Source organism: Phoenix dactylifera, chromosome 6, assembly GCF_051530095.1.
Source record: "Phoenix dactylifera cultivar Ajwa chromosome 6, Ajwa_hap1_PhDact_Kaust_v1.1, whole genome shotgun sequence".
In the NCBI taxonomy this organism is placed as follows: Eukaryota; Viridiplantae; Streptophyta; class Magnoliopsida; order Arecales; family Arecaceae; genus Phoenix; species Phoenix dactylifera.
In genome coordinates this window covers 1194423-1338601 of record NC_143195.1, presented here as the reverse complement: position 1 = coordinate 1338601, position 144179 = coordinate 1194423, and the positions used below count along the sequence as shown (strand labels likewise).

The following is a 144179-nucleotide window of genomic DNA, read 5'->3' as shown; positions in this document are numbered from 1 at the left end:
CAAAACTATTATTTATGGAAAATCATAATAAATGACCTTCATACACTCTCTAAAACTATTAATGAAAAGGACTTAGCACAATTGAATGCTAATGCTATGAACATATTATATTGTGCTATTCATGAAACGAAGTTTAATGAAATTTCTGCATGCTTATCTGCTAAGGAGATCTGGGATACATTAGAAAATATTTATGATAAATCTCAGATTAGCTCACATGTGCTTCAATTACATACTAACAATGAGACTGCAGAAAAAGGTGTTGAATCCTCCACAGTAGCCGAGTCGACTCCCCGTTTGTCCGAGTCGACTCCTAGAGAAGAACAGTCTGAAAGGCAGAGACACAGTCTTGAAGACCCTGTGAACGAGTCGACTCCAAGTATTTCTGAGTCGACTCCCAAGTTAGCCGAGTCGACTCCAACAAGGCTTGAGTCGACTCTGAGGCAGATTAGTTCAAAAAACAAAGAGTCCGGTGATGGAAACAAGGATCCATTCGCAAACACCGAAAGATTCAAAAGCTTCCTAAAGACAAGGAAGAAGAGGAAGCAAGAAGAAAGGAGGAAAAAGATAAAAAGCAAGAAAGTCTTGACCAAGGAAGAGTCAAGCAAGAAATTGAAAGCTAGAAGCAACAATCAACTACAAGAGGTAACTAACTTATGTTTTATGGCACTAGAAGATAAAGTAGAATCTGAATCTAATGAACTTCATGAAGAATTTTCTTATGATGAACTCTTAAATGCTTTTCATGATTTGTATGGTGAATGTAGAAAATTAGCTATGAAAAATAAAAATCTTAAAAAGCTAAATTTGCAAATTTCAAAAGAAAGAAATTCTATTGCTGAAATACAAGACAAACTAAATTCTGAAAATAAAAGTTTAAGGTTAAATTCAGAACAATTGATTCAGAAAAACCAGTATTTAATTAAAGAAAATCAAAAGTTAAGTGAAGAAATTAACCAATCAAAATCTCTTATTAACAGATTCACTGTAAGTTCAGAGCGATTAAAAATGATGTTTGAAAGCCAATATGTTGCTTATGATAAATCAAAACTTGGCTTGACTCCTTTACTTAACAATAAATCTCTAGAGAAAAAGATTATCAATTCACCAAGCAAATCATTAAATAAGATAACATATTTCAAACATGAAAAGAATGGACATAACAACTTTACCTATCGTTCTAACATAATTAAATCAAGTGGTAAAGTTATTACAATTAAACAAATTTGGGTTCCAAAAGGAACCATATGTCCTAACTCTCAAGGACCCAAGCAAGCTTGGGTACCCAAAATAAAAATATGAGGATGTAGACATAGGTGTGCCAAGATACCCATGGAATAAATAGAACTTTCATACAAATGGGTGTTCTAGACACACGTCAAAAATGAAACTTAAAACATACTTATGAAAAGTAATTTTAAATAATAAAATAATAATAATAATAATGAAATCAGTAAATCTTGCATTTCATCATTATTTTTGCTTTAGTATTTGATTAAAATATGAATTGCAAGTATTGACCAATTTTGTGATATAGAAAATACTTTTGGAAATATAATCAAATCACTTCATTTTATAGTATACTTTACTCACTATTGGATAAGTTGCTAAAAGATTAATCAATTTATTAAGAATAACTCTATGAATTCTCTATATGCTTGATTGAGAGTTTTTATCCATGGCATTATTGTTTATTGATCATAGATATGATAATGTGTACTTGGTGTGCTTTTGAATATATAGACTATGAATACCAAGATTAAAGAAACCATCTTTGGCATATAAAATCAACTCATGCTAGTATGTACTTAATCTCAAAAGATCTTGCCATTGGATTACTTAGATTATCTTCTGAAAGGTCAAAATTTACTATGCATGCTAACTAAGAAAACAAACAAAAATCAATTTCTAAATCTAAAGATGTTGTTTCCATCACTAAGTTTTCAAAAGCTTACATTGGATGTGTTCTTGGCAAATAAAATTGAAATATTTTCTGTATTTGCTAAATCTTGTAAAAATGTTTCAAATGATAAAGGTTTCCAAACTGTGAAGATAAAGAGTATCATGGCACAGTGTTGAAAACCAAAATCCTGATAAAGTTTATACAGAAATTAATTATTTCAGCACCAAGGACACCTTAAGTAAAATAGGATTAATAGAATTCTTGAAGAAATGAAAAAGACAATTGTGTATGATAGTCATCTACTTAAATGATTTTTTTTTAGGCTATCATCACTGCTTGTCATACATATGACTTCTATTAGATCTATTTTTGATGAAAACTTCTTTTGATCTTCTGAAAAATAGAAAATGAACCATTGCATATCTCTCATATTTTTCAGTCGTACATACTATGCTTGATATGGTCTTATGAAAATAATGCCAAATCTGATAAAGATATTTCTATTCTTGGATATCATTCATCAAGCAATGCATATAGAACATTCAATGAAAAGATTCGAGTTGTAGAAATATTAATTCATTTTGTTCCTTATGAGATTAATGATTTATTATCAAGATACTAAAATTAAATTATATATGTATATGGCTAATCTTTTACATATAACAATCTGAAAACATGTTAATAATTATAACCAAATTGAGTTTTTCAGAAATGCACTTAATGAAGAAAAATTGTTTGCTTAGAAGATGAAATAGATCTTGATTCTTGCATGATTAGAAGTAAAGATCATCATTATCATTTGCTTGCTTTATGAGCTTTATATTCTATCAAATGAGTGTGTAGAATGGACTCCTATATGCTTATTTTATTAAAGAAGATATATGTTAAATAACCACCATATTTGAAAACACTCATTACAAATATGATAAAGCAATATATGATTTGAAACAAGCATCAAAAGCATGATATAAAAGCTTAAGCAACCTTTTTGATAGAAAGTAATAATAATAAATCTATGTATCAAAAGGAAGAATTTGTGACATCATTTTTGGTTCTGCTAATGAAGATTTATATGTAGATTTTTACTAAGCTCATACAAGGTGAGTTTGAAATATGTATGATGAATGAATTAACATCTTCTCTCAAACTCCAAATTAAGACAAACAGGAAAGGGGATCTTCATTGACCAACGTTAGACCATAAGAAAACTCTTATAGAAAATTGGCATGAAGAAGGTATATCTATGACCCCATCTTGTAGAATTTGAAAAGAATGAGCAAAGTAGATATATTGTTTAAAGCTGTATTGAAGCATGATAGAATAATTATTTTATCATACAGCTAGTAGACTAGAATGTATGCTTATTATGCGCCCTTATGCAAGACATCAATCTAACTTTAATGAATCATATTTTATTGATAAACAAATAAATCATAATCTGAATTGTGATAGAAACAACTGTTTAAGATAAGTTGATTAAAACTTAGCTAGCGTGCCTTATTGAATAAAATCTAAACTAAATTGATTTTGAAAATAAGAAATTGATTTGACCTTGATAAATCTACCTATTGCCTCACATGCTTGTCCTTGAACCATCTGATTTAATGAAACTATCTCTTTAGTTCAAGTGATATGTGCTTGCTTATATTTAGGGAATCTCTTGAGTAAAGTGACTCAACATGCAACTATTGTTATATCTTATATTGAGTCATCTAGTTAAAAAAAAATATATGTTGGATGAATGCTTTGTATCTTAAAGAAACTAATAACCTTCCTTCAAGAAAGAAAAATGAGAAATTTCAACTTGAAGGATATCTTCATGTAAGATACACTAAACATTCACATGCAAACAAGAGAGAGGACCTTCTTCAGCCAAAAGTTCATACATAAGAAATCTAGTAGGTATTTGACTGAAGAATGCAGAATGAATTGGTAATTCTAGATACTTCTCTCATAAATTCATTGAGCAAAGTCAATAACTTAAATCTTATTATGGCATGATTAAGGTCTTTAATTATTAATTTTTGATATCATGTCTATATATACATATATTGATTGACTTATACTTTTAGAAATTGTTTCATGGTTTGCCCAAACTATAATATATCTTTGCCTATGTCATAATCATGAAATACACAAGTTTATGCATAAAATTTTGATTTAAAATAACTTGTGAGAAGTTATGAATCCTTGAGCACAATGAAAATATTGTTTGCATGATATACATCTATATGATACATAAGATTATTTCATTATTCTGCTCTTTCATGTAAATTACTTGAGAATAATGAAGAGAGAGAGATAAAGAAAAGAAAATGGATATTACTCAAGAGATGAAAAATCTAAGCAAAAGCAAGTACTCCAATCTTAAGGAAAAGCAAAACAAGCATAATATATTCGGCATATTTGGAAGTAATAAAATCCATAATTAATTACACTTAAACAGGGAGAGTTTGAAGTGAACATTTTAACCTTTCTATATTGCTCATCATAGGGATGGTGCCAATGGGGAGGCTAGTGGTAGTACCCGGCACTATTTGACCCAACTATTCGGTGTAGGGCATATTAGGGACGGCACAAGAGGGAGGCTAGTGGTAGTACCTCGTGCCCCTTCCCAACTCCACCGGATAGGGAGCAAATAGAGTATAGAGCATAAGAAAGTTATAAATGAAAAACAAAGAAAATGAAAGTAGAATTAAGTCAAATTTCTTAATCACTTGAAAACACACTTTAAGGATGAAATCATTGCAAGATTATATTTAAATAGGGGGAGTTTATTTGAAAAGAATTGATTTTGATCCTTGACATGCTTGTTCTTATTATTTTGCATGACTTAACACATAATATATTTTGCATGTGGCATGATGTTTTGAATTATGAGTTCTCAATATTTTGTAATGCCCCATGCTTGGATAAGTTTATTGAAATAGGCCTTAACTTGGAATATGTCTTAACATTGCTCACAAATCTTTGCTTCACCCTTGCCTCAAACTAACTTGTGTTCCAATGCTTGAATGTTTAAAATGCTACATAAAGTTTTTTTTAAAGTAATATTAAAAAGAAATTTCAGTTTTATCATTCACGATTAACTTTGAAAGTTAAATAGATTTACAAAAAGAAGAAGAGAAGGATATTTCTATTTAGGCAAAATGAATTGATCTTGATCTATCTTTCTACTTGCCTAACTTTGATACATTATGTCCTAATACTTGTTAAAATATCCTTTATTTTGTATCGAAACTCAATATTAAATACAAAAATTCTGAAAGTGCTTTAATGTTATTGAAATATGTATTTTTTCAATCTTAGTGATTTAAGATGAGCTACAATGTAGAAGATACATATCTCAAATTATAATTTTGAGAGCCTTCTTGGAAATTCTTATGAAAATTCAGAATCTGATTTTGTGTAAAAGCTTAAACTTAACTTAAAAATGCTTATATCATTACATCTTTGTAACCTTAGTTATATGCTTCAATGATCGTGTCATTTAGGAGAATAACTCAATATGATTTCTAAATGAAAACTTTAACACAAGAAAAACAGAATTAATTTTGACGCCTTGGTTGATTGTCTCGATACGCATCCGAGACATATCTTTTCTTATCGTTAAAATGTACTAATATTGGTCTAAATGATGTGTCTTTCAATGATCTTAATTGCAAACAAATATTTTTAAACATATAATTTTATTTTGATATTAAAAAGATTTATTGTGCTTCATGTATACATTGCTAAAAAAAAAACTATGATTAAGAAATTGAGTTCTATAAATATATATACTTCAATGATCATGTTTATCTCTCCTACATAATTAAAGACTTCCATCAAATTCGTGAATGATCTTTAGTCTAGAAACATTTCAGCTCACTCAAATGATTCTTAAAAGAAAGAAAATGTAAATGCTTTTGAAAGAATTTGAGCTTCAAATGAATCATTTTTGATTAATAATTCTATACATTTTCTCTAAGATTAGGAGAAAGCATAACTTGTTCTTAAAGGATTAGGAAGAGTGATTACTATAAATTTTGAATAATTCTAGATCACTCTCGATATCAAAAGAAAAGAATGATTAAAGAGGAATGCATCTTTTGAGGGGGAGCTTTAGATATTCAGTATCTTATCCTAAAGATACTTTAATTTGATGCATACCTTGAATTTTATGGATTGATTTTGATGAACCTCCTTATATTGCAAGACATGCTTTAATTACCTTGAGATGAGTTCTATAAAGGCTGTCTTATCTCAAACCTTGAGTCTTATGAAAATGAGCTGAAACTTATAGAAAATATATTTTTGAGATTGACAATTTTATTGAACATTATCTTCAAATTCTAAACTCTTAAATGGAATGATCAATAGAGGGGGAGAAAGAACATTTCAGAAGGAGAGGTCTCACGGAACTTAATCGCGTATATCTATAACTAAAGGAGAGAGGAAGAATACAAAATGAAAAATGATCCTAATACTCTCCAATATGTATCATCTGAAATTTAATCTGAAAATCTTTATGATACACCTTGAGGCGTGTTATTTGGTTAGTATATCTTATGCATAAATCATGAACCAAATTGCAAGTTGAGCTTAAAGAGCCTCTAACTTAATGAAAAAGGGGGAGAATAACGTGTAAAATTTTCTTGAGTATCTTTTAGAAAATCTATTTTGATATTCACTAATGAGTCCTAATTGACTTGATCTTTAAAACTTAAATTGTGTGCCAATTCATATTTTTATGTATCAAATTGTGTTTTTTTTAGGAATAGAAGAATAAAGTCTTTAAAAGAGCTTTAAAAGAACCTTCAAAGCCTTGAACTTTATGTATACTCTAAGATATATTATAAATTGCATGAATTCATATTTTGGTATTTATGCCACAATATTTTTACACCATAAAAAGAACTTTGCAATCATACTTAATATATTGTTCTTATACTCAGAAAATTAGTTAAATTGCTCTCATGTTGATAAAATACTTAATAGATTGGGCACAAGATCTTAAATGAACAAGCTTTCACACTTATTATTGAAGAGAGGTTAGATTTCCACTTCTTGAATTAACCTAAGGAAGATCCCACCTACACTTGATTAGAAAACTATCTGTGGTATCAACTTAGAAAAACTTCTTGAAAACTATCTTAATTGGCTCTGATCTGTGCTCACTAATCTGATCCCAATATTATTGCCTTAAGTTATATGATTCATATCCTTGCAATAATTTAACATTCAAATCAGAGTACAATAAGGAAAAGAAATATTTGAGTGTTCTTATCTTTGTGCTTAATGTTTCCCTATCTTTTTGATGTTGTCAAAAAGGGGGAGAAATATCTAAGTATATGCAAATATCTAAGTATATGCTCATAATGCCTTTATGCTTTGAATTGAATACAAATCAGCTTAAATTGAAATATGTTGATTGTGTTAAGCTGATTAAATCTAAAGCATTATCATGAAGTATGTTTTAAAAATATATGTTTTCTACTTCATGCAACTTTGCTATGTATTACTTCTAGAAAACAATATCTTTTATATTATCTTTTATATTGCATATACTCCAAGTTTTGTCATCATCAAAAAGGGGGAGATTGATGACCCAAAGATTGATTCATAGATTGATTTTGATGATCACAAAACCTTGAAGTATAGATACTAATGTTTATGTTGCAAGGAGAAAGATATTTATTTTGCAAGGAACATAGCAAGTTGGGAGAACACAAGAAGGCCTCCAAAGCTCTCAAGTTGGAAGAAAGCTACAATTTATTGGCCCAAGCTTAAAGTTCAAAGGATTCAATTTGGAAGAGTAAAATCAAAGAAAAAATTCAAAAGAATAGTCTTCGAGTCGACTCCTGAGGATTTCGAGTCGACTCCAATGTTCAACGAGTCGACTCCAGGGTAGTAAGAGTCGACTCCAAGAGGTACACAAAGAAAAGTCAGAGAGCAGTTTTTGGGTCTGAGATTCGAGTCGACTTCAGTGGAACGCGAGTCGACTCCGATGGTTGGTAGGTCGACTCCAAAGAAAGCAAGAGTCGACTCTCAGCGGAACACAAGGAAAAAGTCATAGAGCATTTTTGGGACTCTGAGATTCGAGTCGACTCCCGCATTGCACGAGTCGACTCCGAGACTCCGCGACCATCGACAGACAGAAAACCATGTTACTGCCTCTGAGATTCGAGTCGACTCCCAGACAGCTCGAGTCGACTCCAAGACAGCTTCACATCAAAAAGGCAGAAGGCTGTGTTTCGCAAGCTGAGAGCCGAGTCGACTCCAAGGAAGTTCGAGTCGACTCCAAGACTGGACAAGCCAAAAGACAGAGGATCGGGAGTTCGGGCTCTGAGATTCGAGTCGACTCCCAGGACAGTCGAGTCGACTCGAGAGGACAAAATTCAAAATTGGATCCACGGACTTCAGTGGAAGAGCCGACTCCAGAATTGCCAAGTCAGCTCCAGAAGTTGGCGAGTCGACTCCGGGTTAAGTCGAGTCGACTCCCAGTCGAGGCAAGCACATTAATTCAAATTTGGAACAGTGGCCGAGTCGTCTCCGGTAAAACACGAGCCGACTCCTGCAACAGGCGAGCCGACTCCTGATCACGCGAGTCGACTCCGATCCCAACGGTCATATTGTCAGGAGGTGCAGACTGGTTCCAACGGCTATATTCTTGTTTCCACGTTATCAAAAGCTATAAAAACAAGAAGAGAGCTAGGAGAGAACTCATGGAAGTGGGAGAAAATATTTAGGGAAGAGATTCCAAGGAAAATCTCCCATAAGCACAATAAGGGTCATTCAAAGTGAAATAGAGAGAAGAAGAGCTTCCAAGTGTATCCCAAAGCTTTCTCTCCATCCGTGTGCTGCCGCGGTGATCCTCTACTTCGTGCCAAATCAGAAGAGGGTCAAGTAAAGAAGAAGTCGAGCTCCTCCATCTTCAAAACTCGTTTGAGGGCTTCTCTTTACTTTATTTGTTTATATTGTTATATTTGCTTGTTTAAGAAGCTTTGATTTGTTTTTATTCTTTGTTTTAATATCTTGTAACTTGATTCAATCAAGGGATTGAATCAAGGGGTTAAAAGTTTGTTGGTGAGCCAAAGGGAAAACCAACGGGGTTTAGGTTTGTTGGTGAGCCGAGGGTAAAACCAACGTGTAAGGGTTTGATTGTGAGCCCGGAAAAACAATCGGAGTGGTTCTAGTCGGTGAGCCTGGAAAAACCGACCGAGTTCGTTGTGCGCTCGTAAAACAACAAGTTGGGTTGTGAGCTTGTAAAACAACCGGCTGTAATCTGTAGGATTATAGTGAAATTCCCAAGAGGTCTTGGGGAGTGGATGTAGGTGCTGGGATGCACCGAACCACTATATTTTTGTTGTGTTTGTGATGCTCTTTGTTGACTGACCTCCTCACTCACTTACTTAGATATTAAGCTTGCTTAACTCTTCTTCGTGCATCCTTTAGTTGCAAGCATAATCAATTTACTCAATCATTAAATTGAATAGCATACTAGGGCAAAATTAGACTAATCTTTTATTGAACCCACTGCTTAATAGTTGATTAGATTAGAATCATACTCTTGCTAAGGTTAAGCTTCACTAAGCATCCATACAACTTAGCATAATTAATCTAAAAGATTAGAAGTAGTTTAAAAGTTTTTAAAAGACCCAATTCACCCCCCCCCCCCCCTCTTGGGTTGTCACCTTGGGCAACAGATTTAATTCCTTAATGAGTGTTTTTGCCGCTTCATTTTCAATGCTAAGTTTTGAATTTTCATTCTTTAGGTCAATGGTGTTATCATTCTTATAGCTCTCCTTCTCAATCAATAGGTTTTTAATGTCATCCTTTAGTTTTTGATTGGAGGCCTTTAATTCTTTATTTTTTGCTCCTAACACACTACAATCACTCATGAGCTCTTGGAAAGCTTCATATAATTCTTCTAAAGTAAAATCTGTAGTTGAGCTTTGACATACCTCATTGTCGTCGAATGCCATGAAACACAAGTTGGCGGTCTCTTCCTTCTCTTCCTCGGAGGAGGATGTGTCACTATCATCCCAAGTTGCTTTCAACGCCTTCTTCTTCTTTTTTCCATAGTGCTTCTTCTGTTGAGGGCATTCGGAGCGGATGTATCCCGGTCTCTTGCAATCATAACATATGATTGGGTCTCTTTCTTTTTTTTTTCCTTTTCCCAATCATTTCTCCCTCCAAACTTCTTTCTTGGGAAGGATTTCTTTCTTCTCATGAATTTTTTGAACTTTCTTACTATTAAGCCCAAGTCTTCATCTTCACTTTCTTCTTCACTCTCACTGCTTTCTTCTTCACAAGCACTTGAAGTAGCCTTGAGGGCGATTGTCTTCTTCTTTGGCACATCTTCTTCATGTTGCTTCATTGTGAGCTCATGTGTCATCAATGAGCCCAACAATTCTTCAAGTGCCAAAGTGTTGAGGTCTTTAGCTTCTACGATCGCCGTGACCTTCGCTTCCCAAACTTTTGGCAAGGACCTGAGAATTTTTCTCACAAGTTCTGAGTTAGTATAAGATTTCCCAAATTTTTTAGACCATTTATTATATCCGTGAAGCGTGTGAACATGTATGAGATAGTTTCGTTGGGTTCCATTTTAAATAACTCATATTTGTGGACTAACATGTTCATTTTAGACTCTTTGACTTGATTAGTACCCTCGTGGGTAACTTCAAGCCTATCCCATATTTCCTTGGCGGAACTATAGGTGGAAACTCTATTAAACTCGTTTACATCTAGAGCACAAAACAATGAATTCATGGCTCTAGCATTGAGTTGAACCATCCTACTATCATTCTCATCCCAATCCTCTTCAGGTTTGGGAACTTGAACGCCATTAACTATGTGATATGGTTCGTGTGGTCCTTTGATTATGACCCTCCACAAGGCATAATCTTGTGCTTGAATAAAAATTCTCATTCTAGTCTTCCAATAGGAATAATTTGTCCCATTGAAGAGTGGAGGTCTATTGGTTGCCTGCCCCTCAGCAGGAACATTGTTGAAGGGTGTTGACATCTTGATCTTTGGCAAAGACGATTAAGTCTTCAAGAATACACAGAGCACCTGCTCTGATACCACTTGTTGCCCAGAGATGGTCACCCAAGAGGGGGGTGAATTGGGTGTTTTAAAACTTTTGTCTAATTAAAAGAAAACACACAAGTGTATGTGCTAAAGTAAAAATAGAGTTATAAGCACAGTCAATCGCAAACACAAAGATTTATAGTGGTTCGGAGCTTCCACTGCTCCTACATCCACTCCCCAAACACCTTTGGGAATTTCCACTATAATCAGCGATTACAGTCCGGTAGTTTTGCGAATGCACTACCCAACTTGTTGTTTTATCCCGGGCTAACAACGAACCCTACAATCCTCCAATTTAACCTAGGCTTGGGACGCCTATCCCTTGTTCCAAGTCCCTTGACTGGAACAAGCACAATAATCAAATGTTTTACAAGGATTTAAAAGCTCTTAAGAAAGCAATATAACAATGAGAAATATCAAAACCGGAAGAATCCTTTTTGCCGTTGGAAGCGTGGGTGATGGTGGTTCTTCCGATGTGGATCACGTTGGCTTGAATGCGAGCTTTGAATAACGAGTGGGAGTGAGTAGTTGAGCACGAAATCAGATGAAGAAGACTTGAATGCACTTGATTTCTCCTCTTGAAAGCACCAACTCCCTTGAACCTCTTTTTCTTTCTTCTCTCTTGAATGATCTTGATTTTTGGTTGGTAAGAAGTTGTTTGAAGACACTTAAAAGCTCCTTTTTATAGCCCAAAAAGCAATAGATCCGTTAGACACAAAAATATGACCGTTTGAAATTCAAACAAACCTGAAAAAGTGTGTCAGTCGCGTCCCAGGCGCTCCGGAGACGTCTCCGCTTCAACGCGAGACGTCTCGGCTGTATAAAAATTCTTTTGACGATGTTGGAGTCGACTCGGCGCTTTCTGGGGACGACTCCGAAGAAGAACTGCTTGACTTCTTGTTTTTCTATTTTTTTGAGAGAGTCGGCTCGCCACTTTACGGGGACGTCTCGGGATGTTTGCGCTTTTTGCATGGGGACGACTCCGCGATGTTGGGGACAACTCCGACGTGTTATCACCGAAAAACAAGTCCTCTGGAATCCCTGAGAGAGTCGACTCCGCGCTTTCTGGGGACGTCTCGGGATATTTGTCCTTTATGCGTGGGGACGACTCCACGTCCTTCGGAGACGACTCGCGCGTATCCTTTGAAATCGGCCTTTCTGCCGTCTCTGAGAGAGTCGACTCCGCAGAGTCGGGAGTCGACTCCGACCCTGCGAGACGCCTCGGCAGGTGCCGGGGACGTCTCCAGACGTGCCAGTTCTTCCTCTACGTGCCAGAGACGTCTCTGGAACACACCGGAGACGTCTCGGCTGCCCCTGATCTGTTTTCTTCATCTCAAAAAATCTTCAAAAAATCCTTAAAAATTATGGGAACATGCCTTGACAATTCTTAACAATATTCTTAGTTAAACACTTGAAATCTTTAAATAAATTGTTAATATAAAGAGAATTATACTATTGTGTTTTGTATTCATCAAAATCCATTAGGGGGTCAACATGGTTTGTCTTAACCTATACAAATCCAAGCTTAAGAAGCTGCCGGAAGAATTGAAGCACCTGAAGAATCTGAGGTTTCTGAACTTGGGATACACTACTAAACTCGAAGAAATCCCCCATAAGGTGATCTCCAGCCTTGGAAATCTAAGAGTGCTGATAATGTATGCCAGCTATGGGGCCTGGGACGTGGATTCCTCCGGAGATGGGGTGAAACTTGAAGAGCTGGAGAAATTAACGTTTCTCGAGAAACTTACCATCACCGTAGAGAATGAAGAAGTTCTGAAAAAGCTCTGCGAAACCCCGCAACTGGTTAAAATCACCAAGCGGATACTCATCCGTAGAAGCCAGGGTATGCACAGCTTCGAATTGCCACGGCCACTATTGTCTAAATTGTGTATGCATGGGATGAGTATATACTAACGGGTGGCATGGCCATGCACCGAAACTTCTATCGACGGGCAATCTTTTCGGATATGCTGTCATATTGTTGTGTTACCTGTGTTCTGTAAATATGTTTCCTGTTGTTTGAGTTATTGTATTGGGTGGGTTCTGATTCATGCTATATATCTGAACTTCATGTTGTGCTCTGGAGTTCTAGTGAGTAGGTTTTACCTATAATGTATTTCAATATCTTCTATGTGTGGTGAAATATTTGACTTTGTACCAAACTATTTTTCTATTATGCAATCTATCTTCATTGGATAACTTTTCTATCTATGAGTTATTTCTTTGCAATATTCTCATCCTATCGAAAAGCTTATAACTTTTTATTAAAGCAAAGCCAAACCTAGCTAGTCTTCTAATCTACATATTACCTAATTTTATTGATCGATATGATCGATCTACCATGCCGGTGACCCTATCGGCCACTACAATAGTTTCTCAAGAAATATTTTATCATGCCCAATGGGATCTAATAAAATAGAATACCAAAGAAGTGCAGTAAGGCAGTAAGCGAGGCAAAAAAATTTCATATGTTCTCTAATCTTAAACTTAGAGTGCATAGTACGCATTCGAAGCATATGATTAATTCAGGTGATATGGCTATATGTCTTATGGTCATAAACATGAGGGCATACCCATTCAAAAAATTTAGAAACTATATAAATAAATTAGAAATAAAAAGATAACTTGAACGAAAGTAGAAGAAAATGAATTAAAACATGAAATTATAAAATCAATATATTTATAAATAATTGATAAATTTGGAAATGGAAATTAAATATGCATCAATAGGATAGTAAATTAGGAAAGTAAAATCTTATAAAATGAAAGAAAATGAAATAAAAGAAAACCAGCAAATGAATGAAAAAAGATCAATTGAAAATATACTAATGATAAAAAACATAACATAACCTTAAAAAATAAATTCATATAATACAAAATATGTAATAAAATAAAAGCCATATAATAGAATTCTAAGATAAATGATGTAAAAATGCAAGAAAAATATACATGAATTTAAATCAAATAACTAAAAAATAAAAAGAAATTAATAATGCTAGAATTGAAGAAAATATATAGGGAAGGAGAGGTAGGGTCTGTAGTGCATCAAGGAAGGAGGGCTTGGCCTGGGAGATTATGGGTGAGGGCTAGAGAGAGGGGCATGGGAGGGAGAGGGGAGCAAACAATTGGGGTGTGAGGAGAGGAGAGTTGACATGCAAGGGAGAATGAGAGTTTTTAAGAAGATTTTTCTCTTTTTTTTTTTGGGGTTTTAAAATCACATATGATCTAATCTTGAAAAGGAGAGAGAAGAGAATGTCAATCAAATGGTGTTGGCCTCATTTTCAGGCCGATGAGAGCACAACAAATTTTATTAGTTCAAGTGATGCACAAGTGTGCTACTAGTTATCATTGAAAAGAGTTGTGAGTTCTAGAACCATAAAACTTCAAAGGCTTTCACTATTAAAGTGCTACCAACTTTGGAAGGAAATGATGGTGGATTAGACTACGAAGTAAACTATTGGTAATCTAATCAAAGATAAAAAGCATTCATCAATTGCTTAGAAAGGGGTCCCTTCTTCCTCATTATATTTTGTTATTTTGTACATTCTTTATAACTACTAAGACAGATGGCTTTCTCTTATTTTGACAAGTAATCTTGTTGTTTTATACCTTCACAACTCATATAGATTACCATATCCTCAATTATCTAGGCATGATTCCACATCTTGCATGATCTATATCTTGGGAACCATCAATTAGTTATCTCCATCAAGATGTCCCATTCTTGACTAATTAGAGTACTTTGTTATAGGTCAAAGTCCTATCCTCAATTATTTTTGAGAATTTTCTTATGCTCTATTACTTGCTCAATGCTTCGACTCCTGCATTATTCTAGCACACCATACTCAGCCATTATTATTTATTTTGTACTTAATCTCCTATTCATGTGGTTTATACTTGGTATGCATTGTACCTGATTCATGTTCAATCTCTTCTTGTGCTCAACCTATACTCTAGACTACACTCTCAAATTTTCATACTTTAGCCAAAGTCTTCCAATACAAGACAATTTTATCCTTCCTAAAGGCCATTATTTTTCAGCCTAGAGAAGGATAAAAATAATGGCTCTTAGGAAGGATAAAAATCATCATGTATTCGAAGACTTTGGCTGAAGTATGAAAATTTGAGAGTGTAGCCTAGAGAGTAGGTTAAGCACAAGAAGAGATTGAGCATGAATCAGGTACACAATACATACCAAGTATAAACCACATGAATTGGAGATTAAGTACAAAATAAATATTAATAGCTGAGTATGGTGTACTAGAACAATGCATGAGTCGAAGCATTGAGCAAGTGATAGAGCATAAAAAAATTCTTAAAAATAACCGAGGATAGGACTTTGACCTATAACAAAGTCCTCTAATCTATCAAGAATGGGACATCCTGATAGAGATAACTAATTAATGGTTCTCAAGATACAGATCATGCAAAATGTGGAATCATACCTAGATAATTGAGGATATGGTAATCTATATGAGTAGTGGAGGTATGAAACAAGAAGAATAGCTGTCAAAATAGGAGAAAGCCATCTGTCTTAGTAGTTATAAAAGAATGTACAAAATAACAAAATATAATGAGGAAGAAGGGACCCCTTTCCAAGCAATTGATGAATGCTCTTTATCTTTATTTTCTAGTTAATTAGCCCTTTATCTTAGATTAGATTACCAGTAGTTTACTTCGTAGTCTAATCCACCATCGTTTCCAAAGTTGGTAGCACTTTAATAGTGAAAGTTCTTGAAGGTTTATAGTTCTAGAACCCACAACTCCTCTGCTCTTTTCAATGATAACTAGTGGCACGCTTGTGCATCACTTTAACCAATTAAATTTGTTGTGCTCCCATCGGCTCAAATGAGGCCAACACCATTTGACTTACATTCTCTTCTCTCTCCTTTTCAAGAATAGTTCATATATGATTTTAAAACCAAAAAAAATAAATTTTAAGAGAAAAATCTTCTTAAAAACTCGCATTCTCCCTCGCATGTCAACTCTTCTCTGCTCATACCCCAATTGTTTGCTCCCCTCTCCCTCCCATGCCTCTCTCTCTAGCCCTCACCCATAATCTCCCTCTTCTCCTCCTTTCTTGATGCACTACACACCCTACCTCTCCTTCCCTATATATTTTCTTCAATTCTAACATTATAAATTTATTTTTATATTTTAGTTATTTGATTTAAATTTATGTATATTTTTATTGAAAAAATAATCTATGAATTCCATTGAATTTTTTCTTGCATTATTACATCATTTACTTTAGAATTCTATTATATGCTTTATTTTATTAAATATTTTTGTATTTTATGAATTTATTTTTTAAGGTTATGTTATTTTTTTTATCATTAGTATATTTTCACTTGATCTTTTTTTCATTCATTTGTTGATTTTCTTTTATTTCACTTTCTTTCATTTTATAAGATTTTACTTTCCTAATTTACTATCCCATTGATGCATATTTAATTTCTACTTCCAAATTTATCAATTATTTATAAATATATTGATTTTATAATTTCATATTTTAATTTATTCTCTTCTACTTCCATTCAAGTTATCTTTATATTTTTAATTTATTTATATAATTTCTAAATTTTTTGAATGAGTATGCCCCCAGATTTATGACCAGAAGACATATAGCCATATTGCTTATCTATAGGTGAATTAACCATATGCTTTGAATGAGTACTATGGACTCCAAGTTTAAGATTACAAAACATATGAAAAGTTTTTGCCTCGCTTACTGCCTTATTGCACTTCTTTGGTATTCTATTTTATTAGATCCCGTTGGGCATGATAAAATATTTCTTGAGAAACTATTGTAGTCGCCGATAGAGTCACCAGCATGGTAGATCGATCATATCGGTCAATAAAATTAGGTCGATCAGTAAGAATATGTAGAGTAGAAGACTAGCTAGGTTTGGCTTTGCTTTAGTAAAAAGTTATAAGCTTTCCAATAGTATGAGAATATTGCAAAGAAATAACTCATAGATTTTTTTTTGGTACATTGGCAGTTCACACATAATGGGTGTGAGACTTGTCCAAAAAGTCAGAAACTAAAATAGACTGCAAGAGAGGCAAGATAGAAGCCTGGTCCACCCAGATGAAATCGCCTGAATGGTGAGCCGCATAGGTGGCCACTCAATCCGCTGCACTGTTGGTCTCTCTGTAAGCATGGGAGATGCATTCGCTAGTAAACGACGAATATCGTGGAGCAGTCGCATTCCCCCATCGGCACTCCCGGTCTTCTAGATCCCCTCGATCACTATGGTGGAGTCCCCCTCAAAGATAATGCAGTCTGCCCCCAGCACTCGTCTCGCATAGAAAACTCCCTTCCATGATGCTCTCAGCTTGGTGTTGTCGACAGACTGATCGAAGATGTGCCGTCCCCCAGCTGCCACTGGTTTGGCCTGCTGATCTCTGATGACAAAGCCGACGCAGCAACAGCCACCCTTTCGAGTACTGCCGTTGAAATTTACCTTGAAAAAACCAGGGTGTGGGGGCTCCCAGGAGAAGAGAACACACTTAGACACTACGTGAGCGAGATGAAACCCCCCAGATTCCCCTGGCCAACATAAGGGACGTCGACGCAGTAACATCAAGGACCTCCACCGCGTGAAGTAGGGCTCTGTCTACTACAACTCTCAGCTGCTCGTCTCTGCCACCGAAGACTCGGGCATTTTTATCTAGCCAGCAGTGATAAGTCAGATAAGCTTCCCTAATCCCCAATGATAGGAGATCCGGTCTTCGGGAAGACTTGGCCAGGAGTGTCAAAAACTCCTCTGTCGACGATCACCTTCAGCGTAGACCAGAGTAGGCTGAGGCACACTCCTATAACGAATCCGCCCTCTGACAACCAAAAAGGGCATGAAAAATAGTCTCCTCCATCTCCTGATAGGCCCAGCATCGTGGGGTGATGTGCACTCTCCATCAGGCCAGGACTCCACTGGTAGGTAGACACCCCCAAGCGACCTTCCAGACAAACAAGGCCACTCGAGGATGAATAAGCAACTGCCAAATCCACCCCGCCTCCATATGGCTAGCTGCAGTCCTCCTCACCAACCCAAGGAGGTCCCGTGTCTGGCCCCACACCTGCCCGTTTGGCCCCACACCTGCCTGTCCTCCACCTCAGCCGCTGCAATTGGCACCACTAACACCTGCACAACCAACTGCACACCAAAGACCCATCGGACGAGGTCCCCATCCCACTCTCGCCCTCATGGGGCTAATAGATCGCGGACCCTGCGTCCCTCCAATCCCCCGGGGTCACAATAGGTGGGCCACCTGCACAGTGGAATATTAGCCAGCCAACAATCCCTCAGAACATCCAAATAACTCATAGATAGAAAAGTTATCCAATGAAGATAGATTGCATAAAAGGAAAATAGTTTGGTACAAGAAGATATTGAAATACATTATAGATAAAACCTACTCACTAGAACTCCAGAACACAACATGAAGTTTAGATATATAGCATGAATCAGAACCCACCCAATACAACAACTCAAACAACAGAAAACATATTTACAGAACACAAGTGACACAATAACAGGACAGCATATCCGAGTAGATTTTCCGTCGATAGAAATTTCGGTGCATGGCCATGCCACCCGTTAATATATACTCGTCCCTGAGTAGGAGACCTATATATATAAAACAGCAACATAGCGATCACGTGGAACGTGTGATCAGAACACGATCGAACTCAACAAAATCTTTCAATCTAGTGCAAAGGTTCTCACTACCCTTCCCCTGCAACTTATCCCACCAATCTTTCTCACAGTGAATGTGTCTAAGATTCTTGGCACCATCTTCTGTGAACGGAAGCTTTTTCAGCTTTGGGCACCGTAGCACCTTGAAAGTCCTCAGAGAAGGAAAAGGCAGAAGACAATCATATATGCTGTCCAATCTAGGCAGGTCGTCGAGTTCGAGATATCTGAGCGCATGGAAAATCTCGATCTTCCCTTCCTGCTCATCATTCTCCTTTGTCGAATTACTTATCAACTGCCCTTCTATCCCGTTGCAGCTGGTGATGGATAGCCAAGTAAGAGATTGAAGCCACATGTTTTCTGACACATTGTCCCTCCATTTGATCTTCGCCTTGGGGAGCCCCTTCAGCTCGAGTTTCCGTTCTTGAGTTCCGCCTATCCACTTCTCACCAGGGTTGCCGATTTCGAGCACGTTAAGGTCGTAGCAATCAACGACTCGTCCCATGCACAATCTAGACAATAGTGGTCGTGGCAATTCGAAGCTGTGCATACCATGGCACCCACGGATGAGTAGCCTCTTGGTGATTTCAGCCAATTGCGGAGTTTCGCAGAGCTTCTTCAGAACTTTTTCCTTCTCTATGGTGATGGTAAGTTCCTCAAGAAATGTTAATTTCTGCAGCTCTTCAAGTTTCACCCCATCGCCGGAGGAATCCACGTCCCAGGCCCCGTAGCTGGCATACATTATTAGCACTCTTAGATTTCCAAGGCTGGAGATCACCTTATGGGGGATTTCTTCGAGTCCAGTAGTGTATCCCAAGTTCAGAAACCTCAAATTCTTTAGGTGCTTCAATTCTTCCGGCAGCTTCTTAAGCTTGGATTTGTATAGGTTAAGACAAACCAATTCCTTCAGAAACTCGATTTCCCAGGGAAGCTTCTCCATGGCCGTCGAGGACAAGTCCAATACCTTGAGGTGAGATATGTCATAGAAAAATCTAGGCGGGATGTCGTGTAGAGTCTTTCCATTAAGCACCAGGGTCTTCAATTTCCTGCATTGGGCGAGCCCCCCGCGCATGGATTCTAGATTGTTCACCATGAGGGACACTCTCTTTGCCTCCTTTCCATTGCTGAATTCTGGTCGAGCCTCGTCAACCCGTGTCTGCACGACCAACCGATCCTGCTTTAGCCACAATGCCAACACCTGGTACATACTGTGCATCTTCACGTTATCTTCATCATCGTCACAACCGGCACCGCCGACGCTGTACCTCTCATCATCATCATCATCATCGTCGCTTTTGCTATCACCCCCATCATAGCTATCATCATCGACATGACTACCTCTCTCCCTGCTGCCATCATTGCCATTATCATCATCATCATCATCTTTAGAGCAAACTCTTTCAAGTAAGGATGCATCCGTCAAATCGGTAATGAGATCTCTCAATTGAGAAGCTGAACATTTGGTGAGCCCCTCGCCGATCCAGTATTCTACCAACCAGTCTCTTTTGATTCCACGTTTCCCTGGAAATAGAGCACAATACAAGAAGCACTTTCGGATGTCTTTCTCCAGGCGATCATACGGCAATTGCAACTTCTGGATGACCGTGTCGGCCAGCTCAAGGAATTGTTTTGGTTTGGTCTCCAGAAAGCGGAGGGTTGAGCTCCATTCTCGTTCGTCGTGCTTCTTGCTTTCCATTATGTTCGCAATTGCTTCCAGAGCAATCGGCAGGCCACTACATCTTTTGACGATCTCCTTGGCAGCTCCTTCATTGGTTCTTTTGACGATCTCTTCGGCAGCTCTTTCATTGGTTCCGTGGCTGCCCTCCAGATTCTTCATGAAAAGCTTCCAGGCAGGCTGCCATTTTAAGCACCTCAGGTGGATCTTATTTCTCTCATCACCAAACGCATCACATATTTTGTTGCGGACTGTCTCCTTTTGCGTTGTGAATATAACCTTGCTCCCATGATGACCGTTGCAACTGGGGATCCCCAAGTTTTGGAGGTTCAGGTCGTCCCAAAGATCGACGAGGATTATGAGAAATTTCATGCTCCGCAGGGCCTTGGAAATGGCATCCGCCACGGACGTGCCTTCCTTGCTCTCCCAAGCCAAGCCTAGTCGCTTGGCGATACCTTGTTGAATGCCATCCTCAGAGGTGGTCGTTTCCTCCCCGAGAAAGATCACCACATCGAAATGATCTTTCGGGCAAAGGAGGAGCCTGCCCTTTTCCTTGGCGCTGAGGGCCTCCGAGAAATTTTGTCCAGACAACAAGTTCTCCCGATCGGCGTAATTTTCCAAGTCGACGTAGAGATCATTGTTCAATTTTCTCACGAGCGTGGCCTTGCCCACACCAGCCATGCCGCATATCCCCATGATCATGGAGGAGCCTTTGACAAAATTCTTGAGCTTTTCCACCTTGGAATCGATGCCCACAAGATTTGGCACCATGGCAAACGGCAAGATGCGATCCTCCAGACTTAAGACATCATGGACGCTATTGTCCCGCAGGGACTTCACTCTGTCGAGGTATTCGCCCACTTCCGTACTTGCTTGGTGGCGTGAAAAAATGTGTCCACGCCGTCGAGGCATCTCGCGATACCTGTCCACCAGTTTCGTTGCTTGCTCTTGAAGTAGTGCAACTTCGAAAATCCACTCCGCCGCTTTGTCCCTTTCTTCCTCATCAACATATACCTTTTCGAGAAAGTCAATCAGAAAAGCTCTTCTATCAGATTTTTAGGTAACCATGCATGCATCCTAATTATCAACATAAAAGAAAAAAATCTGGCTGATGGAACTTAGAAACGTCCCATCGAAGATGTATGGCTAGCTAGAACAAGTCCTAGTTCATTATCAGAGATCCAAGATTCAAGTGCCCCTATCAGTTTATTTCTCAAAAAAGAAGAAAAAGAATGATATATCTCAGTACCGTCATCTCTAGTTGTTTGGGAGATCTAAAATCAATTGACAATGGAGACTATACGATATTCTTGGTCATTCTTTTATGATAGAAAGGTAAAAGAAAGGTAAAAGAAATAAAACATAACAAGACTAAAAAATATGATTAAGGTAGTATACACGAGCATATTATGGAATTACGTGACATCGCAACCTAATTAGAATCATTGAAAGTAGACATGTGTGAGATTTTTCTTGTACACTTTGATTTTTATTCTCTGCCTATGGAATATGCACCATTTAAGATCTTATACAACACACACAGATAAAGCGACTATGAATCAACTTCTAGCCATGTGTGTTGATAAGGAACAGAGAATAAAGCAAGAGAGGCGAGAAAGTATTAATCTCACCTCTCATAAGACAAAAGGACATAAGAAGGTCAGTGGTACCAGTCATCATGTTTCTATCAAGAAAAAGAAAATGAAGGTGTCATCCAAAGTGACTGACAAAAGGCAAATAAAGTGCTTCTTCTGTAGAAAAGAAGAATATTTGAAAAAGGACTGCACCAAGTACAAAAAATGGCTCGAGAAGAAAGATATTTTTCTTTTCTTAGTGTGTTATGAATCAAAGTTTGTTGATGTACCTCATAACACATGGTGGATTGACTCTGATACTACTATCCACATATGTAGAACTTTGTAGGGATTGTTGAACCAAAGAATTCTAACAGAAAATAAACCAAGCATCATGATGGAAAATAAGATGCATTCACATGTGAAAGCTGTTGGAACATTCAAATTGACCTTAAAGACTAGCCACAGTTTATACCTAGAAAATACTTTCTATATACCTGGATTTTCAAGAAACCCGATATCCGTTTCTAAACTTGTTTCTTTTGGGTACACTGTTTCATTTGGACTATCCTTTGTAAATCTTTGTTTCAATAATATTGTTGTTAGTAATTGCTTATTAGATGATGGTTTATTCAAATTAGACCTTGATACATCTTTTAAAATATTCCAGCAAAATAAAAAACATTGTGGACTAAAGGTAGCATGATAAGCGAAAATTTTTTTATGTTATGGCGCCGAAGATTAGATCATATCTCCATAAAAAGAATCAAGAGATTAGCAAATGATGAAATTTTACCAACTCTTGACTCTGATGATTTTGAAACTTGTTTAGACTACATAAAAAAAAAACATATTAACAAATTTAAGAAAGGTGTCATAAGAAGCACAAGTTTATTGGATCTCATACATATAGATATATGTGGGCCTTTTTCGACCCCATGTTTTACCGGTCATAAGTATTTTATAATCTTTATTGATGATTACTCATGCTATGTTACCGGTCATAAGTATTTTATCATCTTTATTGATGATTACTCATGCTATGGGTATCTCTGCTTGTTGTATGACAAGGCTGATACATTAAATGCATTTAAGCTTTTCAAAATAGAGGTAGAGTTATAACTTAGTAAAATGATTAAAGTTGTGAAATCAGATAGAGGTGGTGAATACTATCGTAGGTATACTGAAACTTGACAACATTTAGGTCCATTTGCTAAGTTTCTTTAAGAGCAAGGTATAGTTGCACAATACACTATGCATGGTACTCCTAATCAAAATGGAGTTGCAAAAAGAAGAAATCGAACATTAATGGAGATGGTAAAGAGCATGATTAGGCACTCAACTCTTCCAATTTCTTTGTGGGGTGATATCTTAAAAAATGCTGCATATATTCTAAACAGGATTCCTACTAAAGCTGTCCCAAAAACATTCTATAAAGTTTGGACAGGTAGAAACCTAGTTTAAGACATCTATACATTTGGGGGTGTCAAGCTGAGGCTAGGGTGTACAACCCACAAGAGAAAAAGTTGGACTTTAGTGGTTAATTTATTGATTTTCCAGAAAAGTCCAAGCGATACAGATTTTATTGTCCTAATCATACTTTGCAGATTGTGGAGACAAAGAATGCTAAATTCTTCAAAAATGACCAAATCAGTGGGGGTATAAAACCTCAAGAAATTATTTTTGAGAAAAAACGAATGTCGTATGGTGTGCAATATTCAAATGAGCAGCTAATGATTCCTCTACCTATCATTTAGAATGATTTAAAAAAGGATGAGTCTACTATTAATGTTCCATCTGAATCTGTACCGGCTATCACTAAAAATGTTGCTCCAACTTGGATCAAGAAACAACTTTAAGAGGTCATCAAGGATAAGGAGATCTCCAATTCCACCTGATTATATGGTATACCTTCAAGAATGCTATTATAATATTGAAAATGTTGATGATCCAATAAATTTCTCATAAGCCATAAATTCTATAAATTTCTCCAAATGGCTAGAAGTTATGAAAAATGAGATAGATTCTATGACTAAAAATAATGTTTGGAATCTAGTTGAACTACCTCCTGGGGTTACTGCAGTACGCTACAAATGGATTTTTAAAACCAAAAGGGACTCCAAGGGCAAGATAGAGCAACATAAGGCCAGACTTGTTGCCAAAAGATTTACTCAAAAGAAGGGTATCGATTATCATGAGACCTTCTCCCTAGTTTCAAAGAAGGATTCTTTGAGAATAATTATGGCTTTGGTGGCTCATTTTGACTTAGAACTGTACCAAATGAATGTGAGAACCACTTTTCTTAATGGTGATTTAGAGAAAGAAGTTTACATTAAACAACCTAAAAGTTTTGTTTCAAAAGAATAGAATTATATGGTTTGCAAGCTAAACAAGTCTATATATGGACTCAAGCAATCGTCCCGACAGTGGTATCCTAAGTTCAATAATGTCTTTCTACGTTTGGTTTTGTAGAAAACATTGTTGATAGACGTATATATCTTAAGATTAGTAGGAGTCGATTTATTTTTCTAGTCATATATGTAGAAGATATTTTTCTTGCTAGTAGTGATTTGGCATTTCTTAGGGAGACTCAGCAATTTCTCTCCAGCAATTTTGATATGAAGGATATAGGTGGAGCCTCATATGTCATCGGCATTGAGGTTCAAAAAGATAGATCTAAAGAAAAATTTTGTATATCTCAAAAGGCCTACATTAAGAAAATATTGAAGAGATTTGGTATAGAAAATTTCAAACCAAGCCCAGTGCCCATTGCTAAATGTAAAAGGTTAAGTAAATCACAATCTCTGAGAAATGAAATTGAAAGGGAGCGTATGAAAGCATTTCCATATGCTTCACTGATTGGGACTTTAATGCATGCTCAAGCCTGTACCAGACCTAATATAGCATATGTTGTGGGATTACTGAGAAGATTTCAAGCTAATCCAGGCATGGAATATTGAAGAGCTGCTAAGAAAGTGTTAAGATTCCTTCAGGGGACTCAAGATCATATGCTTACATACAACAAATTTGATTTCTTCGAGATAGTTGGATACTCAAACTCAGACTTTGCGGGATGTCCAGATAGTAGAAAGTCAACATCATATTATATCTTTCTACTAGCTGGTAGTGCAGTCTCATGAAAAAGTGCAAAACAAAAGATTACAGCTGCTTCAATAATAGAGGCTGAGTTATTGACATGCTATGATGTTGTTACACAGGCTATTTGACTAAGGAACTTTATCACAGGCCTACTGGTCGTGGATACTATTTCAAGGCCTATAAGGTTATTTTATGACAACCTAGCAGCAGTTTTTTCAATAAAGAATAACAAGATATTCAATGAAAATAAGCACATGGAAGTGAAATATCTTGTTATAAAGGAAAAATGTGATAAGCATAAAGTTTCAGTTCAATACATCAATAATGTGCTTATGTTGGCAGATCTTTTGACCAAAGCAATAGCCCCAGGATTACATAACGAGCATGTCGGTCAAATGGGCCTTTCTGTATAGATTGATTGATGTACTATTGTGCATATTTCGGATGGTTGAAAATCACATTTGTTGTATTTTCTGCTTTAATGAATTCATATGGTGTATGCATACTATGGTAGTAGAAATGTTGACTAAAGAATAGATTTTATGAGAAGTTTATTCATAAGAGTTTGGCTATGCGGGTTTAGTGATATAGTGATCAAAAAATATTATACTCCAATCAAGTAGGTGTTATTTCCGCGATTGTTCGTATTATTATTCTCAAAGTAGTCAAACATAAAGTTTACCCAAATTGATATCAAAATAGAAAGAATACGCGTATAAGGATTTATAAAATTCAAGTGCTAAGGATATTTCACTTGTCAATATGGTCCAAGTGGGAGAATATTGGGATCCCGTCAAGTTGTGGCCTACATTGACAAGTGGCGTCAATATGGTCCAAGTGGGAGAATGTTGGATTCTGTTTAGTTAAAACCCACATTGACAAGCATCTCTTGAATTTTGTAAATTCTGATAATCACGAGGGCATAAACAGAATTTCACAGTGGTAAAGAATCATCTTAATGGTGGGTGACTTTTCACGGATGTAACCATCTATGGCAGTTGGTCTTTGAAGAAAGCTTTAAATAGCTTGTAGAGACCCCTTCTCTAAACACACGCATATAGAGCTCTCTCTTTAGAAAAAGCTCTGCCAATCTCACACTCTTTTTGCACGGATCTTGAAGTGCAACTCTCTTCCTGCATGGATCTTGAAGTGTGGCAGACTACTATAAATTCTATGACTCAAGATCAGATCTATTTCTTTTAAATTTATTTTTCATCAAAGAGAAAGTGGATAATTTTCAACATTTGGAGGCCTGCGAAATTGAGCCACCAAAACATTGTACTTTCTCCTATTTCATTGGGAAAGGATGGAAGGAGATAGATGCATGCATCTTCAAGTCTCATACATTGTATCTATGGGATTAGATGGATTTATGTTCATATATATATATGCAATTAGACATAGGGGTAATCTATTGACAACTTTGAGGAGAGGATGTTGCACCCACCTCACAAACCAAACTAATAATTTAGTTCAAGTTTTTTTTTTTTTTTGATGGAACAATTTAGTTCAACTTAACTAATAATTTAGTTAATAAGATACACATAATTGTTTTTAGTTTAATATATAACAATAACGTTTCAATCTGATAAACAGTAAAAAAAAAAAAATCAAATAACAAATATAATAATAGGATATTGGCTGACACGTATTTAACACTAGCTGCTGAATCATGCTTGTAGAGGTGATGGGAAGTAGGATTACCTTTTTTTGCACCTGCCTGCCTTCTTTCTTCAGAGTTTGCAAAGCCCCTTCAAGTTTTTTAAATTTGTTTTCTACCGTGCATGGGAGAAGCTGATCTTTTAAAAGCTGTACCACATCACAAGGGATGCCCCCAATCCCACAACCACTCATTTTTATTTCTTTACCCCCCTTAAACCTTGCAGCAAACTCAGTATTAAAAAGGAGGGATCAATCTGGGAGAAATAGATGATCAAGATGATCGAGGTTGCTGATTATGTGCAAAAGGAAGGAGCTACAGCAAAGAAAGGCCAAGCAAGTAAAAATGTGGATTGAAGGGATGATTTGAAGATGAACAACCCCACAGGATATGTGCGCAATTTATAGGCTTAATCGCTAGGGATGATTAAATGCTACTCCCTAATGGTCCTATTCATGCGAATTAATTGCATCACATCTATCCTCTATTGCCAATGGTGGGTAACTCATTGAGCAAGGGCCAACATGCTTGATTCCTGCAGGAATACCCAAATAGGCACTAAGAGGTCGGTAAGCATTGCAATCCAATTTAAACTCATCGGCAACAACTACATTAGTGTGATAGGGAGAGACCATAAGTGGTGTTAAAGATTTTAAGGTTGATAATAACATTAAGGTCAACAAGCGTCGCAATCCAATTTAAACTCATCGACAACAACCACATTAGTGTGAACAGGAGAGATCATAAGTGGCGTCAAAGATTCTAGGTTTGATAATAGTATTAATGCCAAGAAAATTGGCCATAAAGAATTAGTGAAAAATGATTCAAGAGGATTCGATTCTATGGTATTGTTACCTTTCGGTCTAGTATGTTCAATGTGACCGTCCCCGTTCAAGTAAATTCTGAGTCAAGTAGTCTTAGCATGGTTGTTATTAGTGGACAGCATTTTTTTTCTTTTGAAAAAATCATATATCATTGAAAAAAATCACAAACTTGTTCACGAGCATCTATCATATACATCGATAATAACTTTCCTCTCCAAGTGAGAGAACCAGATTCAAACTAGAATGGTGGTGAATAACTATCTTATTTTCAAAAGTAATACTATTTATTTAAAATAAGAAAAAAATCTAGGGGCATCCTTTCACCCCTTGTGCATGCGGTTACTGATCAGCAATTTAGAAAATATCATATCAATGGATGTCTGATACTAAATATAAAATGAGACTTAGATGAAAACCTTGATCCCTGAAGAGATGAGAGATCCTTTTAATGGGTGTATTTGATTTCCCAATTTTTTAGGTTATTTAAGGTGATTTTGTAATTGTGCTTTAAGCCTAAGCCCATTTGACGATGTTTTTATTCTTGGGACATTCTTTTATGATAGAAGGGTAAAAGAAATAAAACATAACAAGACTGAAAGATACATTTGGTGGCACGCCCTTTGTTTTTTTAGTTAATATTCATAAAATGTTTAGAGCTTTATGTTTTCTCATTTGCTTTTGGAAATAAGAAAATAGAACAAGAAAGATAAAAAAAGAAGTTTCAATGTTGAAAATTTAAGAGTCTATTAATCTTCTAGGCATGACTTCTGTTACTCTTCTTAATGACTGGAGATCCTCTGCAGTGCACGTTTCATACTACTCAGGATAGTCCATGCTTGGATAGCTGGTACTTCTATTTTCTTCAAAATAGAAGGCTCTTAATTATCTCGTCATTTCTAAGATCAGGTGGCGACTATCCAAGCATGCATCGTCAAAATAAAGAATCCAATCTCTATGTTCTCTTTTTCTAGGGAGAAAAGCATGAATACAACACTTAACAAATATGTCCTTATCCATATTTAATTCAATTGTGATGCAGACGTGCCCTCATCGATTTGTCCTTTAAACATAATATGTCATATGTGTCAAACTATCTTCCATAAATATTAATATCGTCGTCGTCATTATCATTATTATCAATATTATTATTATCATTTTTATTATCATTATTATTACTATTATATACTAAATTAGTGTTGGGCACATATAAGCATGTCAGAAGTAGCATATGCTATGATTCCCCCCGATTATAACTTTTCTTACAATTTATACAACCAAATAATTTTATTTCCTTTTTTGGTTAGATTACTTCTATTCACAAAAACAGAGAGAGGGTTTTTCTTCCTTTAAAGATTTATTCTTAATTAATATTTTATGCATATACCTTAGTACCATGCACCCAGCTTATATAAATAAATTTGTCATCTTTCCATTATATTCTCCATGCAAAAAAACCCAACCTCTATGTCAATTACCTCTTATCTCTGAAATCTCATTTTCTCTTCTCACTACAACCACAAAAAAGTCTATAGCAGCGGTCAAAATTGTGGCAAAAAATATAGAAAATTATTGAAAAATCTATACCAACGCTTGGTAAACTACAGCAACAAGTGGCACCTTTAAAAGCTATTGTCGTGTTTTGATAACCATTGCTATAAACAACTCTGTGGCAACGGTCTTGGCTTATCTTATAGTGATGGTTTGTAACCATTAGTATAACTTATTGTAGCAGTTACAATCATCACCATGGATACAATCAAAATCAAAATTAATGTTGCATCTATATTCAAATATTTTTTATCAGCTAGAAATCCTTATATTCGATTAGAGTCGAATATATGCTAGTAATTTTAATTATGTCACGCCCCGGATCCGGATCCGTGACACGGCCATGTTATTGCCGACTAATGCCCACAATAGCACGCAGCCTCATGCAGGGGTAACAGATAGCCAATAGAATTCAAACTTTCATGTATTCAAAATATTGCAGTGCAACCTTTAAGGCTGATACAAAATACAGAACTTCTATACTATTCAAATATACATAAGTATGTAAGCTTCTCCAAAAATAACGAAGCTCTGTTGCAAAAGAAAAATGTATCTGATGGCGATCACTTGTGAGGATCTGAAAGAAAATGAGAAACAAATAGGCATGAGCTACACGGCTCAGTAAGTAATCCTGCGTAATCCTATCGGATCAACTAAAAGATTAAACATGTTTATCGGGGTTTGAGAAGCTGACATGCATATTATCTAACAATTTATCATGGCAAAATATGTATGCGGGGTAAACAGAGCAGTATTTTAAGTCAGACAAATATTTTCATAAAGTATACATGTGAAACCGTGCCCCTGGCATGCCACGGTCCATTCTCTCGGATGCTACTGCGAAGTCATTCTCGGCCACTGGCGAGGCCAGCTCAGTTATTAGTTAGCCACTGGCGGGGCCAGCTTAGTCATTCTCGGCCACTAGCAAGGCCAGCTTAGTTGCATTCGATCAGTAGCATCGAGCCCATTATAGTGCCTCTTGGCTAGATAAGATTTCGCTATACTAACTTGCATACATGATTAAAATATCAGCATAGTCATGGTGCATACATGGCCATAGTCTATGAGATCAAGCAAGTTACTTATTTATCATAACGTATCATGCATTAATTATACATACTAAAAAAAATGCTTAGTAAACATGGCATGATCCATAACAAGATTAGAACAGGTTACTTATAATAAATTGTTATCAATTCCTTGAGTCCGGATGACGAGTCTTTGATTCCTAAAATCATATTATAAGACTCACATTATCCCCTATTTATCATAATTTTAGTTCATTTTATCATGGCTTATTTGGATCCCAACCAAGGATCTTAGTCTAGTTCAATTCACCCCTCTTGAAGCCCCTTGGGGTTCAATTGGAGCAGATTTGGGTCTATAGGGCCTAATTGGGCCTTTAATGAAAGGGTTGGGTCTGATTTGTGGTTAGGTCCATCCTTTTTTTCAGCCAATTTGGCCCTCTGCCAACTTGATTGGGCTTGATCTGGGCCTGATTTAGAACCAATTGGGCCTGCTGGAACCAATATGATATGAACAGGGTTCGAACCCAGCTAATTTGAGCTTAATTGGGTTCGGGTCTAGCCCAATTTGGCTTAATTGGGTTTGCTCAGGCTCAGACCCGTTGTCATTTGGGCTTAATCAGACTCTCTTCCTCCAATTTGGCTTGGTTTACTTCTTTATTGGATTTTTCCTGAACCTATTCAATTCATTTGGGCCTAACGGGTTTCCGACCCGAACTTAGATCCGACCCGCTAGGCAGCCCGTTAAGGGGCTCTTTCTGGGGGCTTCCAGAGGCTTCAGCCTCTTCGTCCGTGCCTCTCGCTCTCCCCCTTCCTCTGGTTCTCTTTCGTCTTCCGGCTCATCCCCCTGCTTCGCCGACGGCCGGAGAGATGGAGCGCCCTCCGATCCATCGGCCGAAGCGGGGCTCCTCCCTCGGAGCAGCGGCGGCGGGAGGTCGGTCCCCATTCTCCCCTTCTCCGAAGTGATGCCGGAGAAGAGGGAAAAGACCGGGAGGTGAGATCGAGGCCGGACCTTCTCCAAAGTCCTCACCGGCTCCGACCATGGCGAGGTAAGACCGTGGTCCGAGGTAAGTACCCCCTTTTCATATTATCATATATATATATTGTTCTTCTTCCTCTTCTGTTTTCCCTCTTTCCCCTTCCCCCCCCCCCCCCTTCTTTTTTCTTTGTGGATACCGCGCCACCACCTCTCGGCCAGCGGAGGGGTGAGGCTCGGCTGAGGCTGGCGGTCTAGGGGTCGCGTCTGTCTCGGCCGGCCAGACCCGGCGGCCCTTGGCTGCCCCTCAGCCCTAGGGCGGCCGTGGCCAGGGCCGGTCACCCGCATGCCGAGTCAGGTTGGGCTCGGCCTGGGTGGCCCTTGGGCCTGGGCTTGGGCCGCCTTCAAGCCGGCCCGTGGCCTTTCTCTCTTTTCTCCTGTACCGGTCTCCTCCCTGTGCCGGTCTCCTCCCATCTGTTTCATTAATGAAACAGAGAGGAGAACACCCCACAGAGGGGTTTCTCCACCCTTTTCTTGCCTAAGACCCACTTACAGTGGTCCTTACCTGGGTGTAGCTGGTTGCAGTTGTGCAGTATCGCCTCGGTACGTTGCTCCCTCCTTCCTCTCCTATGGTTGCGGGGGTCTCTTCTGCCTCCAGCTCCAGGGTTTAGCTCTCTGGTGCAGTGAATCCAGAGGGTTAGAGGTTTTAGGAGGGTATATCAAAAAATCAGAGGTTAGCAAGTCTTAGGGTTATAAATACTTGGCTTAGGATTTGACCCAAAGGAGAGGTGGCATCCTCTCCTTCCTCAGGGTTTCGGGAGCCACCAGCTGCCCCTCCCCTTCAGGCCAGCTCATAGCTCAGCTGCCGAAGGGGAGAGGAGGTGGCGGGTTCCTGTTGTGCATGCCTGTGGGGGTCTCTCCGTTGGCCATCTGGTGGTCCTATCCTTTCAGCCCTCAGGGGAGATGGCAGTCTGCTCTTCCTGGGCCTGCAAGGCCTGCTAACCCCTCCCTGACCCAATACCCTTCAACTGGGCCCTATAGTACTGGGCCTGGTCTGTATTGGGCCCGGACATTACATCCTTCTCTCCTTAAATAAATTTTGTCCTCAAAATTAAACATACCTTGGTTCTCGAAGAGCTGAGGGTAACACTGATGCATCTCTTCCTCCAGTTCCTAGGTAGCTTCCCTTTCAGTGTGATTGGTCCACTGAACTTTAACGTAGGGAATGGTGCGCCTTTGGAGGATTTGCTCTTTTCTGTCTATGATGCGCAGGGGAGCTTCCTCATAGGTTAAATCTTTATTTAATTGCAGAGGCTCATGTGGCACCACATGGCTGGGATCTGGGACGTACCTCCGTAGCAGAGAGACATGGAAGACGTTGTGTACGCCTGATAGTTCTGGAGGTAGGGCCAACTTGTAGGCAACCCTGCCTATTCTGGCAAGAACCTCGAACGGGCCGATGTAGCGAGGACTTAACTTGCCGTGTCTTTCGAATCAGATAATACCCTTCGATGGAGAAATTTTTAGAAAGACAAAGTTTCCCTCCAAAAATTCCAAGGCCCTCCTTCCTCTGTCAGACCATTTTTTCTGTCTGTCCTGGGCAGCCTGAAGCCTTTGCTTAATCAGAAGTACTTTGTCTCTAGTGTGCTGGACCAGTTCAGGGCCTAGCATTCTCCGCTCCCCGACATCATCCCAATGTAGGGGAGATCAGCATTTCCTCCCATAGAGAGCTTCGTATGGGGCCATCTGAATGCTGGAATGGTAACTATTATTATAAGCAAACTCCACCAGTGGTATATGACTATCCCAATTTCCACCTAGATCCACAGTGCATGCCCTCAACATGTCTTCCATAGTTTGTATTGTCCGTTCTGACTAGCTGTCGGTCTGGGGGTGATATGCTGTAATGAGTCTCAGTCCGGTGCCCATAGCCTTCTGAAAGCTTCTCCAGAATCTGGATACGAATCGGAGGTCGCGATCAGAAATGATGCTCACGGGCACTCTGTGCAGGCGTACAATCTCATCGATATATAATTGGGCCAGCTTGTCCAAAGGGGTACCAATCTTGAAAGGTAGGAAGTGAGCCGATTTTGTGAGGCGGTCAACAATCGCCCACACTGCATCATTCTTCCTTACTGTTTTGGGGAGCCCTGTAACAAAGTCCATAGTCATATGCTCCCATTTCCATTCTGGGATTTCTATTAGTTCTAGTAACCCTGCTGGTCTCTGATGCTCTGTTTTTACTAGCTGGCAGGTCAAACATCGGGCCACAAACTCAGCTATCTCTCTCTTCATCCCTTTTCACCAGTAATGTTCCCGGAGGTCCCTGTACATCTTAGTACTGCCAGGGTGCACGGAGAAATGGGATTGGTGAGCCTCTTCCAGTATTTCCTTTCTCAGGTTAGCATCTGCTGGAACACACAATCGGTGACCAAACCTCAGGGTGCCATCTGGGTGGATTTGGAGCTCGGGTCGCAACCCTTTCTCCACCTCGTCCTTGAGCTGGCAGGCGTGCTCATCAGACTGCTGGGCGACTTTTATCCTGTCGATCAATGTTGGTCGTATACTCAAAGTGGCCAGCAGACTTCTTGCAGATCGGGTAACGACCTTAACCTGCAGTTTGTCGAGATCCTTTTGAATCTGTGGTTGAGTGGTGAGTAATGCGGCGGAGCCCACTACTAATTTTCTGCTTAGAGCATCAGCCACCACGTTGGCCTTTCCTGGATGGTACTTAATACTCAAGTCATAATACTTCAGGAGTTTCAACCACCTTCTTTACCTCATATTCAATTCCTTCTGGGTGAATATATACTTTAGGCTCTTGTGGTCGGTGTACACGTCACAGTGTCCGCCATATAAATAATGTCTCCAAAGTTTCAAGGCGAACACCACTGTGGCTAGCTCTAGATCATGAGTCGGATAATTCTGTTCATAGGGTTTCAGCTGTCTCGAGGCATAGGCTACCACCTTGCCATCTTGCATCAGCACATAGCCTAGCCCGTTCTTGGAAGCATCGCTATAAATGGTAAATTCTCCAGTTAAGGACGGTAATGTCAAATTGGGGCAGATACTAACCTTTGTTTAAGCTCCTGAAAGCTTTTCTCGCACTTGTCGTCCCAGATAAACTTGGCCCGCTTCTTAGTCAAACAGGTCAAGGGGGTGGCTATCCTGGAGAATCTTTCTACAAATCGCCGGTAATACCCGGCTAATCCCAAGAAGCTTCTAATTTCTTTGACGTTGGTAGGACAAGGCCAATCCACTACCGCTTCTATCTTCTTGGGTCCACTGACACTCCTTCCTTGGAGATCACATGACCGAGAAATGCTATATTGTCCAACCAGAATTCACATTTACTCAGTTTGGCATATAATCTTTTCTCCCGAAGAGTCTGTAGTACTATTCTCAGATGATCTTCATGTTCTTTCCTGCTCTTTGAGTATATCAGAATATCGTCGATGAAAACTATCACGAACTGATCCAAATACTGCCTAAAGACTCTGTTCATTAAGTCCCTAAATGCAGCTGGAGCATTGGTCAGTCTGAAAGGCATAACCAGAAATTCGTAGTGCCGTACCTGGTTCGAAATGCTGTCTTTGGCACATCATCAGCTTTGATTTTCAACTGATGGTAACCAGACCGCAAATCTATCTTGGAGAAGACTTGGGCACTTTGCAGTTGGTCGAACAGGTCTTCAATCCGGGGCAGAGGATATTTGTTCTTTATTGTTATCTTGTTCAATTTCCGGTAATCGATGCATAGTCGCATGCTCCTGTCTTTTTTTTTGACAAATAGGACAGGAGCTCCCCATGGCAACGCACTGGGCTGGATAAACTTTTTGTTCAGGAGTTCTTGTAGTTGTATCTTCAATTCCCTCAACTCAACAGGGGCCATCTGATAAGGAGCCTTGGAGACTGGCCCCTCTCCTGGTGCGAGGTCGATAGTGAATTCGATCTCTTGATCTGGGGGTAATCCCGGTAATTCATCCGGAAAGACATCCGGGTATTTCCTGACTACTGGAATGTCTTCCAGTTTGATCTCTTTCTGGGTATCCGTTACACAGGCCAGGTAGGCCATACACCATTTTCTCAGAGCCTTTCCAGCCTTCAAAGCGGAAATGAAGTGCAGTGTAGGAGCACCTCGAAGGGGTGTGTCTCCCTAAAAGAAAAATTCTTACTCCCTAGGTATCCGAAATACCATCCTTTTGTGATAACAATCAATATGAGCGTGGTACTGAGACATCCAATCCATGCCTAAAATAATATCGAAGTCTTGCATGTCAAGCTGCAGAAGATTTATCTCTAATTCTTTTTCTCCTATTTGAATTATGCAGCCTTTGTGTTAGTGTCAACAATTACAGTCTTTTGAAGGGGCGTAGCAACATGCCATGGTTCTACTAATTTCTCAGATATGCTATGTAGTTGTCTGGAAAAGCTAACTGATACGAAAGAATGCGTAGAACCAGAATCAAATAGAATGAGGGTAGGGGCCGAGTTGACTGGAAGTGTACCTGTCACCACCTGATCGCTAGCACTGGCATCCTGACGAGTCAGTGCGAAAACCCGAGGGTTACCCTTCGATCTCTGGTCCTCCAGTGCAGTACGTCTGGGCTCATCCCTCTTCCAACTCGGGTAGTCGCGGGCGATGTGTCCTGTCTGCCCGCAAGAAAAACAAGCCCCGGTCTTCTTTAAGCAGGTACCGCCGTGGTTTTTGCCACAGGTGGGGCAGCTTTTGCTCTGTCTCTTTTTGAGCACAGACCCCTTGTTGCCTCCGGACCCACTACTCTGTCCTCCCGATGACCGGGTCCTCTTCAGGTCATCCCTCTCTCTCCCGGACCGTATCAGGTCAGCCTCAATCTTCAAGGCTCGGTCCAGCACATCCCGGTAGCTCGAGAATAGGTGGGAGGATATTCGGGACCGAATCTCGTACCTCAATCCCTGCTCAAACCGGTTTACCTTATTTCTCTCCTCCTCCATGAACTGGGGGCAAAATCATCCCAGCTCGTTGAATTTATTGGCGTACCCCAGAACGGACATCTAGTCGGTTTGGGTCAGTGCCAAGAATTCGTTCTACTTTGCCTGGTTGACTGAGTCCGGAAAATACTGGGTGTTAAACAACCTCTTGAAGTCCCTCCAGGTGAGTCTATCGACAGCATAGCCATAGGTTGTCTCCATGGCCGTCCACCAGTACTCGGCGTTCCCTTTCAGCATAGAGATCGCCAGCCGGACCATCACCTCATTGGGGAAATGGAGAGCTCGAAACATCTTCTCTATCTCCCGGATCCACGCTTCTGCCGCCATGGGGTCGAGCCCACCCTCAAAGGTCGGAGGGTTCAATCGGCGGAACCTCTCGTAGCAGGAGTCTGCCGATGGCATAGAAGCCATCTGCGTCATTTGCTGCTGTTGTAGCAGTTGTGCCATAAGCTGATATACTCCGGCAAGGTCTGCCTGACCTGCTACAGACCGTGGAGTATCCTGGAGAACTAACTGCTCACTAGGCTCCGGGGAGGGTGGTCTCCTGTCATCGTCCATGTCTTCTGAATGATCGCTTAGCAGTCAAAATTTAAGGTAAGATTATGATAGATTAGCATATTATGATATTTTCCATGAGCGGTGAAATTCTTAACTACCCATTTTCTCAGGTATTTTATGGTTATTCTATTGTTTAACCTAAGGCTCTGATACCACAAGATGTCACGCCCCGATCCCGGATCCATCACACGGTCGTGCTATTGCCGACTACCGCCCACAATAGCATGCAGCCTCATGCAGGGGTAACAGATAGCCAATAGAATCCATACTGTCATATATTCAAAATATTGCAATGCAACCTTTAAGGCTGATACAAAATACAGAACTTCTATGCTATTCAAATATACATAAGTATGTAAGCTTCTCCAAAAATAACGAAGCTCTGTTGTAAAAGAAAAATGTATCTGATGGCGATCACTGGTGAAGATCTGAAAGAAAATGAGAAACAAACGGGCATGAGCTACACGGCTCAGTAAGTAATCCTGCGTAATCCTATCGGATCAACTAAAAGACTAAACATGTTTATCGGGGTTTGAGAAGCTGACATGCATATTATCTAATAATTTATCATGGCAAAATATGTATGCGGGGTAAACAGAGTAGTATTTTAAGTCAGACAAACATTTTCATAAAGTATACATGTGAAACCGTGCCCCTGGCATGTCGTGGTCCATTCTCTCGGATGCTACTGCGAAGTCATTCTCGGCCACTGGCGAGGCTAGCTCAGTTATTAGTCAGCCACTGGCGGGGCCAGCTTAGTCATTCTCGGCCACTAGCAAGGCCAGCTCAGTTGCATTCAATCAGTAGCGTCTTTGAGCCCATTATAGTGCCTCTTGGCTAGATAAGATTTCGCTATACTAACTTGCATGCATGATTAAAATATCAGCATAGTCATGGTGCAAGTTACTTATTTATCATAACGTATCATGCATGAATTATACATACTAAAAAAAATGCTTAGTAAACATGGCATGATCCATAACAAGATTAGAACAGGTTACTTACAATAAATTGTTATCAATTCTTTGAGTCCGGATGACGAGTCTTTGATTCCTAAAATCATATTATAAGACTCACATTATCCCCTATTTATCATAATTTTAGTTCATTTTATCATGGCTTATTTGGATCCCAACCAAGGATCTTAGTCTAGTTCAATTCACCCCTCTTGAAGCCCCTTGGGGTTCAATTGGAGCAGATTTGGGTCTATAGGGCCTAATTGGGCCTTTAATGAAAGGGTTGGGTCTGATTTGTGGTTAGGTCCACCACTCCACCCTTTTCCCAGCCAATTTGGCCCTCTGCCAACTTGATTGGGCTTGATCTGGGCCTGATTTAGAACTAATTGGGGCTGCTGGAACCAATATGATATGGACAGGGTTCGGACCCAGCTAATTTGAGCTTAATTGGGTTTGGGTCTAGCCTAATTTGGCTTAATTGGGTTTGCTCAGGCTCAGACCCGTTGTCATTTGGGCTTAATCAGACTCTCTTCCTCCAATTTGGCTCGGTTTACTTCTTTATTGGGTTTTTCCTGAACCTATTCAATTCATTTGGGCCTAACGGGTTTCGGACCCGAACTTGGATCCGACCCGCTAGGCAGCCCGTTAAGGGGCTCTTTCTGGGGGCTTCCAGAGGCTTCGGCCTCTTCGTCCGTGCCTCTCCCTCTCCCCCTTCCTCCGGTTCCCTTTCGTCTTTCGGCTCATCCCCCTCCTTCGCCGGCGGCCGGAGAGATGGAGCGCCCTCTGATCCACCGGCCGAAGCGGGGCTCCTCCCTTGGGCCAGCGGCGGCGGGAGGCCGGTCCCCTTTCTCCCCTTCTCCAAAGTGATGCCGGATAAGAGGGGGAAGGCCGGGAGGTGAGATCGAGGCCGGACCTTCTTCGGGGTCCTCACCGGCTCCGACCACGGCGAGGTAAGGCCGTGGCCCGAGGTAAGTACCCCCTTTTCATATATATATATATATATATATATATATATATATATATATATATATATATATATATATATATATATATTGTTCTTCTTCCTCTTCCGTTTTCCCTCTTTCTCTTTTTCTCCCTTTTTTTTTCTTTGTGGATACCGCGCCACCACCTCTCGGCCGGCGGAGGGGTGGGGCTCGGCTGAGGCTGGCGGCCTAGGGGCCGCGTCTGTCGCCGGCACGGCCAGACCCGGCGGCCCTTGGCTGCCCCTCAGCCCTAGGGCAATCGCGGCCAGGGCCGGTCACCCGCAGGCCGAGTCCGGTTGGGCTCGGCCCGGGTGGCCGTTGGGCCTAGGCTTGGGCCGCCTTCAGGCCGGCTCGCGGCCTGTGGGTCCGGCCCGCAACCCGTGGGTTCGGCCCGTGGCCTTCCTTTCTTTCCTTTGTGCCGGTCTCCTCCCTATGCCGGTCCAGGAGAACACCCCACAGAGGGGTTTCTCCAGCCTTTTCTTGCCTAAGACCCACTTACAGTGGTCCTTACCTGGCTGTAGCCGATTGCAGTTGTGCAGTATCGCCTCGGTACGTTGCTCCCTCCTTCCTCTCCTATGGTTGCGGGGGTCTCTTCTGCCTCCAGCTCCAAGGCTTAGCTCTCTCGTGCAGTGAATCCAGAGGGTTAGAGGTTTTAAAAGGGTATATCAAAAAATCAGGGGTTATCAAGTCTTAGGGTTATAAATACTTGGCTTAGGATTTGACCCAAAGGAGAGGTGACATTCTCTCCTTCCTTAGGGTTTCAGGAGCCACCAGCTGCCCCTCCCCTTCAGGCCAGCTCATAGCTCAGCTGCCGAGGGGGAGAGGAGGTGCCGGGTTCCTGTTGTGCATGCATGTGGGGGTCTCTCCGTTGGCCATCTGGTGGTCCTGTCCTTTCAGCCCTCATGGGTGATGGCAGTCTGCTCTTCCTGGGCCTGCAAGGCCTGCTAACCCCTCCCTAGCCCAATACCCTTCAACTAGGCCCTATAGTACTAGGCATGGTGTTGCCCAGTAGATACAACCCAAGGGGGGGGGGTGAATTGGGTCTTTTAAAACTTTTAAGCTACTTCTAGTACTTTTTGATTAATTATGCTAAGTTGTAAATATGCGCAGTGAAAGTTAAACTTAGCAACAGTTTGATGTATAGAATGTGACTTGATTAAATATGCTTGCAACTAAAGGATGTGCAGATAAGAGTTAAGCAAGTAGTTTATCTAAGTAAGTGAGTGTGTTGGTTAGACAATAAGCAGAAGCATTACAAACACAAACAAACATATAGTGGTTCGGTGCACCCCAGCACCTACATCCACTCCCCAAGACTTCTTGAGAATTTCACTATAATCCTACAGATTACAGCCGGTTGTTTTACAAGCTCACAACCCAACTTGTTGTTTTACGAGATCACAACGAACTCGGTCGGTTTTTCCAGGCTCACCGACTAGAACCACTCCGATTGTTTTCCCGGGATCACAATCAAACCCTTACACGTTGGTTTTACCCTCGGCTCACCAACAAACCTATCTCCGTTGGTTTTCCCTTTGGCTCACCAACAAACCTTACACCGTTGGTTTTCCCTTTGGCTCACCAACAAACCTTAACCCCTTGATTCAATCCCGTGATTGAATCAAGTTACAAGATAATAAAACAAAGTTTAAAACAAATCAAAGCTTCTTAAACAAGCAAATGTAACAATATAAACAAATAGAGTAAAGTGAAGTCCTCAAACGAATTTTGAAGATGAAGGAGCTCGACTTCTTCTTTACTTGACCCTCTTCTGATTTGGCACGAAGTAGAGGATCACCGAGGCAGCACACTGATGGAGAGGAAGCTTTGGGATTCACTTGGAAGCTCTTCTTCTCTCTATTTCTCTTTGGATGGCCCTTTTTGTGCTTATGGGAGATTTTCCTTGTAATCTCTTTCCTAAATGTTTTCTCCCACTTCCATACCTTCTCCCCTAGCTCTCCTCTTGTTTTTATAGCTTTTGATGGCGTGGAAACAAGAATCTAGCCGTTAGAGACAAAAATAGAGCCGTTGGACACAGTCTGCACTTCCTGACAATATTACCGTTGGGATCGGAGTCGACTCGCGCGATCAGGAGTCGACTCGCCTGTTGCAGGAGTCGACTCGTGCTTTACTGGAGACGACTCGGCCACTGTTCCAAATTTGAATTATGGTGCATCCTCGACTGGGAGTCGACTCGTCTTAACCCGGAGTCGACTCGCCAACTTCTGGAGCTGACTTGGCAATTTCGGAGTCGGCTCATCCACTGAAGTCCGTGGATCCAATTTTGAATTTTGTCCTCTCGAGTCGACTCGACTGTCCTGGGAGTCGACTCGAATCTCAGAGCCCGAACTCCCGATCCTCTGTCTTTTGGCTCGTCCAGTCTTGGAGTCGACTCGAACTTCCTTGGAGTCGACTCGGCTCTCAGTTTGCGAAACTTGGTCTTCTGCCTTTTTGATGTGAAGCTGTCTTGGAGTCGACTCGAGCTGTCTGGGAGTCGACTCGAATCTCAGAGGCAGTAACTTGGTTTTCTGTCTGTTGATGGTCGCGGAGTCTCGGAGTCGACTCGTGCAATGCGGGAGTCGACTCGAATCTCAGAGTCCTAAAAACGCTCTCTGACTTTTTCCTTGTGTTCCGCTGAGAGTCGACTCTTGCTTTCTTTGGAGTCGACCTACCAACCATCGGAGTCGACTCGCGTTCCACTGGAGTCGACTCGAATCTCAGACCCGAAAACTGCTCTCTGACTTTTCTGCCTGTGACTCCTAGGAGTCGACTCAAACTTCTCCGGAGTCGACTCGGTAAACATTGGAGTCGACTCGAAATCCTCAGGAGTCGACTCGAAGACTATTCTTTTGAATTTTTCCTTTGATTTTACTCTTCCAAATTGAATCCTTTGAACTTTAAGCTTGGGCCAATAAATTGTAGCTTTCTTCCAACTTGAGAGCTTTGGAGGCCTTCTTCCAACTTGCTATGTTCCTTGCAAAATAAATATCTTTCTCCTTGCAACATAAACATTAGTATTTATACTTCAAGGTTTTGTGATCATCAAAATCAATCTTTGGGTCATCAATCTCCCCCTTTTTGATGATGACAAAACTTGGAGTATATGCAATATAAAAGATATTATTTTCTAGAAGTAATACATAGCTGAGTTGCATGAAGTAGAAGACATGTATATTTAAAACATACTTCATGATAATGCTTTTAGATTTAATCAGCTTAACATAATCAACATATTTCAATTTCAGCTTTGTAATACAATTCAAAAACACAACGCATTATGAGCATATACTTAAAGATTTCTCCCCCTTTTTGACAACATCAAAAAGAAAGTGAAACATTAAGCACAAAGATCAGAATGCTCATATATTTCTTTTCCTTATTGTACTCTGATTTGCAAGTCAAATTATTAAAGATTTGCAAGTCAAATTATTGCAAGGATATGAATCATATAACTCAAGGCAATAATAGAGCAGAACACATCGAATGTGATACCACAGATAGTTTTCTAAGCAAGTGTAGGTGGAATCTTTCTTAAGTTAATTCAAGAAGTACCACACGAATGGAAATCTAACCTCTCTTCAATAATAAGTATGAAAGCTTGTTCATTTAGGACCTTTTGCCCAATCTATTAAGTATTTTATCAACCATGAAAGCAATTTAATTAATTTTCTTAATGACTTCAAAGTTCTTTTATGATAATAGGAGCATTGGGGCACAAATATCAAAATATACATTCATGCAATTTTTGATACATCTTAGAGCTCTTTTAAAGACTTTCTTTTATTTCTTTAGAAAATAAGCACAATTTGATACATAAAATAATGAATTTGCACAAAATTGAAGTTCTAAAGAGCAAGCCAATTAAAACTCATTAGTGAGGTTCAAAATAGATTTTCTAAGAGATACTCAAGAAAATTTAATACATTGTTCTCCCCCTGTTTTATTAAATTAGAGGCTCTTAAGATTTGTAATTTGGTTCATGAGTGATGCATAAGATATACTAACCAAATAACACGCCTCAAGGTGTATCATAAAGATTTTCAGATTTAAATTTCAGATGATACATATTGGAGAGTATTAGGATCACTTTTCATTTAGTATTCTTTCCCTCTCCTATAGATTCATGTAATTAAGTTCCATAAGACCTCTCCTTCTGAAATTTTCTTTCTCCCCCTCAATTGATCATTCCATTTAAGAGTTTAGAATCCTAAGATAATGTTCAACAAAATTGTCAATCTCAAAAATATATTTTCTATAAGTTTCAGCTTATTTTCATAAGACTCAAGGTTTGAGATAAGACAACCTTTATAGAACTCATCTCAAGGTAATTAAAGCATGTCTTGCAATATAAGGAGGTTCATCAAAATCAATCCATAAAATTCAAAGCATGCATCAAAATAAAGTGTCTTTGGGATAGGATACTGAATATCTAAAGCTCCCCCTCAAAAGATGCATTCTTCTTTAATCATTTTAAATTGTTGAATTTCAGATTATAGTGATAAACGTGAATAACACTGAAATCCTGTAATATCGAGAATGTAGAGTAATCTAGTATTATTTCAAAATTTGTAGTAATTACTCTTTCTAATCCTTTACGAACAAGTTATGCTTTCTCTTAGTCTTAGAGAAAATGTATAGAAATATCAATCAGAAAATGATTCATTTGAAGCTTAGTTTCTTTCAACCGCATTTACATTTTCTTTCTTTTAGAATCATTTGAGTGAGCTGAAATATTTCTAGTTTTAAGATCATTCACTCTATTGATGGAAGTTTTTAATAATGTAGGGGAGAAAAACATATAGATGATCATTGAGGTATATATATTTATAGAACTCAATTTCTTAATCACAGTTTTTCAGCAATGTATACATGAAGCCCAATAGTTTTTTTTTTTTTTAATATCAAAACAAAATCATATATTTAAAAATATTTACTTGCAATCAAGATCATTGAAAGCCACATCATTTAGGCCAATATTAGTATACTTTGAAGATAAGAAATGATATGTTTCGGATGCGTATCGGAGCAATCAACCAAAGGCATCAAAATTAATTCTGTTTTTCTTTCATTAAGATTTTATTTAGAAATCATATGGAGTTCAAGCTTTTATACAAAATCAGATTCTGAATTACATAGGATTTTCAATTGAGGCTTTCAAAAACATAATTTGAGATATGTATCTTCCAGATTGTAGCTCATCTTAAATCATTACGTTTGAAAACACATATTTCAAACATGTAAGAGCATATTCAGAGTATTTGTATTTATGTTGAGTTTTGGTATGAGTTAGAACATTATATACCAAAGTTAATCAAGATGAAGGATAAAAACAACTCAATTCATTTTGCCTAAATAGAGATATCCTTCTCTTCTCCTTTTTACAAATTTATTCTACTTTCATATTTTAGAGATGATTGTGAATGACAAATCTGAAATAAAATAAAAATAACTTCATATAGTACTTCAAACATTCAATCATGGAACATTACAAAATATTGGGAATTCATAATTCAGAACATCAGGCCACATGCAAAATATGTTATGTGTTAAGTCATGCATTAAAATAATAAGAACACGCATGTCAAGGATCAAAATCAATTCTTTTCAAATAAACTCCCCCCATTTAAATATAATCTTGCATTGATTTCATCCTTAAATTATGTTTTCAAGTGATAAAAAAGATGACTTGATTCTTCTTATATACTTTCATTTACTTTGTCTTTCATTTTTTACTTTCTTATGCTCTATACTCTATTTACTCCCTATCCGGTGGAGTTGGGAAGGGGCACGAGGTACTACCACTAGCCTCCCTCTTGTGCCGTCCCTAATATGCCCTACACCGAATAGTTGGGTCAAATAGTGCCGGGTACTACCACTAGCCTCCCCATTGGCACCATCCCTATGATGAGCAATATAGAAAGGTTAAAATGTTCACTCCAAACTCTCCCTGTTTGAGTGTAATTAATTATAGATTTTATCCCTTCCAAATGTGCCGAATATATTATGCTTGTTTTGCTTTTCCTTAAGATTGAAGTACTTGCCTTTGCTCAGATTTTTCATCTCTTGAACAATGTCCATTTTCTTTTCTTTATCTCTCTCTCTTTTTGTCATTCTCAAGTAATTTACATGAAAGAGTAGAATAAAGAGATAATCTTATGTATCATATAGATGTATATTATGCAAACAACATTTTCATTGTGCTCAAGGATTCATAACTTCTCACAAGTTATTTTACATCAAAATTTTAAGCATATACTTGTGTATTTCATGGTTATGGTATAGGCTAAGAAATCATTTAGTTTGGGCAAACCATGAAACAGTTTCTAAAAGTATAAGTCAGTCAATACACATATAGACATGATATCAAAAATTAATAATTAAAGAATTTAATCATGCCATAATAAGATTTAAGTTATTGACTTTGCTCAATTAATTTATGAGAGAGGTATCTAAAATTACCTATTCATTCTATATTCTTCAAGCCAAACTAGATTTCTTATGTGTGAACTTTTGGCTGAAGAAGGTCCTCTCTCTTATTTGCATGTGAATGTATATTGTATCTTACGTGGAGGTGTCCTTCAAGTTGAAATTTCTCATTTTTCTTTCTTGAAGGAAGGTCATTAGTTTCTTTAAGATACAAAGCATTCATCCAACATATATATATTTTAATTAGATGACTCAATATGAGATATGACAATAGTTGCATGTTGAGTCACTTTACTCAAGAGATTGCCTAAATATAAGCAAGCACATATCATTTGAACTAAAGAGATAGATTCATTAACCAAGATAGTTCAAGTCAATTTAGTTTAGATTCTATTTGCTTAAGATAATTATCAATAAGATATGTTAACTATGTTTTAATCAATTTATCTTAAACATTTGTTTCTATCAAAATTCAGATTATGATTTATTTGTTATCAATAAAATATGATTAATTAAAGTTAGATTGAAGTCTTGCACACGGTCACATAATGAGCATACAATCTGGTCTACTAGCTGTATGATAAAATAATTATTCTATCATGCTTCAATACAGCTTTAACACAATAGATCTACTTTGCTCATCCTTTTCAAATTCTACAAGATGGGGTCATAGATATACCTTCTTCATGCCAATCTTCTATAAGAGTTTTCTTGTGGACTAATGTTGGTCAATGAAGATCCCCTTTCCTGTTTGTCTTAATTTGGAGTTTGAGAGAAGATGTTAATTCATTCATCATACATATTTCAAACTCACCTTGTATGAGCTTAGTAAAAATATAAATCTTCATTAGTAGAACCAAAAATAATGTCACAGATTCTTCCTTTTGATACATAGATTTATCATTATTACTTTCTATCAAAAAGGTTGCTTAAGCTTTTATATCATGCTTTTGATGCTTGTTTCAAATCATATAATGCTTTATCATATTTGTAATGAGTGTTTTCAAATATGGTGGTTATCTAACATATATAAAGTAAGCACATAGGAGTCCATTCTACACACTCATTTGATAGGATATAACGTTTATAAAGCAAACAAATGATAAAGGTGATTTTTACTTCTAATCATGCAAGAATCTTATCAAGATCTATTTCATCTTTTCTTGATTTAATCTTCTAGTAGTCATCATTAAGTGTATATCTGAAAAATCCAATTTGGTTCTAATTATTAACAAGTTTTCAGATTGTCATATGTAAAAGATTAAACATATCCATATATAATTTGATTTTAGTATCTTGATAATGAATCATTAGTCTCATAAAGAATAAACTGAATTGATATTTCTTTAACTAGAATCTTTTCATTGAATATTCTATATGCATTGCTTGATGAATGATATCCAAGGATAGAAATATCTTTATCAGATTTGGCATTATTTTCATAAGAATATATCAGGTATAACGTGTACGACTGAAAAATATGAAAGATATGCAGTAGTTCATTTTCTATTTTTCAGAAGATCAAATGGAGTTTTCATCAAAAATAGATCTAATAGAAATCATATGTATGACAAGCAGTGATGATAGCTTTTTTTTTTAAAAAATCATTTAAGTAGATGACTATCATACACAATTGTCTTTTTCATTTCTTCAAGAATTCTATTAATCCTATTTTACTTAAGGTGTCCTTGGTGCTGAAAATATTATTTTTCTGTGCACAACTTAACACAAAATTGGTTTTCAATCACTATGCCATGATACTTCTTTTACTTTCATAGTTTGCAAACCTTTTTCATTTGATCCCTTTCACAAGATTTAGCAAATGTAGAAAATACTTTAATTTTATTTGCCAAAAACAAATCCAATGTAAGCTTGTGAAAACTTAGTGATGGAAACAACATCTCTAGATTTAGAAATTATTTTTGTTTGTTTCCTTAGTTAGCATGCATAGTAAAACTTTGACCTTTAAGAGGATAATCTAAGTAAGCCTATGGCAAGGTCTTTTGAGATTAAGTACATACTAGCATGAGCTGATTTCATATGCCAAATATGGTTTCTTTAATCTTGGTATTCATAGTGCATATATTCAAAAGCATACCAAGTACACATTATCATATCTATGATCAATAAACAATAATGCCATAGATAAAAACTCTCAATCAAGCATATAGAGAATTCATAGAGTTATTCTTAATAAATTAATCATTTTGCAACTTATCCAATAGTGAGTAAAGTATACTAAAAAATGAAGTGATTTGATTATATTTCCAAAAGTATTTTCTATATCACAAAATTGATCAATACATGCAATTCATATTTTAATCGAATACTAAAGTAATTTCAATATGAGAGGATGCAATAATAACTTATATCATTATTTCTTTTATTTAACTCATTCTTCTTAATTACATTTTAAATTCAATTCCTTAGCACATGTCTAGAGCACCCATTGTTTAGATAACATCTTTTATTAGAACCTTGGATAGCTAGACATACTTGCTGAAGAATAATCATATTTTCAACTTAGGAACCCAAGCTCTTTTGGGTCCTTGTAGGTTAGCTATAATTGTTCTTTTTGTAACCCATATTTTCTTAATAGCTATTTTGTCCATGAATTTACAGATTTTAGGATTACAAGGGATGTATTTCTGTATCCTCTTGTTGAATTTAACAAACTTAGATCGAACATGAGTAGTAGAAAAACTTTCGGTTTTCTGTTTTTCCCTTTTAGGTTCATCAAATTTGTAATGTATAGATTTAGGAACAACAGAAGAGATTTTACTTAGCTTTTGTTTATCATTATTATAAGAATCTGTTTTAGAATAATTAAAAACTGTTTTAACAAACATATTCTTAAAAGATTTTTGGGTGTACCAAGGTTGATATCCTAATGTAGCTTTATCAAATTCAGCTCTTTGATTATTTATCATTAGGTTCAATTTTTCAGAGCTGAGGGTAAATCTTTCAACAACAGGTCTTAATTTGTCAACTTCTTTAGTTAATCTTCTGTTATCTTCTGAAAGTAATTCATTGTTTTTCTTAAGTTTATCATGACTTTTAGTGAGAGATTGATCTCTTTGATTTAGTTCTTGATTTTCTTTCATTAAGATTTCAGTTTTACTAGTTAGTTTCAGTTTTTCATCTATTAGAATTTGATTTTCTTTTGAAATTTTCAGATTTAGTTTCTTAAGATTTTTATTCTTTACAGCTAATTTTCTACATTCACTATACAAATCGTGAAAAGCATTTAATAATTCATCATAAGAGAATTCGTCTTGAAAATCATTTGAGGTAAAAGTAGATTCAGATTTTACCTTGTCTTCCTGTGCCATAAAGCACAAGTCCGTTACCTCTTGTAGTTTCTTGGAGCTAATATTATCATTGTTGCTCCTAACTTTTATTTTCTGGCTTGACTCTTTCTTGGTCAAGGCTTTCTTCCTTTTTATCTCTTTCTTCCTTTCTTCTTGCTTCCTCTTTTTCTTTGTCTTTAGGAAGCTGATTTGCCTCGGAGTCGACTCGGACCTTATTGGAGTCGACTCGGTTATCTTGAGGGTCGACTCTGAAATACTTGGAGTCGACTCGACTGAGGTGGGAGATTCAACACCTTTTTCTGCAGTCTCATTGTTAGAATGTAATTGAAGCACATGAGAGCTAATCTGAGATTTATCATAAATATTTTCTAAAGTATCCCAGATCTCCTTAGCAGATAAGCATGCAGAAATTTCATTAAACTTTGTTTCTTGAATAGCACAATATAATATGTTCATAGCATCAGCATTCAATTGTGCTAAGTCCTTTTCATTAAAAGTTTGAGAGAGTATGTGAAGATCATTTATTATGATTTTCCATAAGTAATAGTTTTGTGATTGAATAAAGATGCGCATGCGTATTTTCCAATGTGTATAGTTTATGCCATTAAATAGTGGAGGTGTATTAATTGAATGTCCTTCTCCTAAAAAACTATCTATTTGAGTTGTCATGATCTTTGGCTCTTGATCGTGAGATCAATGATTAAACTTAGAGCACCTGCTCTGATACCACTTGTTGCCCAGTAGATACAACCCAAGAGGGGGGGTGAATTGGGTCTTTTAAAACTTTTAAGCTACTTCTAGTACTTTTTGATTAATTATGCTAAGTTGTAAATATGCGCAGTGAAAGTTAAACTTAGCAACAGTTTGATGTATAGAATGTGACTTGATTAAATATGCTTGCAACTAAAGGATGTGCAGATAAGAGTTAAGCAAGCAGTTTATCTAAGTAAGTGAGTGTGTTGGTTAGACAATAAGCAGAAGCATTACAAACACAAACAAACATATAGTGGTTCGGTGCACCCCAGCACCTACATCCACTCCCCAAGACTTCTTGGGAATTTCACTATAATCCTACAGATTACAGCCGGTTGTTTTACAAGCTCACAACCCAACTTGTTGTTTTACGAGATCACAACGAACTCGGTCGGTTTTCCCAGGCTCACCGACTAGAACCACTCCGATTGTTTTTCCGGGATCACAATCAAACCCTTACACGTTGGTTTTACCCTCGGCTCACCAACAAACCTATCTCCGTTGGTTTTCCCTTTGGCTCACCAACAAACCTTACACCGTTGGTTTTCCCTTTGGCTCACCAACAAACCTTAACCCCTTGATTCAATCCCGTGATTGAATCAAGTTACAAGATAATAAAACAAAGTTTAAAACAAATCAAAGCTTCTTAAACAAGCAAATGTAACAATATAAACAAATAGAGTAAAGTGAAGTCCTCAAACGAGTTTTGAAGATGAAGGAGCTCGACTTCTTTTTTACTTGACCCTCTTCTGATTTGGCACGAAGTAGAGGATCACCGAGGCAGCACACTGATGGAGAGGAAGCTTTGGGATTCACTTGGAAGCTCTTCTTCTCTCTATTTCTCTTTGGATGGCCCTTTTTGTGCTTATGGGAGATTTTCCTTGTAATCTCTTTCCTAAATGTTTTCTCCCACTTCCATACCTTCTCCCCTAGCTCTCCTCTTGTTTTTATAGCTTTTGATGGTGTGGAAACAAGAATCTAGCCGTTAGAGACAAAAATAGAGCCGTTGGACACAGTCTGCACTTCCTGACAATATTACCGTTGGGATCGGAGTCGACTCGCGCGATCAGGAGTCGACTCGCCTGTTGTAGGAGTCGACTCGTGCTTTACTGGAGACGACTCGGCCACTGTTCCAAATTTGAATTATGGTGCATCCTCGACTGGGAGTCGACTCGTCTTAACCCGGAGTCGACTCGCCAACTTCTGGAGCTGACTTGGCAATTTCGGAGTCGGCTCATCCACTGAAGTCCGTGGATCCAATTTTGAATTTTGTCCTCTCGAGTCGACTCGACTGTCCTGGGAGTCGATTCGAATCTCAGAGCCCGAACTCCCGATCCTCTGTCTTTTGGCTCGTCCAGTCTTGGAGTCGACTCGAACTTTCTTGGAGTCGACTCGGCTCTCAGTTTGCGAAACTTGGTCTTCTGCCTTTTTGATGTGAAGCTGTCTTGGAGTCGACTCGAGCTGTCTGGGAGTCGACTCGAATCTCAGAGGCAGTAACTTGGTTTTCTGTCTGTTGATGGTCGCGGAGTCTCGGAGTCGACTCGTGCAATGCGGGAGTCGACTCGAATCTCAGAGTCCCAAAAACGCTCTCTGACTTTTTTCTTGTGTTCCGCTGAGAGTCGACTCTTGCTTTCTTTGGAGTCGACCTACCAACCATCGGAGTCGACTCGCGTTCCACTGGAGTCGACTCGAATCTCAGACCCGAAAACTGCTCTCTGACTTTTCTGCCTGTGACTCCTAGGAGTCGACTCAAACTTCTCCGGAGTCGACTCGGTAAACATTGGAGTCGACTCGAAATCCTCAGGAGTCGACTCGAAGACTATTCTTTTGAATTTTTCCTTTGATTTTACTCTTCCAAATTGAATCCTTTGAACTTTAAGCTTGGGCCAATAAATTGTAGCTTTCTTCCAACTTGAGAGCTTTGGAGGCCTTCTTCCAACTTGCTATGTTCCTTGCAAAATAAATATCTTTCTCCTTGCAACATAAACATTAGTATTTATACTTCAAGGTTTTGTGATCATCAAAATCAATCTTTGGGTCATCACATGGTCTGTATTGGGCCCGGACATTACAAATTAAACTACCAACACAAGACTTAGGTCCCATTTGGAAAAGCTATTGGCAATAGAACTTTTGGAAGTAGAGCTTTCTAAAGTAGAGCTTTTATAAATAGTTGTTTACTATTTGGTAACTACATTTGTAAAGTGTTATGCCACTTTAATATGTATTTGGTAAATAAATTAACGAAGTACTTTTGGTATGACAAAATAGCCATAAAGAGCATTGCATGGTATTACACAATAGCGCATAATAAAATATAATATATCTTAATACATAAATATATGATATAGTATAATATTACTGTAATGTAATATAATATTATTGTAATATAGTAATATAATATTATATATTGTAGCATCATAATTTAATGTAATATTAAATTATTTAACATAACATATCAATGTATTATGATATAATGTAATATAATACTATATTTATAGGATAATATAGTAATAAAGATGTAAAATATTATAATTATTAGCATAAATTAATTTCTAATAATATAACAAATTTTTTCGTTATGTAATAAAATTGGTTAAACAATTATTAAAGGGACATTTTGTATAATTATTATATTTTATTATGTCCAAAAAATAGCTTTCCGACCGGACCTAAAAGTGCTTTTTCGGAAAGCTTCAAAATGGAGCTTCTTCCAAAATGTTATTTTTAGCTTTCTAAAAAAGCTAAAAAAGCTTCCCAAAATTTTTACCAAATACCCCTATTTCATCTAAAAGTGCTTTTAAAAGGCCAAAAAGTATTTTTTGGCCCTTTAAAAGCTCTCCCAAATGGGCCTTAGCCACCATAATAACATTAGCTTCTAGTATAAAATTATGGTTTATTATACTTATTCAAAACTTGTTCATATTATAAAATATATCTATTTCAAATATATTATGGTATTTAAATTTTAGCAATTAATTATTTTTATAAAAATTCAATCCTCTTCATTTTGAATGAATAAAAAATGAATTACTTTATTCTATTCTTTGTAATATTTTGAAAATCATTTCATTTAAATATCTAAAAATTTCAATAATTTCAGCATATTTCTATGATCATATATATTTTTCCTAAAGTCCTTCATGGTATACAATTCATGATTCTTCTTATTCATATTGTAATAAAAAATTAATGGTATTTAATATAGAATACTTTTAATACTTTATATTATATATTTTATATAGGTTGTTTAAAATTTTTTATTTATTTTTATTACAAATTAGGTTGGATCAGTGATCTAAATCCTTAGTTAAATTAGCTTCCATGCAAATTTTAAATAATTATGTCGTAGACCATTACTTGATTATAGTGCATTGCATGCAATATGGATATTAGATTTTGCATCAAAACTATTTTTATTTTGTTAAACTGTCTTGACTCACATAACTTGTTTATTAAAAGGATCGGATGAAATCGAGTTAAAAATAACATATTTAACCTATTAAAAAGTTTTAGATAAAAAAATATATATAATCAGTTTCATTAAATTTACCGTTCCTCTACTTTTCTACTCTAACGAATCTTTTATTTTCTATTTTATTTTTTATTTATTTGATAATATTTTTTAACCAAATCTCTTTTTTAAACATGCATGGGGTTGCTCTATTATGGTAATACAAAAAAAAAAAAAAAAAATCACATATAACCCCTTGTAAAGGAAGCTTATATATCAACATTAAAAAAAAAAAGAAAGAAGTTCAAATCAGTCCTAATCTTGAAGACAAGAAGGAATCACCTGCCGTCGGAGTTGCAGGGGCACAGCATCCAACGGCTTTAGATTCATGTCAGTCCTCAAATGTTGGGCCCCGCAAGCGAAAAAGCCGTGACTCCGGAACATGGTAGATGGATCCGGTAAGAGATGCAGCCGGTAGGGTTTAGATTTAACTAAAAGCACGAAGAGGCCATGACCAATCGGACGGATTGGACCACGTAAATGGAGCCTCGGGATTCGTGATCGAGTATCCACACCATTGAAAGAGCTGTTGGAGCCGACGGTTCCGATCGATCGCCAAATGAGAAGATCTGCGGCGGATCGTGCGATTCGAACAAGCTAAGGGTTCGCCGCGAGGCAGGCGGGGTGATAGGAAGTCGGGACGGTTCCCGTGCGCCTCCGGATCAGAATTAGGGCATGACGGAGTGCTGCAGGTGGTGGTGACGCGACTCCACTGAGATCGAAGGAGAGGACGGAAGGGGCGAGGCGAAAGGTGTGTTGTTTCCTTCCGTTGTTGGGGGATTTTTCCTGCGTTTTCTCATGATTCTTGGTAGGTTTGAGCTGAAAAGTAACTCGAGATGGTTGACGTCTGATGATGGGAGTGAGAGAGAGATTAGTACTCCATTATTTTCAGGTTCTCGTCATTCGGCTTGGGAAAAAGCCTTAATTTTTTCTTAGCTAGGGTTTACTAGATTGAGGAATTTTTCCTTTTCCCGCTCTTCCATCTCTATGCAGTTGATTGATTCGCTACCCCAAGAGATGTCTTTGAATGCGTTTTCTGGTATTTTGGTGTGTGGTCGGCGTTTGGATGAATCAATGGTGTGGGATTTTCCTAAATTCTTTCTAATTTTGGTGATATGTGGGTTGATTTAGTTTGTCGCGGGCCCTTGTAAGCTGCTTCTGAAGTGAAGGCTTGCTTGCTTGGATCATTTCCATTCCATTATAATCTGTATCCTCTCGAAGCGAGGACAAAAGAACGTTATGGAGCTCTTATTGGGTGCTTATATGCTTAGTGTAGGCAATTTGATGGTGGATGTGGCTGTCGATAGGAAGGTCTCAAATCGAGGAGTTATAATAGGATAGATAAAGCCCGGCAGGAAACTAAGGTTACAAAAAGCTTCTTGTTTTTGGCTAAGGGTCTTTGCAAGAAGTGCCCGTCTGGGTGGCCCTGCCTAGGACAGGGATTGTTTGTTCGGTTCTTGGTGGAAGGTCTTGCAGTATCAAGGAGGATGTTTCGTTGCCAGGGTTGATAAGTTCCATGGCTTTGTATGTGATCATGTCTCGGACCGGTTAGTGCAAGTGAGCTACTTCCTCTGTTTGTTTACTGAACTTACCAAAGCCCTCCCAGTTGCAGTAACTTACCTTAACACTGATTACTGATATGACTGGAAGACAAATTACAGAAACCGAGTCTGCTATAATGACCTTTCAGTTACATTATACAGGTATTTTGATAAAACCAGATGCATCTGATCAAACACTGTAAGTCAAGCTATGTGAACCAGTTAGTTATGAAAATGGATAATTGTATATAACTCTCGATACTATAATTACTCCAAATGTAATTACAGCTTGCAACAAACCCTAAGTTACCAGTAACCAAACAGTCCCCTATAAACTGTTGATGGATATTACCAATATTTGATGCTTATATGAACGAGTGCATCTTTGGACATTGATACATGTTACCAATAGATATGGTTGTAAGTGGTGCAACAACCGTTCATATTTCTTTTGTATCTGAATGTTACTATGATGAACAGATTGTGGTTCCTGTTGCTCTTTGCTTTCTTTGTTTACTTGTTTGAATGTGGGTAGCCTTGCAGGTTTTGATTTTCTAGCCATGGAGAGTACCTCGAGTGAAGATGATGGATCGCTAAGAGATAACAATGTGGACCTTAATGATGACAACATGGACCGCCACATGACATTGGAGGTCAGCAGTCACTTGGTTGAAGCGGACAATCTGTTCTCTTCCCATCAGCAGGGCACTGAGAATCTTGAACCATTTGTTGGTATGGAGTTTGAATCTGAAGAAGCTGCAAAGCTATTCTACATGGCCTATGCTAGTCGTGTGGGGTTTTCTGTGCGTATCAGCAAGTCCCGTCGTTCAAGAAACGATGAGTCCATCATTATGCGGCGTTTTGTGTGTTCCAAGGAGGGCTTCCATTTGAAAAAGGGTAATTATGATGATGGCAAGAAGAAGAGAAAAAGGGCCACTATAAGAGAAGGTTGCAAGGCAATGATTGAGGTAATTCAAAAGTATTATGGCAGATGGGTTGTTACAAAGCTTGTCAAGGAGCATAGTCATGTTGTGGCAGCACCAAACAGGGTGCGTTATGTTGTACCTGAGGAATATGCTCAAGCAGACCCATATGTTGGAATGGAGTTTCCATCTCATGAAGCTGCCCAGACATACTATTATGCATATGCCAGCCGTATTGGGTTTGATGTCCGTATTAGGCTGTCCCGTCGTTCTACAAGGGATGAGACCTTTGTCATGCGGCGGTTTGTATGTACAAAAGAGGGTTTCAATCCGTATGAAGACAATTATGACGAAAGCAAGAAAAAGAGGAATCGAACTCCCACGAGGGAAGGTTGCAAGGCAATGTTTGAGGTAATTAAAAAAGATTATGATAAATGGATCGTTTCTAAGCTTGTCACAGAGCATACTCATGATCTTGCAATTGCACCAAGCAAGGTGCATTATATTCAGTCTCAAAGTGAAGTAGTTGTTCTTGCAAAAAGTGGTACCATTAATCATGAGAAGTCAGCAACTCCATCTAACTCAAAAGCACTGCTGGTTGAATCTCTTGGGGGATTCAATAACGTTCTCTCAAATGATCAAGATTATAGGAGTGATATGAAAAATGTTGGGAAAAATGCATTTGGAGTGGAAGACACTCAAAATCTTTTGGAGTATTTTAAAAGGATGCATGCAGAGAACCAGACATTCTCTTATGCATTTCAAGTTGACAAAAATAATTGCCTGACGCATGCATTCTGGGCTGACGCAAAAGCTAAGATGGCTTACTATTGCTTTGGTGATGCTGTTACCTTTGACACATCATTTAAGGAGGATAAAAACATGGTGCCATTTGTCATGTTCACAGGTGTCAATCATCACTTGCAGTCTGTAATTTTTGGATGTGCCTTGATTACGGATGAGACAGAAGCTTCATATGTTTGGTTATTTGAGAATTGGCTAGTAGCTATGTGTGGACGCCCTCCAGTTTCACTAATTACTGACTACCATGAGGACATGGGATCAGCAATTTCAAAGGTGTTCCCAGCAACTCGTCATCGATTATGCAAGTGGCATATATTAAGTAAGTGCAAGGAAAAGCTGGCTAATTTGTATCTAACATGTGTTACTTTCGAAGAGGAATTGGAAAAGTGTATCAATGAGTCTGAAACATTTGAAATATTTGAGTCACAGTGGAAATCTATCCTTGATAAGTATGACCTGGGAGAGAACTCGTGGATGCAATTTTTATACAGTATTCGGCAAAAATGGGTTCCCGTGTACCTTAAGGATGCATTTACTGCAGAAATCTCAGCAATTCAAAGACCAGAAAGCTTGAACAAGTTCTTTGAGAAGTACTTTTATTTGAAGACACCTTTGCTGGTCTTTGTTTCTCTATTTGAACAAGCAATGGCAGGATGGTATGAAAGGGAAAACTTAGAAGATTTAGCTACATCATTTACCAGACCAATTTTGAAGACTCCATCAAACATGCTAAAGCAAGTAGCAGACTACTACACAAGAACAATATTTGATATATTTCAGGAGGAATTTGTTGAATCACTGGGTTATTATGTCGATAAGATTCAGGATGGAGAGGGTAGCAAGTATAATGTTGCAAAAGAGGAGGATGCCCGTACTACATACATTGTCACTCATGATTTCTCAGAAAAGAGAACAAATTGCAGTTGCTGCAAGTTTGAAACTTCTGGCATTTTGTGCAGGCATATATTGAGAGTCTTCCTAACAATTGATGTTCGTGTGCTCCCAGATTATTACATATTGAAGAGGTGGACGAAAGATGCCAAAAGTGGCTTTATGTTGGATGAATGTGTAAGGTACAATGAACTTTATCGTGATGCTGTTAAATATGCAAAAGAGGGTTCAACATCTGCTGAGGCTTACACAGTTGCAAAAGATTCGCTGCAGATTGCTTTTGCAGATGTTATTGCAGCAAAAAAAGACCTCATGAACCGATGTCCGATGTAACAATGGCAAGGTTCTGGGTTGTGGAATTGGTACATATATGAATCATGCTGCCCTGACCTGTAGACTTATGGAGTTCAGAATTTTATCTGTTTTCCTTTTTTCCTTCTTTTTTAAAAGTAATGATATGTTGCAGTTCGTTTCAATACTTCAATAGAATATAGCAGCCATAGCAAGTCATCCTTATCCCATCTGCTAGAATTGGTTTTGGTTTTCTGTATAACTTTTCCACCAAAGAAGTAAGGAAATGTGTTGCAGGAAATTTCTTTTTTTTTTTTTTTGCTTTTGTTTTTTCTTTCTTTTTTGTTTCGGCAGTTCTAGATGATAATCTTGTTGCAGAAATTGGACTTCTGCATGAGGACTTTTGGATTGCTGTAGTTCAGACATAAGTTCTATTTACAAAACATGCCATAGCTAGTTTTATCTTTTAGAGTAAATTATAAAACCCTTCCTAAGATTAGGGGTAAGTTATCCTTACACCCGATAGTTTGAAAAACCTTTGCTTACCCCCTTAAGGTTTATTTTTATCCAACACTTCAACTCATGACTTAGCAGAATGTTATTAAAGTAGGACCCAAATGCTGCATTAGAAAAAATTTCAAATGACCAAAATAACTTTAAGTGACATAACAGCCCTCCAAAAACATAAGAAAACGTGTGTATCCTCCTCCCCACTTAAGGGCAATTTTGACCTTTTTATATAAGGTAAATGGCTTTACTAACGTTGTTGATTTAACCGGGTGTAAGTGTAGATTTTACAAACTATCGGGTGCAGGTGTAATGAACGTAAACCTAAGGAGGGTTTTTTTAATTTACTCTATTTTTTTATATGATGTTGCTTGGTGCAATGATGGAACTATGTGCATGCACAGGTTTGTGAACGTTGAACATTGGAAAAAGAATGATGAGGAGGTCATTCTTGAAATGACCATCCTGGGGTGCCTGTATCCTCTTTGAAAGAGCTTAATGGTGATGTTGGGCTACTAATGTTGACTTTATTCATTCCATGAGTTCATTTGGATTTTCATTACTAAAATCATTTATCAACAAAGTTTTTGAGAAATTGTTAACCCAATTAGTTGTGCAATAGTATGGATCATCTAAGGGGAATCTTTTTGAAAACACAAAGGGAAGTTCGGTTACTTAGTAAAAATGTTCTATCACTGTTTTTCATACTTCCCTTAGATCAGATGTGGAGATACTTGGTTTATTTTTCATATATTCATTTATGATGTGGGATGATCTCACATAAATGATTTATATGCTTATATGGTTCTAATTCTTAATATTTCCTTTCCACTACTTCTGAAAATCTGTTTGAGAAACCTGGGTTTTAGCGCTTTTGGTTGTGGTGTGCCATTTCCTTCTCGATAATCATCTCACCTTGCACCAAGCTGCCAACATCAATCATAACTTGATTTCTACAGAGGAACGTTGCATAAATGGAATTCATTCTACTACTTTAATTGCATGCAATTTCTTTGTCAAAGGTGGTTGTACTTTGCGGCAAGCTGTCAATGTCAATCATTTCTTAATTTCGTAGATGAATCTTGATTAATGAGTCCATCATTTCTCAAGCATTTCTTTGTATGCCTTGTCTTTTGAGAAAAAAGGCCCTAACAGCTCCATATTTCTTGATAGCTTCTTGATTTCTCTATGGGTTCTGAAAATAAGGTGCATGTTTGATGTGGATATCACAAATTATTGTGCAGTCTATTTGACTTGTGTGTCATGTTTATAGTATAGTGTGCGCATTTAATCACGTTGATGTCAAGGATTTCTTGGTTTTATATGGCACTTTATTAACTTAATGAGCATGAACAATAATTCAGTAGATAATATATGGAGGAAGGTGGTATGCCAAAAATGATGTACTGAATATCAATTCAAGATGATACACTGAATACCATTCAGTATATTTTCTGTTTGCCAACGGAAGAGCACCGTTCATTAATGCACTGTAGTAAATTGATTCTTCTCCCTCTGCTACTCTGGTGTTTAGTGATTGGTTTGCAGTATGGCATGTCTCCCATGTTGCTGCTCTTATGATGTTTACTGCATAAATGTTTTCTGGCTACAATTTTAGAGTGCAGCTGCAGTCTTTGATGCTTTTCAATGCTGCCAATGCAGCAGGTTGCAAGGTTATATGTTGTGTTTGTTGCAAAAGTGACAGATGACCAGGTATTTTTCCTTAATGGATATGTTAAACATCCTCAATTGTTGGTTTTACAGTGATAATGTTTCCGATATTACTATTGGTTTGTGCTTGGAGCTTCTACATGAAAAGAGTCCATTTTGTGTTTACAAAGCAACAAACTGTAGTTATATTTGTGTGTGCTAAACTGCGGATAGTTAAATCTGCAATCAAGGATGCTTCTGTGCGATTATAAAAATTTGCTTCTGGTTATTACAAAATTTTGGTGCTCGCAGTTGTTATATACATGAGGGTGCTTATTATGCTAATGTGCATGATGGTTTCTCTCTCTTTTGAAAATTGTGTTATAGATGAGCATTCTTAGCTTTCGGTACGTATGAGAAATTCTTGTGAGCATGCCTTCCAAAGTTTAGTTGATCAAGAGGATTCATGGGGAGCATTGAATTCTCTGGACTTGGGAGAGCAGACTTTGTTGCATTGCTGTTCTGTGCAAAGCTTCATTACCGTATGATTGATGAAAAGAACTACAAGTCTCCAAAGTTTGTTTGGCATATTAGGAAAAGCATTGGAGGATTAAAGATTTGGCTTTTTTTAAATAAATTCTGAATTAATCATTTGCTAGCAGGTCAAAGTAGGTTATAATAAATAATTATTAGTATGTTTAAAAATAAATTTAATAATTACTAAATGTATTTTTTAAAAAATGCAGTATTAGAGTTCTGGGACTTGTTTGAGATAACATGGAGAGAGAGGCGTGAGAAAAAACACCAAAAGAAGGTATACTTGGTTCTCAATTCATAATCGAGGTGGTAAATTTAGCTTTTTGAAAAATTATTTCTTACACTGTGTGCATTGAGATGTGCATTTTATTAATAGGAATGAGCGGTTGTGATTCGTGGTGTGCACGGGCACGATAGTGCATGTAGTAAGGAATGATTTCTCTTTTGAATGAGGTGACATAATTTATCTAGTCTTCAAGAACCAAACTATGAAAGTGGTTAAAAGTGACTCCTTAGAAATCAAATAATAAAAGTTCTCAAACTGTTTTTTCGTATGCATGAATTTCGAACCTAATCAAATAACTGAAATTAAAGGGATATTCATATAGAGGTAAAAGTGGATCAGATAATATTCGTCTGGATTCGTTTTGGTATCCGAATTTATCCGAATATAGATAGAAATTTGAACATTCGACTAATATTCGAATCTGTATTCATATTCGTCAAAAAAATAGATATTGATATGAATAGGCAACTATCCGATCTGTATTCAAATATCCGATCTTATTTGTAACTCCATTTAATTTTATATGATAATAATGAACTTTTAAGAAAAATAAATGATCATATTAATATGCTATTAATTTGATTTATCATTTACTTAGTAATATCTTTGATTTTGTGGTCATAAAGTTTGATTATCCAATTTATATCCATATTTTCGATATTCAATTTGTATCTGTTTTCGTTTAAAATAAATATGGATATGAATTTTTGTATCCGATTAACATCCATATCCATATCTGTATTCATCAAACAAAACAAATATGAATATGGATATGCTAGTATCCGATCCGTATCCGATTCAATTTCAACCCGACTTCTATGGGAGTTAGTTTCCCAGTTCGCCTCTTTGTTCTTTTTGCCGATTCCCATATAATCAAATAGTCCCTAAATAAGTGAGAGTTGTACAAATATGAATAAAATGAAAACAAAAGTTTGGATGGGTGGTTTCTCCTTCCTTTTTGAGTCCCACTTGCTCCAGAATTTACACGCCACTTTAAATATGGGTTGGGTCCTCCTTTTTCCATCTATCAATCTCCTCTCCAAGTACAACTCTCATATATGACCTCCTCCCCTTCCCTCATTTTGGCTCAATTAAAGGGTTAAATGCTTAGTGAACCCAATGTGGGATAGCTAAGAGGGAAAGCCTACTGTGGCATTGTGAGTTGGCTGCCAACATGACAAACTTATTTAAAGGGCATTGATGCAATATCAAAACTTTTGAACAGTTAAAAGATAAACAAAAAAGTCTAAAATATAATAACTGCTGGATGAGGATTTGATTTTCCTTAAGGTGTTCATGAAACTTTTATCCATTCCTCTCATGATCGATACTTGAGACAAATCTAAAATAAAGCATATCCTCTTCGTCTTTCTTCTTCCTCTCCTTTATTTTGGTGGCAAGAAGGGCAAGCAAAACTCTCATATCCTCTATTCTGTCTTACAATTACCTTTTTTTTTTCTTTCTAAAATCACTTTTAAGACTCTTCCATAACAAACTACTGAGACAGATTTAGAGAGGATAGATAGGAAAAGATAGAGAGGGGAATGCCTTCCTGATGACCGTGGATATATAGCGTTTTGGTATGTTGGTTTCAATGGAACAAGAGAAAAGTGAATTTCTTTATGGAGAAGAAATTGAGGAAGATATATAAAAAAAGAGTTTTCTTAAGTTTCCAAAATATACTTTTTTTTTCTTTATTTTACTTAACTAATTGGATCCCAATTTTGCGATGCGAAATCAACTGCCCTCCTAAGTCCATTTCATAGACTAGCTAGTTATTGGTGTCACATATGTATCACTTTTTTGGCTATTTATTAAATAGTCTATTATTTTTATTATTTATTTTTATATTATTTTTAGTTTTCAATTCACCTCTTTGGACATAATTAAATTTATTTTTTTGGAAAAAAAATTGCATAAATTAAGTTTGCTTAAATTGGATTTTGAGCCACATCCTACTTAATCAGATTATATACTTTTTTATTGGAGATTTGGGAGATCGATGGAGAGGAGAATCTAATTAATTTTATTATGAAAGAGAATAGAAAAGAGGTTAGGTAGATTTTTTATTTTTTTAAAAAAGAATACTCACTATGGTGACTATGGACATGGCTCAGGGTGCCACCAAGAATTTAATTGATTAGAGAAGAAAAGATTAACCCTTTTGCTTTAGACGATATAAAGAATGTGTGTGTCCCTTGAAGGGGGCTTTCAAGCATAACAATAAAGCTAACAATTATCATAACATTATATAGCAATCTAAGTGGCAACCATAGTTTAATTCATATAATCATTTTTAAGTAAATATATATAGTTTACCTAATATTGATGTTTATAGGGGGACGACGATCTAGACACGTTTCTTTTTTACTTCAAACTATAATTAACTAGACATAGCCTCTTTTTCTTATAAGATATATGCGGGAGTCTTATGCCTTTTTAGTCAAGATAGTTTGCTTATTTGATACGATATTCATCCATTTTTAATGATGTAATTGCAATCACCGTGAACAATATCTAGAAACTACTTTGGATTCATATTATCTTCTTTATTAGAGATTCGTTTGTCCTGCTTTGGTTTTGACATTCTTTACTCTCCTCTTAAATATCGGATAGTAAGCTACTATGGTCACCGGTAAGGTTATTCTAACTTTTAGTAAAATATTTTGCTATAAATTTTTTTGATCTAGAAAGATTATAGGATAAAAATAATTTATAAACTAAATTTTAGAAATAAAATATTTTTTGTAAATTAAGATTTATATAACACCATCAAATTTGTTTGCATGTTAGCACGCGCCATGCGCTTGCTTGAATTATATAGTCCATTACGTAATCCATAGCAGGCATCGGCCCTTCCTCACGTGGCAATGTTTGGTTGGCTGCATAAGACGCCTCGCTGTGCTGGTTGCACATGTGATTTTCAACAACTCCGCCTCCCCCCTTGCCCCCTCTTCCAAGTTTCGTATATATGGTAATGCTCCCATGGGCTGCCGGCCGCCACTGCCCACTTCCGAAAAGGACAGAGGACGTGCGAGGTAATCCGAGGCTTCTCTACTTCTTTTTTTCCCCCTTTCTCCCTTTTCCTTCTTGAATTAAAAATCTATTTTTGTTCTTCTTGGTGTGCTAATTTATTGAATCTAGGGTTTGTAATCCGATTCGTTTTAGAGGCTGTAACCCTAGAAATTCTCGATTAAGGACGAGGTTTACGATCTGAGATACGATTTTTTCTCAGGATTGTAGAATCTGAGATGTTTCTTTGCATGTGTTGGATTAGTTTCTTTGGGATTTGCAGTGAAATCTATTAAATTACTTGTCCTAACGTTTTCTTATCTTCCATGAGTCCGTTCTCTAATGTTATTTCAGTTCTCGGCATATTTCGAGATTCGCATAATTATTAAGCCGTCATAGGTGAATCAAATCGGAAAAATACCGACTCTCCGGTCTCAAGTTTTTTCTTTTATTCTTTTTTATTTTTCTAAGTGAACAGCGTAAATGCTGCAAAAAATTGCTATGCCATAAACAGTGTTTCCTCTTCCTCTTGTATTACTCAGTGCTGGTTACACTGTGTCACGTTCTATTCAGATTCAGATTCTAAGAAACATGATTACTTTCTGCATTTTAGATTCGAAGAAAAAGAATTTTGGAACTATTCTGTTTTTAATTTTTGGAATTGTTACTTAAGATATATGAATTGTTGATGTAAAACTCTATTAATCAATGATTTTATTCCTTTTAATTGGCTCCTAGTTTGTAAGGAGCTTGAGAATCTACTGATGTTACTTGGAAAAAAAAAAAATCTTGTAACAACATGTTGGGAGATCTGAAATGTGCATTATATGTCCTATAAATAATTAGGCTTGTGATCATGTGTGCCACGCATGACCCTCCAATCTTAATGTAAACCAACAGCAGCAATCTTGGCTTGAGTTTAGGAACTTGTGTCTTGTTGTTCCAATGCTTCGTTCACCTTGAGTTGGGTTGCCAACACTTCTAGTTCTATTGGCGAGTATTCCTATTTGTGGGCATTAAGTTCAAACTAGTGGTGCTAGTTTTGTTGTCCTGAAGGACATCATAGTCTATAAAATTGATGGGTTTTTTTTTGTGTGTATTACTTAAAAAGCAGAATCTTTGGTTTATTGTTTAAATTCCATTTGTGTGATCTCCTTGTGATAGATACATTGTTTTGTATCCTTTAATATTCAGGTTTGATAATTGAAAAATTATAAGGTTGCAACGGAAGAAGATATGGCGGGGATAGACACAGAAGTGGTGGGGGAGGCAGTTCATGATTTGAAAGGACTACATATTGGGCAAAGTCAAGAATCCCAAGTTAGTATTTAAACAATTTTTATTCACTAAAATGCTTTATACAGAATAACTATTTAGGTATATAATTTATTGGATCTTAGCATAGTAGATCAAATTATCTTGTGTATATGAGCATCTTTTCTCAAAAAATTATATCGACCCTTCTTTATAAGCTAATGTTGTTCGCATAATATAGAGTAATATAAAAAGTAGTTGGGCCACTCAAATTTGTTTTATAATTTTAGCACACCGAAAAATAGAAACATGTTGCGTTTATATGCTTGTATAGTGCCATTGGAAACTTTGATGGCATGCCTTTATTATACTCATAACTAGCTTGAAATCCCAACAATGTGTTATCATAACACTAGAATATTTCCTTCAATTCTTATCTTTTCATTTGTTTTGTTGTCAAACTGAGCTTTTAGTATTTTTTTCTTCTACTTGTGATGTTTTATTGAAGCAAATATGTTTAATTCCATGACATTGTCAAAAGCCTATTAACTTTTAGGTTCAGTTGGTGATGTTTTAATTTTGATAATACCATCTTATTGAACCTAAGAATGGATTCCTGGAAGATACAAATTAGGGGTCTTTATGGGTTGGGTTAAGCATCACTAATAAGATAAATCCAACATAACATGCACCTGTCTTGGCATGCTGGTGGATCAACCTAGCTCAATCAAACTTGTTGGCAAGTTAGCTAGATCCACTTAAGCACAATTCATGGGAGAAGGGGAAGAATGAAAGAGGGTATGAGGAGGAAAGGGGTGAGAGAAAAGGAAAAAGAGAGATTAGGCAACAAGGCTACTGGCTAAGGTCCGCAATTTTGGTATCGGGGTACCGTATCGGTATCATATTGGTTCGATACAGTATGGTACGACACAATACACCTTTGTATCGAAATAGCTTTCTAATCTTTTTTTCAATTTTTATTTCGATACGCTTCGACACAGGTCGATATGCTTTGGTACGGGCTGGTACATACCTCGGTATGTCTCAGTAAGATTAGTACACCTCGATACGTTTTGGTGTAGGACGGTACAGGGCTTGTACTGACTCAAAGTTAAGTTTTATACCGATTTTCTTTCTGTACGGTATGGTCCGCCCCGTATTGGGTGATACGGCAGACCATACTAGTGGCGGTTGGTGTGACGATGGTAGAAGCTAGTAGGTTTGACCAAAAGGGTGGAGTCAAGTTAGTAATGCTCTAAATAGTGAGGTCATGGTGTGTGGTTGGAGTTATTATCAGGGAGGAGTAGGGGTGGCAATCGGGTCGGGTCAGATCATAAACGGATCGGGTCACATGCAGGTCGGGTCAGAAAATCATAAACCTGAACCCGACCTGTTTATTAAACAGGTCAGAAATTACAACCTGAACCTGACCTGTTTATTAAACAGGTAACCCAACCCGACCCGTTTAACCTGTTTAATAAACAGGTAACCTGTTTACCTAACCCGATCCGACCTGTTTAACTTGTTTACCTAACCTGACCCATTTAACCTGTTTAGACATGTTTAACCTGCCCAACCCAACCTGTTTAACCTGCCCAACCCGACCTGTTTAGACTCGTTTAACCTGTTTAGACCTGTTTAATCTGTTTAACCTGTTTAACCTGTTTAACCTGTTTAGACCTGTTTAACCTGCCCAACAGTTAAACGGGTTAAACGGTTTAAACGGGTCAGACATCTAAAACCCGTATCCGACCCAATTAATAAACAGGTTAAACGGGTCGACCTGTTTACGACCCAAACCTGTTTAGGCCAAACCCAAACCTGTTTATGGCGGGTCGAACACGGGTCGGGTTGGCGGGTCGGGTCATATTTTGCCACCCCTAGGGAGGAGGGATTGAGCAGATGATGGAGTAAGGTTATGGTGTAGCCAAATTAGGAGGGCTTGAGGGTAGTGCCATGATGGTGAGTTAAACTTGATATGGCGAGCAAAATCATCTATTAGAGAGGGACAACGAGGGTAGGGGGAAGGTGATGATGGAGAGGAGTCATGGGGGAGGGGGAATATTATTTGACTGCCGGACCTAACAAATCAGGTCTGAGTTTGGTAATTGGGTTGCAAATGAAAACTTAAAATTGCCACCTTGACATCCAAAAGTTAATTAAAATCAGTTTGGCTATTACTTTTGGAAGTGCTAGTATGGAGATGGATCTAGAGGAAGGCAAGCAACGAACAATGATTGAGACCGGTGTAATAGTAGTATCTCATGCACCCGATTAGGACGGGCAAGGATCATGGCATTGGAAGTGTGGTCATGTGTGGATCTGGCAGGGGCACAAAACAATGGATGGTATTATTGGATCTATGGAAAGTAGTCATCAAAGTTTTGGTCATGGGGCATGCCAATTAGGTGCACCTTTGTAGAAATTTGTTGTTGATATAAGCTATTGTAGGTTCTAATAGTCCCTTACGGTGTGGACTTTCTGTTCCCCCTTTGAGTATGTATACCCATGTGCAGTAGAGTAGGGAGTTTAAGGCACCATTAAAATTCCAATTCAATTAAAGTATTTGACTTGATAATGGTGCAATTAAAGATCTGATTGAAATATTAAAGATTTGATAATAAGACATATTCATGTGAATAGATGAGATAGTGTTATATGATAGCAATGACCATCTAGCCTTTCCTTATTTCTTTGGGGTTGACTTTGTTGATCTCCATTTGCCAAGTTTTAGGGCTATCTCTATCTTATTCGAAGTTTCTGCAACCTCTATCTATATCATCTTGGGTCTACCCTTTCTTTTCTTACCATCTTCAACACAACCAAAGTCCTCTTACCAAAGTTTCCTCAGATCGTCGTTGTACTTCTATACAATCTCAATCAACTTTTCATTACTTTATTCTTAATCTGTCGTTATTGCACTTCTATACCATCTCAATCAACTTTTCGTTACTTTATTCTTAATCTGTGTAACATATATGACTTCTTAAATATATTTATTACTTAATTTATTTTTTCTAATTTTATCATGCATCCATCTTAATATTCTTATTTCTTTTACACTCAACTTGTTTTCAACTTTTCATGTACTTTGTTGCCCATTACTCCGAGCTGTACAACATGGTTTATTTTGTTATTGTTCTATGAAATTTTTCCTTTAGTCTCCAGAATATGCGCCTTTTACATAATATTCTGGATGCACCTCTCCACTTCATCCAACCGGCACTAATTCTATTACATATATCTTAAAATTTTTGAAAGAGTTTTGTGAAGTCAAATCTTTAAACCTTTTCTGATTGAATTTAAATTTGTAGGGCACCTTGGTCTACTTCCCCATAATTTCTCGACACAAACCCAACTCTTGATTACTTTATAAATTATAAGTTTTTGTATCAAATGTTTAACATTTGCAATTACCATCCACAACAAAGCAACACTCCAAAACTTAAATTCTTGAATCACCTCATCTACACTAGATTCCAAAACATCCAGAGTATCATCCATGTTATCTAAACCCTTATTAATTCCCTTAGCCATGGAGACTATAGTATGCTGGTTAAATTGCTCTATGTGTAGATTAGGGTTGTCAATGGGCTGGATTGGTCTAGGTTTGGCTTGAGTTGGGCATCTTGGATATGGCCAATCTAGCTTGACATGCACTTGACTCCTTGCTCAGTTGACTTAAATTGTCATTGGAAGAAGGGAAAAATGGGGGAGCAAAAAAGGAAAGGGAGATGGCGGGGAAAACAAAAGGGAGATTAGGCACAACAAAGCTGATGACAAGTGGCGTGGATTGATGTATGCAGGGGTAGGATCAATTAGAGAAATGGAAGCAAGGTGGGCTGAGATATCAATGATAGGTGGAGTCGTGGAGACATTAAGGAGCGAGGTCACCATGGTAGGTGGAGACAACAAAGGAGTTGACATTGCAATGGAGAGCAAAAGTTGTCTTGGGGTAAGGTGAAACAAGCTCTTGTTGTTAGGTGAAATTTTTAGTGCCTGGTATAAGATTATGATGGTAGAGCGAGGTTGAAGCAATTGATAGCTTGGTTTGGGGTGAGCTCATAGTGTCATGGTGAGGCTTGGAGGAAGATATGTAGAAAAATAGGAGGCAAGGAATCCTAGGAGAGGAGTGGGGGGGAGTAGTGTGGAGAGGGGAGGAGAGGAGTAGAGAGGGGGCCGAGAGGAGAGGAGATAGTAGTAGAGAAGCGAGAAGATAGGGGAGATAAGCTGATGTCATGAAGAGGGCTAGATAGGGTTGGGGATAAGGTTAGATTTAGGGATTTTAATCCTCAATATAATATTTAATATTTGTAATGTTTGTATGTTATAATAAATCCATAATAATTAGTACAAATAAGTGGAGTATTGATTTGTCAGGTCATAGCCCAATTAATGGAAGTCTGGAATTGTACTTGACCTACTAGTTGGTTAGCTTTACTGGATCCATACCCAACTTGTTGACCCAACAATCAAGGTAAACATGTGGGTTTAGGGAATTGGATAGCGATTGAAATGCTAACCCGTATTATAGATTATTGAAGCCTTTTCTATATGATTGCTCTCTCAACATCTACTGGATGTTTAATTGCCTTAAACTAGATGAAGTTCCTAGGTCTTCAAAGATACACTGTATCGCCAGCAAGGTAGTAGCCTGGTGGTAAGGGGGCGATAATTCTACCCGAGTTGTCCGAGTTCGAAACGTGCGGACGTCGATTAAATTAGGGGACCGGATGCCCCACACCCGGACGGCTCGTTGGTGGATATGCTTTCTTTCCATCTGTACCGAGGTGGCGCTGGGGTAACGTACCCACACGTGAGGCGGTGAGCCCAGTGGTGTGAGCCCATGGGTCGGGAAAGGCACGCGAAACCTGCGACTTGTATCGAACATTTCCTGATGGAAGGGGGGCCCAGTAGTGGGGCTGCTACGCGGGTGGGCTGGTCCCTCCCCCTCCCCTCCTACTCATTTACCAAAAAAAAAAGATACACTGTATCTTTGAATTATCATGCCTTCTAAAAGTATTAAGATTGTTTATGGAAGCTTTCCAACTGTTGTCTTGATCAACATTAGTATCTTGTTATAGCTTTCACCCTCTCTATCTCTTGCTTGTTGAAGCCACATTATGGCCTTTATGCTTGTACTAATTTTAGACATGCTTTATTTTGTGCAGGTACTTAAGGAGGACAAGATTAAAACATTAGATGTTAAAGGTTCAGAGCCTGCTGCTGGCAATAGTAAGGCTGTTATTTCTCAGCCTCCTTCACATGATGATGAAGAGGTGCGGGAAGATGGCCCAACTTCTGAAGGCTTGTCAGGTTGTATGCTTAATGCTTATATTCACATTTTTTTCTATAATTTAATGTTTTTTAATGAACACATCCAAAGGTAGTCTTACATAAGTAGTTGTAGTAGTGTTGGTAGAATCGTGCTGAACTGATTGGTTCGGAATGTGTCGAACTAGACTAGTTAGTTACCGGCACTATTCAAAGGCTCGATTGGAGGCATCCACAAATCCTTCCAATTCAATGCGAGAGAGGAGGATGAGGGCTCGGAGTCGGAAGATGAGGGTTTCGATAGCTTCTCTTCGATCCTTGAAGGAGAAATTAGAAGGCGAGGGCTCAAAATAGGCTTCGATATTGTCTCTTCGGTGGAAGATGATTGCGGATCGACTCAGAATCGGCTCCAGCTTCTCTCTCCCCCTCCTCCACCTCCTTCGGATCTGACCTCTTCAATCTCTCGCTTGTCACGAAACCATCAAAGGTCGTCCAATCACATTGATGTCAGTATTGGTGAATCCGAGAGAAGGGAGAGAGGGCTTCCGAGCCTCCCTAGTTTTATTTTCGAAACAGGGATACCTTGTTTGGTTTTGAAATAGAAGATCTGTTTTTTTCTTTTTTACCATTTGTCAATTTCAGTTCAACAAATTCAAAAAAAGGGTTTGTTGAGGAATGGTACGGTACGGACCTGTACCATACTGTGTCAATCGCCGACTCGTATTGGTACTGGTTTGGCGAAGCTTTGCAGTATGCAGATGACCAAGTGAGCTCTTAAAACTTGCATGAAAGTAGGTTCTTAGGTGGGATCATTGGCAGATCATGTATAGAAAATATTAAAAACACTATACGGCTCACTCTCCTTCGATCATCTCTTTGGGAAAAGTATAAAATATAAAATAATGAGAAGAATTAGAAATAAGATAGAAATAATTAAGGGCAATATATGGTAAATAAAGCACCTCCATTTGCTTGAAGACCTATTTTGCTATAATGTGACATGTTTATGTTATATATATATATTATATAATAGAAATTCAGTCATAGGAAAAATCTTAATAATTCAAGTTATTGAAACAAGTTTCTAGCAAATGATACTAAATTATAGATAAAGCAATAAAAGGTTAGAGATATTTTTTAGTTGTAATTAAGGCGTTCGGAGCCACCTAAAATGACTGGTGGCATTCCCTGTTCTCCAACCCAACCAGCCTAATGTATGACTCATGCTAAATGATTATTCAAGTCCCTACCTGCCGAGATGGTTTGCCTTGGCACCTGCTAGGTGGCTGACCCGCATATAGGGCCACCTAGATGGTTACACCTTAATTGGGTAGTTGAGGGGTTAAGCTTAGGTGACTCCCTTTTGAAAGTGTTCAAGAGTATATTTATGGCTGTTCTTGATTCACATTGCTCTTTCAAATCTTAGGGTATCAAGTAAATTTTTTTAGGCATGACAAAAGTTCAAATTCAATGAAGATTAGATAGTTTGCTTGGGCATCTTCTGGGTAGCCTACTCACAAAATAGGAGCTGCCTAGGCAGCTAGGCCTGATGCGCTTAAATTTGGAAAGCCAATATCCAACATCATGTGGCATTTCGCATTCAAGTTTGTTCTATTCAATGGATCACTATCAGGTATTTTCTTAGGCATAGAAGAACAAGAACCAAAAGAAACTCGAAGGTTCAAAATGTTAAGGAGACAGAGGGATCTAGTTAGCCAACTATCCATGTTAAAATAATCTATATGATAGGCTAGGCACGTGAGAAAGCGAGGATGTTAAGAAATCCTGGAAAAAAGAGTTTAAATAAATTGATCCCATTTTGTGTATAAAATTTTAGCAATTATGCTGAGATGTAGGATGGATAAGAAGAGTATATCTGGAAATTTTTAAATGAGAAACATGCTGGAGGAACAGGTTTTTATGTGCAATTGCATGGAAGTGAATGGAAGAAAACTGAGATAGTGGCATGTGAGTTGCGATGAATATTGTCGAAATAATTCGATGAAGGTACTGAAGAGGATGATAAAAAGAGGCATAAAAACTAAGAGTTGGACCATGTAGCAGTTTGCTTTATGCTAGGATGGTCAACATAATGATTTTATGTTGTCTCGGACTATTAGTGGAAAGAGGAAATGAGGTCATCTATAATATTTTATATGTTTGAGAAAGCTTATGATTCAGTCTCCATGATACATAATTTTGTTCTTGAGAAGTTATTATATGAAACTTATGTTAGACTTGGCATTTGGAAGGGTTGGTTTGGGTTTGGGTTTGGGACAGGTCATTTCAATGCATCGGAAAATGGTCAACCAAAATTAACATGGATTTTGATTTGGTGGAAAATGCATATCCATAACCAAACCTCGTGGGTTTGGGTCATAACTAAACCTCTTGGGGTTGGGTCAGCTAGGGGTCACTAGATTAAAAATTATGCAAAAGCAGAAGCAAGGTAGAATTAAGAAAATAGATTTTGCTTAATACAAAGTACTAGCATGTAGTCAATACTAACCCAGTAAAAATCCATCCTATTGAATAACCGAGTAATCCTTATTTTTATTGAATTTAACCAACAAAAATCGGAGCGTGAGACTTGGTTTGGCCAGGTTGGGAGTTTGACCATTGGCTCTCTAAGCTGGACTGAGAGTATGACAACGTAGATCTTACTTTCCATTAGAGGAACAAATTTTGTCAACCTGTTGGGTCTAGATGCCCAGCCTGAATCCAATTCATATTTTGATTGGTTTGGGTAGGGTTTCAATTTGGTGAGTTCACAGTGATTGTGGGATAGCATGAGATGTTACAGTGTAACCATTCAAACTAAAACAAAGGATAAGCGTGCACAATTGAAGTAGGATAACTTTCAAATGACATTCTAATCAATTGGACGGCCAATAGATATTGTGCTATCTTGGATCTATTATACAAAAGAATTGAGAGATAATCATGGATATTTTAACCTAATTGTTATAGGGTTAATGTGCTGAAGTTTTTTCTTTTCTTTTTCTAAGAAAATGATGCTGCTCTTGTTGGCAAAGATAAAGAAGCAGGCTTTACACTTTGGTGGTCTGAGGGCTTATTTGCAACAATGATGACTAAGTTCTATATCAAACTGTTCTCCATTGAAAACTCTATGCATGAAAATCCATATGCCTAACTCTTGGGATAAAAAAATTATCACATTTCCTGAATCCAGATTTTCAGCTTCGTGCTTCAGAGATAGTAGAATGTCAAATATTGCATGAGTTTACTTTCTCGATGTCTATGATCACATCCTTGTTTGTAGATGCTATTTAATTATCTGTTTGATGTTCTATTTTGATTCTTATGTGTCTTTTCTGAACTAATACAATACTGATTTTGTATGCATTGTTTGGTACCTGGTTTTCATAAATCTTGGAACCAGAAGCTACAAAGAAGAAGAAGAAGAAAAGCAGAACCAAGTACATGTTTCTGTGTGACCTTACTATTAAATGTTTAAAGCTCCACATCGACATGTGTTTGATAATTTCCGCGTCCTTTACAGAAAGAAGAAAGAATCTCTTCAGCAGACTGATCCACCATCAATCCCTGTTGATGAACTTTTCCCTTCTGGGGAGTTTCCTGAGGGTGAAATCCAACAGTATAAGGATGAGTAAGCATATTTTCTTGCAGATTATTGTTTGTAAATAGCATCACATAAACAACATATATATATATATATATATATATATATATATATATATATATATATTTCTTCATATGCTCTCTTGGCAGGAAAGATTTTGTTTTTTTTTTTAAATCTCATTGACCTGATTATTGAATTTCATTGCTTTTCCATAATTTCTTTTTTATTATTTCTGCTATTATTATTGGTTATCTATTATTGATGAAGAATTCCTGTTCATCTACAATTCATGTTAGTGTTTGTCAATGAAATCCTACGAACATGCTGAAGTTATAAATTTTTAACCTTGTAGCAGCTGATGAATGCTACCTATTTTGATTACCTGGAAGTGGGTATACCCATTTTTTGGTTGTTCTTGCTTCCACTACAGCGTATGGAAGTGGATAGCTGAATATTGATGCTTAGTTGGGTGCTGGTATTGATTGCCCATCCCTAACACACAGGCCATTCAAATTCTTTACATTCTAGTGGTAGCTTTCCTCTCGCCAAATCTGGAGGTAGCTTTTCTCTCTCCAAAACTCTACAATTGACTTTTATAAAAGATTCGCATTGCCATGCAACACTTAGCCTCAACATAAAACTGGCACCTGATCAAACTGAAGGAATATCTTTGATATGAAATTTAGGAAATCCACTTAGTTTCTCAGAGCCTTTAGTAGGCATTCTCATCATCTATTTGATGAATTTAGATCATTGGAATTATTACTAAGCGAAACTTTCCGTTATTGAAGATCAATGATTCACTGGAGTTTAGAATACTATTGGTGTGCAACAGTTTGTCGAATCAAGTCATCCATATGTGAGGGCTTTTAGTTGGCAAGGTGCAATAGTATGAGTCACAGTACACTTTAACATGTGGATCACTAGAAGGATTTGTTGATGTATCTGTTGCTTCTTTTGTCTAGAAGTGTGTGAAGTATCACCTTGCAAGGAAATGTTTTTATATTCTAATTAAGCATGCTGCTATTTAATCTTATAAACCAATATACCTTGCTTTCATCTTATTCATTTCCATTTAGCATTTGAGTCTAATTCTGCATCAATTTCTTGCTTACATGATGTGTTATAGGGCAATCCTTGTGCACATTATCAAGAAGAGAATGAAGAAACTCTAGTAAAATGCCAATTAATTTGTTAAGTACAAGGTGATTGAGGTGATGAACTTGAAGATATAGTAATAGCATTCAGAATACTAGAATAACTAGAATATAACCTACGCGATGCACGAGGTGCAGTTATTTCTCCGTTTTCTAACTGTTATTGAAATGCAATATAGAATAGATATAAAAGCATAGATAATAGAAATAGAATAAGATAATAGGTATAAGAGTCTCATTATTTTCTAAAATAAAGTTTTGATGTTAATATCATGATATACTATCACTATACAAAATTATAATAATATATGTATATCTATTGATATAATAAAATGATATATTGTTATAAAATAGTAAGATCATGATCTTAACCTGCGTATAATAGGAAATACAAAAGTATTGCATCTTGGGGATATTTAAATGCAATATAGCAAGGCCATTTGTGCTTCTATTTTCACTTTCAAGTAAGATCATCATCATAAAATTGCAATAGAAATTGATAAAATATTAGTGTAATCTAATGATCGAAGAGGGATATGGGCAGGGTATAGTACTAACGAAAAATGTTTTCGTTAACATTAACATATATTAAGCAAATATGGTTATTAAAAATATCATTAATTTTTGTATTAATTTAGTGCTGCTAATGAAAAGTTCTTTTATTTAATATGGTTCAATAAGTTAATTAGATTTTTATTAATTATATTATATTGTTATATATTGATAAAGAACCATACTAAATAAGAGCCTTATTTATTATTCAAAATAAAGAGCTCTACTAATAATGTTATTAATTTGGTGTCCATGTGGCGAAATGGAGAGCTCTGCACAAGCAGGGCCTCCATTCTAGTATATATCTATTTGATGTATAGAGCAAGGGAATGGAGAAGAGATGTGAAAAATACAAAGGAAAATAATTAGATTTATGGTTTTTTGAGTTCTTGTACTCAAATTCTAAACCTCATTCTATATTGAGTTTTCAGAAAACACTTATAAAAAAGATTCCCATTTACTGATTTCTACCTGAACTAATGTTTATGTTTCTTTGCTAACAAAGAACTTGAGACTCCATATGTCTTCCTTAAGTTGTATGAGTTACATCCAACTTTGAAGAAAGGAACCAAAAAATCCTCAAGAATTTTAGCTTCGGAATATTTTTTGGTACTGCAACATGGTTGCTCATTATCTTTGAACCACTAGAGAATTAGCGAAGTCGTTGGAATTTTCTGTTTCATTACCTAGATTGTATAGCTTCCTGGTAAAGGATAAAAAACTGAGTTGGGGTGGAGGGTTGTGGCATGAGGCCTCTACTAGAATTTATGCAAGTAAAGATGAATGAAAGAATAAATAGATGAGAGGTGGATGCTATAAGGAAAGTGCAATAGAAAGAGGAAATTAGATTGACAAAGAATAATAGATCGGGCATTTAACTACTATGATACCATGAAGTCAGGAATGAGGTTGAATGGTTGCATACTTAATTGGTTTGCATGATGGTATATTATAATAGATGATTACAACATGTGCTGCAAATTAGTATACATGTATGGAGAAGACATGCTCTACTTGATGTGAATATTACAGTAGTTGAATGTTGATTTGTGATTTCCATTTTCTTTCCTTATTGTGTTAGAGGCATTTGCACTTAGTTGTATTATGAACATGTATACCTATAGACATGATGGGAAGGACACAGAGGAAGGGTGAGGGGTGATTGTAACCATTCTTTAATTAAACATCTTTTAATTATGGACTCTGTCATGGATCGTCATCTACAAATTATGCAATTTCAAGGGAGATTTTTTTGTTGATGCAAGTGCAATTAATTTCCTGGAAGATGGACAAGGGTTATTGATAGGATGGTGTTATGGAGAGAGAAATGGTGATGGTCCATGGAGGGGTCAAAGATAATGATTTCTAGGTTAAATTGATTTATCATCTGTCTGCTGTCAATCCTGGAAAATGTTTGTTAAGGATTGTTGTATCCACAATTAAGCTAGACCTTTGGGTGGAAGAGAGGGGATGGAAAATCAAGGGTGATAATGAGGTTTCAAGTCCTATGTTCATGCATTTTGCCTTTATTATAAACCCTAGTAGATGAAGTAAGGTTTTGTATTTACATTTTCAAAATTTGTTTGTTGCTTAATAATAATTTATTCAACCTTTAAAGGTCCTTTAATAAAAATATTCAATAATTATTTTGAGAAATTTTCTAAAATTATTATTTTTAAATTTTATTTGTAAAAGAATGGCATATAATTTATTTACATTTCAAGGTTGCTATTGCTGCATCAATTCTGTCCATGTTAGAAAATGGAAAAGGAGATGCCCTAATTTTTTATCGTGAGAACCAAAAAAGGGAATAAAAAATAACATTTAAAGGATGGGGCAAGTCTCCAACATGCCTGGTTTCACCTCCTATCCTCTTTGTTTCTCACACACATACACGGACATTGCTACCTCCACATAGAATCCACCTTAACATCATTGTTCATGCTCTAGATGAACACCCACTTTACCTAAGTGAATGGAAATAGTTCTTTCAGTGGTAAAAGTAGCAACTAGGGATGCTCCATCAAAGTAGGGCTTGTACAAAGCCCTCAAAAGAAAATAAAGAGAAGTAACAGTGATCCCTGACCAAAATTAGAAGCTACTGCCCAAAAGGGCATCAACAAATTAATATTAAAGTTATTGTATTCTTTAGTTGTTGGTGATCACATTCAAATCATTTTTAATTAATCATACTTTAACTTCTCTATCCATTCTTCAGGTGCTATTAAGAGTGGTGAATTTTGTTTGAATTATCGACAGAATGATAATTTGTGTTTTACTTGATTAACACTATGATACTTATGCAAAGATTTGCTTTTGAAAGTAGATAATCATTGCAATAACATTAGTATACACATTACAAAAACTCTCCGGAGAAATGTTTCAAGTCTTGGTATCAGGCCTTGGATAGTATAATATAGTAATCTCCCATACTAACACATGGTACACTGTTGGAGCCAGCACAACACCCGTAACATGTTGATATGGGGTGTATTGAGTCCCATGCCATAACGGTACCATACCCAGGTTTGCGTGCTGCCTGACAAGGTTCGGTATGTAAAATGCTGCTTGAGAGAGCATCTTTATTTGTTACAACTTGAGGGGAGTTTAGTTCATACAAAGAGGAGCTACACCACAACATTCTTGGTTCCAGAGAGCATAAGGTGAGGCACACTCAAGAAACTGAGATCCACCTCTTTGTTCTTTTAAGTTTTGACCCTTAGGGAGGGTCTCTGGTTTATTGTCTATGGTGCACTATCTTCATTTCCTTGAGGGTTTGGGTGCCCTCAAAATTAAAGTGGGAAGAGAGAGAGAGAGAGAGAGAGAGAGAGAGAGAGAGAGAGAGAGAGAGAGCTTTGAGAAGTGAAACATGGAGGACGGAGGAGGCAGGCAGATTCTGGATTAAGCCTGGAACCCTGTTTTTTTTTGAAGTCTTCAACCTTTTTTTGTGCTTTTTTGTTTTCAAGGGGCATGTTGGTAAATAAAATTGTAGTAGTATTTTCTAGGAAAAATTCCTTATATTTTGCATCTATATATGTGACATTTCTCAATTGCTTGAAGTTATATTTCTACCACACTTTCAAATGCACTTCCTTTTCAAATTTTGCATCAGTAATTTGGAGTGTTTTGTTACTAGCAACCTATGGAGGACAACTTCTGAAGAAAAGAGGGAATTGGAGCGGCTACAAAAACCCATGTATAATGCAGTTCGCCGTGCAGCAGAAGTTCATAGACAGGTTAGATTTCTTATTACTGGGTTTTAATGGTCACGTGTATTTACATTTGATTATCTGAATGTCATGATAATTTACCGCTTAGTTTGCCTTTGAAAGCATGTGTTGATCAAAGTTGTCCATTTTAGGAATCATAGTTGTTGTAATGTATGGTTAGGTTCGGAAATATATAAGGAGTATTTTAAAGCCTGGAATTTTAATGACCGACCTGTGTGAAACTTTGGAAGATATGGTTCGGAAACTTATTAAGGAGAACGGTCTTCAAGCAGGCATTGCTTTTCCAACAGGATGTTCCTTAAATTGGTAATACACTAATACTCTTTTTTGACGTCTTCCTTATCTTAATAGTTTTGTCTTTCATAATGATACTGAGCAAACTACCTCTTATTAACTAGGGTTGCAGCCCATTGGACTCCAAACTCTGGTGACAAAACTGTACTGCAGTATGATGATGTGATGAAGCTAGACTTTGGAACCCAAGTTGATGGTAATACCCATGTATTCTTTCACTTTTTTCCTGCGATCTACATCTGCATCTCTGTATGGCCACATTTGTAATGTTCATATGTTAACTCTTTTGCACAAATATGATTTTGTAATCAATTTTTGTGGCTGTTCACTTTACCAATTGAATATGGCATTTTGTTGTCATTTCAGGTCATATAGTTGATTGTGCATTTACGGTGGCATTTAATCCCATGTTTAATCCATTGCTTGAGGCTTCAAGGGAAGCTACAAATACTGGAGTTAAGGTATTTGACTACACCTCATTTTGCATTGCTCTCTTTCTTTGGAAATTTAGCTGACCCTTTCTTCATAAAGTTATTTTTCTCATATTGACTGTATTTAAATGCAAGATTCGTTGTCTTGGTACCAGACCTCGTACCGGTGCTATACTAGCACGGTGTCGGTATGGTATGGTAAGAATCTTTTCGGTGGTATTGGTATGTCACTTGTATCGGGTACCGATAACGAACCGATATGGTATGGTACATTCCGTACCGCCTGGTTCGGACCGGTACGGCGAACCATGCGTAAATGTGTAAACAAGTGCCAAATGCAATGGCAGAGAACGTATTTTAGCAGTTCAAAGTTATATGTCTTTAGCAGGCCATCAATTTGGAAATGTGTAGCAATCTATGTGTTGTGCATGCAACAATAACTATTACTCTAAGCAATAGACATTGTCTTATTTGTTCAGCCAACTTTATGATTCTTTCATTGAGATCATTATTATTTGTAGTTCAAGCTGTGAAAACATGACTCTTTAGTGTTGAGTTAGCTGTTGGCCCAGAACTTAATCTAGTAGAGTTTTCATGGCAGAAATGCTGAACATACCATAAGTATTCTACTATTCTTATTTCACTCATCTTGTTCTCTCCCTTATGTCATAATATTTTTTAAATTACATATAAAATCCATATCCCTCACTTGATGCTAGCAATGGCCAAGACCAATGACAAGATGATTCATGCTCTCCCATGCAATGACACCAGCATTAGGTCTATAAATCATCATATCCTCGTTATGCCTTATCTTTTCTATCATTTGTTGGGCTTGGTTTTGCTCATGTCTACCAAAGATGTCATGAGGTTGAATCAAACGTTGGTCAACCTAATGGCTTCATGTACTTCAGCAGAGTTGACGCAATGCTGTCATATCAAGCATTCTATTTTGTTGGTGTCCTCCCATTTTTTATGACCATCATTCTCTTTTCTATCATTTGTTTGGTTTGGTTTTGCTCATGCCGAACCAAGATGTCATAGTTTGATCGATCTCATTGTTTCATGTACCCAAGTTGGGCTGACACAACTTTTACGAAGTCCAATCAATCCAAGTATTAGGTTTCCTTGGTATTCTCGCATTTTTTATGATCATTTCACTTTATTTCCGATATCATTTCCATCCTCTCTCCATAACATGGCTTGAAGTTTCCTTTTCATTTTTCAAATTCAGAAGGTCTACTGCCAAGGCAATCTTGAGAATCTCATTGTTTTGCTTTTAAGCATGGTTTGAAAACTCGGTTTTATTTTTAGTTTTTGCTGGCTGGACTGGGTTTCGATTTTTGTAGTTCTGATCATTTTAATTTGAGTCTTTTTGGAGTTTTAGCAAATAAGGGATGAAAGCCAATTTGAGGAGTTAGGACTTAGGATACTGTAAAGAAAAATAGAGAATATATACATACATACATACATATATATATATATATATATACATACGTACGTACATATATAATATGTACAAGAAGTTGAGACATTATAGCAGGCATCATATTTTTCAGACATATTTTATTATTTGGGATGTTTGTATGTTTTGGTTGTTTATGAATGAAAATTTGATAGAAATATAAAAATTAAAATATATAAAAAATGATAAGATGCATTAGATATCTTGCATGGAAGAGGAAGATGAAAAAAATGTATTCCATGATGAATCCCGAGAGAAGTGCTAACCTCTTTTTTTATATCTACCAAAAAATTCTAGGAAGAAAAGAGCTGCTGGTGTGGGCCCTGCATCACTTGTTCCTTAATATAATCTTACACTTGAGGCTGGGGTCTGTAGTTTTCAAATAGAAGATCACAGCCTCCCATCACATGTATCACACGTCTGATTGTAGTACTATATATAATTCTTAGGCTTGAAGTGGCGTGCAAAGCTTGAAGCCTTAACCCAGAAAAGGGATAAAAACAAGAAGAATCACAGCCAATATTGCTTCTCCCTACATGCGCCACATGTGCAGGACGTTTTTAACTTTGCAAGAACTTGAATTAAAACTCCAGATTTGAGTAATCTACAAGATTTATCCATGAAGATTCTCAATCAAAAAATTCAATAAGAGATGAATTAAAGAAATAGTTTGAACTTTTAGATTTTGAAACTTGACACCTTACAGAGGAGAATTTTAGTTAAATGCCCTAAATTGTAGCTCAAATCTTATGACTAACATTATTAAAGAGTTGCATATCTACTCCACAAATTCTTGGTTAGATCTCTCAAACCTCAAATATTTTATATTTCTCTTGAATTTCCTCTAGTCAAACTCTCAGATGCTCCCAATTTTCTATAGATTTGTAAAACTTAAGCAGTATTTTAAATTCAAGTAAACAAACAATGACTAAATAATATCATAACCTGCCCTATAAAATAAATCAGCATAAGTAAATTTGAGCCAGAACTGTGATATTGGCCTGGGTTTTGTGGCAGTTCCAGATAAAACTGAAAATTTTGGATTTCAGATTTTGGGTTCTGCAGGAACTTAAAACCATTATGTTGAGCTTCTATTTGAAGTTGCCTATGGGCATATTTTTGTTACTTTTATAAAACTTCCTTTCTGACATTCTCTTGGAGCTATTAACATCATCCTACGTAGCACATAGCATTAGTCATAATTTCTCCCTAGAATCTTACAATTATCTTTACTTGTAAGTTGCCAGCTTTATATTAGCACGTTTACAACATGTAATTTAGAAATATATTCTTGTCTCTCAACAATTCCCACTCATATAAGTGATTGATTTATGCTTGATAACTAATTTCCATGGGTACTCCTACCAGCATTGCATTTACTTTATATTGCCTTGCTCTAGATGAAGAAAACTAAGTCATTCTCCATTGTCAAAATTAATCATTAGCTCTTGTCCTCCTTGCTACAAAAACACAATTGCAATAACCACAAACCATAGACGGCAAAACTCCTAATTTATACATGTGCATTATCCATGAGCCAAACAATCTTAGTCAAGGAGAGGACAGCGGGAGCAAGCAAGTGATGGTGTGGCAAAAAGTATGCAACTATGTGCAGTGGGCTACAAGCAAAACTAAGAATGGTGCAATGACATGCCAGATTGCAATGCAGCTCACTGGGGCTATTTCTGAGGTTGAAATGCTCAATCAAGCACCACCATGCACCAACTGGCCACACAGAGTAGAACCTTTTGGAAATCATTAGTAAAATGAAGCTTTTGAAGTTACTATCTGCAAGTGTGGGATCATCCATGGTCAACCTTGTCAGATTATTTGTGAAGAAGGGTTCATTGACTAGACTGTGAAAAGATTGAGCAAAGTTTGCCGTACTAGATCCCATACTATTACCATCCTATTATATTGTCAGCATACAGTATGGTATGAGATAGCAAGGCATACCAAATATTTTACGGTACGAGACTGTACTGATTTGGTACCGGTATGATTTGATACATCCAGTACGGTGCTGTACCGACCGGTATGGCAAACCTTGAGATTGAGAGTATGCCTTTTATGATGGTTGTGTAGATGTGGGCATGTGGCTGCATGAGTTAGGTAGGTTAGAGTTGGATTGGCTAGTGGGTGGTTGTGGGAAGTTGGGTTATGCTGGGGGGCCAGGGTGTTTGGGTGGCTATATACAAAGGCATTTATGAACAGGTGCATTTTGGGTCTATTTGCATGTGCTCATGAGATGAGCAAAGCTTGTAGTCATAAACATTGCGCTCCATGTGCATGATTAGGAGTATTCCACTGTTTATTGGGTGAGTTTATATATAATAGAATTTCATTCAAAATGCACTCCATAAACTCGCTAATACGAAAAACAATATCTTACCAAACTGGAGGATTTTGGTAAGACCATCTTATAAACTTGCAAGTGCAGAGACAGACCACAAATCTCACTCGTTTCCATTTTGGGAATATTAAGGGTTGGCGGCTACACTTTGATGTTTATTAATTGTCTTCTTATTCGAGAACTCAAAAGTTGTAAAACCACTAAAGTGCTGTTTAGATGTAAACAGCAAATGTGACAGTTCTATATTGTTAAACTTTGTTTAATTCATGCATCAGTACTGGTGGTCAGGAGTACCAAAGTCGTATCATGACCTTGCTATACAAGCATATTACCATAGGATCTCATATATTGACATGAAATGACTTGGAACTTAGAATTTCTCAGTAACTCCATTTTATAGCTTTTGTCTCATTTGCTGTGATACTCAAGCATAAAAGTTAATGCGCATTGATATAAATGCTTATTTGATTTGAATTTTTTGGACTTCCATTACATTTGAGAACTTCATCTTTTTTGTAATTATGTTATTTGATGCTAATTTCTGGTGTGCTGTTACTTATTTGATGTGGTTTTTATCTCTTTTAACGATGATTAGCAGAAGTGTTAAAGCATGTTAAAAATGATTTTTAGGAGACGATATTCTGCTGAGAATAAAATATACATAGCAAAGGTCTGCTAGATGTCTGTAATCAATATAAAGCTATCTAGCATGGTTATTCTGGACGAAAAAAATATCTTCCTTGTAAGACATTTATTTTTTAATATCCACTAACAGCACTGTTTCTTTCCTTACTTATGTTTGCCAAGTCACATTTTGGTGGAGCACCATAAGCATATCATGCCAAGTGGTTAGATATAGAATCTTGCTAAATGTGCAGTAGGAAGTTAATATAAGCAGCATATGACTAAATAGGGAGGGTTTAAGAAACTACAGTATTCTAAAATTGTTCAATCTGATATTGGCTGCTCAGCATTTATATCATTGCAATGTTTCGGAGTTATTTCTGAATTTTATGAAAGGAAACTTCTATAGGTTGTGAAGTTGCTGGAATATTCTGAACTTTCAGTGTGAAATGACGTCTTAATTGTATATTGTAATAGTTATACTTACATTTACATGTCTAGGAATCTGGAGTAGATGTAAGACTCTGTGATGTCGGTGCTGCAATCCAAGAGGTTATGGAATCATATGAAGTTGAAATTAATGGAAAAGTGTACCAAGGTATGACATTTACTATAGCATATAATACTGTTTTCATTGTTCTGTATGATGCTTGCTGTGAATTATTGGATGTCGACAGTGTTTCTTAGATCTTTCTTTTTTGTTTAATTTTCTTGGTATGAAGGACATGATTTGCAGTTGAGTGTAAGACTTCATTCCTGCATCTGATGTCATATAAGAAGCATTGTATTTCACTAATATCGAGTATAGCATCATTTTCAAATTGATGAGTGGCAGGCCTATACTCTTAACTTGATTATGTTAGCTTAACTCTATCAGTCATCTGTTGCCTTATTTTGATGATATTGAATTGTCAAAGCAATTTTTTTGTTCTTTAATATGTGCAATCTGCTTATGTGTCCTTGCTTCTTGTTGCCAGTTAAAAGTGTACGGAACCTGAATGGACACAGCATCGGGCCATATCAAATTCATGCTGGAAAATCTGTTCCTATTGTAAAAGGTGGAGAGCAAACGAAGATGGAGGAGGGTGAATTTTTTGCAATTGAGACTTTTGCATCAACAGGTAAGATGGTACATTAATTCCCTCGTTGTAACTTGACATCTGAGCTTTTAAGTTGCTGCACTAGACATCCATCCAACTTTATCTTGTGGGTAAGCTAAACTCCCAAAGATAAGGAACTTTCTTCATAGTTAGCCAATATTCTGACCCGTTGGATTTATTTAATAGTAATTGATATGTAGTTATTAGCATGAATTAATTTATTCTTATGTAATTAAACCACCATTCCAATTAATCAGTGTCAGCTTGGAATTCTGGCATAAATTAGGTTAGCATAAGCTCAAGTTCAATCTAAACTGATGCGAAAGTTGCTGGTGAACAAAATGTTTGGTTTGTGGCAGCCTAACATGGACTTGCACTCAAACAGATAATATATGCTTGAAGGTGTTAACACACCTGATGTGCTGTTTTGCAGGGAAAGGATATGTCAGGGAGGACCTCGAGTGCAGCCATTACATGAAAAATTTTGAGGCAGGACACATACCATTAAGGTTACCTAGAGCAAAGCAGCTTCTTGCAACGATCAACAAGAATTTTTCAACGTTGGCCTTTTGCCGGCGCTACTTAGACCGCATTGGAGAGACTAAATATCTCATGGCACTAAAGAACTTGTGTGATGCTGGTATAGTTCAGGTAAATATGATGGCATACCTGTGTTTTTACTGCATCATGGACATTGTTTTGGCTTGATTGTGTGAAGCTTGCTGTAATTATGACTGTGGCTTTAAATGTAAATAGTTAGCTGATAGAGATATAGGTTGAGGAAATTAAATTTCATCAAGTCCACTATTGCTTTTGACTAATTTAAAGCATTTCACCTTTGTCATTTTGTACAGTTGAGCATTAAAGCTTGGTCTAATATTGTCGGCCATCTCTATTTTATCAATATGGTATACATTGAGGATTTCCTGACGTGTCAGCAGCTAGTATTTCTATCTGATTGATGATAAAAACCTCTGTATTATTTATAGGTCCATTGCAGTGGAAGAAATCACTAGTCTTTCTACATGTACTTGTAATTCTTATGCTTTTGAATTATCAATATGCCCCTATAACATGTTTTTAATTTATCAATTATTGATAAATTATTTTTTCAAAACCTTGCTGACTTGGTACGGGCAAACTTAACTCCCTTCGATACAAATGTTTCTTCCTGGTGGTGGAAACTGTATGGGATTCCTTTATGTTTACATAAAGAATAATTACTTTAGCTTGACGCAGGTATAAAAAGCTTAAATTTCTAGAATAAGGTCAAATGAGTTCTCAGAGGTACTTAAGGGATGGCCCTTGTAGTTGTCTTCATCACTTCCCTACCTAAACTAGTAATTATAATCTATTTTTCAAATCAAGTTATGTTTAATGCTTGATATTTGAATTTCGATGTGCAGTTTTAATTTCACTGCAGTCGATTATGTCACTTTTTTCTTTTTGTTTAATCATTTGCTACCATCATTGTGCTTAACTAATAACAAAGCATGAGTTGATGCTTTACATGTTCTATTGACTACTTTTCTTCCATAGATTATAAAAGCTATAATCTTTTTTATATATAGTATCTGCTGCCCTGTCAATGAGGAATGTAGCGCACTGGGTGTAACATTATTTGAGAAGTGTCTTAACCTGGACCTTTGCCAAGAATTTTACAGAAGAAGAATAAGAATTTTACTTTCCTTCCTGCTGTCTTGCACTTTTCTTGCTTCCAATATGCAAATCTTATATTTATTTAGTTCATTTTATTCAGATTAGATTGTTGTCACTATTCCAAAACTTGGTAAGGAATTTTGTGATAGAGATCTTGCTTCCGCATTTGTTGATTAATGACACTGAATTTCATATATTGCTGCTCCAGCTTTCCCTCGAAACTGTCATAAAATTTAAAAGTTTAGGCTGGCATTTGGAGGTTTTAGATTCAAAAATCATGATTTTTTTTCAATGATTCGAAATGTCTGAATTTAAAAAGTTGAGATTTTTTTAGGTGTTTGGCTGTCAGAGAGAACTCAATAATGGAAAGATTTGCACATAAGGAGAGACATGATTTGGTAGAAATATTCAATATCATGATATTGAGATGTCTTTGGGATTTCATCAGATGGACATCATAAAATATCATGGATTTTCCAGGATCCAAATGCACCCTTGGGATATGTACATGTCCCAGTATGACCTTATATAAAAAGTTTCCATACATTATTTGAATATAGTTATTTGCTGCTTCTGATATGAAGTTGGGTTGGTCAGTTGTCATGGATATTAAAGAATAACTCTTAATTTCCTTGATGATGCACTCTCTTTTGCAGCCATATCCACCTTTGTGTGACGTGAAGGGAAGCTATGTATCACAGTTTGAGCACACCATCTTGCTTCGACCTACTTGCAAAGAAGTCATTTCAAGAGGCGATGATTACTGAGTATCTTGAAAGTTGCTCATGATCTTCCATGCGCTGCCATCCTCAATTCCGCTGAATTGCACGGATCCGCAGCAATTACTGGTTGTTTGTATAGGGTAAGATTTGGAGCATACCACACAAAAGTTGAAACACAGCTAGTTTACAGGATTGGCCCTGATGGATAACGAGTTGCTGCAGGGAAAAAACTTTGATTATTTATCATGACTATTTCTTTCATATTTTGGTGGTTGATTGTGGGAAGCTCCTTCGGTTGTGAGATCCTCAACTTATGATGTTTTATTTTATGTGTGTTGACATATATTACAGCAGTGAGAAGTTAAAAGTGGCTTCGGCTCTTGACTCTTTCTACTGGTATTCTTTATTTAATCATGATTTTCTTTTATCAGACTCTTGCACATAGATAAAAGATGCCCTTCTATATCTCCTATTTAAGAATCTGGTTGTATCTTTCGCTTGAAAGAAGGATTCACCTTCCCTCGCATGTATCCGCCGTTGGATCACTCACCACACAGTTCTCGAAGCAGTCTGAACTCCATCATTGATTCGCTTATATAGATCTTCTCAAAGCAAGCGGAGGATGATCCAATGGTGGATTCATGAAGGAAGGTGGATCCTTCTTTCACATGGAAGATATAGCTGGGTTGCATTTAGAAAAAGAACAAACTAACTCACTTTTGGCACATTGGAAAGTCGAGGATTTTGGCTTGGACAACGAGAAAGATCATGTCTCCTTGTTTGCATATTTTTGGTTAGAAGAATGTCCAAGTTCTTTTTAATGCCTGAAGCAAAAGGACGTGAAAGTTTTCTGAGCAGGATTTGATCGATGATCATGATATACATATATGTAACCCAAAAAAGAAAAGTAGCAATGACAAAAAGAGGGAGGAATCACTTTGCTTGTAGACAAGACTTGAGCTGCTTCCTGATGGTAGAAAGATATCCGACATCAATATCACAATCCACCAAACATCACGTATGAGTTGTTTCCAAAATCTTGGTCGATGTTGATCTAAATTAAATTTTGGATATAAAAACTTACAAAGGAGGTGGTGACCTGTTGTGAAGTATGGCATCATGATAGTAGTTGGTGCAAAAATAGTATCCCATTGAGGTGTGCCTGTGCTTGAGGGAGAAATTAAAGGAGAGGAAAAGAAAAAAAAGAGAAGAAAGAGAAAGGGAAGAAAAGGTGATAGAAAGAGAAGCAAAGAAGAAGATCCATTCATTCATCTTGGTTCGGTTTAGCTTGGCGTTAGATTTGTATCTCCATTCTCAAGCTTCTCTTATTACTATTATTAATATTGTTTGATGTTATTATATACCTCTTGAAATATATATTTTTAAAAAAAAATTGAAAGTTTTTTTTTTTAGGTGATGGGCTTTTTTAATTTGCCCTGGTACTACTCTCTATCACATATAGAGAGCCTCCATCTCCTTCAATGGATGTAGCCTAGGTTTTGCATGAATTATGTAAAAATCTTGATATATGATATCAACTTTATTTTTATACTATATTTCTTACTTTATGTCAACCGTTTTTATGGATTGCAGCACTCATGCTCTCAAGATTTGACATCATGACTGATGTTGATTGCTTTGGGGGCACACCCCATCCTCCAAAAACTTTAAACTCCTGTTTCAACTGCGTGGGGTGGGGGGTGCCAAAGTGATCGGAACATGTCATGCTTGTACTTGCCAACAAACCCAACTAAGAAGGCAGTAACAATTTTTGCAACCTCTCGACTCCCAAAAAAAAATCCTGGAGGTCATCGTCAGCTTCACAATTAGTGGGATTCCATTAGCATTCTACCTTCCCAAGATAACGTAGTCTAAGCATCTTACCCGATTTATATGAAAATGAACGATGTTAATAACAAAATGCTATGTTTTATCGTGATTTAATCATCAAAACTATTCATATTTTAATATATATACATCATAATTTATAAAATTAATTTTTAATTCATGTATCCTATCATTTTTGATCGCTTGATATATAGATTAAAATTGATGTGTAAACATTTTAAAGAATCGGCTCTGGTTATTAATGTGTAACTTCTATCAGCCAATCTAAATTTGACAATATCTGAACGAAGATCTACTTGAATAACTTAAGAATATATACAGGCACGAACACGTATAATCTTTTTACATTCTAAGAATTAAGAATGGTTACATTTGCTAGTAATTAACTCTCTCAAACCAGTTCTAGTAATCTCTCTCATCCTTCTTTGTTTTAGAGGAGGTATTACTTAAGGAGAGGTTATGTGGAACGAATTGTGAGGCAGGGTAACGGAGGGAGGGACCCGACGATGTCATAAGGCTCAAATGGTGGCCATTAAAGTACCCACAGTGCCTGCCAAGTGTTGGCATCTCAGCTGAGACAAATGAACATGGGAGGAAAAGGAACAATGGTTTATCCAACAAAATAATAGAACAAAGGATGCAAGGGTTTATTTATGGCCATGAACTTGCCTCTTCCTTCCAAAAGCTAAGCTATACCTAATTGGGTGGCAAGGAATTCTGCTTTTTATCCCTAAGCTTTTCATCTCCAATGCCACTCTCATTTGTTCCCTTGCAAGTACCTACAAAGATGGATAACATTTTGAGGTGCAAGCACGTGTATGTCGAATATGATGCGAAACCAAATCCACTCTAGTTCTTGTCAGACATTGGAGGGGTCCAATTCACCTTGCACAGTGAGGGTGATTGGACAAGAACTCGTCATTGTGCGTAATTCGTGGATAAATGGTGATCGAACTGGATCCTCCGATAGAATAAATTATATCTTATATACAGTATACAAGCCAATCACAGCTACTTGTTGTTGCAGCGGTGTATCGAGACGAGCACTTGATGAATAAAGTCCATAGAAACAAATGGCTGTGATTGGTGTGTGATGCACCGCCACGTGGTGCACATAGTACTCCTCTGAAAACTTTGGAGGCATCACTAACCAGGCAAACTAGCCCGGTCCCATGTGCACCGGTGCGCAGCGCTTTTTAGGGTTTGACACCGAGAACCAAATCCAAAATCCATCAGTTGGTATGCTCTTTAAACTGGTATTGGGGCTTGTAGCATGCAACGGCTTTATATTTTTATAATGAGTAGCTAAACCACATCACAGCACTCGGAGCTTAAAAAAGCGCAAAAGAATCGATGCGAAGAGATTTGTTTCTTAAAAAGACGAGGGTGTTGTGGAGGATGATGCAGGGGAGATGAATATTGAATTCGACCATTCCAGATATCGACCACTTGGGAATCAGTTGACTGGCGAAGATGGAATAGCATCTCTCTTCTTTCTTATTTACTTTCCTTCTGTTCTCGTGCCATTGCTTTTGCGCCTCTTGTCCAAGCACAGAAAGAGGATGACATAATTGTACCAAATTTTCAGGGGCCTCAAGACTACTATTGTTTATTATTCTCCCATGGGAGGCTAACATGTGCTCATACGTTAATCTCATGATCATGTGGGTTACTTACTGTCTTTGTTCATGCAGCTTTCGATGGCCGGCCACCATCAGAAGATGGACAACCATCAAACAAGATGGTCCATGAGCAAGTACCATATCCTACGTAACATATATTATTTGATGGTTATTTATTTTTTAATAGTGACCATCGAGAGCTTCATTGTATTTTGCGGTGCAGCCTGCACACCATAAAAAAACCCTAGATATTTCTTATATATATATATATATATATATTGGAGACCTAGCATGCCTTTCGCAAGTAGGTAGTAGAAGGGGCTTTATTTCGTTCGAGAAAGTAAGCATGTGGGTCATACACAAACTTCTAGAATAATACTTTAGTGGTGAAAAATTATGAAGCAGCTTACAACTCTCCCATGAGCGATCCTTAATAGATAAATATGATTAGTTCCTAATTAACCCAATTGCGAGATGAATGGGCAAGTACTTCGCTCGTAGGTGCCTCCATATATAAATGAAGGTTGTTTAAGCTTGATATAATTGCATAAAGTTCATTTTCCACCCATCTTAAGCTAGGAGCTACGTCCCATACAAGCCAACCGCATCAACAGAGTGCTAGCTGATGCTCCATTGGATGACAAAAATTAATAATTCATTTGGTTCGTGAAAATATGATGATATATGATGCCTAAAAAAGTAATTTTGACATGTTTAGTTGACTATGGAAAATTGGTAAATTCAAGAATAACTTATATTTGGTTGAATATCTACTTTTCTGAAAAACTTGTGCAAAATATCTTTTATGCCCTTAAAAAAAAGATCTTATCTCATCCTATCTAAAAGCTTAAGAGCTTTTTTGGAAAAATAACTACCCTAATTTTTAATCAGTGGAAATTAGATTCTTCCATAACCTACAAAGATTTTTTTTTATGAAACGTAAATATCTTACTTTTATGAAAAACCTACTTTCCTACCTCTTTGTTTTGAAAACTCCAGTATAATAAGGCATTTCTTTCTTTTTTTATAAACTTTTTTTTTTTCTGCAAACCAAGTGAGTCCTAACCAGCATAGGAGGTAATAGAGAAAAATAACGCAGAGAATGCCAATTCCAAATCTCCAGCCAAGTCATACGAGCAATGAGCTTAACATGATCCAATGACACCAAAGTCTCAATTAAGCTTGCATGTGCCGGTTGCAGAAGAGGAGCGTGACAAAGCAACCACTGGGCCACCACCAACTCCCCTCTCTCTTTCTCTCTCTGTCTCTCTGTCTCTGTTCCATTTCTTTTGAAACGCAACTACTTCCCTTCCACTTGAGAAAATGACATTCTTGCTCATCTCCAAAAGGCTCCCATACTCTCTCTCTCTCTCACACACTCACACACACACTCCCTCTCTCCTCTTTTTATGTATAAATTCCTCCTCGTCTGATCCAACCTCCCCAGTTAAACCACCAGCCGAGATACCACCACCAAGTCCTCCGACAAGGGAAGCCATGCGGCCCCATGAGCCCGAGAACGGTGGAGCCGCCCCGGACGAGCCGGCGCCGGCAGACGCAACCTCCCATCCGAATCCACGTCCGCTCCCGCGGGCCACCACTCCGCTGGACCCGGTGACCCTCAAGGTAAGCTTACGTTTTACCTCACCTCACTCGCCCTTCTTCTCGGTATCCAACTCCGTCTTCAGTTCTGCTTCATACCTATATACAGTATATCTATCTAACTGAAGCACGGATCGAACGACAGTTCGAGGAGGTGGTGTACAAACTGAAGATTGGTCGGCCAATGTGGTGGTCCGGCTGCTGTGGCAGCGGCGCTGGTGGCGCCGAGAAGGTCATACTGAACGGCATCACCGGAATGGTCGGCCCGGGAGAGATGCTCGCCATGCTGGGCCCCTCCGGCAGCGGCAAGACCACCCTCCTCACGGCCCTCGGCGGCAGGTTGGTCGCCGGCAAGCTCTCGGGCACGATCACCTACAATGGGCAGCCCTTCTCCCGTGGCATGAAGCGGCGAACCGGGTTCGTGGCCCAGGACGACGTGCTCTATCCGCACCTCACCGTCCGCGAGACGCTCGCCTTCACGGCGCTGCTGCGGCTGCCGCGGTCCCTGAGCCGGGCCGAGAAGGTGCGCCATGCGGAGAAGGTGATGGGAGACCTGGGGCTGGCCCGGGTGGCCCACACCATGATCGGCGGCCACCTGGTGCGGGGAGTCTCCGGGGGCGAGCGCAAGCGGGTGAGCATCGCCCTGGAGCTGCTCGTGAACCCGAGCCTACTCCTCCTGGACGAGCCCACATCGGGCCTCGACTCCACGACGGCCGCGCGGATCGTGAGCGTGCTGCGAAGGCTGGCAGCCGAGGGCAGGCGCACCGTCGTCACCACCATCCACCAGCCGTCGGCCCGGCTCTACCGCATGTTCGACAAGGTGATGCTGCTGTCGGAGGGCAGTCCCATATACTATGGCCGCGCCTCCGACGCCCTCCACTACTTCTCCTCTATCGGCTTCTTATCGCCGCTCTCCGTCAACCCGGCCGAAGTCATGCTCGACCTGGCCAACGGTAAGTACCTCCCCCTCTGCATACCGTACATGCGCGGTGGGTCCTCTGTGGCCCCTAAATCCTGACTCCCCCCTCTTCTACTTACAGTCGCATTATCCCGAGGAAACACTTGGTAGTACGGGAATTGCGTTAGCAGCAGTTCCTGTTCATGATAGAGAACTAGGACGCAATTTCCTTTTAAAGGAGCTAATTAATTATAGTCATGGATCCATGATTTCTGGTCAGGGATTGCGCCGGATTCCTGCAAGGAAAACTCGGCGACGGAGCCCGATAATGGAAGCGCAGAGCGGGAGAGGAAGTCATTGGCGAGGGAGGAGCTCCGGTCCGCCTACGCCAGGCATATCGCCGCCCGGCTGAAGGCCGACCTCTGCCGCATGGATTCTAGCAGCCATTCTCATGCCAAAGGTGCGTCGAACACCCGTCATACCATTCTCATTCCTTCAACTATATACTGTAGCCTGCGTTAGTACCACAGAACATCTGAATGCGTTATAAATATATAGAATAATGTAGAGCTCTAGCGTGCCATATGGATGCATGATCGCTTGTATATATTGGTTTGGATATGTACTCTGTACAGGAAGGAGGGAGGAGTGGTGCACAAGCTGGTTGGAGCAGTTCCTGGTGCTGCTGAGGAGGGGGATAAAGGAAAGGCGATACGAGGCCTTCAACAAGCTCCGGATTTTCCAGGTCATTAGCGTCGCCACCCTCGGGGGCCTGCTCTGGTGGCACACCTCGCCCTCCCATATCCAGGATCGGGTAAGCATCACAACTCCTAATCTTATAAAATAACGAGGTTAAGTTACTTCCAATCGTGCTTGGCGTCGGCTATGGAACTTAATTATGCCACTAGAACGAAGAATTAAGGCCACCTGCTCTGTTCTTTTGTCTTGATGGCACGCAGGTCGCGCTACTGTTCTTCTTCTCCGTCTTCTGGGGCTTCTTCCCTCTGTACAACGCGGTCTTCACGTTCCCTCAAGAGCGCTCCATGCTCATCAAGGAGCGATCCTCCGGCATGTACCGCCTCTCCTCCTACTTCCTTGCCCGAACGGCTGGCGACCTCCCCATGGAGCTGGCCCTCCCCACCGCCTTCGTCGTCATCATCTACTGGATGGGCGGCCTCCGGCCCAGCGCCTCCAGCTTCCTACTCTCCCTCCTCGTCGTCCTCCTCAGTGTTCTCGTCTCCCAGAGCCTCGGCCTGGCCTTCGGCGCCATCCTCATGGACGTCAAGCAGGCCACCACCCTCGCCTCCGTCACCACCCTCGTCTTCCTCATCGCCGGGGGATACTACGTGCAGCACATCCCCCGCTTCATCGTCTGGCTCAAGTACCTCAGCTTCAGCTTCTACTGCTATAAGCTCCTCCTCGGGGTCCAATTCCGCGACGACGACGTCTACCAGTGCTCCCCTGGCGTCTTGTGCAGGGCGGCGGACTTCCCGGCGATCAAGTCCGTGGGTCTGCACCACATGTGGATCGACGTGTGCATCATGGTCCTCATGCTCATCGGCTACCGCCTTATCGCCTACTTGGCCTTGCACCGTTTGCAGCCCAGGTGTTGAGAGAAGAAGGCGAAGCTACCAAGGTCATCATCATACCGTCACCACTCTCCGTGATGCAGAACAGAGGATTTTCCTTCTCCCAAAGTGATCGAGGAATAACTCCACTCCTCGATTGCAGCTAATCTGGAATGATGGCATGCATGCTTTGATGTCTCCCTATCGGACTTGGAAACTGCATGCAAGTCCTTGCCCGAGTCAACATCAGGCATGAGTTAAATTTAGAATACCGGAATCTCCGATTAGAACCGGTTGTTCAAAAGGATCCCCTGTTTTCTTATATACACAATATGGTATCTTGCCTGGTTTTATGCACGCTATTGTATAGTCTAAATAACAATGTGTGGCAACCCAATCTGAGCTCTGTAACCTTCTTTCTTTCTTTCTTCCTTTTCTTTTTTTTTTTTCGATACAAGGGTTGTTCACACTGATCTTGTATGAGTACAACCAATAAAATTATAAAAAAAAAGTTGGCGAAGAGAAGAAGGAACGGATACATGGCTCTCCCAAAAGATTCCTCGCAAATGCTGAGCAGCAAATGAGGCGATACAATCAGCAGCACTGCTCATCTTTCGATAAACATGAGATGCCCGAAAGTAGCCACAATCTCTCACCAGTCTGCGTATGCCACAAAATAGTAGTTGTCCGTCTCCATTTCTATGCTAGTCTCAAATGTACTCGATCATCGTGGTAGATTTTTCTTCAAGGTAGACGCTATCCGCACCTAGAATATGCCTCCCATAAGTGATGCCTTTCTATGTAGCTCTCAGCTCTGCCTCGATGATAGTCATGTTGAAGGTACGTTGTTTCCTAGTTGCAATAAGTCTATAGTCATGACCTCTGATCACAAAACCTACACCTCCTTTGCCTCCATCGTCAGACGATACTATCGTCGAAGTTCACCTTGAGATAGCCAAGGGGTGGAGGCTCTCAAGAGACAAGAGCAAATATGGACGTTGTAAAAGCGGAGTAGAAGTCTCAGATGTTCTTAGCCATCCCAAACGAAGTCGCCGTAGTAGCCTTGGTGATCCCAGCAGCATGAAGAATTGCTTTGTCCACCACACTTCTTGGATGCATTCTTCTGTTTTCAAAGATGCGGGCATTGCTGTCTAACCAAATATGATAGGCCAAATAGGTAGAAGTGATACCTCACTCTGCAGTGCTGGGTCTCTGCAAAGAATCCTTCAGATGGCCTAGGTAGTCCTCTGTCGATGCCACAGACCACAGCAAGCTTGAGAAAATCAGAGCCCTCCTCCAAATCTGTACTGCCTGTGGCAGCCACGTAGAATATGACTTATGGACTCCTTCGTGTCAGAGCACCTCGGCATATTGTAGCAGTCCTCACACCCCTTTTGGCTAGCACACTCTTGGTTGGCAGACAACCCCATGCCACCTTGCAGATGAACAAGGACATGTGGGTGGATGCGCATCCTCCAAATCTAGCCTCTATTGATCTATCGAGACATCCCCTCACTGATCACAACATAAAGGTCTCGAGCGCATACCTTCGACCTCTTCATCATACTTCAGACCAACATGTCTGCGGTCTCTTGAGTAGGAATAGGTAGTGCCAAGTTTCTTTTGGCCAGCTGCTCTCCAAAGGCTCCCCGAATAAAATCCTCATTCCAACTTCTCTCCTTTAGGATGATCAGATCGTAGACTCTGCATCCGGCTAGCCTCACAGAGTCAACCATGGACGACAGCCAAATGATCGGCTGCTCGGTCAGCCTACTGTCTTCCAACACATCAATAGTCTTTCCATCCCTTATGGCTCATGTGATCAAAGAGAGTACTATTGAGGCGCATATGCAGATCTCCCTTTAAATAAAGAAACTGTGACATCTGGTGTGAAAGTCTGTCACTATTGCATGAGTCCTATACTTGGTCCTCATCAGAGTGCACTAAAGACCGTCAGGTTCTAAGATATGCCTCACAGCATGTCTGGCCGCAATCGAGCTAATAGTTGTGCATGCTTTTACTAATTTCAAAATGTAATTAATACTTACATTTATGGGAGGGATCCAAGACAAGAATTTGATTTACGTGAAAACTCATTTGAATCATGCTCATATTTTGGTTTTAGCTTTTTTGCTTGTGTTTTGTTTCTGTTATCTGGAATTAGAGCGAGTATGTACAAAAATCTCGATCTTTTCTTTAAACTGAGGTCCAAACCAATGCTAAAGCTTAGAGTTTACGATCATCTTTTGCAAAGTTTCATTTAATCCCATATCAACATGGTTTTTATTAGTATAATTTTAAAAATCACATAACAACCTGCATCACCCATAATATTTTTTTCATCAACATGGCTTATGTTATTTTTTCTCTCCTTTTCTTTTATTTTCTTCTACAAATATTTTAATATGGTATCAGAGCCACCGATCATCTAATCTCCTACCGCCATCTCTTCCATCATTGCTGTGGCTATTATTACCATATTTAGAAGCTTTGAAGACCTCTATTTTCGATCTATCAATATTTATTTCCAAGAAAATCAACACCCAAAGATCTTTTATTTTTCGGTGGATTTGTAGATCCTCTGTTTTTCCACATATCTTCTATTTTCTAATAAATCAACAATCGAAGATCTCATATTTCTTAGTAGATCTGCATATCCTCTATTTTTGGTAGATTAATACCCGAAGATCCTTTGTTTTCAATAGATATGCAACTCCTCTCCATCTCCTTTTCTTATCAATTTTAGATCTTCGATCGTCTCTCCTCACCATCGCTCATCTCCTTTCTCTCCATTTTCGATTTTATTTGTTGTCTCTAGCTCCTTCACCATCCAGTTCGAAGTCTCTTGCTCCTCTTTCACGATGCCTCTGTCTACGAAGATTGTCGACCTTTAGTTGCTTTTTCTCTGAGCTTTGTTCTTGCTGTAACCATCATCTTCTATATATTTTTTCGCAGCCACATCAGTAGACAAGTCAATCAACCATATCGACAGACATATCAGTCCGTCATATCAGTCAGATATATCGACAAACACCAGTTTGCTATGTTAATTAGTTATATTAGTAGACGTATTAGTCTACCACATCAATTAGCTACGTCAGCGTTGACAAACATATCAGTTTGCTGTGTTAGCTTTCTGATTTGCTGCATTAGTTTTTAAGCTGCTATGTCAGCTTCTGTTCTACTATATCAAATTCTATATTATCACATCATCTTGATACATCAGTCTGTCATTTCGACTTCTGAGTTGTTATGTCAACTCCTAATCTGCTACATTGGTTTTTGAGCTGCTATAATAGCTCGCGTTCGACCACATCATACTTTATGCTGCCATGTCAGCACTTGATCTACCACTACATTTGCCTCTAAGCTGCTATATCAGCTTCTAGTCTATTACGTCAGCTTTTGAGCTGCTACTTCAGCTCTTAATCTAATACATTAGTTTTTGAGTACATTCGTGATCTATTTTTCCAGCTCAAGTTGGCACCTACAGTTCCATCTTGAGTTTGAGGGGGATGTTAGCATAATCTTAAAAATTACGTAACAACTTGCATCACCCATAATATTTTTTTTTATTAGTGTGATCTCGTATTAACTTTTGTTATTTTTCTTTGTTAACATGATCTTGTTAGAGTGATTTTAGAGATATATAACAACCTGTATCACATATAATATTTTTTTTTGTTAGCATGATAATATATCAGCCTATATTAATTTTCTTATATGGAGTTTGTACACGAGTATATATAACTCTTACGATGTACTGAATGTGATAGAACAAAAAAATAAAATCATTTTTTCTTTTGTTTTCTTCTATAAATATTTTAACAACTTCCCCATGATTTTTCTAGATATTTTGTCACACTCGCATTCACTCTATATTTTTCCATGTTGGTGTATGCGGTACAGGATATAATTTGTCGAAGAAGAATAATGGATTTCATTTCTGTCACAAAATTCAAAAGTATGCTCTTTTGTAATTTATTATAAATAAAATAAGTTAGTGGACCTAGAGCAGGGGCTGGGGAAGCAAGGTGGTTGGTATTTCAACAACCCTACTCTTCGATACTTTGTTATTTTTCTAATATCCAACGCAAAAGCGCTCTTGTCCAAACAACAAAAATAAAACTTTTCTAGCTAGTCAAACATCTATCATGATAGAATCACCCTCAACATGACCATCCATCCAAACATCTAAATTTCTTATTCCAGGAAATAAGTCATATTCCTCCAAACTCATCGGAATAACTCTGCCTTGTCCCTCCATTTTTTTTAAAAAAATCTTGCAACCAAACCTACCAGAGAGCAATAGAACATATGGAACTTCATGGTGGATGGAGTAGTTTTGTTTGCCAAGTTGTTTTCCTCAATTATTCTTGTCCATCTTTATATATATATATATATATATATATATATATATTGATACAACGGTAACTCACACCACACATGCCTACATACATCCATAAAAATCAAAAAGAAGGAGCCAACTAAGGGGGGAGGGAGCAGACTCAAGACTCTTCTAGCGGAACTTTTCTGAATGGTGCGCAGTAAAAAAGGCTACCTAGTTACTGTTTGCCTTCCGGTGAATAAGTGGCCCAGAAAACTAGGAGCCCATACAGCTCATGATACCATGGGCCGAGGTCCAATTCCCGCAGCTTTGTAAGTCAGGGTGGGCCGAGCAACTTGCCGTAGTCCACAGGCATCCATCTTGGGTTCTTAGTCCATTGGACTCCAATGGAGTCCTGCTCCGAATGAATGAAGAAGGGGTAGGTAATTAACGGGAGGGGAAGCGAAGGCGGAACGAGGAGAGAGGAGCGATCGGAAAACGGAGGTCTCCCTTCTCGGAAGCAGTTTCGCAGGATAGGATTAGGATTAAGATGGCGGTGAGCTTGGCGCCGGGGCTGTCCCGGAAGCTGAAGAAGGTGCTGGAGACGCGGACGGACAGCGAGGAGCTGGTGGCCTCGCTCGCCACCCTCTCCACCTTCTACACCGACAACACCCCGCAGGCCCGCCGCAACCTCAAATCCTCCATCGACCACCGCGCCCTCGCCATCAACCACCACTTCCTCCAAGCCTCCCTCCCCGCACAGCAGGTCATCCCCCCACCCCCTGTCCTTATCCCGCCTCCTTCTTCTTTGATGAATCCGGTCTCTGATCCTATCTTTATCTCCTCTTCTCGCAGGCGCTGGATCGAGTGGAGGAGGAGGTGAACGCGCTGGCCCAATGCTGCGACCGGTAAGTCTTCTTCTATCAGCTTCTTGGATCCCCAACCTAACATAACCCTAATTCATTCATTCATCCATTAAATGCTGGATCTGCACAATATGCACCCGGCAGTATGCAAAATGGAGGCTTGACTCGCCAGATCTGACGGAACACGCACCAAATTGGGATCTGACCGGAACCGTGGTCATTGGTTAATCTGATCCCCCGACTTGCACAACTCATCTTGGAAATAGCAATCGTGTTATGTTATTGATGGAAAAAGAATTGTGTGTGTGTGTGTGTTTTTTTTTTTTTTTTTTTTTGGGGGGGGGGGGGGTGGCAATTTGATATGAAATATACGTTTATGGTTGAATTTTGCGTGTGTGTTCAATTTGTTTCGGGGTGTTTTTGTGATCTATGCCAGGATGAACCTCATGTAGATCTTATGGATGTGTAGGGCTAAGTCTTCTTTTTCTACAGGATTGGAAGAGCATTGAGCAGTTGCAGTGCGAGCACAGGGGATATCATCAACACCACGGAGAGGTTAAAGCAGGAACTTGAGATAACTACTCGACGGCAAGAAATTGTGTCATTGTTTCTTCGTGATTACCAGCTTTCTAATGAAGAGGTGTCCTTGGAAGCTTTATGATGCTTATAGTATTTTTCAGATTTCAATGTCGCTGATATGTAGTTATATGCTCATCTTCTTTTCACTTGGATTCTTGTATTATCTGCCTTTTATTTGTTTATTTATTTAGTTAGTTAGCTATATATTTTATAACTGGTTGCACATTTTGCAATGTTGTATCTCTAATTGCAGATAAATGCACTAAGGGAGGAAGATCTGAATGAGAATTTCTTCAAGGCACTTTCGCATGTTCAAGAAATTCATGCCAACTGTAAGATACTGCTAAGAACACATCACCAGGTAGCGTACCTATTTTATGTTGTTTAGTTAGTGCCACAATCAGCTTAATACATCTGCACTAATGCACTAGACGGTCGGAAATTTCTGGAAAGAGCTAGCTTTTCTGCTTGAGATCTGAACCAGATCGAAATTGGATACCCTGTTTTCTTTATGATAATTGTCTGGAGTTTGAGCATACAACTTGCCAAAAGGCTTCTTAAAAGCTCTTTGTGGTAGCTCAAATTATATTACTTGAAGAATATTTAATGTGAAGCTTGATCAAGGGACTAGATATGTTGTGGTGGTGTGTATATATATATATGCACGAACTTGTCTTGTGTTAATTAGCTGGGATACCCAGGGCAATCAAAATTTTATCTATCAGGTAGTTAATCTCATTTCTTTTTGTATCTTGGATATAATGGGAGAAAATTCATAAACCTGGTTGTAGTGATGGTCGTTTTCCATCTTCTAGCTATTCTCAAGATGGCTTGAAATTGTAGCTTATTGGGAATAATACTGTTGAACTGTTTCTTTATCACATTATTTTCTAAGTGGCAGATAGAATCATAATTAGATTTATGTTTCGGTCTAAAAAGAATGTAATGCAATGTACAAATACCTTACATTATGCACAAGGATTCTATTTTTCTTTTTAAATGGAAATCATGATTGATTGTGTTTTTGGTGTGAACAAACTTGAATTTGTTGCACAGCGTGCTGGCTTGGAGCTGATGGATATGATGTCTGTATATCAAGAAGGAGCCTTTGAGAGATTGTGCAGGTGATACTTCTTGCATGCCATATTGATGTTAGTCAAACATTTATTGATTCCAAAGCCCCTTTGATTATGATTAGAAACAGTACTTTTCCTGTGTACAGCAAGTGCTACCTTCTCATATAGAGTTTTGATTCATGGTGTTTGACACTCTAGATATGTTAATACTAGCATGACATTGGATTGTCATGAATGGTATAAACTGGCGTTAATTTGTCCATGTTGATCATAACCACATTTCGATCCTCCAGTTGAATGTATCTTGAAGTTTGTGTTCCACTATTAATTCCTACAAGAATAAACTTGCAGTTGAACTTCTTACTAAGATACGCACCCTTCGCAATTGGAGCCATACCTCTACATTGTATTTGCACATGAAAATTCTTGTGTAATATCATTTTCTAAATTTCATCCATCTATCTTAAATAATGAATTTAGCATTTATTTAATTCCTGCAAGGAAGTGCTTATTCAGCCTACCGCAATTGAAGCTGTACTTCCATGTAGATTCATGCCTGAAAAGTTACATAAAAAAATGGGCTCAAACTATGTAATAATGATTTCAAAATTTCATCGATAAATTTCATTTTAATACCATCTTTATAATGTTTATTTAATTTCTACTAGAACAGACTTGTATCTGAACTTCTTAACTTATGCCTTGACTATTTCAGTCCATTGCAATTGAGGCTGTACTTCCATTTTTGCTTCCTTCTTGAAGAGTTACATTAAAAATGTGCTCAAACTTTGTAATATTGATTTCTAAATTTCATTGATATTGATACATCTTAATAAATGATACAAACACCAGGGACTTATATCAATTTCATAACATTTATCTATTAAAATTAAAATACAAGAAAACATTTTTAACACTTCTACAGATGTGCTCAAGCAATATCTTGTTCCATTTGTTCGTTACAGTTATTGCTCAAATTAACTTAAACACATAATCGTATTCCATATATTTTTCTATTTTTTAAATGGAAAATAATATGATGTGTGCTTGAAATTTTAGAACTCAAGCCAAGCTTGCCAAAGTTGCTTCTGCTTGGGCTGCACCCACCCACTCTTCCTGTGTTGCAGGAACCTAGTCAACATGGTTCCCTACCTTGTTACGTTAGGATTTTGACTACGTGGTATAATAGTGTTTTGGATATGTTGAGGGTGGATTGATTTGAAATGCACCTTTAAAGAGTCATCTGATTGTTGAGTATCCTTCAAATGGAAAAAGAATTTTATAATAAGGTTATAATATGAGCTTTTGAGAGCAGAAGAGCATACGGACTCTGTAGGAACTAAGAATAGTACCAATAGTGGATATAGTGAGAGGGAACTTTGAGATATTTTGGCCAGCTACAGCTAGAGATTCTCCAAGTTATGTGGGATCTTGAATTTAAGTTAAAGGTTTGAAAGGTAGGGAGACCAATGCAAACTTTTTTGGAAGTAGGGGAAAAAATTCTGTTTTGGAGGACTTGGCCTTGATGATGATAAATAGCAAAGTAATGCTGATTTCTTTAGAAGGTTTGTTTATGCTCGGATGTGTCATCAATGTGTGTGACATAATATTTTATTTTTTCAGGTGGGTCCAGGCAGAGTGTAAAAAATTGGGTGATAGTGATAATCCTGAAGTTAGTGATCTTTTGAAGACGGCTGTTCGTAGCTTAAAAGAAAGGCCTGTTCTTTTTAAGTATTGTGCAGAAGAGGTATGTAGTAATATTTGAACATTTGGTATTCTTTATTTCATCAACAAATTTACTGTCACACAACAATATGCCTATCATTAGGTTGCAAACATGCGACATCATGCATTGTTTAGACGGTTTATAAGTGCTCTGACACGGGGAGGACCTGGAGGGCTTCCAAGACCTATTGAAGTGCATGCTCATGACCCTTTACGTTATGTAGGTGATATGTTGGGATGGTTACACCAGGTATGCATCTTCTCTTATATTTTGGATCTCAATTTTAATTTCTATAGATGTTCTGATGTTCCAACATTTTCTTTATGAGAAGGCTCTGGCATCTGAGAGAGAGCTTGTACTGGCATTGCTTGAACCGGATGCGGTGACTGATACAGGACCTACTGCTCGCCGCTTTTCCAAAAATGCTGAAAGTGATTCCACAAAAACAGAGCACGATATTACCTTTATTCTGGATAGAATATTTGAGGGGGCATGTCGACCATTCAAAGTCAGAGTTGAGCAAGTTTTGCAGTCTCAACCTAGCCTTATAGTTTTCTATAGACTGAGTAACACACTGGAGTTCTACAGTTATACTGTGAGTTGTGATCTGTTTCTGTTGTATTTATCAATGCAATGTTTCTGTTGTATTTATCATGTTATGTTTCCATTATCATTTTTTTTCCTCAAAACTAAAGATGGCATCTGAGGCCATCAGAATTTATTTGATTCTGTTTTCTTACATTTGAGTTTTTATTCTTTGCAGATTGCAGACTTGCTGGGGATGGAAACAGCTCTCTGCAATACAATTTGGTTACTCAAGGATGCTGCTCAGCAAACTTTCTTTAGTGTCCTGAGAACACGGGGAGAAAAACTTCTGAGGTATCCTCCCCTGGTTGCAGTTGACTTAGCCCCACCTCCAGCAGTCAGAGAAGGAGTTTCTTTATTGCTTGAGCTTATTGATACCTTCAATAGCATGATGGTTCCTGCTTCTGGGAAAAAGCCTGACTTTAATTCTGTGATTACTGCTTTACTTGATCCTATAGTTCAGGTATGCCTGTGCTTTTTCTGAAAATAAAATGCTCGCTCTAGTAAATCGTCAAATTTACGTTGATTAGAAGTACTGGTATACAATCTGTTGACACACAAACCATGAGAAAATTTAGATTAGGCCTATCTGAAAATTTTTCGTTCTAGACATCTTGAATAACTTAACTTCCGCTAATTAGGTATTAGATCTGTCTATTCAACATAACCAGTAAAAACTTGCTTCCTTTAAGATGATTTAGTACATGTTCTTTAATTGACAGTTCCTCTTGCATTTAGTGGTTTCTTATTGGTGAAATTGCAAAGGTCAAATGAGATGCCTGAAGGAGCAAAAGTGTATATGATCATTCCGAAATGATGTCTGTGAAGCTGCTTTACTTTGAATTAAGCATGTAATTTTGTCCGTTTGTTTGGGTATTTTGAATATAGCACCCTGTAGTATTGCATATTTGCTGAAAATATGCTCCTTGTTCATATTACAAAATGGCATAAGAAAATCCTTGATAATTAAAATAGAACCTATAATTCAACTAAAACCCCCTTTCGAAGTAGCTGCATCCTTATCTAGAATTTGATTGTGGGCTATGGAATTCAGGTGGATTTTGTATTTTAATTTGGTTTTTTGGCTAATGATTTCTCTCTTAGATAACGCACTTCCTAAAGTTACCCCCTGCCTCTCTCCTGTATACTCCAGACTATTTCCTAGTATATGGAAACTTTTGGGTGTTGCTTTATCGTTGCACGAGCTTCTGTTGCATAAAAAGTCTGTTAGAGAAAAAAAAATAGAACTGGAATCAACATGAAAAACCAAGAATACAGGTTTTCCTGCCTGTGTTCTTTTTTTTTCGCTTTTTTTTTTTTGAACCGTATGCATCGAAAGGATAACCAAGAATAGAGGTTTTCCTGCCTGTCAATTGGCCCTTTAGATTTCTTGTCAGATCAAGATTGTCAAATTGCCTAGGTGGCTTTGAGTGTTATTGACCCTTTTATAAGCATAGGTGAAAAGCTAGGGTTGCTAGGCAGATGCCTCAGCAAAAAATGCATAAAAATAATAGAACTGTATGTTTGCGTATATAGTCGCATGTAATTCCTGAAAAGCATATTAAATTACACTATATTGACGAGTAGCAAGGCTGTTTACTACTTAGGTTGTGCAATAGCAAAATCTTTGAGTTAATTATTTTAGTTTTATATAACAATTTACTTTAAAGTCATTTAAAGTACTTAAAATTTCTTGGAAACATAACACACTCAAGCATCAATTAATATGCAAAGGGAACACATTATAGATGGGCTGATTTCTTTCTCTTCAAGTAAAAAGAGAATTAGTCAAAAAAATTGATGCCTTCAACAATCCAATCAACAAGGAACCTTGCTGAGACAAAGGGTCCCCTGAGCAGCCAGGTGCTTGCTGAGGCACCAACTTAGGTGCTCAGGCAGCCACCTCACTTAAAGGCCGAGAAAGCACTTGGTGCCTAGGTGGGGATGGCTTGTCTAAGTGCTTAGGCGGTCGCTTATGACAGCTGCAGATCCCATTTTTCCCTAGAATTGCCTTCACAACTTATTCAATGCCAAACTGATGGTTTTGAATTTGGTATCTAGATCCAAATTTGAATGCCAATGCTGGATCTAAATTGGGTTATCCTGAATTATTAATGGCCTTGGATAACCGACAGCGATGAGGGCGCCGTAGTGTTGGACGCATACATACTGATCCTGACCATGATATAGTAATATGAACCCAGGAATGTCCACAACATGGGACATGATAAAAGGATGCTCCCATGGTGAGTTAATCATGCATCAAGTCCTCCCCACCCCCTTGGCCCCACTCCCAAAATTTACTTATATTACGTGGTTATTTTGATGCTTTGGTTGTTTTCTCCCACATTTTTAATGCTGCATTACAAGTTATTTGGCATAAGGTTATAATTAGGATTTTGAGATCTTTGTACGATAAACCAAACTTGTCAGTAGGATGTGAATCAGATCTGAATTCATTCTAACAAAAAGACAACTTTTAGGAATTAAGTATTGTCCAGTCTAATGCGCGTCAAAATTAATTATCCCTCAACATTTTTTAACTATGTTGTTGGAGTAGCTCAAATATGCTTTAGTGCAAGGGCAATGCTTTATCAAGGAGCTTGTTTTTAAATTCTTATTTGCCTCTACAGTTTTCGAGATACCTTTTCTTTTCTTTTTTTAATTTTAATCTTTATTTATTATAAGGATCAAGATTTTGTCTAATCTGAGTCTGTCATTGGGATTCTTTCTTTGCTATAGTATCTTTATATCAATATCATGCAATATTTTTTTTATATTTGATATGATATGAAGATTGTGCTTTTTTAAAAATTTTGGAAGGTGGAGGCTTGTGGAAGAGAGGTAGGGGGGTTGACTGTAAAAGGGAAAATTATTAGTTCAATGACATTTATTATCTTCTTCCTCAAATCAGTTTCCACTAGTTGTGTATGAGCATGTTAAATGATTTTGAAGCACCTTGCTAAACCTTTGACAGTGTGAATTGATGCTTTATTTCTATGTTAAAAATATCTGTGCAATACTACTTACCCCTTGCTGTATTATTTATTATCCTGGAGATGCAAGCAAATTGTATAAATCTTGTTCCTTTAGGAATTGCTAATTGTGCTTCCTATAGTTGGAAGGAAAGTTCTCATTGCTAGCCTCAATTTTATCACTTGTCTGTATGAATTTATGTAATTATATTTGTAGATGTGTGAGCAAGCAGCAGAGGCTCACAAGTCTAAAGGAGCTTCAAGGAGAAGTAGAACAAGTTCTGATTTAGGCCCAAGCAACAGAGACTCTATATCAGTTGATGCGATTCTAGCCAAGAACAATTCTACAAGAACTCAGGTTAGAATATGCAAATTGTATGTTTAATTTTTTACTGTCTTCCAGCAATGGTATTTTAAGCATGTTATATGATCTCAAAATATAATTGTTTTCTTTAGTTTCAAAAGAAAGTTACATATTTCCAGGCTGCTTATATTTTGTCAATCTTTTCTTAATTTCGAGTTGCAATGTGCACTGGGTGGTTTCATAATTATTTTCCGTCTGATTGCAGAGTGCTGAGAGTTCGTCCAAGATTTACCTCATCAACTGCTTGTCAGCTATTCAGCAACCATTGGTTGGACAAGAAATTGCTGCAAACTACATGAATAAGCTCTGCTCAATGATTGAGATGCATCTCAGCATGCTTGTGGAGAAAGAAGTGGATGCCATCCTGAGGAGATGTGGGCTGTTGAACAAGATGTCTTTTATTGATGGTCAGAGCGAAGAGGTCAAGGCCTTAGCAGAGGTAGAGGAAATGTCTGTGCCGGTGCTCTCTGAATGCTTAAGAGCATTCTTTGGACTTGTCACTGGAAATGAAGGTTCACTTCCAGAGTTTGAGCAGCTGCAAGTTCCTAAATTGCGTTCTGATGCATGCATCCGTGTGGCAAGGGCACTTGCAGGAGCTTATGAGCGCCTTTACAAAGCAGTCACTGACCCAAAGAATTGTTACCCTGATCCTAGGTCCTTGGTTAGGCATTCACCTGATCAGATAAGAACAATATTGGAAATCTGAGGCTATGTGCCGTATGCATAGTTGTGCATTTATATACTGCCTATTCTTCAACTATGCTGTCAAGCATTCATTCAGTAAGCTTTATAATGAATGCAGCTGCCGATAGATCATGCATCCATAAATTTTCTTAGGATATTTTTCTGAAAAAAAAAGGAGTTTTGACAAGATGATATGTCCACCAGTTCTTGTTGACCTTGCAGTTGAAGTTTTATACGACATTATTGTTGTTTGCTGATCTGTGAGTGGTAGCTCCAGCATTATTTTCCAGGCATTTTTCACAATCTTTGTATCTTTTTATTGTTTCTTTTATGAGAGATATTTCCTTTTTTTAAAGTTTTTTCATGCTTGGTCCATTAACTATTTTAACCTTTCAGAAGTATCTGTGAGATAAAGATGGATCATCCATGTAGTGAAAAACATGGATATGCTCTAGTGGACATATGCAGAGAATGTGATTTATTTAGGTTGACTATTTGATCATGACTCCAGTCTATCATTGTAATATTAATTTATATCATATGTAAGCTAATCCGAAGAGTCAGGAATTAAATACAAAATGATCGTCAAAATGAAGGAGTAGGAAAAAGATATTTCTGGTGATGGTCAAGTCAACCGATGGACCACAATTGCTTAACCTTGGGTAACGCAATGAGAACCATGTGAGTCCGGGCGACGGGGCGCATGGGAGTTAAATTGCCAAAACGATCTTTGGATGTTCTCCGGGGGCGAGGTTGGTTTGGACCAGAAAGGCAGAAATTGATGGGCGAACGGTCACCGTTGTGAGACCTTTGGGACTTTATCTGACCTGACCTGACCTGAGGGTCGGCTGATCTTGAGCCGTCTGAAGGACTCAACGAGAGAGCAACACCATAAGCATCAATAAGCCATTGTCTAGAGTATGATCTAATCCATCAATTCGATCCGCAAACGGTCTATTTTAAACATATTTGGATTTGACATAAACCGATTTTGAGCTAAATGGATTAATCCATCTAGATTTGTTCGTTAAATAGTTTGCGTTCATATTATAATTTTTGATTTATTTAACTTATTTTGATCTATTTTATAATTAGACCGAATATGACTCGACTTATTTAATATATTTAATATATTTGAAACTTATTTAACTTACTTCTAACATTTTTAATTCGACCCGCTTAAATAAATTATTGGTTTAATAAATAAATTAGATTCAGATATGAAATTTTGAGAGGTTTGGATTGATACGTTTATGATCTGATACGTATCCCATTGAATCCGACTCGATTACCACCTCCAGGCCCTAGCACTACCGCTTTGGCAGCTGTTAATAACTGGCGTAGCCTTCGTGGACTTGCGTGTCCCTGTCTCACTCTTTCCCTCAAATGAAGCAATCTATCTAATAAACCAAGAGTGGAAGAATGATAAAGAATTAATACCCATCCAGGGCTCGGAGGAGGCGGAGTGAGGGAGCGAGAGATGGTGGTGGTGGCCGGCGTCAACGGGGTTGGAAATGGCGTGGTGGAGCGGGCGCACGCGGCGATGGCGGTGGGGCAGGTGATCGCCGGGGGATACCACGTGATCGCGAAGCTGGCGCTGAACGTGGGGATGAATCAGGTCGTCTTCTGCGTCTTCCGCGACCTCCTCGCCCTCTCCATCCTCGCCCCCGTCGCCTTCTTTCGCGAGCGGTAATGTATACCTCCTCCTCCTCTTCATATTCTGTTTCATTTCATTCCATTCCGTTCCATTTTTCATCTACATATGGGTTGCATTGTTAGATCTGTCGATCGTGTTGTGAAAAAAAAAACGGAAAAAAAGGGATCAAGAAGATGATGGCCTTATGAAGGAAGGTGCGATCCCTCCACTGTATATTTTTCCGATGAGTTGACTACAATAATCCTGCCGCTTCCAGTGATAAGAACTAGCTGCTCCTAAATCTGGTTCCAGAATCTAATCTGATCCGGGAGGGTCCTGGTGGAAGTTCCAAAACTTTCTTATCTGTAGCCTGCTCTTGAGTGGCGCAGCGGAGGAGCGGAGGAACAAAGGGTTCAAAGAAGTAGCTTTTTTTCGTTTACCTCCTAAATTCACTGATTATTAGGGTTTGGGTGGATAGTTTTCTTTCTTTCCTCCTTAAGGTTTTTCCTTCTCTCTTTAAGATATGTTGGTGCTTGATTTCAGTTTTCTCCTTGAGTTGGAGAGCAAAATTCGGAAGTCTTTTCCTTTCCAGTCTAGACAAGATGAAATGTGATGTTTGGTTCCATGCAGCTGTGCTTGGATTTCAAATTGGGAAGGGCTGCGAATTCTCAGATGGCTCTTTAAGTTAGAAACATTTTAGGGCTGTTGCATGGTAAGCATTATGGTGAATTTGGAGGGTTTTGACAGAGCAATGTGGAAATGGCTTTAGCTATGCTCCTTTTAGAATGGGATTGCCATGTTCCTTTTCCTTTTTGTCTTTATGAGCCTGCAATTTATTCCTTTGTTGCCTCAAGAAAACATAAGTGCCTTTTGGCATTATACGAAAATTAGAGAGAAATCAAGGAAGTATTATTGGGCTCAAGACCTCCTTTCTGGGGAGAGTGACTTAAATTTGAGCTTTGATAACACATGCAGCTTCTTTTGACCAGTTCCCAAGAGATATTTAGTCGCCTTTGGACGAAGCCGAGATGATCTTGTCCTTACTACCCAATCAACTCTTTAAAATTAAGCAAACAAAATTTTCCCTTAAAACAGGATAAAATGAGTCCAGAATAAGGAAATATTTGTTGTGATACTGGAGCTTGATCCACCAGGACAGCCGTCTTTACAAATTATTATGTTTTAAACCTTGATATGACCCAGGTTGCGTTGCCTGTAATGGCTGTCAGTTTCATCATTTTGAAATGCAACCTTGTTGTCTTAGTTCGGTCCAATGTTCAATATGATGATCTCGAGGTTGCATGTACCTATGTCAGCTATATGAGCTATAATAAATGTCTTGACTTGTGAAAGGTCCCTTTTGTTTTGTATAGTGACAACCTTTTCCTTGTTGTTTTGCTGCCTAGAAAAGATGCAAACTATTGATATATTCAAGCAACCTCAAGCTCTTGAAGTTTTGTTAGTTGGAGCTTCATTATTTACTCCTATTGTTATTTTGTTTCAAAAAAATATATTTCTTCAACTTTTTTTGAGGGTACGGAATGAGGGCGGGGTAAGAGGGATTACAATCTTCCAAATGGACAGCCCATTAGTATCCTCTTGCAAGGATCGCCCAACCGATACCGTGTCTGTACTAGTCGGCGACCGGTCTGGTCCGGTATGACGTGCCGGTTTCGAACCGGCATGCCATTTTTTTCGATATTTTTTAGGTTTGATTTATTGGTAATCATTTTTTTATTCAACTTTTTCAATAATTTTAAGTATAATTTGATGCTTCTTGATGCTTTTTTATATTTCTATGATTCCAATCTATGTAAATGATGCCTCTTGATGTTTTAGAGTGATGCAAAATATAAAATAATTAGTGAGATACAAAATATAAAATGAGGCAAGAGAGGGAAAGCATACCTTATGTTGGGTTGGATCCTTCTTGAATTGTCGCGTTTTGGCTCGGGGGCCTGGGGGTTTGAAGAACACTTCAACGGGAGAGTTGAGAAGGTTCTCAGGCCTTCTCAACTCAACACATATATATAAAATATATGTATATGCAAATACATATAAATCTCTACATGGCATGCCTTTACATTTATATTTATGTCTACTTGTATGTGTGTGTATATATATATATATATATTACCTATATAAAATATATAAGATACTTTCCATATTTTCTTTCTGTAAATGGAATGTTGATGCTTATTACATTGTGAAAAAATCATATTGGTTCCCAAGGAAAAATCAGGTTGTATTTAAAATGTAAAGAATAACTTATACCGAATAAAAAGTTTTCCATTTAAAACCCAAGACCTATGCTCTGGCCTCCAACAAGATGGAAAGTTGAGAAAGCTTGACTATTTTTACGACTTGAGCTAAGGCAACAATGATTTATATTATAGCTTCTATTATATTTTATTTATGAGTTCAGTTAAGTTTACCTATTAGTATATATCTCTAAAGTGTTTCTAAATGTTTACGTTTGACATGTATACCAATAAGGTATGCTAGAATGTTGAGTTATTAAAAAAGTATAAATACATGTTCTCATAAATGAAATAGTTGAGTTGAAGGATTAACGGACATTGTATTGGGCTCATTTCCTAGGAAACTGTTTGGGCTATCAGTTACATTGATCACCTAGCTGGCCTCGGCAACTACATGGGTTGTAGGCTAGGTCCATCACCTAACTTTACTAGGCTATTCCACAACTATGCCCCACAGTCCATAATTCTCATTATAAAGCTTCATTTAGAGGGTTCACATTTACCTAATGTTTATTGGCAAGCTTGAGAGAAAAGTAAATCATTCTAAGACAGGCATTAGATTTTGATTGAAGACATCTTGATTTTTGGTCTTCTAAGGTGACCAAAGCATATAATCCAGATGTGCGTGCATCACAATCATTGCCTTACTGTTGGGATTATATTGCAGGAAACTTCTAGCTTGGCCAATTGAAACATGATAGTTTTCTTCTCATGTGGAAGATGTTGTCAGACAAATCTAGCCCTCAGGCAATCACATATGTGGTTTGAATCCTTTGTTGGTGCAGCAGATCTCCTAGACTGAACTGAATCCAGCACCCAATAGCTTGAGCTTGCCATATTTGGGATTGCCTTAGAGAAATTTCTGTATAAATAAGATCTCTATAATGAACCTAAATGTGCAAAGGCAAATTAATGTCAGAGCAAGGCTAGTGGCTGTTTGATAGATATCTCCAACATACTTTATTCTCCCATCGAGAACTGACACAAGGTATGGAGGTGTTTTGACCAGCAAAGACTTCTAGGAAACAATTGTCAAGCATTTGGTGATTCAAATTTTGGTTTGCTAGAAATGAGCTACTAACTTTGGTGTTCTCCGCATCGAAGGCAAAAGATCATTGAACTTTCTCTATGGTTGAAAATAAAAATTTTGAAGATGCATCTCTCATTTCATTGGTTAGAGTGGAACTCAGATACTGTTCCAATAGCAAGCCAATAATCAGTATGGCCAGTTTTCAACCATATGGGCGTGTCCTTGCTGCTCTTTTACAAGTTCTGTGCATAGTGGTTCTTCTCACTTTTTTTTTTTTTTTTGGATCCATTGTGCCCTTGGTTCTGTATCGTCATAATAGTTGATAGGTAGAGTCATTTCTAGACTAAAAATGTGAAGGGAGCAACAAAGTGGACAGGCCCAAATCTTCTTCTTTCTCTAAGTCAAAGACCAACCCATTCATTCATCCATATGCTAGAAGGTCCATGTTAAGTGGGATAATTTTTGCGCAATCCTGTTGAGAGGCATTGCCTCCAATATGGATCTAATGCAATTGACTGGAATTTTCTATTATGCACAACCCATTAAGATGGACCTTGAAATCTCTTTCCTTTGATACAACATGCTCCCCATGCCAACAAGATGTCTACGGGAGGAGGGTAAAATTGTATTATGAACTAACTAGCCTGGTCCAGATGTGGTGGTGGTCTACATTGAGCAATACTTTTTCAGCTACTTTGCTGCAGAGATTGCCTCCTAAGACTCAGATAAAGGTCTGCTCATTCGAGAGTGCCCTAGTAAGGAGCTATGCATATTTATCTCTAGCCATTAGATCAAAACTCTAGGGACCCAACCATGGGTAAATGATGTGAGCATTCTTTAGGTCCATGCCCATGCCATAGAGCTGTGATTGTGGTGATTTGGAGGTTGAGCTGTCAAGAAAGGTTCGACATTTTGAATTCATTTTGGTCTTTAAATCATTTGATAATCTTTTATGAAATATTTTTCTTTTAAAGAGGGATTAACTGTTTGGCACTGTTCATGTTACAGTACCTGAATAATGACCAGTGCCCCAAGCTTTTCTTTTTGTTTCCATTAGCAGTTTTAGATGGATCCAATAAGTGTCTGGTGGATGTAGATAGAGATCAAATCCTAGTTTCTGTGGATCATGATTGGAGTCAAATAAGTGCTTTTGGTTGCCGATTCATCTAGGAGAATTACTTTCCAATTTGAAGAGTTTTAGTATACTTGTACAAGAAGTCCTGAAGAGTCTATAAACAAAATCATACATGATTTATTTGGTAAGAAAGGTAGGATTTCTTTGGTGCAGGTTTAGCCCTTCTTGTATTTTGGGTAAATTATGCTTTTAGTCAGAGTTTAGGTTGGGTTTTTAATAAGTTCCTAAACTTCAAAAAGCTTGAATTTGGTCTCTATGATTTCTCCACTGTTTTAATGCCATCGTTACCTTTTTTTTTTGTCCTCTGCTCACAATCCTTTTCTCCTCTATTCTATTCTCTTCACAATCTTGTTCTCTGTGCTTGCTGATTTGGTGCATTAGATCTTGTGCACCTCACGTTAAGGCTTCTAGTACCCCCTACAGACTCTATTTTGAAGGGCATGTTTAATTCAACTTTTGTTTCCCTTATTCCTTAATCAAGTATTATTATGCTATCTTTGAAACAAGACCAACAGTATGAAGAAACCAAATCTTGGTAGCGAGAAACTTCCATTTATGGTGGTTTACCCACATCATTCTCTAAATCCCACACCTTCTTCTTAAGAGCTTTCCCTTTTTTCCCCAAGTGACCTGTTTCCAAGTACCTGCACTCATATCTGTTTTCATAACTGTGCCTGATTTTAGTAACTAAGCACCAAACCCTCATTCCACTAATATTGAGGTGCACCAACACAAATGCAGGTAACCTCCAATTAGTCTTGCATCGGTAATAGGCGGATTGTGGCAGCAGCAGTGACAAACTTGTTTAAGGATAGCTGTCTGGAAATGGAGAGGGCCTTCCATTTCCAAGATTCCATTCTTGATTTAATTCTTCATGAAATAGGAATCTAAGTTCTGTGGCCTTATTCCATGAATTGGCAACCCCAAGTAGTGAGAATTAGCCTTCCTCAACCCCAGTAGCCTGACTATGTTCCTAATGCTCTAATAATCAAGGTTTGAGTTGCACATCACAATGAAATTAAGGAGATTAATTTTCTGCCTATGCCATGCACAGTAATTTCTCACAACCTTTCTCAACACTCATCATTTGCTAATTGTGGCTTTAGAGAGTAGCAGACACTTGTTGGTGAACAACAAGTGCGAGATCACAGGAACTTTGTTCTTCAGTTACTTGTGCAGATTACTAGTTGCAAGCTTGCCATCCAAGGCCTTGGATAGCATTCCCACACAAACTACAGAAAATAAAAATAGAGGGGATAGCCATGTTAATATCCTGAGTGCACCATGAGATCCATCTCATTCAATGATTTTTTGGGAACTTGAAATGACAAAGGACGTCCTCCACATAAGACCAACTTATCTTGTTGTATGCGCGCTCCCTAGTCAGTTATTGACTGTTAATCTGATTGAGAGTTAAGCAGATTGCAGGAAGTGGGCATCTTCCTAAAAAGAAAAGGCTTAATTGCAACCTATAGTGATCTTTTGTTATGTTTACTTACAATTCTAAGTTTGGTCTTCTATGTAGCCACCCTTCAAGACTAAGTTTCAAGGTTAAGGTTGCTCTATATAAGGTCCTGTATGAAAATATCAATGAAGTTTGGTTTTTTAGGTTTCAAATAATAGTTTATAATGCTTAACACAAGAATGATGGAAATCTATTGTAATTATTCCCGGTGTCTGCTTAGTGTTGGTAGTATTTTTAAATCAAGCCTTTTTTCTTTCAAATTGACCTGTTCGTTCACAATATATTAATTGCTACTGAATTATACCTTGATTTTATTGGATGGCAGAAAGGTCCGCCTTCCCCTGACTCGTAGCCTTCTTGCATCATTTTTCATTCTTGGGTTAACTGGGTAAGCATTAGCTGATCCTAACTTGGGTGCTCTATTCTTGTGTCATTATTTTTTCGTTACATATATCTTCTGTTTCAGATTAATTTTTTTCAAACTATGATACCTTTTTCTAGGATTTTCGGCAATCAGCTTTTATTTCTTATTGGTCTTAGCTACACAAATCCAACTTATGCTGCTGCTATTCAGCCTTCAATACCAGTCTTTACATTCATCTTGGCTGTGGTAATGGGGTGAGTTACTTTGTTAAATTATTTAGAATGCTGTAGTTTCTATTCTACTTGCTTCTTTTCTTTTATAAATATGTTCTGAAAAATGTACTGAATGCAGCACTGAGACAATAAATTTGCTCACATATGAGGGTCGGGCAAAGGTCGGCGGTACACTGATCTGCGTTCTAGGTGCAGTTTTAATGGTACTGTATAGAGGTCCTGCTATATTTGGAAATAATGCCTTCGAGCTAGCAGCTCAAAGTGAGATAAGTGCAAAGCCCCAGCCTGAGCCAGTTGGATGGTTAGCATCTGGATTGCTTGAGTTTGGACTTGAAAAGTGGCATATTGGTGTTCTATGCTTATTAGGAAATTGTTTATGCATGGCTACTTATCTTGCTTTACAGGTATTGAAATGGGAAAATTATTATCTGTTTTTTGCTTATACAATTTGAGACTGTTTCCAGGTGCATACAATTTGAAACGAAATTGCATTATGTGTGAAATAAAGCTGAAAGAACTGAATAAAGAAGGGTCTCAAAATTTTTCAAACAATGTTTGTTGTATAGTATACAAATGACCCAGAGTGATGCTACAAACAATTTGTCCAGCTGGAAAATGTAAAAGGGAGAAATTTTCTGGAAATTATTTAGAAGGCTGAGAAAAACGAAAATTGAAAAATAAAGCAAAAGAAACAAAGGCAAAAGCAAGGGAGAATAAAATAAAGATGCAGGACTCTGTGACAAACCCTATGTGCTATTGGGGCTTGGATATGAGTGTCATGTACTGGTGCCCATCTAAATAATTCCATCAAACTCTAAGAAGTTGCTTCTTGTGGATTCATACCCACCAACAAAGTGTTCAGTTGAGATGGCTGCTTTGGAACAAACCGAAGGTTCACGGTAGCATAGGATAAAGTGAGAACTAGGATGACAACTTTGTGAAAGGTCTTGCTTTGTCTCTAATGTGCAGTATGATGTAAGTGGTATATGAATTACCTTAAAATATGATCACATGCATAACCATCATCGCTTATGTTTTAAAATTCAAACATCTTTTTCACCCAATTATTCATAAATGTTTTGTTCACATGGATATCATTATTTCACCTGGATTTCATTATTTCACCAATTTAACTAGTCTAAGTCACCTGAAACTGCCTTGCTAGCAGCTGCTGATTAGAGTCCCAGACATTATCAAAATGTTCCCAGCCCTAGCGTCAAAACCAGAGCTCCGTGGTTCAAAAGGGTATCAAATCAACTTTGATATTGAGAGATAGAACTCAATTAATCATCTAATATTAACAATAACAATTAGTATATCTTTCTATTGCATGGCATATATTATTGTTGCTGGTGCTGCTATGAATCTTTGAAGGCTAAATTTTATGTTTTGAATTTTAATCAATTTTTGCTTGATATTTGGTGTTATGACATTGCTTATAGTATTTGCCTTTTGGGAGCATGGCTTGCATGATCTTCGATTGATGCCTGATACCACTTAAACTTGCCCTTTTCTTATTGTTATCTAATCATTTCCCCATTCTTCTACCAGAGTAAATTTGTTCTTCAGTCTTACTGCACTGCACATGCTAATTAGGTAAAGTGTTATTATAAATCTCATTGTGCCTGTATTGAAGTTCTTCCTATCATCAACTTTTTTGGTCAATCTGCTCAGCATCTGATTTTTGGGAGGGGCACATGAATCTCTATTTGGGTGATAATTTAACAAGCTTAGTTAGGATAGAGAAGGGAACTAGTCAACATTAAGAACTCATGAAATTGATTTATACAAAATTCTAGGAGGGTATGGGTCAAGTTAAACAAATTTTTTTCATGTATCAAATAAAATAAGAGTAAAGGATTGTGATAATGGTAGAATATGCCAAATTAGATTAATGAGCTGAAGGGCAGCTTTATTTGGAGGCGATTGATAAGAAGTGTTGAAGTATTTCGTACAAGTAGAAGATAAGTATGTTGCCTTGGAAGATTAGGGCTTACAACCTAGCAATATAAAAGCAAAGTATATACGATCCAATTTTAGCATAAGCGGGTGCAAGGTGGATTCAACAAATGCGGATAAAGAGAAGTGAAAAATTTAGATCAAGGAAGTGGTACACTATCCCAATTTGAAGTTTGTTGATGCTAAGGGCCAAGGATTTAGGTATTTCACGTGCTCATGCTAGCTATGGGTTGGCACGGCATGTGCTGTATGTTGTACAATGATAACACTTGGCATAGTCCGGCATACTATGGACATAGTTTGGCTCTCATGGGCACTAACAATTTTGTTTGTTTCTTTTTTAAATAGGGTAATTTATTCTTTTTAATATTATTAAAATTTGTTTTATGCATTAAAGCAATAGTTTAATTTTCTAGATAATTTCATACAATTAGGGTTATAAATGGGTCGGATAAAATCCAACCGCATCAGATCGGATTTGGATAGAAATTCCGTTATCTAATCAGATCCGGACCTGAATTCGGATATCTATTTATAAATCTTGCAGATTTAGATCCCAATTCAAATTTAAAGATTTTTCGAATCTTGATCTAGATATCTAGTTAAAAATTTTATAAAATAAAGTATATAGTCAAGATTTGAACAATTGATTTATGGTTTGAATGACAAGCCCTCAACCACTAGGCTATAGCATATATTCCTATTTTATATAAATAGTTTATTTTACTTATTCAAATATATTTAGGTCATTAAATAATCATTTGCTGTATATTGTGATATTTCATATTTTAATCATTATTTTTATAAAAAATAAATTCTTTTCCTATTGATAAAAAATGAAAAATGAATATACTTTTTTTAAAATATGTATATACCGGTATTTGGTCTATATCCAATCCATTTTCAGCCTTTCATACAATTCAGAATGAATGCATGCCAAGTTTATGTGCTGAATACTAGGCATTCGCCATTTAACCAAATATGACATTGTAACAATGGATTCACATTCTTTAATGATAATCCTTGATAAACATATATATTTGTCATTCACAAAATTTTGGACTGAACGAATTTGGAGATTAGGAAACATGGATGCTTATTTTAAGTGCCCTATATTTCAAAATTCAAGAAAGGCCTCAAATACTTCTCAGATACTGTTGAGATACTTCCAAATGCCTTTTAGTTATGAGGAAGATGGCTTTATTTTCATTTATTTGTAGATGAATGTTGACTTTTTAATGATGAATGGTTAGTTATGGAGTTTGTGGTGTTGATATTATTGTATGGACTATGGATTATGGACTAAATGATGACTAAATGGAGTTCGTGATTGTTAATACTATTGTATAAAATATGGAATGTATTATTTTTGATAACCCACGATGCTTTAAAGATGTTGTTATATCACACTTTATGTTAAATATTTGATAAGATATTTAGCAATTTTAAAATCGAGATGGATCATCTAAATTATATATATAGATATAGTTGGACCACACACTTTATATTAAATCTTCGACAAAAGATTTAGCAGCTTTGAAATCAATGATGGATCATCCAAGTTGAAGATCCATACAATTGAAGTTAATCTACGCCACAAAAATGTATAGAAACCAAACTCCACCTGTTCTGGTACAAAAATGAACGGTATCAGAAGCACTAATATGCTAAAATAGATGATAGGTTACATAAATTGAAAATCCACTTTGCCGTTCATGATTTAGACATCTTAAAACATAGTTTTAAATTCAGTAGGTTTTGATTACGTGATCAGAGTAAAATATAGTATCATTCTATTTTAAGTTTCTAACTGTAAACTCTTGCATCCACTTGATGCTTAGATTAGAGACCACCAAAAGAGGTGAATTTTGGTTTCTAAGCTTTTTTTATAGTGTAGATCAATTTGAGCGGTTTGGATTTTCAATTTGGATGGTGCATCATTAGTTTTAAATTGTTAAATCTTCGAAAAAAGATTTATGTAAAGTATGTAGTCCAACTCTCTGTATCTATTTATTGATTTGTTTATTGTCATATCGTATCCTTCTTTTTCAAGATGTGTTGTATTGGTGTATCTGTATCATGTCATATCTGAACTTGGTGTCCATATCCATGCTTCATATTTTTTGGTAGTTTCCATGCTTCATTGTTTGGAGACTAAGATTTAGAAAACATAAGACATCCTTGCATGCTGAAGTGTGGTGTGTTGACTAGCATCATTTTGTATAAAATTTTGGAGATCAACATATAATTCTTTTACCAAATGTTATGATCTTGGCAAAGATTGGCTGTAATAAAATTCATGAGCTTTTAATATTCGAGACATTCCCTAGCAATAAAAAGTTGCCATTTAAACCCAACCTAGAAAATCTGAAATTTATTCTTGAGTTGGAAAAGTGACCTGATTTTATGGAACTTGGATTTTATACTTTTTTTGTGGAAGTCAAATGGGCTATAGATCCTCATTTGCATGTATTTTTTGAAGTAAACGTAAATACTTAGATGGTATTCACGTAAATAAGGTTGGCTTTCGTTTCTCTGCCTGTCGAGTCGTAGATTGTCCATTGCACTTTATCTTTAAGGCAATGAAATAACTAAAAGTGATGCAAGTGCTTTCAACCTTTTTGGCATGCAAGATCATATTGAATTGGCAAGGTTCGATGTGGGCTGGAACCTAGTAATATCAAGCAGTTCTCTTGGTACTAGGTATCAACCCGTTGCCTGGTGCTAGCACTAAGAGCAGTAGAAGTTACACCCATTAAAGACAATTTCATGAAGAATTGATGAAGATGGCATTGCAAATTGAAAATAGAGGAGGCTTCATAAAGAGAGGTACCCTAAGATCACATGGACTAAATTTGTAAGAAAGGAGGAAGAACTTGCAATAGCAACAGAGGTCCTAAGTAGGAAAAAGTTGGTAAGTGAGAATCCACAAAGCTGACCCTGAATATTTTGGCGAAGCCCTAAACATGTAAGCTTTGTAGTTTATAGTAGTATATATCAGCCACTGTGCCAGTAGGAGTTGTTAAAGTTGCATATTCTATATTGCTTGCTAAGAAACCTACATCTCTCTTTTGACAGTTTTTCAAATTAATAAGTATCTACTAGTTGCTTCATTGAGGTGTCAAAATTACTTGTATGTGAAATAGTTTATAAATTATAATACTTAATTGAGCAGCTCTAACCAGTGATAAGTTGCATACAAGCTCAACTGTCTCCTTGAATTTTTGCTGATGGCTTGGATATGATAGCCTCTATGCATGGACGGGTGTGTCTAGTAGGCAGCTTCTAGGTTTCTAATATGGGTATGTCTTATATGGAAAGATTCATGTTCCAAAGTTAAGGCATGCTGATTCATCTGGTGTACTTTACAATTTCAGGCTCCAGTCTTGGCAAAGTATCCCTCCAGCTTGTCTTTGACGGCATACTCATACTTTTTTGGGGCTATTTTGATGGTTTGCTCAGGATTCTTTGCAACTAATAATTATGAAGATTGGACTTTGACACGTTCTGAGATTTTTGCAGTTTTATATGCAGTAAGTTTCTAATCAGTTATTTATGTTTTAACATCTATATTTTGTGGTTAAAAACCTCATGCTACTTTGGATTACCTTGTTATATAACAGTTTGTAGTACCATGCTTGATTCTGAATAAAGTTATATTGAAATGAATCACTTTTTTATATAAAAAAAAACTTAATCAAACTGACCTATACCTAATCTGAGATTACTCGGTGCATAAACTTTTATTTGTTATTTGACCATGTTTCATAGTTCGGAACTGTGGAAAAAGGTCGCTAGTGCCGGTGCACTATCTTATTTATGAAAAATGTAAAAAATAGTGCAGGATCAGTAGGAAAAAATTGAAACCATGACCTTCTGTAGAGACAGTGAACAGTGTAGCTTCTAATCCTTTGTTGTATTTTGGTCGTATACAAGTAACCTTGATTTCTTGGATAATCTTAGTAAGGATTTCATAAAAGATTAAGCAAGATACTGACTCACTCTCATCCATTACTAAATCATCCTCTCTACATCATTAGGATGTGCAATGCTTCCGGCAAATCCACTTTTAAAAAAACTCATAAATAAAAGGCTCCTTCGCAAATTTGGAACTAGGTTTGTTCCTCTTAAATTGTATGCAATTTCATATACCTAGTAATCCTTATATTAGAATAGGAGGTACAATTAGCCAACCATAGTTTTTTTTTTAACCACTACATTTCTATTCTATGGAGCAATTTTGGATATTTCAGATGCATCCATTTCCTTCCCATAACCTAAAACCATAGGTATCACATATTGTCTCTTCTGACTATTTGTAAACTGGACCACCATGGCTTTGCTAGCACAGAGGTGTAAATTATGAATTAAATTGTTTGTTTTCGTGGAACAAAAGTCACAAAGCCTAAACCCTATTAGAAGAGGTCAGGAGCATGACTATCAAGGAAATGTGACCAGCTTTCAATTGGAAGGCAAACTCTTCCATGCGATGTGTTGGCATTTTGTGGCTCATGTCAATTTTTTAGATACAATGAATGTAGCATAAGCAAATAAATGTATGTAGAAAGTTTCAAAACTGTTCAATACAGTGAAGGCAAACAATAAGCAAAACAACTAAATCTTACCTACATTACTTTATTCTACTCCTTTATAGCATGTTTTTCTGCATTATACTACCAACATAACCACGTCAGGTATGCCTCAACACCATGAGTACCTCGGGTTGGTCGCAAGGTCTTTTCTGCCATTATTTCATTATTTTAGTCCACCACTAAATTAAACCTCATTTGGTTCTAGCTCACCACCTCCTTCCAATTAATCTTTTAAGCTAATCCCTCCTCCCCTTTCTACCTCGCATCCCCCTGTTTGGAAGGGAAGAGGAGGGGAGAACTGATGGGGTCTTTCAGCCCATCTCAGTCTGCAGCCAATTACCTTATTTTCAAACTATTATGTTCCTCAGAAGTATCTGTTTTAAGACTTCATCCTTCTTTAAGACACATCCACCTTGGCATTCTTTCTTCTAATTTCATCTTGTGAGTGTTCCGGTTGCACCAAGTATAGCACACTTGAGATTTGTATGTTCAAAATTTTATATCACAGCCTGCTAGCCTAAGAAATCTGTTGGATGACAATGTTGTGCATACAGCGTGTTGAATATGCATTAAATCCACCTCATTTCTTGGCCATTGAATTTAAATTGGAAACTCTATTGCTAATATGATTCTCTTCTATGACACTTGTGATTAGATACTTGGGATGCATAATGCAAATCAGTTGAGGAGAGTGCTAGTTAAACCTTACAGATTTCTAATGTTCAAGCTCTTGAAAATACAGATTGTAAACTTATTTTTTATGGGCAGTTTAATTAAGAATTTGAGTCACTGTCCAGAAAAGCTTAAATATTACTTTTTTCAGGGTGTCGTGGCATCTGCTCTTAACTATGGGCTATTGACATGGTCCAATAAGATTCTAGGTCCTGCACTCGTGGCTTTGTATAACCCGCTTCAACCTGTAGTGTCTGCTTTATTATCAAGAATTTTCCTTGGGAGCCCGATCTATCTTGGAAGGTTTGTAAATTTGTACTTCCCAATGTTATAATTCTTCTTAGTGCATATTTGCGATTGTTACACACACGCATATACATACAAAAGTATATACATACATATATTTATGTATATTTGTATATGCATGCATGCATGTACGTATCTATGTATGTATTTGGAACTTCTGTTAATTAGCTTCAGAATTATATGTCGAGCAGTTTGTTGCAAGCGTTGCTTTTATCAAATTTTATAAACATTTATCATTTTGATTTTTTTCTTTTAAAAGAAAATCTTTCTAATGTTTTCTAGCAGTCAGTGCCTAATTGGTTTTATGGCAATTTTTTGTTTTCGTTTGTTTTTGTTTTTTTTGTTTTTAGTATGTTTTGCTTTTCCTGCAAAGAATGCCGTGAAGGCAAAATGTCTAGTAATTATGGTCATGCAACTTCGGTTATTGTCTGTTTATTATGTTTGCTAATTCGGATGCTTCCTTTTAATATGGTCATATCTACCATTGCAGAAGCTGACTCATCAAGCATGCATATTGAAAAAAGTATCTAGGATTTTTTTACTGTTGTCTGTTTGATTCTGTTACTGGATAAGATTTGTTGTCTTTGCATATGGTTGTCTTTTTCATTCCGTCACTGAGATTTCTTTGTACTGGCAGCATTATTGGGGGAATTTTGATCATCTCTGGTTTATACCTGGTCACTTGGGCCCGCCATAAAGAGAGACAGACATCCACTGGGATGTCATATGGAAAATGCTCTTCTGAACCGCATCATGATGACCCACTGCTCATAAAGAGAGGAAACCTCTTTTCTGGCTCCTTGTCTTGGACTGAGCCACATGAGTCATGATGTTTTCGCTCTCTCTACCCGATGCCACGATCCTCCTAATTAGAATACTGAGACAGAATATATACTGGCAAGAGCGACCTTCACCAGGGGAAGATTCTTGCTTTACTTAAAGAGAAATAGCTAGTACTCTTTTTCCCCGGAGCCATTGGCATTTGTGCCACTTCGTTATCTTCTTTCTCCACCGTCCAACTTTGTTTTGTTATTTTCTTCACAAGAAACTTTATAAATTAGTTGCCCAGCAAAAGTGAAGCTGCATCTTATAGTTAACTCTTGAGCTACCATTAAGCAATGGCATCCAACAAAGCAGAGAAACCTCAAGCTCCCCCACCATCCCAGTTTCCAAAGTTTCCGCAAGTTAAGGCTGGGGGAGCAAAGTCAGCTGCGAGGAAGGTGGCGCAGAAGCCACAAGAACCAAAGAAGGTCCTTTTCTAACATATCTTTGTGTTCATGTGGTTATCCTCGATTTTTTCTGATAGGAGGGATTGTATATGCCTGCTGAGAATGGCGTTGCAGGTCACAGGTGCCAAGCCAGCTCCGCCAGCAAAGTGAGAGGCTCTAATGGTTTGTCTGCCTAGTATTCTGGTGCCGTTGCTATCTTCACGTGTGGCAGAATGACTGTATTAATGAAATAAGCAGATGTTTACACTGTAATAGTTAATATGTTATGATATGATGGTTAAGCTTTAAACTGTTGTGCTCTGATACTAATTTTTCGGGAGTAAGACCAGATGGACTTAAATTTCTCATTTGCATTGATTTATAAATTAATATGGCATCCCAACATATCCCTTTGGTGGTGGGGACTGTACCCTACTCTGCTGATTAGGTGGTTGCATGGGGTGTGATGGTTCCAAAGAAAATTGACAGGTCTCAACATTTTGTTCTTTTTTGATGTTAGGTGATCGTATATTACTGCATGTAAAGCATCAGTTGATACCAGAGATTTTGCCCGTAAAGTAAATCATGGCACCTATGTCCATCCAATTGGGAGGTTGCCAAAGCTCCAAGTGAACCCGAAATAGGCTATGGACTTGGATCTACCAAATGTTAAGACCTAAATTGCCATTTAAATTGTAAATGATAATGCATCCATCTCAACAAATAGGTCAGCTTTGGAGTGTAAAGGGCTGGATTTTATTTTGTTCTTGGAAAGTCCTGTCTCCAGAGCAGAACTCACAAGGTTTCAAACGAGAAGATAGTGTGATTGGGAAACCTGCTGTCCCAAGTTGGATACTTGGAACCACCCCAACAAGTCCGGTGGTCGGGAGCTCTTTGTTTTGTCACATTTTTTGGGGTAAATTTCACCATATTGGAGTCGCCATCAAACAATCCAGTATCAAACCAATCTCATTTGAGTCATGTTGCCCTAGATCAAGGCAAGCCAAACTCAGACCTGAGTTTCTATTACAGGTTTTCTGACCAAGCTAAACATGAGCTTAGCTTGCTTGTCTTGCTCGGGTTCCAGCCATGATTTTACCCAAAACAGGCAGTACTTCAACGGTGGCCATTCACAACCCAACCTAAGGCATTCGGTTCATTGCCAATTGTCAAGTAAGCTTGGCTCTGGCTTAGGTATATAAGCTCTGGCTAAAGATGATTCTAATGCAGTAATTTCCTGGATTAATAAGCCAAAGTCTGGCTTCAAAGGGACCCTAATACGGTACTTTCTTGGAGGAGGTTTGCATTTCTTTGTTAGCAACGTCCCTTAGAATTCAAGACTCCGGTTTCTAGGAACATAATTTTCTGTAAGGCGTTGCCTCCTCATGTACCACACACACACACACACACACAAAAAAAGAGAGAGAGAGAGAGAGAGAGAGAGAGAAAAGGGGACAAACGCAATTTCTAGCCAACCTCTTTAGAATCAGCTTGCGAATTTGCAGCACCGTAATAGAATTATAGAATCATTACCAACCGAAACCTAAATGATGTCAGTTGCTACCTAAGCATAGAATGATATCACTAACTCACTATATACGCCATCACCATGCATGCCTTACCAAACATAGAAGCGGAATTTCATAACATTAAATATGTATGAAACTATGGAAATGGATATACGTGTATATTTTATACATATTCAATTGAGTTGTATTATTCATGCATTACTGTATGCGACGGCCACGTCAATGCGCTACAGGGCAAGCGATCAATACTATCGGGGGCGCTGCGATCGCAGGTCCGTCAGGGTGACGAAGAGGCCGTGGAAGCCGTAGGGCACCCGGCTCGGCAGCAGCACCTCCGCCACCACGTCCAGCTCCGGCGACCGCGCGTCCATCACCACGAACCTCGACTCCCCGCTCCCCTCGTCGTGCACGTAAGACACGAGATACCCCGCGTCCTCCTCTTTCCCGTCGCCCTCCGGGACGAAGAAGGGCTCCCCGCCGAAGCAGCCGGGGCCGAATTCCCGGCGTGCGACGACGCAGTCCCCCCGGCCGGCTTTCTGGAAGTCCAGCTTGACCACTCCAGAAATCTTGGGCATGGGGTCCCCCACCCCGAGGAAGGCGTACCGGTTCTTCCTCCCCACATAGCCCGGGTGGATCACCCCGAAGTCCAGGTTCTCGGCAGAGAGCGGTGTACGCGTCGCTGCGCCGCTCTCGAGGTCGACCCGCACCATCTCCACGCAGCTGTGGACCAGGTCCATCCGGTCGAGGGCGTGCTCCACCGACAGCACGTTGGGGGCCACCAGGACCAGAGTCCGGCCTCCGTCCTCCTCCCAGGCGTTGACGGCGTGGATGGGGTTCAGGCCGGGGACCTCGAACCAGCGCATCTCGGCCTCCGAGGCGGCGTAGCGGGGGAGCACTCCGAGGCGGGTCACCTTCCCCCGGTCCGACCCCACGGGCGCCCCGCCGCCCAGCACCATGTCCATGGGCTTCATGACGATCTGGACGTCCGGGAACACCGCGTGCCGCTCCGTCACCGCGAAGTCGTGGAGGAAGGAGGGCTCCCGCACCGAGAAGATGGGCACGTCCGCCAACTTGCGCCCCGCCCGGTCAAAGCGGAAGTAGGTGACGAAGGGCGGCACCGGTCCGTAACGGAAGGCGAAGAGCTCGCCGGTGGCAGGGTCCTTCTTGGGGTGGGCGGTCATCCCCATGACGAGCCGCCCCTCGAAGTCGCACCGGCCCCGGGTGGCGATCTCCCCGGAGGACGGGTCCAGGTGGACGGCGTAGGGGAGGTCCGACTCGCCCAGGGCGTAGAGTTGGCCGGCGTGGAAGGCCAGGCTGGTGTTGGCCAGCCCCGCGCCCTCCAGGAGGTTCATCTGCCCCGTCAGCACACGGGCGGCGGCCACCGCGCCGCGGGCGATCCCGCCGGCGCCGTGGAAGCCGGCGAAGACGCTCGGGAGGACCGGTTCACCGGCCTCGCGCTCCAGCAGGTACTTGTAGGTGTGGACGTAGCGCGAGCAGAGGACGGCATCGCCGGTGGCCGAGGTGGAGGAGAGGAGGAGGGAGTGGAGCATGCCGTCGCCGTCGAAGAGGTGGTGGGGCCCGCGCGGGAGATGCTGGGGGTTTGGCCCGTTGCGGATGTAGGCCCCGCCGGCGAGGCAGCGGGGGATGCGGCCTCGGACTACGGGGCAGGGTGTCGGGGAGAGCTCGCCGACGGGGTCCCAGTTGCCGGAGAGGACGTGCCGGGGATCGACGGAGGGGCGGTGGACCGCCGGGTCGATGAAGTTGTTGATCAGGTCGTCGAGGGCGTTGCATAGGGCCGCGGGGATTGACGGCGCCGGCGCCTGCGCCCGCTTGGTCGGAGGCGGTGAGCTTCCCGGGCTCTTGCTCTTCTCCAAGTTGGGTTGGGTTGTAGTAGTGGTGCTGGTTTTTGGTTTATAAGGTTGGTGAATAGTGGTGCGAGGAGGCTTGTCTTCGGTTCTAACGGCGGAGATGCGGAGGAAGGTGGGGGAGGAGAAGAGAGCGTCCATCCCGGAGAATGTAGCTTGGAGTACTCTCCTTTTCTCTGTCGCACGCTGCCCCAGGGGCTTGAATCTTGATCACCTTGTACCGCTTTACGTTAGATTCATTTAGGCCTGGGGAATGGCGGGGGCCACTATTTCTTATTTTATTATATATTTTTTTACTAATGGAGTTGTTAGTTATATGATTACAAAAAAAAAAAAAATTGGAGACTTCTCCCTCATCGAGCCTCAAAGACCCTTTCTCTTTTTTCAAATCCCTCTCTTTCATACTTTTTGCATTTGAAGGTTAATGAAATCTAAAAAAATAATATGTGTATAATTTGTTATGTACTATATATTGTTAATGATAAATACCATATTTTATATGTTACGGATCGATTTACTTAGAAATATATATTAACTTGTTAAATAACTAATTTATTTTATATGTATCACCTGGTGATATAGTATGTGCTAGTAAAAAACATGTTCTGAAAATTATGTATCTATTTATCTAGAAGTATGTTGAATTACTTTAGGGTGTATTAGTGTATATCAAAAAAGTTTACACTATGCATGAAAAAGTTAACAAGCATATGTCACCATATAGTGCTTACAGTGAATATGATATTTTGAAAATTGTGTATTAATTTGCTTGTAGGCATGTATTAAGTTGCTAGATAGCTAATGTATCGATTATGTATTACCTGACTGGGTACTCTATAATGATGAACATCATGAAAACTATGTAGCAATTTATCTATAGATATATACTGGTTTGTTAGATGACTAATTTGCTTATTGTGTATTGTGGAAGAAATAGAATGCCGTGCCGTGTATGGTTTTCTTTTTTTTTTTTTTTTTTTTGTAATCATAGGACCGACAACTTTATTAGTAGGAGAAGTTTCTGATTTTTGGGTTTCTACTTTGAGATAGTTACTATGGTAAATATAGCAAAATAAGAAGGCTATCCTTCTTTTTCTTTTTTTTTTTTTTAATTCATGATTGGTGCTTCCTTTTGTTCTGTACTCTGTTGTCCGGTGGAAATGGTGGTGCAATCGGCGACGGTCTTTGAGATTGCCAATTTCAAAGTCCATTACAAAACGAGCGCAGTCCCACAACCATGGATCACTTACTCAACGATTCAAAAAAAAAATCCACATTTTATTCGTTTAGCATCCTTGTATCAATGGTGTACGGTAATAAAACTAGAAAAATTATATCTTGCACCTACATGCACGACAATGCCACCAAACATCATGGTGCATTTCTGTGACCCATTCATCTAGATGAGTGTACGATAAATAAAATCTACAGTAACGCATCATGATGATCGGTGACATTGCACCATCATGCTGATGCATGCTGTTCAGGATATAAATGTGGCCTGAAAGTAGTGGCCCAAAGTCCATGGGGATCCAAAGTCCATGTGGCTATGGTGACTTGATGGCAAAGAAAATCTACGGATTATCCCAAGGAAGTTAAGCAGAAAGAGACATAACGGCCGTTTTATAATCAGAGAGAGTGGCTGAAGACCAAAAATGTTTACAATTGCAAAAATAGATTGGATATTTGGATGTTGAAAGCCAACGGTCTTTCCAGCAATTTAGAACCACATTTAAAATAATTAACAAACAAATATTATTTAAATTTTTTAATTCTGTATAAATACTCGAAATGTTATTTAAGTTTTTTTTAATTTTATGTAAGTATTCAAAATTTATTCAATGAATAATTAATATGAAACTAAATATATATTTATACGGATGCTGACATGTTTGTGCCTTAAATGGAAATAGCTCTGCGGCACTGCCACAACTTCACCGGGCGCTGGCGTTTTCATTATCCACAGTTATTAGTCGCCAGTCGCCCGTGAAAGACTGTTACTTCTAAATAAGTTTGGAAAAGGTGGCGCGATAAATCTTCGCCTCGAGGGGAAGGAAAAAAAAGATCTAAAGTGGGAGCCTGGCCCACCGGGAAACCAAACTATGGACGAGAGATGCCGCTTTTCTCCTCCACATGACGTCCAAGATTTATATATTTATATATATCGATGGACGCTTGCGAGTGGGAAGCAGGGGATCACGTAAAGGGGAAACAGATGAGATGGGACCTACGCTCGTAATTATTTGCGGTTCCATCTTGGATGGCGTCCTACTGAAGTCAAATTGACACGGCGAATCTCGTCCGCCACACCTTTATCTTCAGAAATCAAAATGTTAAAAGAAACTGCTTTCCCTGCTGCGATATCATCCATTTCAAAAATTGGGAGGCTCTTCTCGCATTACCAGTGCCCAATTATACTTCAATATCGAAGGTTGGGCAACCATCATGAATAACCACTGAATCATCCTTTTCTTTTTTTTGTTAAAAGAAACTCCCCCGCACTTTCTCTGGACATCAACAGTAGACATATCTCTTCTTTTGTACTTTTTATTTTTTTCTAATTTGGCAAGATGTACTTATATTAAAATAATATGAATTACCATTTTTATTAATAAATAAATAAATAACAATCTACATATCACCTATTTTGAAGATGAAGCAGCTTTTTTTTCTATCACCTTGACAAAGGCACTAACGATATCTCGTCATATTTCATGGATGAATAAGAGCCGTCTGGCAGCTATCTAGGACTCTATTGCATAAAAATTGTATTGGAGAGGATCCGAACTCATTATTGCCGGACGGCGAAGTTACGTCCGATGGGACTCGTGACCAAACCATTAAACATTATCTTGACCCATTGCTCGAGGTGATGTTCATACTTGACACAACTTTGGCAGGGAAGAAGATTTATAAATCCTCTGTCAGTGGTAGACTTGCACTCACTTTCGATTACTTCACCTGCATATATTTGAAACTTATATATATAAAAATTGCATAACCTGATGCATAACCTGACAATAGAACGTTTAGGTCTATGAAATTCTATATGGTTAGTTTCAATCTATAGACTTGATTATATTACAATCTTATATTCTGTTTTGCAATCTATAGTATATGGAATTTTTGAGATTAGAGTTTCAGAACTTTATGGAACCCCACATATGAGTCTTATTACGAAATTCAGTTTGACTGAAATATTACATTCAGTCTCATAGTTTTGGCACACAAAATTTTAGAAGCTAGAATCATAAATTTATGAAACTCTATGGAAACATCATCCAGTATCACAGTGTCAACATATGAACTTTTAGGAATTAGATAACCATGCTCCATAAAATTACACTAAACTCCATGAAATTCGCATAATGAGTTTCAATCAGAAAAATTAATCAACTAGAAGTTCGTATGCGATATTAAGACTTTCAATACATAAAATTCTTGAGTATAGATTTTAATATCTGAAGCTCTTAAAATTATAATGCCAAATGCGATAAAACTTCATGTAGTGAAGTTTGAATTTATACATCCAGGTAGACTTAATTTTCGGCACATAGGACTTTTAAATTCGATTGTGCTTGAAAGAACTTCTGGACACTTTAGGCTTAAGATGGCTTTAATCCATGTCACTAAACTGGGCAAATTTAGAAATTCATGTCCTGATCCACCATCCTTTCTTTTAATGTAAATCAATTCTGCTACTCATTTGGTAATCTAAGGTGGGATATGCCCCATTGCTGGTTCTATATCATAAAATTAGTCACTTACTGAAACCTTTTGTTAATTCTTGCTTTTGCTCTTCTTTGAGCACTTGTACATGGTCTATTGATTAGAGTTTTCTCACAGTATTTTGGGGTAAATAGCTACAAGAACTAAATTGAGACAAATATCCAGCTGTCTGACTCGACAAGCAGGAAAGAGGAAGTATGGGGTTATACAAGATAAATTCTAATTTTAACTAAACTTTATGTTTATACCTTTGAATATTATTTGTTGAAATATTAAGAAGATATTGTTTGTTAAGATCTTTCGATATATATATATATATGTTTCTTATTCAAACTTTCTAATTAGCTGAAAAAATATAAGAAAAATAATGTCTTATAAAGTTATTTTAATACCTACATTATTGGCTAATAACTAGAAAGAATAAATACTCACTTCTGCGTGAAAAATAGAGGGTCAAAGTCATTGTTTGAAGGATTCAATTCTCTGCCACCTTTTAAAAGTGGCAACCACAAGTATCCAAGTGTCTGATAGATATCCAACATGACTAAGTATCCGACATGATTTTTTTGGAGCCAGAGATGGGGGTCCCAGTAACACTTTGTTGGTTTTAGGAGGTAATCTGCAATCATCTCGAGTCTTTATCTTTAAAGTCATGAACCAATAGAAAGAAAAATTTGATAGGATCATATTTGAGCTCTTCTGCTTATCACATATCTACCATAATGAATCCTTCCCTTCCGGGGGCAAATCCTCATTCCAGACCTAACTCAAAAAAACATTTGATAAATAGACCATGACGATATACACTCCTCAAGAAGATGATCGAAAGTTGATAGTTTTTGAGTATTGATCATATTTGCTTGTGGCTAGTACTGATGAAGTCCTTCTTCTGCAACCATGCATGGACAGAGGCATTAAAATTGGAATTCCAAAGACAATGAGCCAATATATCAAAATACGAATACAAAGCTATTGAGAAAACTGTACTTGTCAATCAACTTTGGTACTATTTGACTTGAGAGAGTGAAAGCCTATATGCCTACTTTGCTCTTCATATACGATAAGGGACCAATATTACATAAATATTGGAATTTTTATTGCTTTTGCATGATTATGTTAGCTGATATTGGTGCATGTTCTAGGGGCTTCTGAATTTAGTCCCATATCGACCAAGTAGCGGAAAGGCCTGTGCCTTAAATGTGGGGGGCTCAAAGCATTTCCTCGGAAGGCGTCTTTTGTGGGGCAAAACCGTGAGGGGTGGCTCCCACCGCGAGCTTAGCGCTCGGTGCGGTCTACAATCCCCAAAGCGGACTATAGCTTCCGAGGGACGCAGCTCGCTTTCCCTGCTCGGCTCGATGTGGGACTATGTTGTTGACCGAGTTACCCCGATAACAGATGGCGCGCCAGGTAGGGGTCCCGACCGGTACAAGACCTTCCCGCTAGGGGGGCTGTGTTCTAGGGGTTTCCGAATTTAGTCCCATATCGACCAAGTAGCAAAAAGGTCTGTGCCTTAAATGTGGAGGGCTCAAAGCCTTTCCTCGAGAGGCGCCTTTTGTGGGGCAAAACCGTGAGGGGTGGCTCCCACTGCGAGCTTAGCGCCCGGTGCAGTCTACGATCCCCAAAGCGGACAATACCTTACGAGGGATGCAGCTCGCTTTCCCTGCTCGGCTCGGTGTGGGACTATGCTGTTGACCGGGTCACCCCCGCAATAGATGGCGCGCCAGGTAGGGGCCCCGACCGGCACAGGACCTTCCCGCTTGGGGGGCTGTGTTCTAGGGGCTTCCGAATTTAGTCCCATATCGACCAAGTAGCGGAAAGGTCTGTGCCTTAAATGTGGGGGGCTCAAAGCTTTTTCTCGGGAGGCGTCTTTTGTAGGGCGAAACCGTGAGGGGTGGCTCCCACTGCGAGCTTAGCACCCAGTGCGGTCTACGATCCCCAAAGCGGACAATACCTTTCGAGGGACGCAGCTCGCTTTCCCTGCTCGGCTCGGTATGGGACTATGCTATTGACTGGGTCACCCCGGCAACAGATGGCGTGCCAGGTAGGGGCCCCGACCGGCATAGGACCTTCCCGCTAGGGGGCAGTGTTCTAGAGGTTTCCAAATTTAGTCCCATATCGACCAAGTAACGGAAAGCTTTGTGCCTTAAATATGGGGGCTCAAAGCCTTTCCTTGGGAGGCGCCTTTTTGTGGGGCAAAACCGTGAGGGGTGGCTCCCACTGCAAGTTTAGCCCCCAGTACGGTCTACGATCCCCAAAGCGGACAATACCTTCCGAGGGGCGCAGCTCGCTTTTCCTATTCGGCTCGGTGTGGGACTATGCTATTGACCGGGTCACCCCGGCAACAGTGCATACTAAGTCAAGAATTTACCGACAAAAATAAGGGAGCAAAAGCCAAGAATATCCATTTTTTGTTGGTATGGTAAAATAAGAATTTCTTCTCTTGCTCCTCAATTGCAAGGTCTCATATTGAGTCACTAGAAGGTAAGCCTCTCTACTTGTCAACTGCCCTTCTAATTCTCATGGCATGCACTCTTTTGCATAAAGATGCATAAATTACAAACCCGCCAAGAATTTATAGAAGGTTGATGCACGATTAAGGCCTTATTGCAAACCATTCTTAGTTTTTCATAATGCTTGATCATACAGTGATACCGGTGTAGATGGAATAGAGCTTATTAGATAAAATTAAGCATCAATACTATCTTTTGTTACATAGTAGCAAGGTTATAGATAAAGATTTTTTTTTTTCCTCGCACCCTTCGCCATCAAGTTGATCAAGTGCGTTATAAGCTATTGATTTTATCATGAATGATAATATGAACAATATTAGAATGACCATGACACGATCTTACTTTTCTTTGTAGATTGTAGTACCATCAATATGGTGTACTAATTATATTTAGGATAGTATTTCAATGTGACCTGTTGGCATACAACTGAGTTTCTGTAACAACTCAGGATCTCACCCAAAATGGCTGCGTCCTCACAGTTTCAAAGTAGCTTGACAATAAGTCTTAAGAGATTGATAGGATATTGGTCAGTGGTAGTATTAACAATCTGTTGTTGAATTCTTTCTTAAGCCGTTTACCATTTCGGTTCGAGAGGCCAAGATGCTAGTGAATTCTTTCTGCAGCTAAAGTTGGTTGATTTGTGGCTTTGGTACTTGATTTATTATCTCAAATATATCTCAGATGTACCTCATGATCTCGTCTCTTTTCGCTCCTAGTCCTGTGTTGCAATCTTCCTGGGAAATTCGTTCCATCTCTTCGCTTTAAGGCTCCTGAGCTCCCGACCCATGAGTTCCTGCACCTACCAGCCACAGAAGCTAAACTTAAGCACGAGTATTATAGTTCTCCCTCCACTTCAAGATGCATGGCTTCCTTAAATGCAAATATAAGAAGTCTGAAGGTAGTAATTAATTCTCGTAATGTTGAGGTAATAGGTCTAGTGCCATCTTAGGCAGATAAAAAAAAATCTGTCAGAAAATGCTGTTCTGCTTCAGAGAAACAACCAGACTGAATGCAAAAGTCCAGCCAACTCATTCTACTCCCTCTCTTTCCATTTGGTTTGGTTCTTTTCCCTGGCGCAACCCATTGCTTCCATATATTTGAATTAAGATACCATATGCTGATGCACACTCCGGAGCCAAAACCAACTAGGCCCAATACTTTTAAGGCCCAATTAGGGGTGTTGGGCCAGATTTTTTAGTGGGCCGTACTGGACCCATGGGTGGCAGCTGGGGAGGGCTGCCACCTCATGCTGAGGGTGAGTTGACAGGGCCCTAGCTGGCCGGCTGAGGGAGGGCTAGCTCTTAGGGGCCCTCAATCATGCAAAACGGAAGCTCGCCACCTCGCACCCCTGTGGCAAGACCACGCCCAGTGGCAGAGGAAGGGGGGTAGCTGGAAGCTCCCGGAGCCAGGAGGGAGGAGAAGACGGGACCTCACTGAGGGGCCCTTGACCATGCAAAACAGGAGCCCACCACCTCTCACCCTTGCTGGCAACCAATCCCGGCTGGCCTGAGACAAGGGGGGCAGCTGGAAGCTCCCGGAGTAAGAGGGAAGGAGAGGATGGGACCTCTCAGACGGGGTCTCATCCCTTAAACGAGATCATTTAAGCCCTCAGCCTTTAACCCAGTTACTATACTCACTATCCCCTAAGCCCCCTGGAACACTAAACCAGAGAGCCGGACCCCTGAAGCCGGTGGTTGAAGAATCCTTGGAGCCGGAGGTTAAGAAAGGAGGGAGCTTGCTAAGGTGGTACTGTCCGACTGCAACCGGCCAAAGCAAGGTAAGGGACACTGTGAATAAGGTTTTAAGTAAGAAAAGGGTGGGAAAACCCCTCTGTGAGGTGTTTTCCTCTCTGTTTCAACAATGAAGCAGGGGGGAGGAGACCGGCACAGGTGAGAAGACCGGCACGGGGGGAGACGGAAAAAGGGCCACGGGCCAGACCCACAAGCCGCGGGCCGGACTCACAAGCTGCGGGCCGATCTGAGTATGGCCCGGGCCCAGACCAAGGCCCGTTATTCATCCGGGCCGAGCCCAACCAGACTCGGCCTGCAGGTGAACAGGGCACCGCATCATCGGCTGCGGTTACCTTAAGGCTCAGGGCGGCCACGAGCCTCCAGGTCTGGCCGAGCCGGCAACAGACGCGGCCACGAGGCCGCCAGCCCCAGCCAAGCCCCCACCTCTTCTCCGACGAAGAGGTGGTGGCGCCGTTTTAGAAAAAAAAAAAAAGAAGAGAAAAAGTTTACCGGACCCTTGAGGCTTCATCCTCGGACGGCAACCTTACCTCACCGTGGTCGGAGCAGATGAGGACATCCCGGAGGAGATCCGGCCCCGGCTCCACCTCCCAGCTCAACTCCTCTTCTTTGGCATCACTTCGGAGAAGAGGAAGGGTCGGCCTTCCATCCACCGCTGCCCCAAGGGGAAGCTCCGCCTCGGCCGGTGGATCGGGGGAGCCTCATCTCCCCGTCGCCTGTGAGAGGAAAGAGAGGAGCCGGAAGGCGGCGAGGAAAGAGGAAGGGGCCGGAGGAGGAGGAGGAGGAGGCCGGAGATTTCGGCCGGAGCGGCGAGGGCTTCGGTGGAGACGAAGGAGAGAACGAGAGAGAGGGAGAGACCGGAAGGAAGAAGAGGTCGTGGATTCGGCCAGAGGAGGGAAAGAAGGCCGAGAGATCGGCCAGAGCAACTAAGGTTCCGGTGGGAACGAAGGGGATAAGAGAGAGAAGGAGCGGCCAGAAGAGAGAGAGGGGAGCGAGAGATGAAGAGGCGAAGCCTCTGGAAGGTCGGAGAAAGACCTTCTTAGCGGATTGGATCCGAATCCGAATTCGCAACCCATTAAGCCCAAAAAAAAGGAAAAAAGAAAAAGAAAATGGGTTTAGCCAAATTTGACTAAACCCGAGCCCAATCAGATTGGGACGAGCCCAAACTATAAAATTGAACCAAATCTAGCCCAATTTGAACTGGGTCCGAACCCAATTAGGCTGGGTTAGTCCCAGCAGACCCAACTAAGACCCAGTTCAAGCCCAATTCAACTAACCAGAGGCCTAATCGGCCACAGGCTGACCCTGGCATAGGCCCAAATGGACCACATTGATCCTAAACCCAAAATTTAACTTGGGATTAAGCCTATTGACCAAATTAGAAGGCTCCAACATGGGTAAATTGGACTTGGGCCAAATCCTTGGAGGGGATCCAAACAAGTAAACTCATAATTTAAACTGAGAAATTATGTATTAAACAAACGGAGAATAATGTGATCCCTATGATGTTGTGCAAGGTGATTAAGGATCCGTCATCTGGACTGGTCAAACGTGGGAAAGCGAATTACTGTAGGTAACTTGTCTTAATCTTATCATGGATCATGTATACAAGTGGTATGTTTTAGTCATAGAAATTATGGTTATGCATACATCATGCTTATACAGATTTTAAAATATTATGCATATAAGATGATTGGGATTTCGTTACCATAATTGCACTTAATATAGTAATTATGGTATAAGTATAAAATAAGATGATGAATTGCCTCTAGCTAAGGGTACCACTTGCAAGAAGTACTATGTATGGACTCTTAGATGCTACGAACTGAAAGCAACTGAGCTCGCCCCGCCAGTGGCCGTACAATAACTGAGCTCGCCCCGCCGGTGGCCGATAATGACTCCATCGTAGCATCGGAGAGTGTAAACCACGGCACGCCGGTGTACGGTCTTACAATGTATATTTACATGAAGATTTTTGATAACATGCATAACATGATTATTGATTCAGTATGAATATTTTATCCTGATGAATTGTTAGGTAAGGTGCATGTTAGCTTCTCAAACCCTGCATGAACATGTTTAATACTATACTAAATCCGATAAGATTATGCAGGATTACTTACTGAGCCGTGTAGCTCATACCATTATATTGGTATTTTCTTTCAGATCCTCACCACTGATAACAGTTAGAGACGTTCCTATTTTGTATCAGGGCTTCTCTCTTTTGGGGTAAAGCAAAAATACTTTTGTATACATAAACTGTATAGAAGCTTTATGTTTTGTACCACTCAGTATGTTGTAATAGAACTACTTTAATATATGAAAGTTCGAATGGTTTGACTACCCTATTTACCCATGTATGAGGCTTCGTGCTATTGTGGGTGGTAGTCGACAATAGCACGGCCGTGTCACGGACCGGGTACGGGGCGTGACATTCGGTGGTATCAGAGCTGTAGGTTTAACAAGAATATAACCGTAAAAATCTGGGATAATGGATAGTTAAGAGTATCATAATATATTAAGATTGTCATAATACATTAGTCAAAGAAAGCAATTTATTTCAGTCTCATCCTAAACTTTTGACTGCTAGGTAGCTATAAGGAATATGGAGGACGAAGGAGATATGAGAGCACTTTTTCCATACCCTAGTATACAATCATGGGCACACACCCCAGACCCTAGCATACAATCATGGGCACACACCCCAGACCCTAGCATACAATCATAGGCACACACCCCAGACCCTGTGGCAACGCAAGCAAACCTGGCAGGGGTGTGCCAGATAATTGCACAACTGCTTCAGCAACAACAACAGATGCAGTCGACTGTCAGGCCTGTACAACCGATGGAATCTCATTATGAGAGGTTCCGCAGGCTGAACCCACCACAGTTTGACGATGGATCGGATCCTGTGGCAGCCGAGACTTGGATGCGAGAGATAGAGAAGATGTATCGAGCACTCCGATTTCCTGAGGAAGTAAAAGTTGGACCCATGAAACTCTACTACCCTTCGAGATCACTATAACCACCTCCTGGGTACATACATGGAAGACATCCAACCTGCAGGAGCCCTGCGCCCAAGTGACAATGATGCCACTCGACAACCCCTGGGACTCCACTGCATAAAATCCCCACGATCGAGAAACCGCTCTCCTAGCCTTCTGTAGGCTCCTCCCTGATAATCGGATCTCAAACAATATACATATATCCGGACTATGCTGCTGCACAATCTTGCGAAAAGCCGGAGCAAAGGAAGGCTTCCTCGCGCCACGGCAGTTCCATAAGATAACCTTCATTGGTCATCTAAGGATACATTACAACCCTCTGCCTCGGGGTTGCAATCATGAAACACCGCCTTTTCTATAGCCCCTCCACTCTCCAAGCCTACAGGACTCACTCCCTTTGCTGCAGCCATCATCTGGATCAATATTCAATGGTGATCCCCTCCATCGCCGGGTTGTGCCAAATGGCACGCTAAGTCTCCAGTGGCTTCATCTGTTGCCGCAGGGCCCTCTGTCATCCCCCCTCTTGGCTCTGTCCTGAGACCACCAACATTCTTGATGAAGCTTGATTCACCCGTTGCCTTCTTCCACGTTCCCAGCTCAAAGGCCAACCTACTGTTCTCCTTGAGATGATCCCCACTGTGCCCCCGTGCCATATGGCACACACTGTGCGTTGAAGCTTCCCCCAAGCCGGCTGCATCCTCTGCCCCCGCACCGGGTCCGAAGCCTCTAGCCGCTCCATCGTGACACTCCACCATCGGGTCAGGGCCAGCACCAGACACCCCGCTGCAAAATATCTTAGGAACTTTTCCAACAAACGATCAAGTGCTGATTTTGCTCCTTCACCACACATGGCCGGAATCTCCCCCTTCTTTTTGTCAAGTTCTCGCATCCCGTCGAGATTGATCCACCTTCCGTCACACAGGAACTCCATCTTCAGCTCCAAGAAATCCCAAATAATTGGCCCAAGAGTCTTAAGCCATTAAGTTCCTAGCACCAATCCATATCCCTCCAATGGAAGAACAAAAAGATCCACTTGAAAATTGAAGTGCTGCATTGTTAAGGGTAGATCAGTACGCAAGCCTTCACTCTCCAATCTCTCTCCCGATGCCACCATCACGCCTAATGACTTCTTGCAACATGGCTGTAATCCCGTTCTCTGTGCTACCTCCTTACTCACAAAATTATGAGTACTCCTAGAATCAATTAAGGCAATGATGACAGTACCTCCAATACTCCCAAGTATCTTCATGGTGTCAGGAGCATCAGATCCATTCATAGCATGCAACTAAATTTTGGGTACTTCATCATCTTCATCATGATCTTCCTCTTCATCCTCCATGACTTTGTCTTCTTCATCACCTTGTTATGCTTCAATCATAAAGAGTCGCTTGCAGCGATGCCCAGAGCCATATTGCTCATTGTAGCAAAAATATAAGCCCTTTTTCTTGCCGCTCCTTCAATTCTGCAGGTGTCAAGCGCTTCACAAGCAGACTGAGGCGAGTAACACGGCTTTTTTGCTTGTTGAAATTGGCCTTCCTTGTGTCTGTCAGGCTTTATACAAAGCAAGCAAGGCCGATGGCAGTAGATAAATCATGAGGTCGAGCTGCACGAACATCGGCTTTGATGCTCTCTCGCAGGCCATTGATAAAGCAACTAACTTGCTTCTCTTAGCCAACAAAGCTTCGAACTTGTTTTGATAATCACGAACACTTCGTTCCTGGCGCAATTGAAGAAGTTCACCAAGGAGTCAAAAAATTGAGTAGGTCCATACCTTGTGTGAAGACCCTCAGTGAATTCTTCCCAAGAGATGCTTTTACCCTCTTGTCGGATCAGCTGGTCCTATAGTTGGCTCCCTCCTTCCAAATGGAATGAAGCGCAAGTCACGCGATCCTCCATGGATGCGGCATGATATTGAAAAAATTGTTTTACACGGCACACCCAACTCGTAGGATCTTCCTCGCCATTTAAACAGGAAAAATCGAGCTTGACAGTACGTGGAGTAAAGCCATAGTTGTTGTTGCCCGATGCATGAGACCCTTGGGGGTCTTGGGATGTCACTTCCCGGTCCGTCCGAGCCCTGCTTCTTTCTTGATTTGCTACCAATTGAAAGAGCTCGGTGATACGCTTAGATAGAGAGTGAAAGTTCTGCTCCATCCGCTCCATTCGTTCATCCATGCCCAGGCTCTGATACCACTTTGGTATAGACTTGCTGGACGTGGTCGGTTGAGGACCTATACCGGATCGAATAGAGTGCAGAAGAAGAAGATGGTAGCTACTTCGAGGGAGCTAGGCCTCCTTAGATTGCAATAATGCAAAGGAAAACACTTTTGTGATATTTATTCATCATGCAGGAAGATTATATAATCTCTTACAATGCTCTAATAAAGGAAACTACAATTCAGTTGAACCATTATACTGTAAATATAGATAGAATCTAATCAACTAATTATTGGCAATCCTGCCTAACCAACTAATTATTGCTTCTCAATTAGATCTTCTAAACTAGTAAAAGCCAGCGCATAACAGAAGAACATTGCAAATTGAGACTCCTTAACATCCAACATAATCCAACTATTCGACTAAATTGTTCTCCAACAGGGCAGAATACACCGAACCTGTCTGACTGTGAGTGCGATACCCAACTGGTTAGTCTCATAGATTTCAGACCTTCGCTGAAGGCTTGCAAGGAGGAAGAGGGTAGTCGATGGATTGCAAGAAGCTGAAGTACGCGTATTTGATATCAAATTGCATGTCGTACCCTGTGACAGCCAACAATTTTTTTTTTTTTTTGGTTCAATGGTAAGGAACAAAGAGGATGCCATGCATTTCGAGCAACACTAGATACTTACAGTAGTTGACGGCAATGGTCCGCCCATGGCGGTCAGGCGTTTGCCTCACATGATGAAACCACATGCTAGGCCTGGATCACCATAAACAAGTTATAGGAGAGAGTAGGTGATGTTGATGATGGGGGCGGAGAGGAGGTAATTTACTTACAGGTAGAGGATCTCCCCAGCCTTTACGGTGCATTCGAAAGGCTTGGGGCCGTCAAAGTAGAGGGGGAAGGCCTCCCTCTGCTCCGCCAGGGCCTCGGCCGTCTCCGGGTACGGGTCCACGCTGCACCACGGAACCTGCCTCTCCGGCTGTTCCAGTTCCAAGCGCAACTCCCCCCCATCGTCGAACACGTAGCAGGCAGCCGGGTAATGGCGGACGTAGAGGCGGTGGACGTCGGTTGGGGGCAGCAGGAGGAAGTGCTTCTCCCCCGTGATGACGGCGTAGAGGTTCTCGTAGTGGTCCTTGTGGAACGACGTCTCCGACCGCCCGTTCCCGATCCAAAGGTTCACGGCCTCCGGGAGGCGGCCGAGCGCCTCGGTGGCCCACGGGACGTCCGGCTCCACGTCCCCCGCCAGCGCCGAGTACTCCGCCCGGAAGCAGTCGTTCTGCTGCTGGGCGTAGGCCACGGTCGGTGACGAGGGCGAGCCGGTGGCGGTGATCAGCTCGAGGGCCTCGGAGAAGTCCATGGAGCGGACGGCGGCGGAGGCGAAGCAGAGGCCGCCCCCCCGGCCGCGGGCGGAAGGGAGGGGGACGAGGGAGTCGGCGCGGCCGTGGGGGGTGAGGTGGACGGAGACGGCGTGGCCGCGGAGGGCGCGGCGGAGGTAGGCGTCGTCGGACCAGAGAGAGACTGCGGGCCAACCGCGGGTGGCGGCTCGGGAGATGAGGCAGGGCTTGTTGGCGGAGACGTAGTCCCGGAGGAAGCGGAGAGGGGATGGGGGCGCGTCGAGGCGGTCCACACAGCCGGAGGTGCCGAGGCTCAGCTCTCTTGCCTCCGCCCACAGATCCCTCAGCCTCCTCTCCTCCCCCATTGCCCTTCGCCCACGCTAGTGACGCTACAGGCCTTTGCTCTCTAATGCAACGGATCCTATACTACCAAACTTAACGTGCCCCAAAGCGCTTGTCCTGCAGAGTTCCAAGTTTGCTGCTAAATTCTGGATCGAGATCGAGATGCTACTCGGCTTGCTTTGAGGTCGGTCAAAAATCGAACTGAATAAAACCGAATGAGATCAAGATAAAGAAAGAATTAAGCTAACTCGCAAGAAACCCATATGCCGAACAGACCCCCTGGAAAACTGGAGCAACGGTGGGAAATAGCGAAAATTTATAGAAAGGAGTCTCTATGATGAGACTACCTGAGAATCTCCAAGCCACCCTTTTATATAAAATAGAAAATAGAAAGGAGTCTCTAAGATGGTCGGCACCACGTCTACAACGTAATAACAATCTCATACAAGCAACACAACAGTAACCATGCCGACCATGCAATAAATGAGATGTCGCTATAATTTTTGGCCTTTATTGATACGAGCAGAACGATACCTCAGATACCTCAAGTCTACCAAAGTTATTCACCTTGGATATTCTGAAGTCAAAGAGGCCAAGATGCTTAGTATTTTCGCCATCAAAATTCTTGCTAAACAAGCAACAAAAGGAACCCTACCAAACCCCACGTATATAATATAAGATAGATGCATTAAGTGGCAAAGAATTCACTAGACTGTTGACTATTGCTGCTACGTCGTCTCAAACCATGGAAAGACTTTGATGGACAAATTTTGTAGTAGAGGGTTAACCTTGATCTTGCTGAGCGCACATGTTCACCCCACAAACTTGTACAAGATCGAGGAGAAATGATGCGGAGAGAACAAAATAATAACAAATTTCAACATACGTGTAAAAAATGGATACGACATGTACAAGAATGGGAGAGTTAAAACTATATCTACAACGATTCTCTCTCAATTGGTTGTATAAACATACATTGAATTTGGACTTCTATAAAAATAATGATATATATATATATATATATATATATATATATATATATGCAGACTATGTTGGACATCAATGATGATTGGATAAGGCAATTACTTGATGGAGGGCAACATGGGAGTTATGCCCAATCCAGATCCCCCAAAAGAACCCGGCTTCGCATGTTGAACCCTCCCAAAACGCCGGATGTGACGAAGGAGCCTGGCCAAGAAGGTGTTATGGCATATGGTTGAGCTATCGCATACGAGTGCAACATGCTTGCGTGCCCTCGTTATGGCGACGTTCATTCGCCTGCTGTCACCCAGAAATCCAACCGCTCCAAGAATATTAGATCGGACCTGTGGAAAGCCAGAACAGTGGAAGAACTCAATGGCACAATATTTAATTAAGAAGACAGATTGATTGAATGTAATCGAACAAGAATTCAGCACATAAAATGCACGAATGCTCTCGAGCAGAGCTTGATGCACTGCTCAGAAGTTTGCTTGTGATATGGCAAATGATCAAAACAATTCATCTTAGCGATGTCTTTGAGCATTGGCATACAATGTTGGTGTGTTTCAAGTGCATCCTTTACTTTCAACTCATCCATGAGCGTAATCATTATTATAACAAAGAAGCTGGCTTACCTTTTATTCAGATGCCGAACAAGATCAAACTTAACTGCTAACTGTAATAGAGACTCAAACTAATCCAT

At 38.9% G+C, this 144179-nt stretch overlaps 9 protein-coding genes across 22 annotated transcripts in view; 5 read left to right on the top strand and 4 right to left on the bottom strand.

Annotated features, from left to right (window-relative positions):
* Positions 1–16934: 16934 nt before the first annotated feature.
* LOC103713018 (disease resistance protein RPS2-like) lies at positions 16935–27226 on the bottom strand. The gene is made up of 2 exons (XM_008799773.5): positions 26728–27226; positions 16935–21364 (listed from the first exon to the last, which is right to left on the bottom strand). Exons 1-2 carry the CDS (start codon positions 26875–26877, stop codon positions 18638–18640), a joined length of 2877 nt encoding a protein of 958 aa, XP_008797995.4. The 5' UTR covers positions 26878–27226; the 3' UTR covers positions 16935–18637.
* Positions 27227–53117: 25891 nt separating this feature from the next.
* LOC103712999 (protein FAR1-RELATED SEQUENCE 5-like) lies at positions 53118–57278 on the top strand. Of its 7 annotated transcripts, none has more exons than XM_026806914.3 (2): positions 53118–53278; positions 54612–57278. In XM_026806914.3, exon 2 carries the CDS (start codon positions 54629–54631, stop codon positions 57017–57019), a length of 2391 nt encoding a protein of 796 aa, XP_026662715.3. In that variant the 5' UTR covers positions 53118–53278; positions 54612–54628; the 3' UTR covers positions 57020–57278. The 7 variants fall into 7 exon arrangements, with proteins under 7 accessions (XP_026662715.3, XP_038982847.2, XP_026662703.3 ...); XM_039126919.2 differs by having other exon boundaries at positions 53143–53278; positions 54604–57278; XM_026806902.3 differs by having other exon boundaries at positions 53157–54230.
* Positions 57279–62856: 5578 nt separating this feature from the next.
* LOC103712997 (methionine aminopeptidase 2B-like) lies at positions 62857–87115 on the top strand. Of its 7 annotated transcripts, none has more exons than XM_008799739.5 (13): positions 62857–62995; positions 64164–64289; positions 69395–69539; positions 72904–72937; positions 73021–73128; positions 77947–78046; positions 78201–78346; positions 78439–78530; positions 78701–78795; positions 83709–83805; positions 84185–84328; positions 84741–84958; positions 86623–87115. In XM_008799739.5, the coding sequence occupies exons 2-13, from the start codon at positions 64206–64208 to the stop codon at positions 86731–86733; spliced, it is 1374 nt and encodes a 457-aa protein (XP_008797961.3). In that variant the 5' UTR covers positions 62857–62995; positions 64164–64205; the 3' UTR covers positions 86734–87115. The 7 variants fall into 7 exon arrangements, with proteins under 7 accessions (XP_008797961.3, XP_088579186.1, XP_008797959.3 ...); XM_088723060.1 differs by having other exon boundaries at positions 77923–78046; XM_008799737.5 differs by having other exon boundaries at positions 72901–72937.
* A 4252-nt stretch (positions 87116–91367) lies between these two features.
* On the top strand, positions 91368–94754 carry LOC103712996 (ABC transporter G family member 14-like). 2 transcript variants are annotated; one of them, XM_008799736.5, is made up of 5 exons: positions 91368–91784; positions 91906–92713; positions 92939–93118; positions 93294–93472; positions 93618–94754. In XM_008799736.5, exons 1-5 carry the CDS (start codon positions 91482–91484, stop codon positions 94269–94271), a joined length of 2124 nt encoding a protein of 707 aa, XP_008797958.3. In that variant the 5' UTR covers positions 91368–91481; the 3' UTR covers positions 94272–94754. The 2 variants fall into 2 exon arrangements, with proteins under 2 accessions (XP_008797958.3, XP_038982844.2); XM_039126916.2 differs by having other exon boundaries at positions 91870–92713.
* Positions 94755–98914: 4160 nt separating this feature from the next.
* Positions 98915–107763, top strand: LOC103713017 (oligomeric golgi complex subunit). Its single transcript, XM_039126915.2, has 11 exons — positions 98915–99319; positions 99409–99461; positions 99912–100059; positions 100252–100359; positions 101055–101122; positions 102698–102821; positions 102903–103049; positions 103132–103395; positions 103564–103848; positions 106578–106718; positions 106930–107763. Exons 1-11 carry the CDS (start codon positions 99104–99106, stop codon positions 107428–107430), a joined length of 2055 nt encoding a protein of 684 aa, XP_038982843.2. The 5' UTR covers positions 98915–99103; the 3' UTR covers positions 107431–107763.
* A 1002-nt stretch (positions 107764–108765) lies between these two features.
* Positions 108766–124579, top strand: LOC103712995 (WAT1-related protein At4g19185). The gene is made up of 8 exons (XM_008799734.5): positions 108766–109097; positions 115261–115323; positions 115437–115553; positions 115651–115936; positions 120869–121024; positions 122907–123058; positions 123699–124311; positions 124405–124579. Exons 1-7 carry the CDS (start codon positions 108889–108891, stop codon positions 123889–123891), a joined length of 1176 nt encoding a protein of 391 aa, XP_008797956.3. The 5' UTR covers positions 108766–108888; the 3' UTR covers positions 123892–124311; positions 124405–124579.
* A 1308-nt stretch (positions 124580–125887) lies between these two features.
* Positions 125888–127951, bottom strand: NCED4 (nine-cis-epoxycarotenoid dioxygenase 4). Its single transcript, XM_008799733.5, has one exon. It carries the CDS (start codon positions 127802–127804, stop codon positions 126047–126049), a length of 1758 nt encoding a protein of 585 aa, XP_008797955.3. The 5' UTR covers positions 127805–127951; the 3' UTR covers positions 125888–126046.
* Positions 127952–140965: 13014 nt separating this feature from the next.
* On the bottom strand, positions 140966–142897 carry LOC103712993 (2-oxoglutarate (2OG) and Fe(II)-dependent oxygenase superfamily protein). The gene is made up of 3 exons (XM_008799732.5): positions 141653–142897; positions 141505–141575; positions 140966–141414 (listed from the first exon to the last, which is right to left on the bottom strand). The coding sequence occupies exons 1-3, from the start codon at positions 142516–142518 to the stop codon at positions 141317–141319; spliced, it is 1035 nt and encodes a 344-aa protein (XP_008797954.2). The 5' UTR covers positions 142519–142897; the 3' UTR covers positions 140966–141316.
* A 463-nt stretch (positions 142898–143360) lies between these two features.
* Positions 143361–144179, bottom strand: part of LOC103712992 (P-loop containing nucleoside triphosphate hydrolases superfamily protein) — a 10999-nt gene continuing 10180 nt past the window's right edge. Inside the window, exon 7 of the mRNA XM_008799729.4 lies at positions 143361–143820. Coding sequence (XP_008797951.3) covers positions 143578–143820 — 243 coding nt within the window. The 3' untranslated portion in view covers positions 143361–143577. The remainder of the gene's footprint in view (positions 143821–144179) is intronic.

Coding starts and splice junctions, on each gene's coding strand:
- LOC103712996 (XM_039126916.2), top strand. CDS start 91,482: ATGACATTCTTGCTCATCTCCAAAAGGCTCCCATACTCTCTCTCTCTC. Junction 93,119..93,293: donor CAGCCATTCTCATGCCAAAG/GTGCGTCGAACA, acceptor TACTCTGTACAG/GAAGGAGGGAGGAGTGGTGC. Junction 93,473..93,617: donor CCTCCCATATCCAGGATCGG/GTAAGCATCACA, acceptor GATGGCACGCAG/GTCGCGCTACTGTTCTTCTT.
- NCED4 (XM_008799733.5), bottom strand. CDS start 127,804: ATGGACGCTCTCTTCTCCTCCCCCACCTTCCTCCGCATCTCCGCCGTT.
- LOC103712999 (XM_026806902.3), top strand. CDS start 54,167: ATGACTGGAAGACAAATTACAGAAACCGAGTCTGCTATAATGACCTTT. Junction 54,231..54,611: donor CTTTCAGTTACATTATACAG/GTATTTTGATAA, acceptor GTAGCCTTGCAG/GTTTTGATTTTCTAGCCATG.
- LOC103713017 (XM_039126915.2), top strand. CDS start 99,104: ATGGCGGTGAGCTTGGCGCCGGGGCTGTCCCGGAAGCTGAAGAAGGTG. Junction 100,360..101,054: donor TGCTAAGAACACATCACCAG/GTAGCGTACCTA, acceptor TTTGTTGCACAG/CGTGCTGGCTTGGAGCTGAT. Junction 106,719..106,929: donor ACAATTCTACAAGAACTCAG/GTTAGAATATGC, acceptor GTCTGATTGCAG/AGTGCTGAGAGTTCGTCCAA.
- LOC103712995 (XM_008799734.5), top strand. CDS start 108,889: ATGGTGGTGGTGGCCGGCGTCAACGGGGTTGGAAATGGCGTGGTGGAG. Junction 115,937..120,868: donor CTACTTATCTTGCTTTACAG/GTATTGAAATGG, acceptor TTACAATTTCAG/GCTCCAGTCTTGGCAAAGTA. Junction 123,059..123,698: donor AGCCCGATCTATCTTGGAAG/GTTTGTAAATTT, acceptor TTGTACTGGCAG/CATTATTGGGGGAATTTTGA.
- LOC103713018 (XM_008799773.5), bottom strand. CDS start 26,877: ATGAGTGGTTGTGGGATTGGGGGCATCCCTTGTGATGTGGTACAGCTT. Junction 21,365..26,727: donor GCAGGCAGGTGCAAAAAAAG/GTAATCCTACTT, acceptor TTTCTCGAAAAG/GTATATGTTGATGAGGAAGA.
- LOC103712997 (XM_088723058.1), top strand. CDS start 64,206: ATGGCGGGGATAGACACAGAAGTGGTGGGGGAGGCAGTTCATGATTTG. Junction 69,540..72,900: donor AACTTCTGAAGGCTTGTCAG/GTTGTATGCTTA, acceptor TCTTGGAACCAG/AAGCTACAAAGAAGAAGAAG. Junction 72,938..73,020: donor AAGAAGAAAAGCAGAACCAA/GTACATGTTTCT, acceptor CGTCCTTTACAG/AAAGAAGAAAGAATCTCTTC.
- LOC103712993 (XM_008799732.5), bottom strand. CDS start 142,518: ATGGGGGAGGAGAGGAGGCTGAGGGATCTGTGGGCGGAGGCAAGAGAG. Junction 141,576..141,652: donor GCTGGGGAGATCCTCTACCT/GTAAGTAAATTA, acceptor ATGGTGATCCAG/GCCTAGCATGTGGTTTCATC. Junction 141,415..141,504: donor GACCATTGCCGTCAACTACT/GTAAGTATCTAG, acceptor TGGCTGTCACAG/GGTACGACATGCAATTTGAT.